This window comes from Glycine soja, chromosome 6, assembly GCF_004193775.1.
Source record: "Glycine soja cultivar W05 chromosome 6, ASM419377v2, whole genome shotgun sequence".
NCBI classification, from domain to species: Eukaryota; Viridiplantae; Streptophyta; class Magnoliopsida; order Fabales; family Fabaceae; genus Glycine; species Glycine soja.
The window spans coordinates 1,818,581-1,949,206 of NC_041007.1; the positions used below are offsets into that span (position 1 = coordinate 1,818,581).

The 130,626-nt window shown below is 30.4% G+C and overlaps 12 protein-coding genes across 19 annotated transcripts; 7 read left to right on the plus strand and 5 right to left on the minus strand.

Moving 5' to 3' along the window:
• Positions 1 to 2,645: 2,645 nt before the first annotated feature.
• Positions 2,646 to 5,298, minus strand: LOC114414589 (transcription initiation factor TFIID subunit 11-like). The gene is made up of 3 exons (XM_028378892.1): positions 4,862 to 5,298; positions 4,711 to 4,781; positions 2,646 to 3,192 (listed from the first exon to the last, which is right to left on the minus strand). Exons 1-3 carry the CDS (start codon positions 5,171 to 5,173, stop codon positions 2,865 to 2,867), a joined length of 711 nt encoding a protein of 236 aa, XP_028234693.1. The 5' UTR covers positions 5,174 to 5,298; the 3' UTR covers positions 2,646 to 2,864.
• A 4,771-nt stretch (positions 5,299 to 10,069) lies between these two features.
• LOC114414590 (putative ER lumen protein-retaining receptor C28H8.4) lies at positions 10,070 to 13,573 on the plus strand. Of its 2 annotated transcripts, XM_028378893.1 has the most exons (6): positions 10,075 to 10,431; positions 10,666 to 10,865; positions 11,835 to 11,975; positions 12,338 to 12,418; positions 13,019 to 13,143; positions 13,238 to 13,573. In XM_028378893.1, the coding sequence occupies exons 1-6, from the start codon at positions 10,209 to 10,211 to the stop codon at positions 13,284 to 13,286; spliced, it is 819 nt and encodes a 272-aa protein (XP_028234694.1). In that variant the 5' UTR covers positions 10,075 to 10,208; the 3' UTR covers positions 13,287 to 13,573. The 2 variants fall into 2 exon arrangements, with proteins under 2 accessions (XP_028234695.1, XP_028234694.1); XM_028378894.1 differs by lacking the exon at positions 12,338 to 12,418 and having other exon boundaries at positions 10,070 to 10,431.
• A 2,771-nt stretch (positions 13,574 to 16,344) lies between these two features.
• On the plus strand, positions 16,345 to 17,561 carry LOC114414592 (gibberellin-regulated protein 1-like). Its single transcript, XM_028378895.1, has 3 exons — positions 16,345 to 16,540; positions 16,695 to 16,734; positions 17,124 to 17,561. The coding sequence occupies exons 1-3, from the start codon at positions 16,460 to 16,462 to the stop codon at positions 17,303 to 17,305; spliced, it is 303 nt and encodes a 100-aa protein (XP_028234696.1). The 5' UTR covers positions 16,345 to 16,459; the 3' UTR covers positions 17,306 to 17,561.
• A 3,774-nt stretch (positions 17,562 to 21,335) lies between these two features.
• On the plus strand, positions 21,336 to 25,895 carry LOC114414593. 3 transcript variants are annotated; one of them, XM_028378898.1, is made up of 13 exons: positions 21,336 to 21,769; positions 21,917 to 22,068; positions 22,178 to 22,235; positions 22,653 to 22,759; positions 22,866 to 23,088; positions 23,187 to 23,424; positions 23,533 to 23,599; positions 23,689 to 23,743; positions 23,872 to 23,938; positions 24,020 to 24,113; positions 24,234 to 24,566; positions 24,662 to 24,883; positions 25,179 to 25,895. In XM_028378898.1, the coding sequence occupies exons 1-13, from the start codon at positions 21,661 to 21,663 to the stop codon at positions 25,611 to 25,613; spliced, it is 2,160 nt and encodes a 719-aa protein (XP_028234699.1). In that variant the 5' UTR covers positions 21,336 to 21,660; the 3' UTR covers positions 25,614 to 25,895. The 3 variants fall into 3 exon arrangements, with proteins under 3 accessions (XP_028234699.1, XP_028234697.1, XP_028234700.1); XM_028378896.1 differs by having other exon boundaries at positions 21,340 to 21,769; positions 23,869 to 23,938; XM_028378899.1 differs by lacking the exons at positions 21,336 to 21,769; positions 21,917 to 22,068; positions 22,178 to 22,235 and adding an exon at positions 22,432 to 22,554 and having other exon boundaries at positions 23,869 to 23,938.
• Positions 25,896 to 26,992: 1,097 nt separating this feature from the next.
• On the plus strand, positions 26,993 to 32,947 carry LOC114414594 (WEB family protein At1g75720-like). 3 transcript variants are annotated; one of them, XM_028378900.1, is made up of 6 exons: positions 27,014 to 27,478; positions 28,541 to 28,604; positions 29,590 to 29,926; positions 29,999 to 30,064; positions 30,625 to 30,987; positions 32,232 to 32,947. In XM_028378900.1, exons 3-6 carry the CDS (start codon positions 29,885 to 29,887, stop codon positions 32,682 to 32,684), a joined length of 924 nt encoding a protein of 307 aa, XP_028234701.1. In that variant the 5' UTR covers positions 27,014 to 27,478; positions 28,541 to 28,604; positions 29,590 to 29,884; the 3' UTR covers positions 32,685 to 32,947. The 3 variants fall into 3 exon arrangements, with proteins under 3 accessions (XP_028234702.1, XP_028234701.1, XP_028234703.1); XM_028378901.1 differs by having other exon boundaries at positions 26,993 to 27,478; positions 28,541 to 29,926; positions 32,238 to 32,947; XM_028378902.1 differs by having other exon boundaries at positions 27,292 to 27,478; positions 28,541 to 29,934.
• Positions 32,948 to 37,348: 4,401 nt separating this feature from the next.
• On the minus strand, positions 37,349 to 38,064 carry LOC114413994. The gene has a single exon (XM_028378377.1). It carries the CDS (start codon positions 37,898 to 37,900, stop codon positions 37,529 to 37,531), a length of 372 nt encoding a protein of 123 aa, XP_028234178.1. The 5' UTR covers positions 37,901 to 38,064; the 3' UTR covers positions 37,349 to 37,528.
• Positions 38,065 to 45,483: 7,419 nt separating this feature from the next.
• LOC114414595 (transcription factor E2FC-like) lies at positions 45,484 to 49,202 on the plus strand. 2 transcript variants are annotated; one of them, XM_028378903.1, is made up of 14 exons: positions 45,484 to 45,594; positions 45,901 to 46,075; positions 46,185 to 46,235; positions 46,333 to 46,418; positions 46,574 to 46,662; positions 46,752 to 46,806; positions 47,651 to 47,703; positions 47,789 to 47,839; positions 47,920 to 47,968; positions 48,058 to 48,123; positions 48,208 to 48,284; positions 48,441 to 48,639; positions 48,717 to 48,774; positions 48,910 to 49,202. In XM_028378903.1, exons 2-14 carry the CDS (start codon positions 45,901 to 45,903, stop codon positions 48,918 to 48,920), a joined length of 1,020 nt encoding a protein of 339 aa, XP_028234704.1. In that variant the 5' UTR covers positions 45,484 to 45,594; the 3' UTR covers positions 48,921 to 49,202. The 2 variants fall into 2 exon arrangements, with proteins under 2 accessions (XP_028234704.1, XP_028234705.1); XM_028378904.1 differs by having other exon boundaries at positions 48,717 to 48,769.
• Positions 49,203 to 52,907: 3,705 nt separating this feature from the next.
• Positions 52,908 to 55,852, minus strand: LOC114414596 (putative HVA22-like protein g). Its single transcript, XM_028378905.1, has 7 exons — positions 55,763 to 55,852; positions 55,220 to 55,260; positions 55,005 to 55,103; positions 54,854 to 54,910; positions 54,690 to 54,753; positions 54,378 to 54,587; positions 52,908 to 53,483 (listed from the first exon to the last, which is right to left on the minus strand). The coding sequence occupies exons 2-7, from the start codon at positions 55,249 to 55,251 to the stop codon at positions 53,115 to 53,117; spliced, it is 831 nt and encodes a 276-aa protein (XP_028234706.1). The 5' UTR covers positions 55,252 to 55,260; positions 55,763 to 55,852; the 3' UTR covers positions 52,908 to 53,114.
• Positions 55,853 to 60,942: 5,090 nt separating this feature from the next.
• Positions 60,943 to 66,784, plus strand: LOC114414597 (endoglucanase 2-like). Its single transcript, XM_028378907.1, has 6 exons — positions 60,943 to 61,551; positions 61,714 to 61,997; positions 62,685 to 63,122; positions 63,638 to 63,785; positions 65,880 to 66,046; positions 66,129 to 66,784. Exons 1-6 carry the CDS (start codon positions 61,332 to 61,334, stop codon positions 66,459 to 66,461), a joined length of 1,590 nt encoding a protein of 529 aa, XP_028234708.1. The 5' UTR covers positions 60,943 to 61,331; the 3' UTR covers positions 66,462 to 66,784.
• Positions 66,785 to 70,588: 3,804 nt separating this feature from the next.
• On the minus strand, positions 70,589 to 73,400 carry LOC114414598 (cytokinin riboside 5'-monophosphate phosphoribohydrolase LOG1-like). The gene is made up of 7 exons (XM_028378908.1): positions 73,136 to 73,400; positions 72,654 to 72,751; positions 72,552 to 72,582; positions 72,341 to 72,440; positions 71,694 to 71,764; positions 71,115 to 71,258; positions 70,589 to 70,996 (listed from the first exon to the last, which is right to left on the minus strand). Exons 1-7 carry the CDS (start codon positions 73,259 to 73,261, stop codon positions 70,901 to 70,903), a joined length of 666 nt encoding a protein of 221 aa, XP_028234709.1. The 5' UTR covers positions 73,262 to 73,400; the 3' UTR covers positions 70,589 to 70,900.
• A 29,641-nt stretch (positions 73,401 to 103,041) lies between these two features.
• Positions 103,042 to 103,756, plus strand: LOC114414599 (auxin-responsive protein SAUR50-like). The gene has a single exon (XM_028378909.1). It carries the CDS (start codon positions 103,129 to 103,131, stop codon positions 103,429 to 103,431), a length of 303 nt encoding a protein of 100 aa, XP_028234710.1. The 5' UTR covers positions 103,042 to 103,128; the 3' UTR covers positions 103,432 to 103,756.
• Positions 103,757 to 115,925: 12,169 nt separating this feature from the next.
• On the minus strand, positions 115,926 to 121,833 carry LOC114414600 (filament-like plant protein 4). Of its 2 annotated transcripts, none has more exons than XM_028378910.1 (6): positions 121,589 to 121,833; positions 120,442 to 120,546; positions 119,737 to 119,956; positions 117,200 to 119,621; positions 116,942 to 116,984; positions 115,926 to 116,720 (listed from the first exon to the last, which is right to left on the minus strand). In XM_028378910.1, the coding sequence occupies exons 2-6, from the start codon at positions 120,538 to 120,540 to the stop codon at positions 116,262 to 116,264; spliced, it is 3,243 nt and encodes a 1,080-aa protein (XP_028234711.1). In that variant the 5' UTR covers positions 120,541 to 120,546; positions 121,589 to 121,833; the 3' UTR covers positions 115,926 to 116,261. The 2 variants fall into 2 exon arrangements, with proteins under 2 accessions (XP_028234711.1, XP_028234712.1); XM_028378911.1 differs by lacking the exon at positions 121,589 to 121,833 and adding an exon at positions 120,802 to 121,222.
• Between the last annotated feature and the right edge of the window lie 8,793 nt (positions 121,834 to 130,626).

Here is a 130,626-nt window from a genome sequence, read left to right on the forward strand (position 1 = left end):
AATTTTTAGAAAACAGAAATATGTTTAGGGACAAGCACTTTTCATATGTAGTCATGAACCAAACCATTTTTTTTTTTTAAAAAATAGTAGTAGTAAATAAACAAGGCCTTAGTATTTGTTTATTATTTTATGTTTAAAATAATAACACAAATTAAAAAATATAATTAATACTTTTAGTTACACTATTTTTTTAAAAAAATCTTATATTTCTTTCATTATTATTCATTATCAAATAAAAGTGTGTATATTATTTTTTAATGTCCAATAATGACTTCACTCTTTTTGTTTCTAAACAAACTTTTGCTCATTTAATATTTTTTAAAAAATATTCATGTTTCCATTTTTAAAAAAAATTATTTTTCTATTTAAGAATTTGAAATAATATTGATTTCTATATTTAAATTATATCTTTCTTTATACTTTTTTAAAAATATTTTACATTATTTTTTAATAAAAATATATATAAATATAAAATTAAATACTTTTCTTGGTTCATGTGTTATTTTTAATTTTATCTTCCTATATAAATTAAAATAGTTATAATGAATGAGAAATTTTTAGAAATTATTTTCAACGAAAGTGTTTATAAAAGTTTTTTTAACGCAAGCATTTTTAGAAATTTTGTTAATTTTTAATCCAAATTTTTCATCTTTAGTTCTATATTAAATTTTAATATTTTTAAAATAATTTTTCAATAGTTTAAATAATCTTATATCACAAAATTAAAATACAATTTATATTTCTATAAATTTAATTTATTAATTTTAATTATAAAATAAATAATATATTTAAAAGTATTTAAGTATATAGATAAACAATAATTGTGTATATTTCACATTCTGAAATACACTATAGATAAAGAAAAGAAATGAGGAAAGTTAAAAGAGAATACTGTTTAGTATTTACAAGGCAGGGGAGAGATTATACGAAGAACATAAAAAGATGATGGGAGACAAAATACTAGTGATTTCTGTTCAAATGATTAGTAAGATAATTAGTTTGTATGGTTATTAATTTTATACATATGTTTTTTATATAAATTATTTTTTTATAAATATGAATCATCAGTCAATATATAATGCTGGTAAGTTTTTATACATACATATATTAATATTATTTTAATATTGATATGAATTGAAAAAAAAAATATATATATATATATATAACTATATTTTATAATATTTATTTTATTAGTTAAAACTTATAATAATAATAATAATAATAATAATAATAAATATTAATTTTTTTCTAACTTACTTTAATTTCTCACTACTTTTATATTATTAGTTTTTTTTTATTCTATCATTTTTTATTAACTGTATTTAACTTTAATTTTTTTATCATTTAAAATTTTTAGAGAGGCACGTCTTCCTTTCGTAATAATAATAAAATAAAGATAACGCCAACTAAACAAGACAAAATTAAATTTATAGATATTTAAACTTACTTTAAGCTATATGCTAAAAAGAAAACTAATAATTTAGCAAAAATAGAAAAAAAAAATATTTAAGGGTGATTTTACTCATTATAAAATAAGTGAATTTTGTATTGGTTTTTTTAACTGGATTCATCCGTTTAACTGCTAGTCTGAAAAATCAAGGCCATCCGTATGATCACCTCTTCAAGTTTTGAATCCAATGTTCTCAACAAGGTTATCAGACAATTAGTTTTCTATAATGACAATTACAGACTTAATTAAAAGACAAAAAAAGAAAGTTCAAGAATCCAATTGAACAAAAAATGTTTTAGGAACTTAATTAAAAATTGTCAAATAGTAAAGGGGCCCAAGAAATAATTTAACGTCTGATTAATCTATTGTCTAATATGTAAAGGAAAAAAAAGAAGTCTTTTCAATTATTTATTATGATATTTTTTTTCACACTCCTTGAGAACTTTTAAACATAAAGAAAAAGTCTTTTTTTTCTCACACTGCTTGAAAAGAAAAAGTAATATATGAGAGAGAAAAAACATGTAACTATAAATAGGAATGTTTGTGAATTAGATTTGATCAATTTTAAAGAAAAAAATTTGCATCTGATTCAATTACTTCAATCTTCTTAATTCTTCTTTCAACAATTTTGGTCTAAAATTTAAATTTGATCCGATCTAAAACATTTTGAACTGTAACAATTTTTAGTTTTAGTCTTATTTTTTTAAAGAAAATATAATAAATATAACAAGAATAATTAAATCTATGAAAAACAGTTAATAGTAGAATAATTCTTTAAATATAGACTATTAAAAATAAATTTATAAATGCAATTAATAGGTAATATAGCCTTCAGCCAAAAAAGGTAATATAGTGAAAATTACATTTATATACCCTCATATAAATAGTTACAATATTATTATCTTTAATTAAATATATCTATGTATACAATTCTACCAGTATTAGACAATTATATTCTGTGGAAAAAAAGTATCATACATTTATATATAAAAACATATTTGTGTATAATGAATTGGATCCGATGATATTAAAGTCCATCCAAATCATTGTTGGGCTTATAGATCACTCGTCGATGGGTTATTATTATCAAACCACCTGCATGTTCATTATTGTAAACTTCATATTTCAGATGTTGAATACGTGTTGGACATTTCACAATATGACTAAAACAGAGTATGTGAACTAAAGACAACTCTCACCTTTTAAACTAACTATTGAGATTAAGTCTGAACCCAAATTCTTAGAGAAAAAATTGAGTTGTGAGAGTTGGGTCAAGATTAAAACTAGCTGCTCTGTAAACCACGGGCAACATCTTAAAAGTTATATAACATCATGCCATACAAGTTGTGTCACCAGCAATAAATGGTAAAGAAAAAATGCGAAAAATAAATACGAGTGTCACAGAAGGGCATAGTTAAGCCATTTTTCTCCTCTTTGCTACTGATGATAATACAAATTCACCATCAGAGTCTGTGTCATCATCATCATCATCCTCAGAGCTTAGATCCTTAGCCTTCCTCTTCTTGGACTGCTTTGATGTTGTTGTTGTTGTTGTCGTTGTCTTCTTTTTAACAGAAGAGACAGGGGAGGTTGGGCTTTTTTTCTTAACTGTGACAGACTTAGTGTTGCTCTTCACAGCAGCTACAGACTTAACTGGAGAAGTGAGCTTCTGCGGAACTTTCTTCTTCTTCTCAAATACTTTCTTTGCCAAATCTTTGGGAAGCAACCCCGATTCCATCAACCTGCAATTGCATTCAGTCATCAAAAATAAACAATTTTCTATTCTTTATTAACTATGGCAGGTATGTTTTGTTGCTTGGAAGATATTTGCAGAGCAGATAGATTGTCTTGTTTAGACAAGGGGTCCATAGTTAATGTAAAACTCAAGTGTCACTCGTTGCAGTAACTAAGGATTGTTACAACATTTCTCAGGAGTTTATTAAACAAGCGGCACCACAGGGTTCACTGATACTGTTAAGCTATTTAACATCATTGCTGAATCAAAATTAAATCCTTTAAATAATTTGATGACAAAACTTCAAAAAAAAAAAATTGGCATCCTAAACAATTAAAATACTTTTAAATGAATAAAAGTAACAGGGGAACTAAACATTTATTGCCAAAAGTGCCAAGCTAGGTCAATTTGGAGGTGTGAGATACTGAACAGTTTACCTGGATGAAAACTCTAGATATTGCAGCTTCAAGGAACAGATTATAAATCTATTGAATTATTAAATCAAAGAGAATCGAGAGAGATAACTAAGCCTGAAATGATTTTAGAATAAGACATTAAAGCAACAAAAGTATCCTTGTTCTGATGCTCATGACAGTGATAGAAGGTTTGATACAAAAACTGATGACAGATCTAGCATTTTAATCACAAAAATGATAGCAAAATGAGTACATTGCAAATACAATATGGACAGCAAGGGTAGATAGTGTCTTTTGAAAAAGTTTTGAGAAAGAAGCTAGTCTAGCATTAAGTTTCAATCAACTATACACCATTTCCATTCAGCTCACCCCACAAATGCATAAGGGCAGATATACTGGTGCCTATTTACAACTGCTAACCTGGTTTCGGGGTTAGGATTTAGAGGGACAGTATATGTTTATAAATTGTTATGACAGGGAATACATACCCTGGGGAAAGGAGGGGACTCAATAAATGCTCCCTTTTCCTGCCATACTTATTTTGTTTACAAGTCTAGAATCAAAGTTTGTCCATCTCACTCACCCTTTGAAAGAGATGAAAGACTGATCAATCACAAGGGGGAAAAGAAAGGGGGAGAGGGGAGACCCCTAGACCTGCCTTTAAAATGGTTTCTAGTTTGCCTAAACAGAACCTAAAGTAAAAACAGAATCCTTGTCAGGACAATAATAGCAAGCTTAAGTGCATAACCCTCACTTTAGCACAGACAAATTGAGATGTTATAAAAGCAGGAAAATTACTATTGATCCTAATTTGTTTCAATCATTGGCAAATATATTTAACACCTGATATTATATCCCTAACACCAATTCTACAATTCATAGGGCATTTAGCCTACTGAGACCCAAAACAAATTCAATATTTTAGGAGGCTGCAAAATCGTTTTATATTCCAAAATCTAAATACATGTTGAGCCCAGAGCTTTGAAATTAAAAGCAATGCTAACTCTTCTAAAAGGTACTACTAATAGTGTTCATGCTGGGGAGCCATAATGAGCATTTCAGCTAAATTATATTCCACAAAGAAGACACAAAACAGTAACAAAACAAACCAGATTTGTGACATTTCGCTGCTGGGGACTTGCTTGAACAAAGTCTCGTAGAAAATCCTAAGAGGGTCTTTCTGAAAAAATAGGAAAAGTAAACTTAAAATGACAGAAAAGGAACAAGAGCGAAGAGAAGAGAAGAGAAACATAAGCATACCTCCTCGGGTGGATCTCGTTTCTGGCCAGGTAAATCATAAACCTTTTTTTCTTTCTTCTTCTTATTATTCTTATTCTCTTCCTCTTTCTTTATTGTTATCCTCTTTTTCTTCACTTCCTTGGAGTTGGAGGTGCTTCTCCAGATGGGAATGTCGTCGTCATTTTCTTCCTTCTTGACTTTAGGACCCTTCTTAACGGCTTCGGGCTCTTCTTTCTTGAATTTTGTGACCTTTTTGGAAACGGAACTCTTGTTGTTGGAATCCACCTCTTTCTTCACCACCGGCTTCGAATCTTCCGAAGCCATTTTTCTCATGAAAGAAAATCAATTTCAATCTGCAATGCGAGTCGGAAGGGAAGTGTACAATACCAGAATTGCAGTGCTGCCCTTTTCCCCTTCGTTTCACCAAAAGTGTACTTTGAGGTTTTGAATCCAAAACTATGCGTTTTGTATATCTTCACTTCAGATACAATAAAATACAAAATTTGGGCCTGGATCCAAATAAGGCCTCGTTATTTGAGGCCACTGTTACTATTCCCATTCCATTGCTTTTTTCTCTAAATTCACCTCAGCAATCATACTTCTGTGTTTTTATTCTCTCGAAAACACGTTGAGGCCTAACTCGTGTGAGTTGTTATAAATTCTGACATTGTTTTTATTCTTATGAATAAAAAAAAATTCTTAAAACACATTTCCATTATTCACAATACATAACATAAATGTGCCTTTTTTTATCATAGACATTTTTCTGTTTATACCACATAGTTCAAGTCATATAAAATCGTTACGAGTCGGGTATTTAACGTGCCATTTTATTGCAAGGGTTTGTCAAAGCAATATAAAAGGAAACGTATTTTTGTTTTGTAGTGTGAATCAATGTGTTACACTAATGAAATTATAAATTATCCATAAATTGGATAGAAAGAACTTTCATCCTTCATTCGCCATTTTTTTTTATATAAATTTCTTGTCGAAGGCTTTTGAAGGATAGTGATAAAATGAAGATGGTTCAGGCAAAAGGCTCACGATTTGTAAAAAAAAAAAAATAAAAGGAAAATTCCAATGGTCAAAATATTGTCACCCTCCTGGTAATATATTTTTAGTTATAATATTTAATCATTTTTAATTTTTGTTTTATCTTGAATGACACTAATAAATAGATTACCTTGATGAATCTTTCTACAAATAATATCCTACAACAATTAACAAAATCAAAACACAAAACATGCTAATATGTGTACGGTTCCGAACTCACAAGATACATATGATATTCTACATAGCACCAAGAGACACATGTTCACCCTTACTACAAAAGCGAGGACGTCTGACCTTTAGCAACCGGACTCCCCGACTAACAAATTATATGTAACATATTAATATTTGAATATCTTGTCTATTCACAGATAATTAATTATTTATAAGCTCATACATTATCTACAAGATACAATTATTTTTTACCTTTTATCTATAAATTAATATTTATCTCTAATATTATCTATAAGCTCTGACTATGATTTATAAACCGAAAATTATTTGTAAAGACTATAACAATCCATACAAATAAGGACTAATAGTCACGCTTCCCTATTATAAATAAAAGTTCCATCAAACCCTTTGCACATCCCCATTATCTCAACCGCTCACCCTTCGAGCTTAAGCATATTTGCATTTATATGCATATACTTGCTTACTTCTCCTCACTTATATTTTTGTGTTAAATCCTTTATTTTGCATATTTCCCCTCCTACCAAAGGCATCTCTCTGAGTCGACGTATAAAGTCTGGAACCCTACATCTGCCTCATCAACCCTGATGTGTCTCGGTTCCGAATTTTAGTAAGAACAATATGTCAATGATAAATGTTATCATATCAAAGGTAAAGTATGTAAAGTCTCTATTAGTCTCAATTTAGAAAAAAAAATTAAAATCATTAAAATTCTAAAATGTAACTAGAAATCTATTACCTTGAGGGTAACAATATTTTGACAGCTGTAAATTTCTTTTAAATTATTTTGCCAAAACGTCAGCCTTTTAGTTGAACTATCTCCATTTTATCTTTACCCATCGAGGGCTTTCGTCAAAAAAATTATAACAATTAATGGGGAATGAGGGATGGAAGTTCTTTCTACCAAAATATGAACAATTTATAATGTGATACAATGTTATCTTTTAACTATTAATAATTTTCTAAATTGTATTATAATGCAATTCAAATAGAAAGTTTAAAATGATAGTTTGGAAGAGATAAGTTGTTAAAAAATCAAACATAAAAATGAAGATAAACTGAGAGTAGTTTGAGATGATTGATAATTTTTTAATTAGTTGGTAAACCAGATTAAATTTGGAATCAAAATTAAAAGTATTCAAAAGGAAAAAAATTTAAAAATAAATTAAATGCTCAATGTATATGATTAGGATAAGACATGGGTTTCAATAAGGGTTATAATCAGCTTATCACGTTCTTATCTTGTATTACTCTTATATCTCATCCTATTTTTATCATATATTATTGATAGTTGTAGCATGTGGTGCTAAAAAAGATTCAATTTTCTTTTTGATTTATGGTTTTTTACTTTTTACTCTTATATCATATTCTATTCTATCATATTTCGATAGTTGCAACATATGGTGCCAAAAAATATTCAATTTTCTTACCAATATATGAACAATTTATAGTGTGATACAATATTTAAATATAAAAATGAAAATGATAGTTTGAAAAAATTAAGTTATTAAAATAAATTAAATTTACAAATAAAAAATAGTTTGAAATGACTGATAAAGATTTTTTTTAATAAGATGTTAAATCAAATTAAAATTTGGCAATCAGTTTTAAAATTATGAAATCATGAGAGAAATCGAGTATGAAAATTTGAACATATATTCTTCACATAAATGAGTTTTTAAATTTACAATTTTTAAATATAATCGTGACTTTGTTAATTACACATGCAAAAATGCGTCCATACCCCAAATGTGTTATGTGATAGTTTTTATCGGTCATTTTGTTAGAATCATTAATTATTAATGACGTTAATTCTAAATTGGCAGAAGGATCAATTATGAATCAAATTTAAACTGTTTAATTATTTAAAAATACATGATAAAAAACTTTTATTATCTGACTTGAATGTAAAAAAAACATCAGACTTGAAAATTAATCGTTATCTGTTGCATCTGGACGTGAGAATTTCTCCTTCCATATGAAAGCAATTTAGAATATATTCTTCTAATTCTTGATAGAACAAACGCCGCGCGTGCCTCTCATTTTGGTATCAATCCCAATTCCCAAATGGAAACTCGATCGATGGACCAAAAACAAAAAGCTCAAAGAAAAGGTGGTATCATTTTGGTATCTACCTTAGAATTTATGCTAAAGCAAACTATACAGAAATCACAAATTTGGTCTCAATTAATTTGCCGAATGGTACTATAAATTTCTCTAACATCGTAAGTTACTAGAAAGTGAGAGAAATTAATAAGAATGGTGTGGCCTTTGAAGGAGAGAGGAAGCAAGCTAGGGTGGACAAGAAGCACTTTGTAGTCCCTATCTGCAACTCCTGGCCATAGTTGGCGTGCGTCGTCATGTTTTTGTTATTTGTTCCACGTCTTCCTCTTGGTCTTGCCCCTCGTGGTTCCATTTTTTGGAGGCACAAGAGTACCAACAGAAGCTGGGAGTAGCGCAGTTGGTGGCCTTGCTCTTGGTTTTGGCCTCTTACCTCTCCGATTTCAGGTCCATGTGGTCACCACTCATTTGGAGACCCTACGGGTTGCTACTACTATCATATATGTAAGTCATCATATTCATATGATACCATCTGTGAGATTAATCCAAATTACTAGTTTCTTAGGATTCGGCCAATTTTTGTGTATCCCATTCCATCATAATCACACTTTATTATTACTAATATATACACTACTTCTAGTTGGTCTCAGTCTAATTGATTATACTCCCCTTAAGTTTTTTTTTTTTTTTTTTTTAACTCTTCTTAATCGGGACTTCCGAGGTCAATTTTAATTTCAGTTATCATTACCACCATGCTGGATACCTACAAGCATCGCTTTGAGTTTGATAGAAATCATAGATTCATGGAATGGACGATCCTGTGAACCATAACTAAATCTAAATGAACCCCTCATGAACCATCACACTAATATTTGAACTTATGTCTTCATGTATATTGTTCCAAATCTTGATCACTAGATCAACTCTAGTGATTTCTCAACTTTTCAACATGGATCAGACACAATAAACTATGAGTGATAATATATATATAAAACGTTAAGTATTTGTAAAAGATAATGTTGAAGTGAAGTGAATATTTTTATCAAAGTAACAATATATGATCATATATGCATACATATTATAATGAAACAGATAGAGTTGTCAAACACTCTATTAGGTTATTAAATAAAGTTAGGTTGGAAAAAAAATGTGACCTAAATAAAAATAGACCAGCTTGAACTAAAAGATTATGAATCTAAATTTAATGAGTCTATTTTGACATGATATTATTTTGATTTTTTATTATTTTTTAAAAAATTTATAAATTAACAAAAAACAGGTCAATTCATACTAACTCAATATAATCAAGGGTAAATAATTATTTTTGTGTATGAATGTGTAATTCATTGACAATCATTTGGGGACAAATTTGTCCTTCTATATCGCGTAAATTATTTTATCAACAGACAAATAAAAGTTAATAGTCAGATATATTTATCGTATTTTTTACACATTCGAAAACTAAATTTTATATTTTTATTTTTCAGGAATATATTTATTTACGAATTACACACTTACAGACAAAATAAAAGTGATTATTTATCATATAATCAATAATTTCAATGTTGAGGAATGAATATTTGTTTTTTCCTGCACTTTCATTATTGGACCATGCATCGGCCATTATTGGTTTCAATCAAAACTTGGATTGATGTAATACTTTGAGTTGAGGTGGCCCATTATACAGACTAAAACCCAAGCCTAATCCAAAATATAATATGATAATTAAGTTTTTTTTTTATCTACATTTATTCCCGACCTAATAAATTGGAATTTTCATTCCTTTCTCTCCAAATATAAATAGTTTATACTCTCAAATGAATTGATTTTAGTTTTAATTTTATTATGTGAAAATCCCTTCTTTATCCTTAATTGTAGTAATTAGTTTTGATATATTTGAATTGCATGAATGGGCCAGGGCCATTACCAAATGAAAGATGCACGGAGGAGATGACGTGGGAAGAAAGTCGTTGAGCAAGTATTCACACGTGTCCCCCAAACTACACACATTATCTCCTTCCTTTCTTGGGAAAGTCAATCAATTAATCTGCTGGAAAACAAAAAAATGAAGGGAAGCAAGAGGCCCATCCACGCCGTCACCACATGGGTTCGGCGCCAACCGCCCAAGATGAAGGCCTTTCTCGCGGTGCTGTCCGGCCTGGCAGCCCTGCTCTTCCTCAGAATCTTCGTTCACGACCACGACAGCCTCTTCGTCGCCGCCGAGCTTGTCCATGCGTTAGGAATCTCCGTCCTCATTTACAAACTCACCAGGGAAAAAACCTGTGCCGGTACCTTCCAATTCCTTTCTTTTTCTCAAAATATAAAAAATAAATAAAAATTAAAAAATTACCCTCGACATTTCATGTTAGGGTTGTATTAAATTGGGCCTTTGATTAATTGGATTGGTGTGATTCTTGTGGTGTTAATGTACGATCTTGTTATGATTTTAACAGAAATTAATCTTATATCTTTTGTGATGTGTGTGCATGCAAGATGTAACGGTTGATTTTAAATCTTTTCAGGGCTTTCGCTTAAGTCGCAGGAGCTGACGGCTATGTTTCTAGGTGTTAGACTTTATTGCAGTTTTGTGATGGAGTATGATATACACACCCTACTCGATATGGCAACCTTGGTCACAACCCTTTGGGTTATTTATATGATACGCTTCAAATTGAAATCCAGTTATATGGATGATAAGGACAACCTTGCAATGTACTATGTGGTCAGTTATCTAATGCCTAATAACCTCTTATATAAGAAACTGCAGTTGGTGAAAAATGTGGTTTTTCTGCAAACTTTTGGGGTAGGATTGTGTTAAAACAGTTTAGGAACTTCTGAAATTTATAAAAGGTTTAATTAATAGCTTCCAAACTTATCTTCTCTAGTCCCTATAGTTAATAAGTGAATTTTTTACCTATAGTTAATAAGTGAATTTTTCAATCCCAGAAGTTTACATTTTAATTCTTGTTCTACTATTTAAATTCTTTTAACTCCATTATAAAATACAATCGACGACAAGAGGATAAAAAATACGATCAATGACACGTAAGAGGAGTCCTTAAAAGAGTTAAAGAATTTTAACGGCAGAGACTTTTGAGAATTAAAATATCAGGGACTAAAAAATTCACATATTAATTATATGGAGTAAAAGTGATAAGTTTGAAAATTATAGGGAATAAGTGGGTAATTAAACCTTTATAAAATTCTATTATCTGTATGGTTATTATTAGTTGTATTTTTCTTCTCTGTATTGTTGATTCCTCGTGTATTCCCTCTCCCTTAAAATGGATACGGTTTTCATAGAAATGGGAAGGGAAGGGCATTGTTTGATTGTGTGTTCTGTCATTCCTGCACGCTTGTTTGGCTTGATTTCCTGTTCAAAAACATACATTTTAATGTCTGACTACGCGGAAAGTGATTTTGGAGTAGTGCTTAATTCTAATTTTTGTTTTTGAAATCTCAAAATGGGATCAAGGCAGCAGAAATTTCACCTTACCATTTGTTACTATTTCTATAGTTTTCCCTTTACCTGTGAATTTATGAAATGAAAGGTTTTTTTTTTAACCAAAATGAAAGTATTTTCTGTCATAAGAACTAGGATATTTTATTTTCCATGTGACTGATTGAATGATGATTCAATTGCTATGCCTCTGAGTATGGAGTGTTCTAATTTTCTTTTACGAAAATGCAGGTTATACCTTGTGCCGTGCTGTCCTTGCTTATTCATCCAACAACCCGGCATCATCCACTTAATAGGATTCTCTGGGCATTTTGTGTTTATCTTGAAGCTGTTTCTGTTCTCCCTCAGCTGCGAGTCATGCAGAACGCGAAGGTCTCAAAGATATACGTTTCTGCCTTTTACCTTTTCTTTATGGCAAATGCTAACCAGTGAGTGCCCTTAGGGCATTGGTTAAGGAACTAAAATTGCACTGTCCATGACATTTTTTAGTTCTCATAATTTTAACATTAAATACTTTTTCCTTTTAATTTCTTAACAAATAAACTAAGGGCACTGGTTAGCAAAACCCTTTCTATATTATCTTTTGAATCTCTTAAATGGTGACGATGATGATGTAGTTATTACATCTTCCTTTGCTAGTTAGTCTTCACTCTTCATAAATACAGTTATCATTCAACTTTGCCTATCAGTCTTTCTAAATAAAGTTGGATTTAATTTTTAAATTCAACTTTCAGATTGTTGAACCATTCACAGCACACTATGTTTTTGCCCTTGGAGTTGCAAGGTTCTTGAGTTGTGCACATTGGGTCCTCCAGGTTTTTCAACTCCTCTTAAGTTTTTATCACCTAATTCTGCAAATACGCATTCAAATTTATTGTAATGTTCCAGAGATGTGTGGTATGTAGACTTTTGATATTTAAAACCTTCGATTATTAGAAGTCTTTGCTTGAATGTTTCTGTATGATACTTCTACTTTAAACTAATTTACCAAATGACGATAGGGTTCTGATGGTTCCTAAGGAGAGTCGTTGCATAAGAATTTTGGCATCAAGATTTTTGGCTTGCTAGTTATGTCTTTTGACCTTGTCAGCCTTTAATTTAATATCCAATGATAGATGATAGATAGGCCGACCATATACTTTGGCCTAGTTTTGATTACCTTTTTACCTTATGTGAGTTTTCCAGTAGAATAACTTTATAGGCCAAGATTGTCAAGCTCTATTTTGTTGGTAGGTAACTATAAAGATGAAAAAGCTCTTAAAAAAACTGAATTGCATCAATTAATTTTAACTTATGCAAGAAATTTGATTCATTTACCCCCTTGATTAATTTTATTTTCGTTTTCTATGCATTTGTTAAGAAGTTTATTTAAACTGATTCTGTGAGTAAGAGCATAGATGTGTTGTCTTCCTCAGGTATTAGATACTCGTGGACATCTACTGACTGCATTGGGTTATGGATTGTGGCCTTTTATGGTTCTTCTATCAGAAATTGTGCAAACTTTCATTCTGGCAGATTTTTGCTACTACTACGTCAAGAGGTGGATAGTAAAATTATCAGAATATGCAATATATCATATCTTAATATGCTCTCGTCAACTTTCTGACCTATTTTTTTTACTTCCTTGGCTACAGTCTTGTTGGGGGACAACTTGTTCTTCGACTTCCTTCAGGAGTGGTGTAACTTAACATTCAAGTAGGACGTTCCTTTAACATGCAGCACTCAAGGAAGTCAGAGTAGCTAGTTAATCTTTTGATATGTTATGTATCTATCTGCGGTCATTGAGTGAACAGTTCTCAACTGCGGTCTAACTTCCTAAAATTTTAATTTATCTTTTGATCAGTTCGGGTTAGTATTGGTAGTTAGCAGATATCAAAATATCAAATGATCCTTTGGATACGAGCAAATGCCAGTTGACAATTGATGTTAAAAGAAATCAATTATAACAATTGGAGCCTTGTGGTGATGGATTTGATGGGGGCACCGTACTTGCATACACCAGTCTCGAGCCAGAACTCTACTTGATCACACCTTGTCTTACGTATCTATCTTGCCCAAGAAATCACAAGGTGTTTTAAGGCCTTGTGCGCTTTGGAATTGGAGCGGTTTCTCTGCTTTCCAATTTATCCTTTCACAGTCCAGGAAAAGCAATAATTTGATAAATTGATCCCTAAACGTTTACAGGAGATGAAAATAAGAAGAAAAATAAACTTATTTAGAAGTTAAAATTATTCTATGCATAAGTTGAAATTTTTTTTGGAGAAACTAATTATAAGAAATAATTACTATATTTTAAACTTGGTTAAATTTCTTTTATATCTTTAGTTTATCTAAGTATTCAATGGATTACGAGTATTCATATTAAATGTGATCATTATTTACCACTTTAAACTTGGAGATTTTTTGAAATAAAAATTAAACTTATGATACTATTATTCAAAAATAATTAATTTAATTACTTTCTTTGGTGTTGATAATTTCTCTTATATTTCTTATAAAAGATAAAAAGATCAAAGGTGGTAGTATTTGCTTATCCAAAAAATATATCATCTATTATTATCATTGTTGTTGCATTTATTGTGATGATGGTAGTGATTATAATAACAGTAATAAAGGTCATGATAGGATAAATAAAACAGTGAATGTGACCATAATCATAATGATAAGTAATATATGTTTTTAAAAAGATAATTCTAGCGAGTCAAATTTAAATTAGTTATGGCAATTTATACTATTTATTGTTATGAATGATTAGCATATATTAAACCTAAAATCATACAATAATAAATGGGGTATATCCTGTAATTAGAAAAAATTAGTAGTTTCCCTAGAAGGTCTATATCAAGATGTTAAAACAAATGTAACAGGTGCGCTTGTCTATACATAAGAAATTTAATCTTGCTAATAACCTCTATTACAGAAAATTGATAATCTTCAAAAATCAGTTTGTTCATAGACAGTCAGATGCAGTAGACTATAATTGTTATAGTCACACAACGAAATTTTTTTCCTTGAACACTTGATGTAGATCTACCCTTAATTAAAGAGTCAGTAATGTGTTGCAAAGAAGTAAAAGACCTGCGAAAAGGAGCCAAATCACGGATGTGAGCCCAAACTTGAAGAAATTTTCTATAAGAAAAGAACAAATGAGCATTTGACTCAACCTCATTTGAACATGAAGGGTAGAGGGAACCCTTGTTAAAAAAAATAGTTTTGTGAAGAGTAAACAGCCAATTCCTTTTAACAAACCAAAGAATGAAAGACATAATACCTTCTTAATCATAGTTTAGAAGTCCAATCTACCCCTTGCAACTAATAATTTTTTTCTGAAATCGCAAGTTATTTTTGTATCCTTTTAATCGTTTATTCTTTCAATATTTTCTTTAATTTTGATCTCTGAAGTCTGATCCTTATGTCCAGCTTGGTTTATTTTGTCCATATGGGACTAAACAGAATAGACAAAAAAAAAAGATATAATCTCATATTACCGTGTAACAGCTATGGTGCCAAAGCACACAGCTGTCAGGATTGCCTTCTGCATCTCTTTTCCTATATTTTAGCTTACTTTATTTGCTAGTTTCTCTTCCAATTTCACAATGTTATTTACTTGATATCAAAATTCATACATCACCGTCTCCCAAAGCCTTAGTTGGCGGCGAGCCACTTCACAAATTCTTGGCTGTTATAATAACAATAATAATAATCCAGCACCTGTAGTTTTCCGTCCACTATTCCCCCTTCCCCAATAATGCAATTTAATTAGTCCCAATAAAATGATCCTACTTTTGTGGTCTCATACGCATAGTTAGGTAGCGCTGCATTTAGCACCTATGATATGGCCAAGAAAAATACGTAGCCTCGTACGTCGAGTCCTTAAAATTGCATAGCATGCTCTTCCGCTTCGATTGCAGTCAAAAGGCCTAGTTAATTGTAACTTCAATCTATTATTCTACTATTCTTAACCTGTTTTGCTTTATAGATTTGTTGCAAATAAATCTGAGTGATGTTTTATACTTCAAAAAGATTATCATGTTAATAGTGTTGAAAATTTTAAGGGTCTCTCTTATTGACTCATATATTAACCACTATTATAACATATGGCTTAGACAATGTATTTGGCAGAAGACAAAATTAAGAGAAGCGTATTTATGGCTCAATGAAAGGGCTGAGCCATCTGAATAGTTAGTTCATCACGCTGCAAAAGCACTTTGTGTCGCCTGTTATATTGCGTACACTCGATGGTTCCAATTCCAACAGCTCTTTTCACTACCAAATGTCTACACATCAGTCACTAATGGAGGAGTATACAATAAAAACTTTCAATTTCAGGTCTATTCCGTGTCGTATCAGAACAAGAGTATCCCGCTCCCATTTTTATTATATATTTTCTTATCCGTGCTTTATACACATGGATTATTTTTTAATTTTAACTAAAATGCTATTATATTTAAATCAATTAATTTTGCCATATGCTTTTAATCGAAAATTTAAAAAATAAATAGAGTAGAGCAGTGAAAATTATTTATAATTTTGTTTTCTGTTATAATTTTTATTTAACAATCTTTATACACGCATATTGAAGTGTTTAAGCAAGCTAGTACCCATTGTTTGTAGTATTCTCTTCTAACTATAAATAAATACTCCTAGTTTCACATTCCATGAACTTTTTCATTATTTGTTTTTATTTTTAATTAACAATCCTTATACACGCATACTGAAGAGTGAAGAGTTTAAGCAAGCTAACGCTCACTGATTGTTTGTAGTATTATCTTTTGACTATAAATAAAGGCTCCTAGTTTAACATTCCATGCACTTTTCATTTTCAAGCACAATACCTCTTCCAATCTCTCTTTGCTATGGCTATCTCAAAGCTTCTAGTTGCATCCCTTCTGGTATCCTTTGTCCTCTTCCATCTCGTGGATGCTGATGACCAATCGGTAATTTAATTAAAGATGCTGCTTCTTCATTTTTATATATATTAGTGATTCTTTAATTCTGTATAGTTTAAATAATCCTTGTCACCTTATAATTAAATTACTGTTTTAATATTTAACTAATAACTAATTTATACATGCTTTTGAGAAACCGCAGGCACACGCACAGACTCAGGGTTCTCTTGTTCAGCATATAGGTATTCCATCAGCATCTGTACGCGCGATATTTTATTAATTTAAGAACAATTTTTTTTAAAAAAAAACAGTGGGTAATGACAACGAATTACTTGATTTTGAGCATATACTTACTAAATTAAGGAAAGGCATATGCTCCCCTGATTTTTTTGGGACAACTCTCTTTAGCTCTGTTCACGTCGTCTAAACCAATTAATATATCACCAAATTTTAGAACAGAATTGATGTTAAATGATAAGAAAAGATAATTGTGGCAAGCAAAATGTAATCATCATGTTAGTTTATAATTTTATCAAACAGTTTACGCACACCAAAAAATCAATATATTGATTTGATTTAATTGAATTAGATTTTGAACTAATTACTAACTTGAATGATGAATTGATTTCAGATTGTAATGCTGCATGTGCTGCGAGGTGCCGTTTAGCATCTCGTCAACGCATGTGTCACAGAGCATGTGGAACTTGCTGCAGACGCTGCAACTGCGTGCCACCGGGAACTTCCGGTAACCAAGAAGTGTGTCCCTGTTATGCCAGTCTCACCACCCACGGTGGCAGACGCAAGTGCCCTTAATTAGAGTGTGATACCCTTCCAACCCATGCAAGTTATTATATATATGGCCTTGCTTTGCAATCTCGTCATGGTATGTTACGTGCAACAAAATGTCAATGTGTTCGAAGACTACCAGCGTCGGTGGAAAATAAACTTGTGTCTTTTCAATGCATGTTGAATCGTTGCAGTGCTATTATGCTTTCTCTTTATGAGCTGTTGACTGTTGTATCGATCATCAAGCTTATATAATAATAAAGCTTAATTTGTTGTGTTGCTATTTTGGGTAAAAGAGATTGAGACTACAAAGCCAGCTTACATAGTGTGTTATTTAGGTCGTCGAAATTAAATACTACTAACCAAGACAACTTGGGTTGTGGTTTTATCCACACTAACCCTCCTTAATCCTCTTCATTAGTAAATGCCTTAATGGAGTCAGAAGCTACCCAGGATGACAAATCCAAGTTACGCGCGCGATATCTGAAGGCAAAGTGTTGCCTTTATTTAATCCTTTGAGACTTGAGGTCTAGCCAGTTCATCTCAATGTTTAATAAAATTTAATGAAAGAAAACAACTTACTTATAAATATTATTAGTATTGATGTTCGATCCATCAAAACTGATGTTTCAGTTTGGTATAGTTATTATTTTTGTCTTAAGCTATGCTTGTCAATATAGTTTTTTTTTCTTAGGTTATGTTTGGTAAAAATAAAAGAAAAGTTAGTTAGCTTAGTTGTTAAAAGATTAAATTTATTAAGATAATTTATGGAATTATAAGTGTTAGATAAAAATATATGCTAAAGTAATTAATAAAAGTAAAATAACATAAACAAGCATGCTTATATGATACTTTAATGTTTTTATTTTATTGATAAAAATATATTTGGGGTATCTGTAATTTCAATTTTTAATTAATTTCAAACTCTTTTATTTTTTTTGTTATTTATAGATTAATTGTTTTAATTATATTTTTAGTTTCAATTATATATATATATATATGTGTGTGTATGTATTCATATTGTATATTTTACTATATTCTTATTCTATAATAATTAAATAAATATTGTAAACATGTGGTTAAAATAAATTTTTAATTTTAAAAAATATCTAAAAATAATAACAAAAATAAAATTCTATGGTAGAAAGAGGAAGAAGAGAAACAAAAAGAATAAAAAAATTATACTTTAAAGTAAAAAAATTGTAAAAAAAATAATAAATATTTTATATATAAATGAAGAATAAAAATAAAGAGATAAAAACTGATCATTTAAAAAATGTTAGTAACATTTCAAACAACATTGTAAATTATTAAAATAAGCTTATTTATCGGATGTCATTAATAATGTCAAACAAACTTTTTAATTAGCAAAAAAGTTAAAAATTAAATGAAAATGTTTGATAAAAAATTATTTAACAGCTAAAATTATCAATATTAATTAAATAAAATATTAATTAATTTAAATAAAACATTAATAATTCTTATAATTATTTCAAACTTAATTTTAGCCCTAAACAAATCAATCCATAGTGGGTTGAATAACACAAAGCGCTACTCTTGGACCAAAATCCGTGCTCGAGCCCCAAAGTGTGTCTCTCATTATCTAATTTGGATCCTATATTGTCTTTGGGCTACTGCTACGAGAAATACCGAACTGGTTAAAAAAACATTCGCACTATACATTTTTTATATTCCACTTTTGACGTACCTAGCCTCTTCTACTTGCGAAGGAAGACTCCACAAGGTGAAATGCAAAGGTCATTACCAAGCAAATACAACCAATACAATGGAATAAATTAAGAAAGTGAAATTATTTGGTTGTATTCGATTGCATTTCATTACAATTAATTTAACAGTAAAAACTGTGTGGAATAACTGTTTTGAGAAAATGAGTAAACCATGTTAACACTTCCTCAATCACTGCTAATAAAACATCTTATTACCAAGCAGAAAAATATCTATATTTTTATCATGTTTGATTTCAAGACAAAATATAAACATTTAGGACATAGAAAGAGTAATTTTTACACTTTAGCAAAAACTATAATAAAATGTAATTTTTAAACTATGTCATTGATAAAGAATATTTAAAGTTTTGTTAATGATTGATTTTTGTTAGAAAACTTATCTATTATCTTTAGTAGGATTAACTTTTTTAACCATCATTTTCCTATTTACAAAGTTTGGATATAAGACATTATTTTAAAGGATGGAGTTTCGTTCTACTAAAAAATTTATTGATTATAATTATTCTTGTAGCTTGTGTCTCAGGGGAGGAGACCTAGTTCAAGAGCACTTAAGTGTAAGTGTAATGTGCATATCTAGGTCAATTTTTAGGGTTTGTATAAGGTGCATTTTAATTGACTGATCTGATATACTCGTAAGGATCTTATTACATCTGATCTATCAGTTGCTTCGAGATCCTTAGGCATGTTTCCCAAGTGGTTAAGGTTGGTTGGGGGCCAAGGTTTTGGTAGTGTGTCTGTTAAGGTGTCTAATTGATAGTGTGAGCACATAAGGTCGGGTTCTAAGTCCCTTGAGCGTGTGAAGTCCGACCGAGGGCATTGTGAAGAGTAGAACCAATTGAAAGGATCAAGGGATACAAAGTTCCACAACTTCGAGGGCGAAAGCACGAAGATGCTAATTCCAACACATTGGTTCTCCATCTACGAACATGTAAAATTGAAGGGGTGCAACAATAAATTATATTAACAGTAAGTATATATTTTTTTATAAAATATATAAAGCAAAAAAAGTCTCATATATTAAAAAAATGTCATATTTTGACAAAAAGGCCTCAAGTACATCTCTCACATTTAAAGTAATTTTTTTAGACCTTATTTACTGTTACATCGGTCTTAACAAAATGAGCCCTTACTTCAGTAGGTGAACTACACACAATGGAGGCAGAAATTAGCGAAGTAATTGAAGGGTGGATTAGAAGAAAGAGATGTGGCAGTCACGCAGGAAACATGATCCTTGCCGCTGAGAATGAAATAATCATAAATGGCGTTTCAACTTAGAATTTCAAAGGTGAAGAAGCTTAGGTTAGGACTTCTTGGGAGTGTTTGTTTTGCTTCGCTCCAATTGCAACTCTAATACCACCAACCCCGCCTTCCGCAATTACGCCTCTGTATCAAACTCGTGTTCACAAAACCAATTCATAACAGAACTGCCACGTGCTTCTCACACACTACGCACTGGTGCTTGTTGCGTGACAATAAATAAATTAATTAACATAATGTAGGTAACAAAAAAAAAAAAAAAGCGAAGAAAGTAGACTGAGATATATCGTCTGAGTCTTAGAGAAGAACATGCAATAAAAACAGGCTTCCCATGCCGTAGTGCACGGAGAGATGCCATGTGACATGCATGCTTTTCTCTTCATCTCTTGTGCAAGATTTCATCCTCAAACAAAATTACAAAATCAAGGACTAAATAACTTTTAGGTCTATGAGCTATATATGATTTTTATTTTTAGTTTCTAACAATTTTTTTGTTATTTTAAATATTTGATATATTAAAAATTTTATAAAACCTTTAACATATCAGATAATTTATTTTTATTATCAAAACTCAAAATAAATTAACATCAGAAACCTATTACAAAATTTTTAATATATCTGATAAAAAAATTATCAAAATAAAAATCAAGTATATATATATATATATATATGAGAGAGATTTAAAAAATATTTAAATCCATATTTAAGCCTAATATCAAATACGGAATTTTTTGGAGGGGCATTAATTTGAATGATAATAAAATAAAATACTCCAAGTAGAAGGGATAATTAATTGGGCGACGTGATGTGGCGTTGCATTGAATTGATAATTGATAGCAGTAGTATTTTGCTATGATTGACTTTGTGAGTCCTGGTTTCCTTTCTTCTCCACATAGATAGGAGCGGACCCAGTCATTCAATTCCATGGCTGAAAGTGCACACTGCGGCCAGCTTCTATGTAATTTACTTTTTATTCACTGCGGAATTCGGGATTAACTAAATTCCTTTCATTCTTCACCATAAGCAAATAATTAAATGCTACAAAACAAAATAATAAAAATACTCATCTCACGGCACGGACATTTGCGAGCCTTCCTTTTTCTTTTTCTTTCTCTTACTTTTCTCGTGATTCTCTGAACACGAGGCACGAACCAATTACTTTTCTCCCTTCCTCTCCTTTTTATTTTTGTTTTCTTTTTTCTTTTTCTCAGTGCTACAGTCTTATTCTCATTGCTGCCTATCTCTTTTTTTTATGTGTCTTCTCCTTCCTCCTCCCAACCTTAAACACTCATCAGTGGTTGTGATTCTCTCTGATTTTGGTTTGCGTGTGGTGTCGGAATCAGCGAAATGAAAGACGGTGAGTGAGTGACAGAAGAAATGGACATAAGTGAAGGAGGAGAAGCGATGACGAAACGACACACTAATAAACAACAACAATCTCAATCTGCTTCTTCTGGGGGACGCAACCTAATCCCTGCCGCGTGTGGTAACTATTCCGCCACTCATTTTCTGTTTTATTTCCTCTTGTCGCTTTCCGATAACGCCTCTCTCCCTTCTTTCTTCTTTTTCTCATTCTCACTCCAAATAAAAATAGCATAAATAAAATATCTCTACCTCTCTTTATTTGAGATAGGTTTGAATGCGAGTCTTGGGGACCTTGAGTTTTCGGAGAAATCGAAGAAGGAAAAGGTGAGAAGCTTGAGTGCTGTTGCCAAAGCATTATCAATGGGTTGCCGTGTTTCTCACTCTCAAAAACCAACCAAGAAATTTAAGCTTCCCATAAAGGTACCACCACTAGTACTAGTACTTGTTAGTTATGCGCTATTTTCGATTCCTGGATTGTGTTTGCGAAATGTTTTTTTTTTTAATATTTAATAATTTAATGATTTGGCAGTTTCTGAAGGACTGCAATGGCGTTGATCATGCCTCTGTTCCACGGAAGATACGTTCAGGTGCCCTATTTTCGGATTCACAGTAAAAGATGTCACATTTATCTTCTCTTTTTTTTTTTATCCAAATTCTTTTATTATTCATCGTTCGGAATTTCGGATAAGGGAATTTTGGATAAGGGTTGAAGCTAAGCAACAATGACGGGACTCACGTTTCCCCTCTGCTCTCTAATACTATAAATTAAAAGGCTGTACTACAGTGTATGGTACTTTATGAAAAGAATGAATAATCATATTTTTTAAAATAAATTATTATTATTATTGGGAGATATTTCTATTTTCTACGGTGGATTTGATTTGTAGCAGCACTCTTTCCATTGAGGTAGTTAGGATTTTTTCTTTGTAGTATCAAATCTTCCTTATTATATATTTATTTATTTATGTTAAAAGGTGGGGATTTTATATATGTTGAACTTACAGCTGTGAAGAAACGGGGTCGCGAATCCTTCTTTGGTGATTCAGAAAAGGTGAACCATAGGATGAACGGAATGGAATCTCCCCAAAAAGATGGCATAAAGAAATCCAAAGTGAGTGCTGCAACAACACATCTTTGTGGTTCAAAACTTGACCTTTTGCTTCGTTTTTCTAGCCATTATTTCAATTTCACCTTTTATTTACTTTTGCTTTTGGTAGAAACAAAGAACCCCGGGCTGGTCCACGAGGCAAGTTTCACCGGGGCCCATCACAAAGGATGAGGAAGAGGTTGTGGAGACTCTATATGCCTTGGCTGGAATGTTCCCTTCAGATAAGGCCTCCAATGTTGTTAAGAGTGAACTTGACAGTGAATCATTACCAGAAAACTCCACGGTTTTACAGGACCAAGAGGAGAGTCAGAGTGCTAATGTTACTCTTGAAGGTTGCTCTCTCCCTCACGGCACTTTTACTAGCAATTAATTAACGTAGTAATTAATTTATGTATTCTAAGTTTTTAATTTTTTGGGTCATGTATTCTAGCCTCGGGAGCTACTCAGGATGCTGGAGAAAAGTCACCTACGGGGTGTAAAAAAGCCAGTTCTTTGAATGAAACCATTGGTCAAGAACAGACTGATTTTCCCGAGAGTGCTAACTTCTTGGTGGCTACTGACAACACTGCTCCAAAAACAAATCCGCAGGCCGTGCCTATGATGGTTAAGACTGAAAATGGCGGCAACGTTGCATTGCATGACTCTCAATTGTTGTCTCTGGAAATGGGGTGGGTAGTTTTAGTTTTTTTTTTCAGTTGCATTCTGAAAATCTCTCTAGCCTATCCTTTTCAAAAAAAAAAAAACTTAATTTTTCTTGTTTTCTCATCATTTTGCAGATTAAATGTGCCCACACAACCACAAATTTCACATATTGGAAGGCAATCAGACGTGGGATTTCAGACGGTAGTCATTTCAACTTTTACAATTTACACTAAAATTCTTGTTTTACAGGCTAGTGCTAGTACTATTGGTGTTATTGGCTTACGTTTCAGGTCGGAACCGTTGGTTATAAGCAAGAACATCTAATTAAGTACCAAAATGAAACTGGTATGCTCGAGGGCAAAGTGTGCCTGTTACAAGCAGTGAATTTTTTTTTTATTTGGGTGACTATAAGTATAGGCTAAAGCATTTCATCAGTTGGCTGACTAAGATATTTTTGTTTGTTTTATTAGAAGGTTCGGCATTGTGGCCAGGCTTGTCTCCGATTGCATCAGCTGGGATTACTAGGGCTTCTTATTTGCAGTAAAATTCTTTTTTCCACTTCATTATGACCTATTCTCTCCTCTTCAGCATGTCCTGATTTGATGGATTTTCCTTCTGAAGGTTTTCTTCTGCTGCCAAAGCTCAAGATTGGATGAAAACTGCTATGGGTGTCTCGAAACAAGATTTGATGGAAACTTGTTCTTCTGGTGGAAAGGTAAATGAATTACAAATTTGTACTTGTACTGCTGTTTTGCATGATTAACCTTTTGTATAACGGCAAAAGTTCTTCATCCCAGTCAATGCACTCCACTCAAAAAGTTCAGTATCGATGCAGATTTCCGAAATTATTACTCATAAAAAGTCATGGAAGAGGTGTGCAGCTCATGTTCACATCAGTCATCTCATCCGTAGTTTAGAAGTGTCAAAACGACAGGCGGGCAAAGAACATGAGCTTTTTCCTCAAACAATAGTACACCAAGGGTCAAAATGTGGGGTACTAACAAAAGCACACAACTTGAATTGGATGAGAAGTGGAAATAGTCATGCTACTCAAACAGTTTATTCTGCTACAACGAGTAATTCACGTGAAACTAAGAATGGTATTCTTCAACATGACCTTTATCATGAGGCTCCCCCAACACCTGGGGTGTATGATCCTCAAAAGCAAGTAAGCTATGGATAATAATTTTGATTATAGTGATAGTACCTTCCCTGTGTCCCCTCTTCCTCGTGCCTGATTTGATGACTATTCATATTATGCAGTGTTTCAACTTCTTGTCCTTGTCAACTGGAGTTAGTGATCAGTTAAAGGCCAACGAAATTTTTAATAAAGGTGAAAGTAAGTTGGAGCCATATTCAAAACAGCAACTGCCTTATTTTCAGTCACTACAACTACAACAGCAGAGGCAGCATGGCCTCATGCCCGTTCAAAGTTCTCCGTATGCCTCAACTTTCCTAGATCAGCTTCCAGTTGCAGGACCACAGGTTTTTAACTTACTAGACCCCTACCAATCTTATATTAAAGAACTACAAAATCTAGGGTCAAGTTTTAGAAAAATAGCTTAAAGTAACTTTATTGTCCAACATGATAATAATGATGTGGCTAAAATTTATTGTCGACTTGGAATAACCTGCCCCCGACCGGCCACCCTCAGAAAAAAAAAAAAAAGACTTGAGAGAGAAGCCATGCAATTTATATCCTTAATATAACAACACCCTCTCCCTTTGTCTTATTATCATATTAAGCTTAGTTTCGTAATAACGCTTTAATTGACTGCAGGTTCGGTTGCAGCAGCAGCATCTGCCTCATTATTATGGTACCCCGTTACGTGGAAGTCATTATAGTTCGACAGTTTCCTATAAGCAACAGCACCAAAGTTTTTGGGCGGTGCAGCTAGCAGCTCAAGGTGGGTCTTCTTCTGTGAATTGCAGTATTGTGAGGGCCCAATATCCTAATTGGCAAAATGGTAGACATGACTCTTCTGTTCCCCAAGTAATCCTTCCCCATTCCCCTGCATCCTTAGAAACATTTGGATCCAAAATCACTTCAATCTCTGACCAGCACCTCTTCACCCTCGCTTCATCAAGATCCAGGGCAAATGGGCAAGACATTCATCTTGCTTCTTCTGTGTGTGAAGAAAGTAAAGGTAGGTTCCGTAGTAGTAATAATAGTGGTACCCCATCACTGCAATTGTTATGTGATGAGCGTATTTGAAATTGAACACAAAAGATAAGGCATAGAAATATACTTATTTCATTGTTGTATTTGTGCATGTGCTGGTCTTTGTGCTACTGCTACACATGTCACGTTAATCAACGTGGCACGGAACTTGCCATGTCTATAAGCCAGCGTTCTTTGACACGTTGGGAAAGGGAAACACAACGTAAATATTTAGCTAAATCTGAGACTGACAAGGCCTGCGCTGTCTTGGCATCAAGTAAATGGAGTACCTTGCTTTAGGTCTAAACAGGGTTACATGTCAAATGGTTGTTTTAAGGTTTTTTCACAAATTAAAAAAAATATTGTATACTATATTTATATAAATTTTGACTAAATTATTTTTATTTGTTGTTTTACTATTTTCTATACTATTTTCAACTACTTTATTTATACTTTAATGAAACATTTGTTTATAATATTTTTTACCAGGAAGTATTAATGTTCCACGGTAAATGTTATAAAAATAAAGCTAAAATATGTTTTTTCGTCATTGGAAAATTGACCTTTCAGATTTTGTCTTTCTAAAAAAATTGTATGTCTTTCATCCTCATAAGTCCCTGTGGAATTGATAGTTCAGATTTTGTTTTTGTAAAAAGTTTTGTCTGTCTTTCATTAACTCCTTATCAAATTGATATTTCAGATTTTGTCTTTGTGAGAAGTTCTGTCTTCGTAAAATTATAATGCATTAGTTTTTGTCCGAAACAAGGTTTGATTGTGTCTAAACGAGCAAAGATGGATGTTTAAACGAGAGATAATATTTAAGTGATTGTACAAAATAAAAAATAGCATAAAGAGCAAAAATCTGAAGCAAAACTACACGACAAATAATGTTGTACGCTCGTATAGCCCAGTTAGAAAAGGTAAAATTGTTGGGCTCAATAGGTCTAATTAAGAAATGAAAAAAATCAAAAGAAATAAAAATTAAAAGAAAAACAAATAATTGTATTAAACTTGGGATTAGGATTAGGATGCCCATTTTAAAAATGGACATGGTCCAGCAAACTTAGAAACTAATTTTAATTGTAGTGAATACTTATCTTATAATCCTGTAAGTCGTGATGCATATAATTCATGTAGTATCATATCTTGTAAATTGACAAAGTTCATGTATAATGGGTTATTGGATTTAAATAACTTATACATGTTTTTTTTTGTTTTTTTTTATAACTTATTTTATTTCCAATATGAGAAATATACATTACTTGAAAATCTTTTATTTTTTAAAATAACATTAGCTTTAATAGTTGTTTTTTTATTATATTAATTTCTATTTAAAAATCAAGTTCTTCCTCTTATTTGTATTTTTTCTCTCTTGTGGCTTTGGAACATCATCTCTCTCCCCCAAAATCTATTATTTAAAAGTGAGTGACTCTCTCTTTTTATTCCTTGACCTAGGTTTTTTTATCCCTCGCCTCCTTCTTTTTCTTTCCCCCTCTCTCTTCCCCTTCCTTGCATTTTCTTTCTCGTTCTCTGAAGGTGAGTTATTATCTTTTCTTCCCTTGATCTATGTTTTTTTTATCTTTCTCACTCACTCTCTACACATCTTTGTCACCAGATCTACTACACTTTGAAAGTAAGTGAATTTTTCTCCTTCTCCAGATCTATTATTTCTCTCCCACTTTTCGGTTGAAAGCAACCTAATTTGCTATTTTTTTCTCACTCTTCAAAAGTGAGTAAACCTTTTTCATTCCCTTGATCTGAGTTCCTTATCTCTCTTTGTCCCTTTCTCTCTCTATTTCTTTTCCCTAGATCTATGCTTTGAAAGTGAGCAAATGGTTCTCTTTTCCAGATCTAATATTTCTCCACCGCTCTTTGATGGAAAGCAATCTGATCTATGCTTTCGTTCTCACTCTCTAAAGGTGAATCTCTCATTTTCCTTCCCTTGATCTATACTTTTTTTATCTCTTTCACTTGCACTTTTTTCACCTCTTCGAATGTAAGTGACTTTTTTTCTTGTCCAGATCTATTTCTCTCTCTCACTCTTCAATGGAAAATGACTTGATTTTCTATTTATTTTTTTATCTTTGAAGGTGAGCAAATTGTTTTTCCTTCCCTTGATCTAAGTTTCATATCTCCCTCTCCTCTAAATCTACGCTTTGAAAGTGAATGAATCTTTCTTTTTTCCATAATTGATATTCCTCTATCACTCTTTGATGGAAAGTAATCCAATCTCTGCTTTCTTTCTCACTCTCTGAATGTGAATGACTTATTTTTCTTCCCTTGATGTACACTTTTTATTCCTCTCACTCGCTCCCTCCTCATCTCTCCTCTCAAATCTATGCTCTCAAAGTAAGTGAATTTTTTTCATTGTTCAGATTTATTTTTTCTCTAACACTCTTCAATGGAAAACAACCTTATTTGTTATTTCTTTCTTTCTCTTTGAAGGTGAGCAAACCTTTTTCCTTCCCTTGATCTAAGCTCCTAATCTTTCTTTCTTTTAGATCCATGCTTTGAAAGTGAGTGGATCTTTCTCTTTCCCAAATCTAATATCCCTTTATCACTCATCAATGGAAAGCAACCTAATCTGTGCTTTCTTTCTCACTCTTCGGAGATGTGTGACTCCTTTTTTTCTTGATCTATACTTTGTATCTCTTTCACATATTGTGTTTGCATCTCTCTTCCTATATCTATGTTTTGAAAGCAAGTGAATTTTTTTCCTTGTCCAAATATGTTTTCCCTCTCTCACTCTTCAATTGAAAACAACCTGATTTGATATTTTTTCTCAGTGAAGAAACCTTTTTCATATTATAACTTTATACCATGTAATTTTCTATTTTTTTAATATTTATAAAATAATAAGTCTATACGAATTATAAGAAAAATCTATTAGTTTAATAATGTTACATGGTACTTAATTGCATGATTGACAATGGTAGGTATGCTTGCCGTTAATTTAATTAGTTCCTTCTGTGCGTTGACAGTTGGTGGGCTTTGGCTTCAAATTGCACAACCTAGGTGAAGGGACACAGGACTTGTGAATCAATGGTAGTTCTTACTTTTACTCGAGGAACTTTGAGAATCTTTTAAAAGTGGAGTGGTTGTGCAAACACTATGATGTCTCGTAGATAATACATAGAGGCAACACCATTATGGGATGTTATATTCCATACATGTTTGCAATTTAATTGCATGCACTTAGGTTAGCTTTTTTTTCTTCTTTATCTTGGTTAACAATTGCTAATAATTTCCTTCCTGGCACAACTTTTTTTTTTTTGTCATTATCATTGATTTTGCTTCTACATTTCATATTTATCACAATTTTGTTAAAATTCGTGTTTACTTCTACTTTTTCTTTGGCCTATTTTTTTTTATTGCAAACCATGGTACAACTCATAAGTTTAAATTGGTGTCTTAATATCCAATCTTTTCATTCTAACAAATTATAACACTTGATCAGGATTAAGATTCATGTTGGTTTAGATGGATATGATGATAATAATGCATTGAGAGGAGTAATCTAACAACTATAATTCTTATAGTCCTTTGTGCTTAGAGTGTTACTACAACGAAGATATGAGTGAATAATAAGTGACAACTTGGTTAGCAATTAGTAAATGCTTATTTGTGTAGTCTTGTGAGGATAATTTGGTCCGAGACACTGATAAAAGGAGAAACCAAAATATTCACTCTTTTGTATTTTGAGGGACATTTAACTTTATGTATAAAATTTGGCTGACTAGAGTGATCATGGATCTTTCTAAATGCAATTTACATTTACATTGGTAAGGTGTTGATTAGGTGTAAAGTTCACCCAAGCATTAGCACATTAACTCAAAAGTATCATATGAAAATATAGGGTCATAGCCATTTGTTATCCATTTGCTCATCATATTCATTGTTGCCATTATCTCAAACCCTATTTATTCGATGAATGATGAACATTTACAAAGCTTTTTTGTATAATGTTTTTGCATTTCACATTTTTTTTCCTAACTCAGTTTGTAATGATGTTGACTTTATCTACTATCAGTGGCCCTTCTACTCTATATGCACTCCACTCTGTAAAAGATTTTTGGGATCCTTGAGGACAAAGTAAGCAACACTATAAGAAGTCTTGCGTCCCTTCATTCTAGGCAGTGCAATAAAGTACCATTTTTCAAGAAATATTTGGACAAGCTTTCGATCGATCATAATTGTTAGACCTGACAATCCCTTAAATTGTGTTGCTCATCACTGGTGCATGAGAGTCTTAACCATAATGACTAATTGCCTTGACTGGGTGGCTCCCTCAATCAATGCCCCAATCACACCAATCATCATAAAAGATGTTGAAGTCACACTCACTCTATATAAGTGCACATCAAGGGGTACTTAGGTATGTTTGTTTTCCTACTTATTCCTTTGGGTCTGAACTAACTTAAGCATTGGAATCCTTGTAGGTACCCCACATGGTCTTTGCTCCTGGATTTTGTCCAATGCAGTCGGATGACTTGCCCAAAATGTTGGTAAGAATATTTGACACCTATCATAGGTCCCTTATAAAACTTTTCTTGGCCACATGAACCAAGATCATTTCCTTTTCTTTGAATCGTCTGACCAATTATCAACTTAGGTGCTCCTGTCCAATCAAGATCCTTTTTTGCTACAACACAATTATCTTTTTTTTTTCTCCTTATTAAATTTTCTAATTCATTTTTATATGCATAACAACATTGTATATGCATCTTTGACTTTGTGTTCTATCAATTTTACTATGACATCATACATGCGTTTTTTAATCAATGTGGATGATTTTTTGCACAGTCTACAAACACTTTATCAATACTTTTTATTTTTTTGTGTTTTTTTTAATTACATCACATTATCACATATCAATCCCTTACTCTTTTATTTTTCTCCAAGTATAAACACATAATGGTATCCAAGAATCATTTTATTTTATTTTTATTTTTCTGTCACATTTGCCATAATATGAACCCTGTAGCTTTCCATAGGCTTCTCTGGTGGGTGAAGAGTCCTTCTCTTTAGTTGTGCTAAAAATATATAAAACTTTTGGGCCATTTAGGTCCAACACCAACAGTACCAAGAGCATCCACCCACCGCCTTCGCCCTCAAACATAACAGAATTCTAGTGAAGTGGACGCGAAGAAACGAAGCTTCCAATCTTATATCTAAACCCTCTCCTTTGTCCAATCCATCTCATTCTTCTCTCCCTCTCTCTCACATTCACTACCAGCCAGCTATCCTTGTTCGCTGTTTCCACTTTGGAAGAAACACAAACATGAACATGGAAGATGGTGTCATGCTGGTCAGAAAGGCCGAGATAGACACAAGGGCGCCATTCCGGTCTGTCAAAGAGGCTGTCTCGTTGTTTGGTGAGAAAGTTTTGGCCGGGGAAGTTTATGCAAGTGCTAACAAGCTCAAAAAGGTTCTACAAATCACTTCACTTTATTGCTTACTCATTTATACACACACATACATATGATATGACCAATTGATCTACAGTGAAATTTACTTGGTGGCACCTAAAAAATATCTTACTTCTGAAAGCCCTCTTGTTTTATTTTTTTACTCTTTAATTCATTAAATTTTTTCTTGATTACGTAGTTCTAGACAAAAGTACCAATTTTTTTTGTTCTGTGTAGCATCACTCATCTACAATCCATTTCAGAACATTTACACAAAACTGCTTTCATTTGTTTAGTTTTTCAGCGACTCGTGCCCGTAGCCCTAGGCATCAATTGTGCTGGCCTTAGATTTCTGAACTAATAGTAACATTTTTACTTTTGAGTCCCAATTTACAAATCATTTTACCAACATTTAGATGGTTCAAATCATCTATATCTTCCAAAATTTTACACAAGAGGAATTCAGAATATATTTGATAATAAATTTAAATATGCTTTTGATTTGTAATGAATTAACATATTTTGTTTTAAATTTTTAATAATTTCTTTTCTTTGCTTCGAGTTTCAAAATAAAACAAAAGAAAATTGACTTTGGTCATTGTTATTTTTATTTTAGACAATTTACTGTATATATTTTTGTTTTTGTCACTAGAATATTTAGGTCATTTGTTATTAGTTTCTATCAAATATTTTTTTAAAAAAATTAATTAAATATTATAAGGATTATAATAAAAAATAGATATATTAAAAGGATTAAAACAAAATAACAAATATTAAAAACATTATTTTATTTTATTAAAATCTCAATATATAAAAAATTATTAAAAATGTAAAATAAAATTCATTGATGTATCATGAAACAAAAACATATTTAAGTTTAAATAATAAACATATATTTGAGGAGAGCACAGGGAAGCATAAGTTGGTCCAACCTTATGGTTGCTTGTAACAGATGGTTATTCAACTGCAGTCTGCAGACTGTGTCGTGTGCTTTCTTGTAATTTGCGTGTCTTGCTTTCTTTATCGTGTCATAGAATAAAGGCCGTGAAAAACTATACTATTAATTTATGCTTTTGCACGTAGGATACCTTAATTATAATCTATTCATTGTATATCTCAAGCTTCGTAATTGTGTGAAATATTGAAATACTAACTAAACTTATTCAATAACTTTTTATATCGTTACTTTCACTTCCTATTCCTCTCTATTACATAATTCATTTATCTTACATTTCTTTTTCATAGATCTAATTGGTTGTTATAGATACAGAGTGGAGCAAATGAAAACGGCGGTGAATTTTCGAGAATTGAAAGCGTTGAAGCCGAGTTAGATGAGACGCGGGAAAACCTGCAGAGGGCAAAGGAAGAAAGCATGGTAATGGCGCATTGTCTGTCTTCTCTGCAGGAAGAGCTAGAACGTACGAAGCAAGAGCTCCGACAATTGAAGCAACGGGAAACACAGAAGCACCCAGAGGAATCTGAAATCGAAGATGTAAAGTTTGTGGAGAACTTAACGACGTTTGGAGTGAAAAGTTCGAGATTCGACGAGGATAAGATGGAGTTCCAAAAGAAAAGGTACGTGACGTTCGCGAACCCGCAACACGGGGTTGAAAAGTTGGAAAGGCACCCTTCTCTCAGGAAGAAGAACAAGAAGTCGCTCATTCCTTTCATTGGAGCCATCTTTTCAAGGAAAAAGGGAACCCAAGAAATTCCATGAAACCAATTTTTAATCACACCAAGTACCATATATGTTTTCTGTTTACTACTAATTAATATGTTAATTGGCAACTGCATTTTGTTTAGAGTTTCTTCTCAGAAGGTATATTTTCATGTCCTCTGTAATCTAACAGACTTCAATGGCAAATGGTCCGTACAGTGTAGTTAATTAAACTCATGAGATGCCGGTAGCAGACAGAGTAGCGGAATATGAATGCATGTTGAGCGTGGTTCATGTTATAAAGCACCATTATTCCAATTTCACATTCTCAGTTTTTATTTAGACACATTAGATCCAAAGAATCAAAGCGATTTATTCCAATTCAAGAGTTGAGATCAAAATCGTGTAATGAGCAAGTGACAAAATTTTAAGTCGTGGCCTGAATTTATGGAATACGTTAATAAATCAATATGGTGTAGGTATTGGTTTCTTTCAGAAGAGAAATAACATGTGTAAAGATGGATACAAACAAATCAAATAAAATGTATCATTGAAGTGTTTACATTGTGTTTCCGCGTGAATTCTCAAGCTCAACACGCTTTATGGGAAGATAGATTTTGCACCTACAGTATAAATAAAATATTTTTCTATTATCATTGAATTATAAATTATTATATATACGATAAGTTTCTTTTTTATAATAAATACCTTAAAATTATACCAATAATATCTTTTAATTAGTTCATAGTGCAAATTTTTTTTACAACGCATAATAATTAAATCATGTTTTATTTATATGCTCAAAATTAATTTAGCAGTGTGACTCAAATATCTGTCGAGGGTGATATTGAATATAGGAATCTTTTAAAATATTATGTTTCTTCGAAGATTTTAGTCTTCTTCATGATGAGAATCATTGGATAAGTCATAAGATTTTTACAAAGCATAACTTGCCCAACATATACATGTTCTTCGATGTGCAAGATTCAATCCTCTTATTTTAGAGAATTTTTAAATTAAAAAAAAAAACCCAAACAGAGATGCACATACTAAAATGTTGGTTTATAAATTATATATTTTATATTTTATATCATTAAAATAAATTTATGCTGATTAAATCAATTCTACATGATATTTATTTTTAAAACTTTTTATCAATATAAGTTTGACTAAAATTTATTTTTCATCCTCCTATTTTCTTAAATCCACAGTTTTAGTTTCCTCATTTTTTAATTGAGATATTTCATTTCCCATTATTAAAAATTTTATAATTATAGTTCCTAATTTTTTAATTAAAATATTTCGTCTTTCACTTTTAAAAAATACACAAGTTTACTCCAAGTGATTAATATACCATCTAAACGTTGACTATCATATGTTTATTTACTATCCACATAATAAATTTTTTAAAAAAATTATTTATTTACTAACAAACTTAATTTATTAAAAAAAGAACATATTCAAATCTAAAATTGACCATAAAAACTAAAATCATGAATTTTTAAGAGTGAAAAATAGAATATTTCAATTAAATAATAGGGGAATTAAAATCACAAATTATAAATAATAGAGGGACAAAAAATATGTTTTAACTTATAAGTTTAAAATAAGATGTTATTATTTAAAAAAAATATTTGAGTAAAAATTCGAAACAGGGAGATTACTCAATGAATTATTTTTATGGAAACAAATTTTTAATATTATTTTTCATATTTTTTTTATCTAGTGTCATAAATATGTTTTGAAGTAATTATTTTAAGAATTCAGTGATGCTTATCATATTCTTTTGTGAAAGGTAGTTAAGCATATGTGAAAAATGATTAAATGAAATAAAAAAATATCTTAATAGAAATTGAATTAATAACTCTTTATTTATAAAGAAAACAATACATCATTAAGACATTTGTTAACTACATTAATATTATTTTTTATGTATCATTAATCAAGAGTTATTAATTTCTTTTTTCAACTTATCAAAATTTATAAATTAAAAAAAAGATTTAATATATAAATATTTTTAATTTTATTGTATATGTTTTTTAATAATTTAATTTTTTAATTTTTATTTTACCAATTTATAATTAAATTTCATAAATTAATATGCAAATTATTTACATAAATTTTTTGTAAATTTATATTAATATAAAAATTATTTTTAGTCTTGTAATTTATTTAAATTTATTCATAAACAAGACAATAAAATACTTTCTTTGTTTAGTTAAGTATATTAAAATTATTTTCTATGTATCATTAGTCAAGAATTATTATTTTTAAAATTATTAAAATTTATAAATTAAAATATACTTAACATATAAATATTATTTAATTAGAGTGAAAATAATATGTATATTAAAATTAATTTACAAAAATTTATGTAAATAATTTACATATTAATTTATGAAATTTAAATATAAATTGGTAAAATAAAAAAAATATGTAAACTATTTAAAATAAAGACATATAAAATAACATAAAATAAAATTAAAAAAATTTATTTATTAAATATTTTTTAATTTATAAATTTTGATAATTTGAAAAAAGATTAATAACTCATGAATAATGATACATATGTTAATATAGTTAATCAAATAAAATAACTCTGTTAATAGTTTATTATCTTATTTATAAATAAAAGATCATGAATTTAATTTTTATTAAGACATTTTTTATTTTTTATTTTATTTAATTTTTTGCATATAAGTGCTGTTTGACTTTGACTTTGAATGGTGAACCGATTTGACTTTGAAACAAAATTTGATTTCTCAAACCTTATAAGTGGTATGTATTTAATTTTATTTTTTTGCTGAAGCCTGATGGATGTATTTACAAATATATTCCAATTTGATCAGGTGTGATTTAGTTTTAGATGTGGTAAATTATATTTTAGTAAATATAGTAAAAATATATAATTTAAATATTGTGAAGGATTTTTTTTATAAAAAAAACAATGAATTTATCGTTGGTAGACCGTTAGGTGGTCTAGACATTAAATTGATTTACATATGAATTTAAATATTTTTTTCTGTAGATTTCGTTCTTAGTGTGTTAGTGTCTTCTAGGGAATGGTTGGCATATAACTTCAACGGTTGCAATACTCCCGTGTCAATTAGCAAAATCTAAACGTAGCTAAGATTCCTAAGAAAAATACTTAAATTTCAGTAAAAAAATAAAACTTATATTTTTAATAGAGTTTAAGTGTTATTTTTAATCTATCATGACAAAAATTAATTTGAAATTCATATAAAAAGTAAGTAAAATTTAATCAAGAATTATGAACAATTTAACTTTAACTTTAACACATTAATTATCTATATTCAATCACTTATGTCCGATCAACCTTAAGTATATGTTTAAATTAAAGTTGTGAGAGCCTAAAATTACTTTTATTCAAGAAGCAACATTTTTTTCTTCCTTTTTTAGTGTATAAGATTTATTATTGTGCAGTAGAATTAGTAAATATTTTTCAAATTCTTTAATCCAAACATACATAGTTCAGCAAGATTAGCTGAAAAAAAATTGGCTAAAAACTGACTTATAAAATATAAATATTTGATAAAATTGGTTATTGAAGTAACTGAAAAGTGTAAAATGATTGAAAAATAATAAAATGACATATTTGAAAAGGGTAAGCAATAAATTTGATGAATATATTAAGGATAAAAAAGAAAAAAAATATAAAAGCTAAAAGTTAAAAATTAACATTTTAAAAAATATTACTTGAAGTAAAATTTTAAAAAAATACTAAAAATTACTGAAAAACTACTAAAAATAACTCGTTTATTAAACAACCAAATGAATTTTTTAGTTGATTAAAAAATTAAAAATTAACTGAAATATCTTATTAAACATAACTATAATCTAAGAGTATCTCCAATAGTATGCTTACATAAATTACTTAACTTTAAACTATTATATTATAAATAATATATTTTCAAACATTCTAAGATTCACAAAAATAATTTAATCAATCACTTTAGTCATCTTCATAATATGTTTGAATAACATTAAAGAATTAATTATACTCCGTAAAATATTGATGATGCCATAAAAAGTAAAAAAACTTATTTATTAGTTTGTTTTCCCCTTAGAAAAAAAACAATTGATTTTATTTTTCATCATAAATCTAATTCAAACATAATATAAGTTAATGAAAAATATTCAGCATGTCATTGTGAGCTCTAAATTAGAGTTAGAAACATAACATGTACAGCGGAAAAATTGTCCTTCTAGACACAACTAATTAATATATTAGAATTAAAATTAAATTATTTAGATATCATTTGAATTCGCTTTTTATAGAAGTAATTTTTTATTAGATTTTATTTGTTCCATATCGAATTCTGAATTAGTTCAATATTAAAATTTTCATGAATAGGAGGATTACAAATAAGAATTCTATATTGATCATTCTTGTTAACAATTATGGGATATTCAGATTCTGGCTCTGACATGTTAAGTGAGGGAAATACCACCTATCACTATCAGCCTCAAATTTAGGGTGGGTAGATCCAACTTCAAATCAGTCTGGTCATGAATCTTTTATTCTTTCATGATTTTGCACACAAGCTTTGCTTTTTGCTGTTTCGCGTTATAATAGAACCTGAAAACTCATCCAATTCAACATTTCAACCCCATCCAAGAGCCACTACACAGACAACATTATTCTCCCTTGTTGTATACACACGATTGAAGCATAATTGAAAAATTAATTAACATAAAAAAGAAGCAATCGAATTGAAGTAATTCCATTATATATGCAAAATTCAATGCTCCCATATACATATGCATATACATGATCATTATAGCATAAGGAAAATAATGTAATAAGTATAATGAACCACATATGGTGGCAACCGAATCAAAGAACACAAGACATTAATCAAAGGATAATTAATGTCAGACTCTCAGACAACATCAGATTTTCGACCATCCAAAACGCCATCTTGTGCTGACTTATTGAAAAACTCGATGCAATCCGCAATGGCCTCATTGTAATGCGAGTAAGAGGAATAGTACGAACTGCATGAAGTCTTGGGCGGTTCAAACTGGTCGTTTACTTTGTGCTTCGAATCCTTTGAGCGACGAGAATTAGGTACCGAGAACACTAGGCGCATGAAGATCTTGCGAAAGCGTTGAAAGAGCTTCATGGCAGAGAGGTTCAACTTTGGACAAGGTTGAGGGATTTGTTCAAAGGATGCTTCTTCTTCAGTTCTTATTTGTATAACAACAAAACCCTCTGTTCTTGATTTATGTGGGTTGTTGTGCTTGTTGTACATTTTTTTCTCCCTTTGGCACAAGCACACCGATCTTGAAATATATAGTTAACTTGGACATGTATGGTTTTGGTTTCCCCTTTCTGGAGGGTATATAAATAAAAGGGTGAGAAATTGAGCATTTATATAAATTAAGCTTGAGATTTATATTCCATATTGGAAGGCCAAAAAGATATTGGACAAGTAAGAAGTGTCATGTGCCTAAATCATTTGCATGGCCTTCCTGTCCTCACAATTTTGGTCTCTTTGCTTAGGTTTGTTGATTACGTTCAATTAACATCTTAAGCTAATTCATGATCAGTAGCGGGATTAGTACTCTTTTTGATTAAAATTGTGGCAGAATTAGGCGCTTTGGATAGAGCTAAAACTTGATCATTTCAAGTTTATTATTAAAAGGAAAAGAATGATGATCGGTCCACACTGCCTCAAATATAAAACCTTGACGGATCTCCAACAACAATCATTTCTAACAATTTGTGGAACCCATCCAACATGTCCAACGTTAAAGCAAGTGATTTTGACCTAATTCATTCTCTCTTTCTCGATTTTTCTTTTATGTACAGTCACCAATCCTGCAAAAGTTTCAGCTTTCACTAGGAAATCATAGAAAAGATAACGTGAATAATGCAGGAATAAGCTCACCAATATTCGTGTGTGTGATTATGTATTATATTTGTCATCACAATTAATCCAAATCATTTTGTACCCGAAATCTACAGGGGATTTCATAATTATAACCGTAAATAGGGAGACACACATCCTCACACATATATGAAAGTCGGCGACGCAAGGTAATAGTCATATTCATTTCTTTTATTCAAGTAGTTTTATAAGATATTTTTTTTGTTAAACTTACGAGAGAATAAAACGAAAGAGAAAAGCCAGTGATCATCTCTCTAACACTTGTTTTTTAAGACTCTACTTATAATTAATTAGAATTTATAGGAAATTATTATTTATCGGTAGGTTTTGCTTCTCGTTCGTTGATTTTTTTTTCTTCTGATTTAAATTGAATGAGAAATAAATCCTATCAAAATTAATAATTTTTAATAAATTTTAATCAATTACATGAAAAATATTTAAAAATATTAGAAATAGTGTCGTCAACATTTCTCCAAAAGAAAAAAAAACGACGCATGTCCATCAAATGTAAAATTAGTTTGAATACTCAAAGATTTATAGATTTTCTTCTTCATGTTTTCATTCAATCTTGAATTGTTATATAACTAAGAATAATAATTTTTATGATGATAATTTTTAAAATCACATATAGAATAATTTTTAATTAGATAATAGTATAAAAATCTTAGATTAACAGTATGTTAAAATTAAATTTTATGTTTGATTCGTAAAAAAATATGGTACTGAATAAAACAATTATTTTTGTTTCACATTTGATTTTAAAAAAATTATGAAACAACACAAATCAAGCAAATAAAAATTGGACAAAATCTCTAATTTAAAAATCATGAGAAATTTTTTTGTCCTATATACAAAATATTAAAATGACACGTATATTTACATTTCCATCTCTTTAATAACAAAAAATAGTAACTAATCAACGTAATCGTTTTAAAAAGGAAACATTATTTTTTTAATTCTAATCTCTCTCTTTTTTTAATTCAAGTAAACACATTTAATTTAACATTAAATTATATTAAAATAATTAATATTATGTATTTTAGTAAATTTTATATTATTTTATTTGTGTTATCCGTTATTTGTCAAACGATATACAATTTAAAATAACTATCCTATTACTTACATATTTGTCTTGTATTATTTTTCTTAACTTGTCGAGTATCATATCTTTAACAAATTAAATGACCTTACAAGTACTTCTATATTGTCATAATTGATTTTTTAAATAAAATTTGAATTATTTAAATAAGATATTATAAAATATTTTTAAAATTTAAGACATTAAATAATTTTATATCTTTCATTTGATACTTAAATCCAGAAATCTAAGATGATATGTTAAGAAAATATATTATTACCATTCTTAGTAAACGTTTAGCTATCTATTTTTTTATTTCCAATTTTTTTATTCAAGTTATCAAATATATATATATATATATGTATTATGATTGAAAAAAAATTGTTCCATTATTAAGTTTATATGCAAATATGAACTTAATATTAATTATTGAAGAAGAGATAACAATAAGAAGAAAAAAAATTATTGACTTTGATATTGTGTCTTTTCTTTCCTCTAAATTTTTAAACTATACAAAATGAAAATGAAAAAAAAATATCTTTCTCTTTCCTTTAAGATTTCCCTTCAACCAATCATAATAATAATTGCTATACGTTTATGTTGAAGTAATTAATCCACTAATATATGATATTGTAAGAGCATATGATTACTTACCAATTGGCAGTAAATTAGAAGCTAAGAATATAATGATTGACATTCTTTTGGCAAGTTTTAAGGGAAACAATGGATATTTTCATTTGAAGTTAAAACCAGCAGGATTACACGAATAGTGGTCCAAACAAACTTGCTTAAATTCTCTCTGTAGAGGCAAATTAACCCGTGGGTTATAAAAGTTTAATTAAAGTAATGGCTTCCGTACAACCAGCATTTGGGGGAAGAAATTATTGAATGTTGAGGGATTATTTTTTTGTCTATGGTTTTGGTTAATCGCGTAATTAGTTGTTGAATTTTATTAACTTTTTTTTCCTACATTACAAAAATTGCTACGTATCACATGAAAATTAGCCAATTACTTTTTTGGCTTTGTGATTTGTTATATCTTCTCACAGCATCAAAGCATAAATTTGCGCACAGCATCAAATCAATATCACATAAAAACTAAGTAAGGATCATATGAATATAACAATCTCGGGGGTAGAGAATGTAAAACGTGGTGATGATAATGAATGAGAATCGTTCAGCATTCTGTCTGACGAATTTTATCATTAGGCTGAAGGTTTGGGGTAATCATGATTGATTCGTAAGACATTATCATTGTGTCTTGTACTTGTTTCGTCTAAAAATAACCCTAGGATAGAATGAGGTCATTTCTGCATTAAAAAAATACATTCAATTTTAACAAACTAGTTCGATCAATGATTAGATCCAAAAACAGAACAATTTTCCCCTTCAATTTTATATACATATTTTAAAAAATAAAATCAAAATATTAACAAAATCAAACATCGATAAATACTACTTAAACCAATAATTTATTAATAATTTTTACAATAAATCTTCTATAAACTCAAGATATACTATAACACTTAAACTTAAAATATTTTGTTTAAGAGATTCAAACCATATATTTAGACCTATTGATAATTTTTAGAAATATAAATCAAATTCTCTTGACAACATTTTTTTAAAGGTAGATTTACAGTATTTAATAGAAATTTAAGGAAAATGAAAACTAATTTTTGGAATAAAAAAATGAAATATAAATTAGGAGTGATAAATGAAAAAGGAAACAAAAAAGACACCAAGAAAAGGCTCAAGGATTATAAAAAAATGTTTATGAATCATATTTGTTAAAAATATCATGAATATGTTTGATATGTTTAAAATATTTTTGAAATTGAAGAGATGATTGTATTTTTATTACAAAAATACTCTCCATCCCTTCATGAAAATCATAGACTTTGTTTAATGTCATCACATCTCGACAAAGTACAAGAAATGTCCTTTTGAGAATATTTTGACTAAGTGTTGGAAAATGATATCTATTTTGATTCTATTTATACGATCTAATTATTTAATTTATTAGAATTAAAGAAAATGTTTAATTTAATTGAAAACAATAAATATGTTTCAAATTTATATTTTTTTTTTCAAAACTCTCGTTGTCATTAGTATTTATCTTTCTCTTCTTCTAATTGATTTTTTTTATTACAATCTCTATTTAACTAAGAATACTTTTTGTCTAAAAATAATTAATGCAAAAGACAGTGATTCAAAAAATCAATGCCATCTGTCGATCATTTCTCTGGACTGGTGGAACTACTATCTCTAGGAAATTCCCCATCTCTTGGAAGCAGGTTTGTACCCCAAAGAATCAAGGAGGTCTTAACTTGATTAATCTGGAAATCTGGAATGCAGTAACCATGATGAAGCTTCTTTGGAATGTGTGTAGTAAGAAGGACAGTCTGTGGATTAAGTGGATAAATTGTTATTATATGAAAAATGGCAACGTGATGTCAATGGGAATAAAAGATTCTTGCTCTTGGATTTTAAAAGGTATTCTGAAGCAGATACAAAAGATTCAATCTCTTACTAACTGGAGTACTTTGTTGCAAAAGGATAGATTTGTGTTGAAGATAATGTACAATGAATTGCAGGATGTTTCCAGTAGAGTTCCTTGGAGGAAATTATTTTTCTCCAACCTAGCTAGACCCTGTGCAAAGTTTGTTTTCTGGACTGTCTGTCATGACAGACTTGCCACTAAGGTTAGAATGATGAAATTTGGGTTACTTAGTGATACCAAATGTAACTTCTGTGATCATCTTGAAACAATTGACCACCTCCTGTTTGAATATGCTGAAATGAAGGATGTTTGGATTCAAATCTTGGAATGGCAAAAGATTAACCACCAGCCAAAGAAGTGGATTGAGGAGCTTAGCTGGGCAATGGCGCAGGGTAAAGGAAAGGGGCATAGAGCAACTTTACTCAAAACCGCATTAACCGAGACTGTGTATGAGCTTTGGAAATATAGGAATGAAGTGAGTTTTGGGGGTATAGTCAATAATACACACATAGGAAAAAAGATTATGGATAGTATAGTTTATAGAAGTTGGACTCATAAAAAGATGAGAGAATATATTGCTAGGCTTCTGATTTCTTAGTGTTTTGTGTTGTTGGACTGGATCCGCGCGATCGCCTTGTTCTCATTGTTTTTTGTTTTAATCAATTTGATTATTTCAAAAAAAAAATTAATGCAAAAAACATTATGGATTGAATATTATAAATAAAATTTTCAATCTACAAGGTTGAAACGATTATCTGAATTTCAATGTGCAAATTAAAAAATAACTTTAAACTCTAAAAAAACCGAAAATTCTAAACATTAATTTTGACTTAAAGTTTTATTTTTTTTCTTATGCTCTTCCAAACTCAAATATAAGAAAAAAAGACTGATTTATGTCAGTTAAAAAAGTTAGTTAACAAAATTTAATTTAACTAACCTGATTTAAAAAATAATATTTTTATTAAATTTTCCTTCATTAAAATTTAATATAAAAAATAAAATGAGTCGTACTTTAAAAAAAAATCAGTCATTGAAAATAAAATCTAAATTGAATAAATAGTAGTTTGAGAATGATATCACTGAATAAAATGAAACTAATTAAAATTTATTTATATTTTTTTCAACTAAACATTATTTTTTTTCGTCTTATATTTGAGTCCTAAAGAAATACATATACTTTCGAATATAAAAAACTCAGAATCATGTATTTTCTTGAAAAATTATTGTAAGTTGGTTTATCTTAATTTTATTAAAGGCCCATGGTTGACCCTAGTCCACAGGCACAGAGTATGTGGACTAACGCTTAAGGGTGTGCCGCTGAGGGGCCCTGACCTTCACTGACTTTTTTTTCTTCTAAATTTTAACTTCAATGTTCACCATTTTTTTATATATATTCTTTTCTTTTCTTCCCCTATACATTTTATACTTTTAGTCACCTTCTATGTTGTCTGCCTTATTATTATACTCTTGGCAAATAAGCCCACGATCACAATTAACTACGCAATTGCATCGCATGAAACTACAACTACCTATGCAAAATGGCCATTTTAAAGTAAATATGAGTTTTTTTAAGAATTATAGATTAAAATAATTACTAAGCATATAATAATAGCCTGCAAAAGTATACTATCAATCAATCAAAAAATATATTTAATATATATTAAGATATATACTATAAAATCAACAGCAATCTTAATTTTTTAAAGGAAATCTTATTTAAATATTACATTTTATCAAAATGTAATTATTATAAAATCAATTTTTTATCGCCTTACTTTTATAAAATCAATAGTATATTTTAAAAAGAAATCTTATATGAAGATTATATTTTATTAATTTTAACTATTATGTAATCATTTTTATCTCATGATTTTTCTTTTTCTCTAAACGATAAAAATCATTTTTATTAAATATTATATTTTTATCAAATTTTAGTTATTATATAATTATTATTTATTTCATGAGTTTAAAATTCTAAAATCAACATTAATTTAATATTTCTTTTAACAGGAATCTTATCTAAATGTCATAGTTTATTAATTCTAGTTATTATATGATAATTTTTTTATTTTTCTCAAGCTTTATTAACTTAAATTGTTAAACTTTATTTTTCTTGCAGTAAAATAATTTTTGCTTCTCAAAGTTTTATTAGACTGATAATTTTTTTTTTTATGGTTTCAAAATTCTAGAAGAGCACATTAGCATGAGACACTATAGTCATGAGTCACAACATCAACAAAAGATAAAGGTTGAAAGACATCATATCACATAAAAGAAAAGTATTTCTAATTTTCCATTTTTCATATCTGACATTTAGTATTTTACATTTATATATATTATAAATATAAGCGACTAATTATAAATATAAAATTTATTAATGTACACGCATTTGTTTTTTTAGTATAAACATTAGCAAACTATAACTACATATTATCTTTAACGGTGTAAATTACAATAAGAGATTCTCTTAAAATACATAAGTAACGTAGCTTACTAATACACTTATATTAAAAAAAGTATAATTATGTTAATAATATATATGTACACATTATGTAAAATATAAATTTTTATATATTGATTGTTTTTTTTTTCTTGTAGTTGAATTTGGTTGATGTTATTCTAAAATAATTTAGTTTGTTATTAAATATGAAATATTCATCTCCTTTGGATTCATGTTCTTGAATAAAATTAATTATTACTTTTTGATGATGATTATTTCGCATCAATATTATCATTAAAAAATACCAAAATAATTAATTTAAATATTGATGTAATTGACATTTCAAAACATCGATTAATTTATGAATATTTTGTATACAAAATAATAATATATTTGTCAAATAAATATTATTTTTTATGATTAACATTCTTGTCATCCAAGTATGAGTCTACCTTTGAGGCTCAGCCTAATTGATCACTACAGTTAAATCAATTGAAATCTTTGATATAAAAGTTCGAAAGAAAATGCAAAGTTATAAGAGGTTTGGATTGTAAATATCCACCATAGGTTTTAATCGATGTTTTGGTGTTGTTTGTTAACTTGTTTGGTTTGATATTTCTTCTTTATCAGAATTTGTTATTTCTTATTGTTTTTTCCCCATCATTTTCTCTCAGATGCGATATTCATTTTCTTACGTCGGTTGTCAAGCAAAAATGCATAATTTGATACTGATGCATTGTAAGTCTGGTTAACAATTTATAATTTCTGAAGAAATGGTTTACGTGAGAGAAGCCCAAAAAGGAGCCCAGAAAGTGAGGCCCAAAAGGAAAAGAAAAGGGCGGGGTGGCGTGTGCATTCGAACTGAACTGACCGCTTTTTTTGCGTTGGTGTTGGCGGCCACACCGTATCAAACTTTCACTTTCACTTCTCTTTTCTCTTTCCTATTGCTATATATAACAGTCTTACTGTTTCACACACAAACCCTCTCTCTCGTATCTTCCATCTCACTTCAAATTCATTCTCCCTTTCCTAATGTGAGTTCTCTCTTTTCTTCTTTTCTTATTTCATCCGATCATGTCCCCCATTCCACTTATCAAATCTCATCTTATCGTATCATCTTCACACTCTGCTCCGTTTCGTATTGATTTTTCTTCACCACATCTTCTCCAATTATCTATTATTTTATTGTATCAAAATTTAATTTAATTACACGCGCCGAGTTCTATTTTTAGAATTTTATTCTGGCTCTAGCATTAGCATTCCTAGGTTAAATATCAAGCAAATCTCGGTTCTTGCTATTAAGGCACTTCCTAATGCTTTGCACTCAACTATCCCTGCAGATGAGTCAAAGATATGACAACAATGTTTTCAAATCTCACATAAATAATATCCAACTTGCTCCTGGTATCACCGAAACACTTCATCTTCCTCCCCCACTTCAAACCGAGCCTACCATAAGAGGAAAGCAAAATGGTAAATCAAAAGGTCCAAGAAATGCAAAATCTGCGAATGCCGGTAACAGTCTTTTAGACTATGATGATTCTGTCAAACTCTTCATTATCAATATCTCTCGTTATTTATTTATTTTTGCTTGAATTTATGCTGGGTGGATTTTCCCTATCAGATTCCCCTAATTCGACTGCAGTTAACAATTGTCGCTATGACAGTTCCTTAGGTATGTGTATGACCACACTTGAGTTTTCCTCCATGATGCCTTTTTAAGCAAGTTCCTTCGTTAATGTGACTCTCTTTATAATGCACTACTTGGGCAGGACTGTTAACCAAGAAATTTGTGAGCTTAATCCAGGATGCTAAGGATGGAACGCTGGATCTAAATAGAACCGCCGAGATCTTGGAGGTAAAGAATATGTCTTTCATGGTTTTCTTGACTCATGGCTCCTTTTGAGCTGTTCCTCTAGTCCTATTAATTTCAATTTTCTTACACGTGCTATTAGTATAGTGTACTTCTGTTTTACTTTTGGTTTATAACATGTCTAAAATTAATTTTGGCAGGTTCAGAAAAGGAGAATTTATGACATTACAAATGTTCTTGAAGGGGTAGGATTGATAGAGAAAACATCAAAGAATCATATACAGTGGAAGTAAATATCTATTCTTTTGTTTGTTACTTTGTGGCTTTTCATCATCATATATTTGATATGATGATACACGCTGTGTGCCTTACGAGCAGGGGATGTGATGGACTTGGGCCTCAAGAACTGGAAGACCAAGTTAATAGTCTAAAGGTTTTGATCTTGTTTACTTGTCAGTTGGTGCAGATGTATTACATAATTCATGCTTTTAGACTGCTTTACATGGTTGCTTTGAATTGTAAGCATCACTTAGTTTTTTACATATGACATATATGTGAAAAATGAAAACATACTTTGCTTCTTTTGAAACCATGGGTTATAGGAATCTTGGACTTCTTCTTGGGCACATTCCTACTCATCCGATTAGACATTGCTCCAAGGAATCTTTGGTTTCAATATTTATGTATGGTCATACCCATGTATAAATTATTTGTAGGTAATTGTACACTTAAGGCTGCTTAGGATGAAGAAATTGATCGAAATAAAATTCAAGTTGCTGGCAGTAAAGTGCAACTTGAACTACTCAAGGCATTGTTCTAGAAGCCAAAAGAAAAATTCTGGGCACATAGGCATCTAAAAGGATCACTTGTTTGCGTGGATATCTGTGTTTTGTAGAAACTTAAGCTTGACATGTTTTCGAATAGCTCAAGTGTATCTTACATAATATATGTTATGATGCCTTTTAATTTAGCTTCTTGGACGAGGCAAAATCTAAATGTGACATGATTCCATGACTTATGGTACTATTTAAATATAGACCAGGTATAAACTGTATATTATGGAAGGAATCAAGGAATATAGGTCTCGCCACTTCTGCCTTGTATTTTATATACTTATGCAGATATTATAGCAAGCTTCTTTCGTGAGCTTTTGACTGATGTAACTGATTATCATTTTTAGTTTAAAATGCTTGTTGGTCGTAGGATTTTAGCTCCATCTTTGTATACTGCAGTATGCTAGTGATTTGGTCCAAATCTGACAGTTTGGTTCTATACAGGCAGAAGTTGATAGTCTATATGCCGAGGAATCCGAACTTGATGATTGTATAAGGTTTGCTACTAATATCGTGTGTGAAAAGTTTCATGATGGTTGACCTATCAGTTTTTTTAAAACAATTATCATTTTAATTTTTCAGGAAAAAGCAGGAGCTTCTAAGAAACCTGGAGGAAAGCGAAAGCTCTCAAAAGTATGAACTTCTGACAACTTGTCTTATAAGTTGCAATTTCTTGGTTTCTTTTCCTGATAGTAAGCTTGCTTGATCATTAGGTACCTTTTTTTAACCAAGGAAGATATTCTTAGCCTTCCCTGCTTCCAGGTGATTTTTTGTGTAAATATTTAAAATTTTATAAGGCTATAGTCTGTTTATCAATTATGACTTCTTACCTTTATCTACTATTTTCACAGAATCAAGAAATTATTGCAATCAAGGCTCCAAAAGCTAGTTGCATCGAGGTCCCTGATCCTGATGAGGTGGGATCTACCTTCTGCTAATATGAATGTTGCAACTTGTTTGGTATAACAAGCTTTTAATCGATTTCTCACTCAAATAAGCAGGAATTAGGTTTTCGGCAAAGGCAGTACAAAATGATTGTTCGAAGTGCCATTGGACCAATAAATTTGTATCTCTTGAGGTACTTATTTGCTGTAACATTGAAGCCAAAAGTTTTCTTATTACTATGTTATCTGTGTTTGCTTTTGTTAAAATCTTTGCTCTTTGTTGACTTAAGGTCATTTTTTTCCTTCTTTCTCTTGGGTCTTCAATAACTGATAATTTTTAATCTTTGAAGCAAGGACGACAGCAAGTTTGAGGATGATAGTGCCAAACGGATGAAATTAATGGATCCATCATGGAATAGTGATCCCATCAGAAAGAGGGGTGTGGGATTATTAGAAAGCCAACATGATGAAAAAAATCCTTCTGAGCATTTCAGTTTGCAGGGTTCACAAGCATTTGGAATTCAAGAAATTACTCCCACGGATTTTGAAGTATGTATTACTTGAAGCTCTAAATGATAAAACCATAAACTGGGAAGACAATGTTTAGTCATTGTGTTTATTTGCAGATGGAAGATGACTATTGGTTTCAATCAGATCCTGGAGTGAGCCAAACAGAATTGTGGGGTAGCAATATCTTCTAACCAATCTTTATTATATGAATTTGATTCTTGGATTTCACCACTACACAAGAATACAAGGTGACCAATTTAAAGCTCATAATAATGAATGATCTTTTTTGTCTCTTTCTTTTCTGTTCAGGAAATGAGTAGTTGGTTCAGATAGATGTGCTTCAAGACGATTAATCCAATAAGAAGTGTGGGATTTGCTTGAACACAAGCTTCACTAACAGATACGATTAATAAGAGATAGACTTTTAATTGTTCCAGACGGCACACAGGGTACATTTCAAACTGTAAATTTTAGCTCTTTTTTTTGGCTCTTTTCTATCAGCAGTTGCCTTAACTAGGATAATTGTGTCCTAGTTCTACAATGTAACTTATGAATGAATAAGATTGAGATATAACTTCTAAAATAGAATTGTTTCAAACCTATTATAGCTTTACATGGACAAAGCCATAAATCCTCTCCCAATAAAGTTTCAAACTATCTAGGATAATTGCACTTTTTTTCCCACAACACTTAAATTTTTTTCCTTTATTTTCATATTCATATTGCAATTTTTTCATTGCAAGTATTTGTTTAGTTGCTTACATCCTATCGATCCTTTTGACGTGATCTTGGAAAAGTTCTAATCGAAAACCATTATATGTCCTGTCCACAATACAAATCCATTTGTGTTTCTTCACAGCGATACTACTATTTTATGAATTGCATACTAATTTGCACCTACAAACGAAACACCAATTGATTTAACCGCGTAGTAATAAATGTAACAAAAAAAATGGTACTAGTGGTACAATAAATATGAAATAGGCCATGGATTGTACAACTTAACTAAAGCACTTTCAATTGATTTAACCGCGTGGTAATAAATGTAACAAAAAAAATGGTACTAGTGGTACAATAAATATGAAATAGGCCATGGATTGTACAACTTAACTAAAGCACTTTCATAATGTTGACCCTTTTGTATGAAGTGGTCCAACGTGAACAATAAATCTTAAACTTCAAAAAATCATATAGATTTTAATTGTTTTTTTCTAAAGAAAAAACTTTTTAAATGAACATATCAAAAAAGTAAAAATTTGCTTAATTTATTATTTTTTTTATAAAACAAACTGATTCATTAAACAATTCCAATTAAATATAAAAAATTTATAATACTCATGCGTTTTATTCAATCAATTTAAAATTAAAATTCCTTGTTACTGATAATTATTTTGTGGCCATTACCAGAGAAAGAATTTGATATTCATAGCAGTAATAATAGCATGCATCATTAATTTAACACAATTATTAAACTGAGATAAGTAAACTCTTACCTATAAGCTTCACCTTAACTAATTATTGTAATATGAAAGTTTTTTTTTTTTGTCATTGATATACGAAATAGGTGAATCACTCAATAATGTCTGATACACGCACCAACACAAAAGACCCAATATACTCACACCCTAACAAAAGGATTATATACATTTAAGGCTTAATTATCATTTGATGTCTAAATTATTTTAAATGGTTTAATTTGTTGTCAAATTTTTAAAAGATTCAATTTGATCTCCAAATTTTTAATAATGAATTAATTTGGTATCCAAATTTTTAAAAAAATTTAATTTGACTCAAATTTTTAAGAACTTGAGAACCAACTTAAACTATTTAAAATAATTTAAGAACCAGATAATTAATTTAGGCACAAGCATCACATGAAGTCTTAAGTACATACACACCAAAAAAAGGATCACATATACATTAATATAAATAAATTTAAAAGGTATTAAACGTCCTTACTAGAGCATTCATCATTTGAAAGAGCCATTCTAGACACTCATTGGGACACGCAAAAAAAAATGATATTTCTTTTGTTCATTCTTGATTAGAAATTCATATCACTGAGTGCAATATGGATGGATCACATGCAACCTAGTCAATGTATCCCACCCATCTCTTTCAATATACACATAAGGTTTATTTTGTGCAGATATTGGTCAGTTTCTTTTGATAAATTTTATTACGCTTCTCAATAGTTACAACTTGTTCAACTATTACCATTAGACACTATTTTCACTTGACATTTTCTTCTCTTAAGCCTTTACTAAGTCAATCATAGGCACCTTTCCCTTTGTTTGCCAGAGACCAAATGTCCCAGTAAAGTGGTATGATTGTTCATAGTTGGGGAAGAACGAGATGAAATAAAGGGGAGTGAAAATTGTCCTAGTGAAGACACTAATATGTTTTCAAATAAGTTATTTTAAGTCAATGCTATTTTTCTCCTTCTCTTTTTCCCATATTGGAGTCTTTACTTAACAATTACAACTTGTTTTTCTACCGCTCCTACCGCTCAATCAACACCAAAATGTTCGGTTAATGCATGTCAAGTTAGCAACAAGAGATTTATTTCATTATCAATTACACCATGAGTTCGTAAGATTTACTTTACAATAAACAAGTTATTGGACACAAATTGTGACATAAAAATTGTAACTCACCCTTATGAAATCTTTTCACGCTTCATCCTCAATCTCAAACCCCCTTATTACTCATAGGAGTAAAAATAATTTTACAAATTAATTTGACCTGTTTAAAGATTCAAGACTCAAACCTATCCTAAATGTTTTTTTAGGTTTGACATGACCTCGAAAACTTAGCTTATTATGTCTAATTTATATCAAAACTTTTAGATAATCCTGACTTATCCCTAGATAAGTTAATTGACTAACAAGTGAATAAAAAATATAAATTATAAAAATTAAAAAATCATTACCACTGTAGACATGAAGCAAGGGTGAAAATAAGTAGGCTATTTTTTGTATATAAAAATCAAGCCTTACTTGGCTATAGACATGGCAATGGGGCGGGTCGGGTACGGATATTGTCTCCCCAATCCTTTACCCCGACTTCTCAACATATCCCCATACCCGATACCCGACGGGTTTGAGTTTATTGTCCCATCCCCGTACCCGTCGGGTACCCGTTGGGTATCGGGTATCCCCAACCCCGTTCCACACACCATTTAGAAAAATATTTTTTTTTGTAAAAAAATATTAAAAATTTGATTTTAGAAAAAAATAAATTGATTGTTAAACATTTATTTTTAACTACTTATATATCAATAAATTTATTATAACGCGTGTGTCTACATAAATAGTTAAGAAAATAATATTAAATTATGTAAAAATTTTAAAATAAAATTAACTAGTAATAAAAATTATATGCATTTTGATTAAATTATGCAAAAATTCTAAAGATTTTAAGTGGCGGGGCGGGTTTGGGTTCGGGGTCGGGACGGGTCTAGTAATCTCATACCCGTACTCATACCCGACTTTTGATTATCGGGGAAAATCCGAACCCGTACCCATATCCGGTCAATTCGGGTATTACCCGTCAAAGTCGAGACGGATTCGGGCGGGTACCCACGGGTACGAGTTTTCTTGCCATGTCTACTTGGCTATATGACGTTAAAGTATAAACTAATGTTTATAATAATTTATTTAAAAGTATATCTTGTAATAAAACATAAATTTATCTTTAAATAAATTTATAGGCTTAATTCTTTTCTTTTTTTCTTTTTTTGCTTCTGGGGAAAAACTAAAAGAAGCTACATGGGGCTATCCTTCCGAAGAAGGTCAGCAAGAGAGGTCAAAATACAAAGGGGGACCCAGGTGAACCCGTAACACCGCCAAAGAATGGGCCACTGAATTGGATTCTCTACCAATAAATTGGATTCACAAGAGGAAGGTTATCATATTCACAGATGATATTCCTTAAGCCCAAGACCCATGACTGCAGGCCTTGACGGAAACCCATAATCTCAGTTCCATCATACGCATAGAAACCTGCCAGCCAATTACCAACACTATCTCTGATGACACCCCCTGATCCTATATCAGCCGGGATCATGAGAATCGTTCTCCTAAGGGGCTGGAAAAGGTCAGTTCTGAACCAGGAGATGTTGGAAATAACATAATGAATATGCCATTTCTCCTCCTGAAAGATTCTGTTGCTCCCCTATCAACATGTTTAATATTTAAAAAGATAAGTATATATTTTTGCTACATTATGAAAAATTAATACAATAATATTTTTTTTAATATTTATAAATAGAATATTAAAATAAAAATGCAAATAAATGTATTAAATATCTTAGAAGCATAAAATAAGCATTTCATACATTTTCATTTAATAAGGGGATTGATAAGGTGTTGTAAAAAAAACAATTATTCATATGAAAAAAAAAAAATAAATGGAATGAAACATAGGCAAAAATATACACAATTTTACTATTCCACACCCACTATTGTCCACCTACCCATGTTTTCCAGGCTAAAACTTGAAAACATTGATGTCTAACGGATTCCAGCTGATCGATTTTTTCTTAGTCTACCTCGCGTAACTCTAATGCTTTCTTCCATTATTGTATCTTCCAAGGGAGGATTCTCATTTTCATTTGCAGAAGAGGATGAAGGTGGTGCTGCTTCAATCTGCATTGGCTCATCCTCTGCAGGTATAGGATTAGACTTCTGGCTACTTAAACCTGCAACAGTGTAGGGTGCTTTAGGCACCTGTGAAGAACCCAACTTCTCTGCTACTTCCTTCTGGTGCTGACTGGATGAGCTAGAAGTAGGAGAAGATGGATTCTCAGCTTGTGGTTCTGTTGCAGCTGCTGGTTGGCTATTACTAGATGCGGGTTGACGCACCCTCACAGCTGGTTGTTGCTGTGAATTAAAGAGAATGTTTTTTTTATGTCTGAGTAAGTCAGCAAGGAAATGGGATAAAGACAAAGAAAATGAAATTTGATGCAGCAAAGATCCACAAAACAACTTATTTTGGGAAAATAAGAATAAACCATCAATTAATCTGTGAAATATTACCATCTCTCATATGTAGTCCCTAAAGTAATAAAACTATATATTTAATCTCTCAAGTATTGAATATCTATCAGTTTAGACCTTAAATTGATGTATTTTACTAGCAGCGATTTGGGGATCAATTAGATGGATTTCAATACTTGAAGGACTATTTATTATGATTTCTAATACTTGAGAGATTACTTAGATAATATTCTTACTTTAGTGACCATTTAGGAGAGAGAATAATACTTTGAGGATGAAATTGAGAGTTTATTTGAAAAACAATCCCTACAACATGGAATGCAATAGCAGCAACACCATTGGAAATAAATATTTGATATCTAGATTTTCCCCACCTCTTTAAAAAAAAGTCATTCTAGGCATAAGTTTCTTTACATGTGCAAAATAAATCTCCTTCCTAGATTAATCATTTAACTATCATTCGTTGAATTCTGAGCTGACATGCACGCCTATAATTATTAACACATGTTGAATATGTATATAAACAAAAGAATGAATGGTATGCAGCACAAACCAAGCACATGATTTGAAAAGCTTATTTCTGTTTTTTTTTTTTCCAGATATTCTCTTAAGTTGACAAAAATACAAAAACAATTGTTTCTCCAAATGCTAAATCATGAACACACCAAGTCTGATAAACATAGGAAAGCTGAAAGTTTTTCTGCATAGGAATTCCAGTATAGTTAAGCCACACCTCAAATGTAATAGTAGAGAAACAAAGACAAGCTCAATGACTACCTGAGCAGGGCGTGGTGAAGGTGTTGATTGTGCAGCAACGTACTGCAAAATTTCAAATATTCTAGTCTGGCCATAACTAGCAGCTTTTTGCCAATACAAAACTGCAATATCTCCTGCTCTTGTCCTTAGTTCCAACAAGTTGCGATCAATTTCTGTCTCATGTTTTGCAACATATGGTCTAAAGAAGGAATCATACACATATGTTGTTCCCTAACACAGGTAATGATATTAAATTCAACCATCAAGCTGAAGAGAAGCAGATACTAAAGCAATATCAGATATTAGATTCTACCACAGAAATGGATTTCATACCTTTGTTTTTGGGTACCACAAGTATATGACAAATGCCAACTTAGCTTCACTATACATTGGGACCCTTCAAGAAGAATAAGTTGCTTATTTTAATAAGAAAAAAAGCACAATAAACTTTTTTCCTTTTAATTACAGAAAATCCATTCCAAGATAGTATCTATTACCATGATATGAAAGCATCAGCAATCCGCTCACATACTGACAAAACAGCTACCAAAATCCTGCAACACAAAGGGGTACAAAAAGAAGTTTTTACCAACAGTTATGCAGAAGTGTAAGTTTTATATAGATGATGGATGTGCAATTGCAAACTACCAGTACTGGCACCAAAAGCGAAGTTGTTCAATTTCTGGCCTATTCTTTTCAACTGCTTTATAGCATTCATAGGCTGGGAAGGCATAACCAAAAACCATCCTGCCATGCCAACAAATAGATGAAAATATAAATAAATTCCGTGGATCTTGAAAATTACAGCAAAACCCCATCATCATACAAAAAATGATCAGAGAATTAGTATAGCATATACATACACAAGTGCCCTGGTAATAAAAGATCCTATCATTGCGTATCCCTGCCATTGGGAAAAAAAGAAAGAAGAGATAATCAGTTAAACCAAACAAGATAACGTCCAACTTCCAAGAAACTGAAACTGAAGAAGAGTCATGGGTCTCAAAATACACCAATCATAACTTAAGCATGCTTTAATATTAGAGATCACGCAGAAATTTTGATTAAAAGAGGATTATGCAGAAAATTAGGGTGGAGACCAATTTAAGGCATATTCACACAACGTTATGCTACTTACGAGGAAACATCACCTTGTGCAGCGCAAATTGAAACCGAAACCATATGAGGTATACAATAAATAGGTTATATAGTAATTTAAATTTAAATAGCAAAGACGTTGAAGTTGAGAGGAGTTGTCTCTAAACAGCACACAACTCGAATTAGGGCGAAGTAATAGAACGATCAGTTTGGAACATCAAAGTCAATAACCCAACGATACAGTGAAGGTTGTTCAGTTTTTAATTGACGCATCGCAAAATGAAAGGAAGTGAGAGAAGTGAAAATACCTGTCTCTGTGTAGTGTAAGTAAGAGAAATGAAAAATGAAATTTGTTCAGAGGCAGAGAGAAAGGAATTGGAGCCGTTTAATTTGTAATTCTATGTTCGTTGCTTCCATTTCTGTTTTGCTGGATACGCTTATCTACTCTACACTCTAGGGCTTTCATATTCACACCTTCTTTTCTGCTCTTTTCACCCCTCATTCATTGTTTTATTATTTTACATTCCCAAATTACTCCTTCCTAGTGGAAACATATTTTCGTCGACCAAAATACATACATTAGAAATGTATTTTTGTTAAAAGGGTGTAAACTCAATGCACAACAAAAAGCATATTTCCTTTGTGTATTTTGCTCTACTAAAATGTGTTTTGTTGTATATCGCTGTTAACAATGTAAAAAGGTATTTTTGTAATGTATTTTACTCCAAAAAAACGTGTTTTTGTTATGTTAAATTTTTCTAAATACTTTATAATTAATATATTTTTAAAGTAATGAAATTAATGATAGCATAAATTAGTATTTTTTAATTAAATTCATTAAATACAATTATTCTTTTTAATAATAATCAGAGTAAGTATGATATAAAATTATGTATGAGTTTAGATAAATAACGAAAACACGATTACTTTGAAAATAAAATAAAATAAAAAAATCTTAGTTGTAAGAAAATAGAGTAAGGATAAGAGTGTCATTTTGTATTTCTTCTTTAAAGAAAAAGTTAGAGATAGGAAAAGTAGCTTATCACTCTTTGGAATGAGGATAGCAACCCTACACTCTAAGGGTGTGTTTGATTTATATTTTCATTTTTTATTTTTATTTTTTGAAAACTGATTTCATTTTTAAAATATTGGAATTCTGAAAACATGTTTGGTTTGACTTTTTGTTTTTTGTTTCCAAGAAATAAAAATACTAAAAATTTATGATATATTGATTTTTTGTCTTTTTGTATTTTTAGATTTGTTTAAATTTCATTATTTGACATTGCATTTTCATTTTACCTAAAATGAGATTTTTGTTTCCAACTGGAAACACTGGAAACGATATTTTATTGTTTTGTTTTTATTTACTGTGTTGTTTTTTGTTTCCATTTTCACTCAAGATGTTTTAAAAAATTTAACCAACCACATTTTCATCACCATCTTTTATTTTCAGTAAAAACCCAACACCCCTAGTTTAACCCAATCATATCCAACCATGGACTTGGGTTTTGTGTATGTACAAAAATAGTGTTTTAGTTAGTGCATAGTAAAGCATGAATATTTATTATTTTATATTAAAAATTTATAATAAATGATTTTTTTCATATTTATAATGAAAATTTTAGTTATAATATAAATTTATTTTTAAATTGAAATGAATAAATGTTTTTTAAAAATAAAAGAAAAATAGTATTAGATAAGTAAAAAATGTTTTTTTTTGTCAGTTACAGGAACAGTGAAATGCACCTTCCAATTATCGAGGGAAGAAAGAATTTTTTTCAGAGGGAAGAAAGAAAGATGAGAATGTTTAATAATAATAATAATAAATATTAAGCATAGAAATTTTAAATTTTTAAAAATTGTAAACAGCGATTTACCTAATGAAATATTATTTATCTAAAATTTATGATAAATATTCAATTCTGTTACTCTTTTGTTATTCAAAATGACAAAATATCCTCCCATTTAATTTTGAGAAACTAATTTCCTAAAATATAGTCAGACATTGAAGCGATAATTCATGTCAATAATTTATTTTCTGTTACATAGATGGTGAGATTGAACTCAAAACCCCGTATTTGAAGGAATACTTAATATAAATTAAAGATTTTTTGTATTCGAGTTCGGAGAAAACTCTTGAGACGAAACTCAATTAAATTATACTATCAGTCTTTGATCAATTATACTATCCATCTTCCTCTATTAACTAATTTACCCTTTTTCCAAATCTAAAACTTGAAATAATAATATAGAAATGAATAAAATAAAATATTAATTAATAGCATAATACAAAGTTAATATTAGTCTTAAATCATTCTAGTAATTTGTACATGAGTAAATAATATATACACAAATAGTGTAAAAAAAATTACATTATCATTCAATGATAAATTTTCATATATAATGAGTTTACTATTTTTTACAATAATTAGCTTTAAATTTATACTGGTTAATCTAATAGGGATTTTTGGATTAATAATAATATATAAAGAAATTAAATTCTTGATACGTTAAAGTGGAACGATGAATGACTATTACAGTGTCATCATAACGGAAGCTTCTGAGTGCTGACTTTTGCGCGAGTAAATTATTACATTACTCCAATATGGCATATAGTCATATAGATAATGAATTGAATTGTCTAATTATCCATCGTAGTGATCCATATGTCCTTAATGGAGCATCCACTCACAGTCCCATTAGGGCTGCTTCTTTTTGTCAACCACAAGAAAGGTACGAAGACATACATGGTAGAATAAAAAAAAGAGAGGAAGAGGACATACATGTTATATATATAATTTATTTTAATGTAACTAAATTTTTAATATTTTGTCTCTCATGGTGATTCTTGATATAATTAACAACTATTTTTAAATGCAAATTGTCAATTTTAACCTTCAAAAATGAAATAAAGATTTTAGATAAAGCTTTCAAATTGATAATAATAATAACAATATTTTAAACTTCATTCTAGTTTTTTAAAAATTAAAATTAATAATAAGCTGTTCAAATTTAGTTATTATATGAAAAGTTGTAAAAAAACAAAATATCACTGATAAACAAGTTCATAATTATTCATTACTATTAACTATTAAGGGATTCATTTATATTAAAAACATACTAAAATATAATCTATATTTATTTTTCAGGAAAAATATGTTTTAAAGTAAGATTTTTAAATAAAAAAATAAACCTAAAAAGGAAAATATAAATTTTTTTTTATCCGTTAATTTGTTCTATATTATATTATATTAATTAATTAAGCGTGAAAGTAAAGGAAATCATAAAGGAGAAATGTGTAGATTGCAGTTGGATGCTAAAGAAGTGGTTAGTTCCTCTTAAAAAGAGTGAGAGAAAAACAAAAGAAAGCCTTTTGAAAGTATAAGTGATCCATAATCTTCCTCTAAAGAAAGTGATCCATAATGTATTCCGTTTCATGATCTAATGGGACACGCAAAAGCCCAATATCAAAAAGATAAATTGTAGGTCATGATGCCAATGTTGCAATATCAAAAAGATATGATATGATGTGGTATTAGCGGTAGATACCTTGTCCCTTAAGTATTTAAGGAACAAAAAAATAAAAATAAAAAATACAAGTTCAGTGGTATTTTTTACTTGACTGGGTTAGGAAGCTCCTTCAAGTGTCTTGTCCTGGTAGACTCCAAAACTTCGGCCTTTGCAGACCGAACATGAAAACGATCAAATAATGCTGAGATGTTACTCCTATTTACTTTATTGTTATTGTGAATATTTTATTATCATTAAATTTAAATATAAAAATATTCTATTTTAAATTTTTAAATTAAATTCTAGACTAATAATTAGTTTCAGGGAGCAAAATTTGTAAGAATACATCAAAATCTAATTAGGGAGTCAAAGATTTTAATTACTTTTATTTTGAATATATTATCTTTAAATTCAAATTAAATCTTAATTTATTTTAAATTCTACAAGTTTAGGAATGCCCCTCAAACCTAGTAGTAATCGCATAGTCACAAAATCGCTTATTCCATGAAGCATAGCTTTACTTTTATGTTATGTTCATGAGGGATGGTATTAATGTCTGCAATTTCCTTAAGATGCAGCCACTAACTTTAATGTAGGGACTGCCATATGCCTTGGTGGGAAACCAAAGTTCTGCGGTTTCATGTTGCACCTACACGTGGAGAAGTTGCTATTATACTAAGATAAAGTCTCCACCCTCTAGAACATAGATTGCTACGTAGATACCAACATTGGTCATTTATGTTTGTTGTTTGTTAAAAAAATTATATATATATTATCAACTACTAGTAATAAAAAACCATCATACTGGTATGACTTTGGAGTTTTTTTTTTTATGAATCAGTTTTATTCAAACTCAAAACATTTTAAATTTAAGATGGCAATTTTTCTAGTAATTTTTTTTCTCAATACGCAAAACTAAAACTCAAAAAATCTCCCAAAGAAAGTAAACTACTACTAGTATATATTACTTGAAATATTTTTTTTTAGTTATTTTTCTTTATTTTACTTGAATATTTGGAAATATTTTCTATTAAAGAATGTTAATAACACATTTTTAATACTATTCTTTTAATACACTAATAAAATTTTCAAATATTTTAAGAATAGTTTTTAACCTATCATTTTTATCAAATAAAAATATATCAAAATTACATATTTTAATGATAGTATATTAATTTCCCCAAAATATTAGTATTTACAAATAAAACGAATAAAAATGCTTAACAAAATATATATAAAACCACATTTTTCTAAGGATAATAAATTTGTGCACGTTTATAATGAGAAAATATGTGTTCAAAATATTTTTATTTCACTTTTAAAATTAAAATTTATATATAAGAATTAAGATGAAATTAGTGTTAAGTTTTAATTAAATGAAATATAAATAATACGGGTGTACACAAATAAAAGATTAGGTGTGGCAAGTTGTATAGTTTAAATATTACATGAGTTAATAATTATGTTATTTTATCAAATACTCTAACATTATTTTTTTTTTAGAAGAAACACTCTATCATTCTATTTTAGAGGATATGCACTCGGAAATGAAATAAACAATTTGTTTATTTATCAGATGTAGTACCATTTTACTTTTGGAGGATTTGTCCTTTATAATTAGGTAATTTGACAGTCTTTGTATTGATATTATTATTGTAATGCTGCTTGCTATGCACACCTTGTGATTAAGCTAGCTTTCTTTAATTTAATGGAATACCTTGCTTATATATACATTTAAATGAGAAAGGCCAAAATCCTGACCGTTAGTTAGCAACACATGAATGTTTGATTGAGGTTGAAGTAAAATGAATGGTTTTAGGGTGGTTGCTTAAGATAGAGGGTCCCTCTCACTCAACAATTCAATAACAAAAGCCCACCGACATCACTCACATGTTGACTCCCTCTTTTTACCATTATACCCTCGCTATCACCGACACAATCTTCTATTCACACGGACATCCTCGTCATTTCCCTAACAAAAAATGACAAAAGTCACAAACCACCAGTACCTGCCCCCCAATCCACTGCCAAAGATATTCTCCCGCGAGAACAACATCCTTCGCCGTCGCCACCATTTTCTTTAAGCTCCATTTTTGTTAACCGCCGTCGAACCGGGTCGGGTCGGGTATTAACGAGACACCTCCACAGAGAGGCAGTAAACTAGGTTGTTGGAGTTGTTCTGTCTGAAACCGAACCACATTCCAAAGATAGCCGTTGTCATTGTCAGAAGGAGAAGGCATTGCGTTTTAGAAAGCGATACCGTGAGAGACAACAATGCATCGCGCTAGGGTTTGATTATATTACGCAGATCGAAACTCCCCCCAACGGTGTGTTGAAGCGCATTTTGCAATTTCAATAAATAAATAAATGGGAGAAAAATCGAGGTCCAAAGGAGGGTGCTGCGGTTGGTTCATCGCGTTCGTCATTCTGGCTCTCGTCGTCGGTGCCATTGTTTTTACCGTTAAGAAGAAATTTAGTCACTCCGGTTCCGATAAGCCTGCTCCTGTTCCCGGTCCCCCTGGCGCCGTTGACCAAAAATACTCCACTGCACTCAAAACCGCAATGCAATTCTTCGATGTTCAGAAATGTATTAATTCTTTAACCTTCTCTTCTTTTACGTCCTTTTCCGTTCTTTTTATTTCAATATTTCACAATGTGGCTCAATATATATTTATCAAGGCATTTATGTTATTTCCCCTGAAATATGGTATGCTAATGCTTTAATGGTTAATTGATTAATTTCATTCAGCTGGGAGGTTAGTTGACAATAAAATATCTTGGAGAGGGAATTCGGCTCTTAAGGATGGGAGCCAAGCGAAGTTGGATCTATCAAAAGGGATGTATGATGCTGGGGATAACATGAAGTTTGGTTTTCCGATGGCTTTTACGGCCACGGTGCTGTCTTGGTCCATTCTGGAATATGGAGATCAAATGGATCACGTTGGCCAGTTAGACGCCGCTCAGGATTCGCTCAAGTGGATCACTGATTTTCTCATCAATGCTCACCCTTCTGAGAATGTTCTTTATATTCAGGTTACTGTGTTTTTCAGCTTTTGTTTCATGCCTCATTTCTGTGCAAGTTGGCCAGTGTGCATCTGTGCATGCATAAGTTTATTATCTTTTGTCTTCTTACAAGGACATGGACACTCTTGGTACTTAATGATTATTGGAATGTTCTTTATGGTTAAACTGTAGGATTTGACTTTGATCCATCTATAGTGCAAGAGATTTTACACAATCAGTGAATTATATGATGCCACCTGTTTGAAAAACAATTAAATGCTTTAGCAAGCAGTGTAAAGTATTTATTAGTTAGGACAATTATGCAGCGTATTGTTGTTTCCTTACAGTGAAAATCTGTTACATTGACAGTTAATCAAATTTAAAATCAGATCTATATTGTTGTTCTTCCTATTTGTAAGGTTATTGGTATGTTTGTGGTGTTAATCCCATGCCAGGCCATGAAGTTAGATAAGGGATTTTGTTCAGGGCAGGCTATTGATTTGAGATTTTCTAGACTGCATTTTTTTTAAACTCTTTGTTGTATGTGCATATGATGATTGAATAACTCTGATTACTCTTTTTCCTTTTTATGTTCAGCCACTTCAGCTTTTTTCTTTTGGTGTATTAGGACTATCGAGCCTTTAAGTTTAACAACCTATTTTTAGTTCAACCTTTTCCTTTTCTAAGTTCTTCCATGTATTCAAATCATTGTGGCAGGTGGGTGATCCTGTTGCAGATCACAAGTGTTGGGAAAAACCAGAAGCCATGACTGAGGAACGTCCACTCTTACAAGTGAATGCATCTTGTCCAGGATCAGACATTGCAGCTGAAACTGCAGCAGCCATGGCCTCAGCTTCTTTGGTCTTTAAAAAGACTGATCCTACATATTCAAGCACTCTCCTCAAGCATGCAAAACAGTTGTTTACTTTTGCTGACAAGAATAGAGGATCTTATAGTGAGAATATACCCGAAGTTGCGACATATTATAACTCAACTGGATATGGTGATGAGCTTTTATGGGCTGCTAGCTGGCTCTATCATGCTACGGGTGATGATTCTTACCTTCAGTTTGTGACTGGCCAAGATGGGGAAGACTATGCTCAATGGGGAAGCCCAACCTGGTTCAGTTGGGATAACAAGCTTGCTGGAACTCAGGTATTAAGAAAGGATAATGATATAGTACAAAATTTGTTAGCACAAAAACGGAATAACACACTTCTTGAGTGATTTCCATCAGGCCCACTCTGTTTTTTGTTTTTTCTTTTACTTTGATATTCAACCAATAATATTGTTTGAACATGCCAAATTTCACATGAGTGTTCATACTGCAGTGTATAACACATTCGAAAAAGCTCAATCTTTTTTCCAGTTTCCAATTTGAGATTTTATTAACTGAGGACAATCATTAGTGTTCCGAGTGTTGCTATAGAGAATGGCTTTTTAAATTTTATCGCAACCTACTTACCTACACATCACATAGATAAGACAAAATGACAGATTGGTTTAAATTTCTGCCCTATGAACAGAGTTGAGCCAAATCAAGAGTCTTGTGGCATTCTTGTGTTCAGGATCATGCTTCTAGCTATACTAGTTATATTTATATTACAATACAAAGCTGACTTTTGTTATTCACATATATTTCCTTTAATAATTCTGCCTTCTTGGTGCAGGTTTTGTTATCTAGATTAAGCTTTTTTAAGGCAAAGGACATTTCAAATTCGTATAGCTCTGGGCTCCATAGTTACAGGAAAACTGCTGAGGCTGTAATGTGTGGTCTTCTTCCGGATTCTCCAACAGCCACAAAAAGCAGAACAGATGGTAATATTCTCCTTGAAATGCTATATGATAATCCATACTCACTTATAATCTTATTTTTCTTTTCTCCCTGCCACATACCATTTTTCACATTTTTACATCTTGTTAGTAAATGGCAAGTGCCCAGTGCACGAGTCCTTATAACATAAGGGGGTCTAAAATGGATCAAATGCTTGCAACCTTACCCCTCACGAGTAGCCAGTTGTCTGCATTATTAGAACCCATTATGGTTATGAGGGTGCAGCAGTATAGTACTGCTTCCCCAAGTCTCAGAATTAAATTTAGTTGCAGACGGATATCAAATAATTGACATGCCGACTTTTTTTTTGTTGCTTGTGATGTTGGACTCAAGAAATAAACACACTGAATTCTGAGTAAAGATAGAAATATTTTTTTTTTTAGGCCCGATTTGAGTTCAGAGATAGGGATTCCGCCTAACACACCGAGGGTTTCTTCCTTACAAGGGGTTTCCTTTTTAAAAAACACATGAAATTACAATTTGACACCATAATTCCCTTTTGCAAGTCTACAACACAACTTTTGTATCACTATAACTGTTGCCCCATAATCTATAATTGCCTGATCCAAAATTATTATAAAAATATCTGCCTAATAACTTCCCAATACAGAATTGTAACTGCCCAAGTTAGATTTTGATCTATCAATGCCTCCTACTACAGTAGCAGCCTTGTCTTCAAGGCTGAAATAAGGAAACTGTTCTTTGCAGATTAACATTTGAATTTGGTTTCATCAATTCAACTTCTTTGAATTCTTTTTGTTCTCCCTCATCATCATCTTCCCCCAAATAAGCACTGTTAACTTCCTTTTAAGACACCAATGAAGTGAGGCAAATGGTTCGCCACATGGAAAATAACCTTTTTCCCTCCTTTTAACATATTCTTAATAAGGTAAATGCCTAGTGCCAGATTTTAACAACGAATTTCAAAATTACTACAAGCAAAATTTGCACCTGTTCCCAATGTATTTCCACCTGCTTTCACACTAAGAGAAGAAACAGAATGTTGAACAGCCAAGTGATTAGACCTAGTGTTCTCATGTGCAAAATTGCCTCCCTTGTGTTGATATGTAACTGCTCCCTTGTGTTGACATCATAAATTTTGTTTGATGCATGGCTGCTAATTGTTCACAAGGATTTTCAGTTCCACTTCTAAAAAACCTTTTCAATAATTCTACTTCTAAAACCTCCCATGCCATCTTTGCTAGTCTCTTCCTCAAATATCTAAACCAGTGTGTTGTAGTCTTTTGAATTTCAAAACTCTTTTCGGCGTGGACCAGCCATCCAGTTGAATCTTGCCTATCAAAAGTGGGTAATTCCACTTTCTGCACTGCCTTTTTAATTAAACACATCTGAATCCCCACCTTCAAGGCTGGATGAATGAGTGTTGAAATGCCCTTGATTATGTGGTTGACTACTTCTAACTAGGTCAGAACTTCCAGCAGGGTATTCTACATGACTCTTTTTGCTTAACCAACTCCTTCAACAATGATAGGATTGTATACAAACTGTCAAGCCTTTCTCTCATTTCTCCAAAATCTCTGCAAACATCTTGGATTGCATCTCCCACTTTTTCCATATATTCCTTGTGGTGAGAAACTGAGAATTGGATCTTAGTATCTCTTCAGCATTCATCTCCTCCACATGCTTTTCTGATGCTTCCACTCTAAAGTCCATCCTCCTCCATGACATCCGACAGGCAGGTTGGACCAATTGTTGGACTCAAGATATAAACATACCAAGTTTCCCTCTAATAAGGAGTTTCCTTTTCAAAACATAGGAACTAACAATCTGACACCTTAATTCCCTTTTACAAGTCTGTAACAACTTATATATAACTATACTTGTCACACCATAACCTATAACTACCTAATATGAAATTAATATAAAAATAACTACCTAGTAACTTTTAGTACAGAATTATAACTGCTTGAATTAGATTTTGGCCTATCAGGTGATAATCATTACTCCTGGATAAAAATGTTTTTTTTTCAAATTTAAATGTTGGAAATTCATTTCAGAATTATATTTCTACTGATATATGTTCTCTAATTAATTTTTTATTCTTTTCTCTGATACAGATGGTCTTATATGGGTGAGTCAATGGAACTCTTTGCAACATCCTGTTGCATCTGCATTCTTAGCTGCTGTTTACAGTGACTATATGCTAACATCGCAGACACCAAAACTAAAATGTGATTCAGATTCCTTTACCCCATCAGATCTTCGAGACTTTGCCAAATCTCAGGTATGCATTCATTATTATTTTGCTCACAATATCTACTTGGAGTGATCCGTGTTTAAATTGAAAATCTATGTAATACTTTCAGGCTGATTACGTATTGGGCAAGAATCCTATGCATATGAGTTTTCTGGTGGGCTATGGAGATAAATACCCACAATTTGTGCATCATAGGGGTGCTTCAATTCCTGCTGATGCAAAAACTGGCTGCAAGGATGGCTTCCAGTGGCTTGAATCATCTGATCCTAATCCCAATGTAGCTACTGGAGCACTTGTTGGTGGACCCTTCTTAAATGAGACTTTCATTGATTCCAGGAACAATTCCATGCAAACAGAACCAAGCACGTACAACAGTGCTGTCATAGTCGGTCTCTTATCAAGTTTAGTCACCACGTCTTCTGCCGTTCAATCCTTTACCTAAGCTGTAGCTTCCCATCCGTCCTCAATTGCACTTGTTGACATAGATTTATGTTTTTTGTTGCTTTATTCACTTCCCAATCCTGACAAATGAAGTGTTGTCAAAAGCATGAAACATAATATTGTAACGATATGCTTGATTGTATGAGTGTAAACCCTGAGGTTTGGATAGGTTTATCGTGAATATGTACGGGTGTAGTTTGCTTTGGCATTATTAGCTCAGCAGGTGTGGAGCTATTTTGTTGTAGTTGTATGTAGAGCACATCTTTAAAATGTATCATTATTATTATTACCACTGCTATGATTATTATCATTAGACTTTGGTCACATTATTGATCTTTGGTTTCATTCTGTTGTACGAGCATTTTGTTTGACACAAACCAACCCTCGACATGTACATTTTGTTGGCATCTACGTCTACCTAGTACTAACGCTGCACATGATCACTTGCCTACATGCAGTGTTCCTTTCTTCTGCCGAGATGAATTTACGAGGAAATGATATAATCTTATTCTTTTCCTTCATTGGATGAAAAGTAGCAACATAAGAAGCAAATAATACTGCTTGGCTTGCATGCTTCATAATACCTTGGTATACATCACCTCATGTTAAGAGCGAGGTAGTAAAAATTAATGTGTAAAACTGAAGTTGGATAAGCTGTAACTTGATGATAAAATTTGTACAATTGTTGAATGATTTACGTGTACCTGTGTAAGTTTTAGCGCATTATCTGAGACTAGGATGTAGCACTATATTGGGGTGGATATGAAAGAAATAAGAATTTCAAATATTAATCGTGATAAAAAGGTACCGCTCGCTAAAGTTTAAGAAAAATCGAGTATATAGATTTAGTCATTGAAATTATTAACCTTGGTTAACTAAATAACAGTTATTTTAGTTCCTAAAATTACAAAAAATAAAGATTAATTAAAATGATTGATATTTGGTAATTATAAGGATTAAAATGATATTTTTTTTATAGTTTGAGACTGAATTGATCAATACTCATTTTATAGACCAATTTGATTTACAAAATAACTATACGCATGTTTGGATGCACTTTTTTTTTTTTACTGGTGTACGCGTGCTCTTCCAAAGCATTAGAAAGCTACTTTTTGTGTCTATTTAATAACTTGACGTGAAAATATTAATTTATGTGTGTTCAAAATGCTACACCAAACATAAGACGTGATGTTACATGAAATTGGGTGTTGGACTACAAAATCTAACAAAAGAGTAAAATTAATATTGGATTAGATAAGATATAGAGTCAATTTAGTGGTAAAAGTTGAAGTAAATACAGGAGAACTTCGATTTAATTCTCATTATAGCATTTGTAAAAAAAAAGGGAGGAGTAAATATATACTCAATAACAATATAGTATAGTCAACAATCAATGGTCAATCTTATACCATGGGGAAAAAACTGTATTGGAAGGTTTTTCAAACCAATTAAATAATGAATCAGACAATGGCGGAGGTTTAAAAAATCATAGATGGCGTAAGATGAAGTAGAAGCCGACGTTAACATGATGAAGAAAAAGTCAGAGGGGCTTGAGGTTGATGTAAAGAAAAAATTAAGCCAGTAGTCATTTGAATGCATAAAGGGAGAAGCAGACGGGAATGTTTACTTTTGGGTTCAACAGGAATTGTTGTGGCAGAAAGTTTCATGTCGAGAACCCAAAATTTAGAATTTCAGCAAAGAAGTCCAAGTTTAAGTTCGTGAAGGTCGCCAAACTTTCAAAACGCCAATGATTTTGTTTCCTTTCACATAATTCAGAGGCTACGTACATACACACATGCTTTGTACTAATATATACCCGATCGCATGTCGACTCTGTTTGACGGTGAAACTTGTGTGAAAGTGAAACTAACAAAGGAACATGCCAAAACGGAAGCCAAAGTCCAAGTCCAAAATACACATTAATTATTGAAAAGTAAGGAAAAGCTAAATAATGATTCAATTGCAAACCCGCTTTTGGTGGGACATCAATTAAATTCATTATGTCACTAGCTATAAGCTGGCTATTAACACAACTTAAGCAAGAATTAATTAATCCATAAATGTTATAATTACGTACTCTCTTTTGGTTTCTCTTTAATCTTTTTGACCAACATATATAACATAAAAAAGGAAAGAGGGAAAGATCAATGCACACAATTAAAGACTATGAAGACATGATTCCCACCGGCACTGGACATTTTATCGACCAGGCTAATGCTTATCCAATACTCAAAAAGAGCAAAAGGAGATAAATGGGAAAATAAAAAGTAATCAAAAGCTAAACCAAAAAAGGGTTTTTATTTATTTATTATTATTTCCTTTCCATACACGTTCCCTTCCTTCCTAGTTCCGAATTCATACCATTGCCATACCACCCTTTGTCGAATAAAGAAAGAATCACAACGTGACCAGTTTCCCATTCATTCTAGTAGCGAAACACCATGTCCATGTGGGCATGCACTCGTTTTGGTTCCTTGCCGCCAAGAAATTATTGCTTATTCGTATTAGATAATTGAGTCTTATTAAAATTTCTTTTTATAAACTAAAAAATTCAGTTATATACCATGTGAAAATATAACTATATATGTGATAGTATAAAATCATGTAATGTTTTTTTTTTTTTTTTCCTGTGGACCCTTGGTTATTTATCTGCTAATTAAAGTCAATAGCTTATAGCTAGGTCTATTGAAGAGTCACCAGCCAAGCTACTAAGCTGTGGCCTGTGGGGACAGTCTGACTCCGTCATCACCACTTTATTTATCCTTCCCTTTTGCTTTTGTTTTGTACACGAGGCACCGTGTATGTTGTCCACTGGGTACGGTCAAGGACAGGTGTCCTTTCAGCCCTTCAATTATTCAAGATCAACCAATAACTTCTACCATGCTGCTAAATTGCTGCTCCAATTATGTTCCCAAAGTCTCCAAATGTCCCATGATACTGTGTCGACATAAATAATGATGCAAGCAACCATGAATTACCCATGGTTTTAATTTTTTGACACTGGAGAAGATCAATTCATCTCTATACTTTTGTTTTAGAGTTTGAATATTCTTTTCAAACCTATCTATAGTTTGATTTTGACTGCATCCATGCAGTTTAAAACAAATTCAAACTAAAATGGACACGAGGTACCAATTTTCAAATAGGACTACTTTTTGTTCAAAAGATTAAGAATTGATAATTTGGTAAAACGAGAAAATGTTTCAAGATTAATTTTTTATTGGAGATTTAATTATATTTAAGGTTTTTTTTTTCTTTTCAAAGATGTATTACGTGAATATTTTAAAACAAATTAAACTAAATTTTCTCTTACAAATTCAAATTCAATATGTATTATCAATTAAACTACAATATTTGAACAATGCGATATATTCATAATATATTGACTTCTTTTATCAATATAATTATATGTTAATGCAGATATACTTATAACACATGATAAGCAAAAACCTAATACTTAATTAATATCATTGATGTATGATGTTTATGTAATAATACATAATTAAATCATATATATATATATATATATAATTAATAAACTGTTAATAAAGATCTTTGGGGTAGGGGCCAGCAGACCCACCTTTGGCCCCCTTGAACCATCCTTCGTTGCCTATTTTCCCATTTCCCTTATAGCTAATAGGATCCCCCTTTAAAAAGAGGAAGAAAAAGTTCATAGAAACCATTGGAATGAAGCAATATATGGTAAATGTGGTTCTGTGGGTTCCATCGATCGGGGACCATAATAAGGTTGGTTAGAATAAGACTCAGAAGGTGTCTCTCTTTTTCTCATCGAGTAGTTAGCAAAGAAAAAAAAAAAAGAATAGGGTCCCGTCCCCGAACCCACGTATGAAATATAACTGGGACGATAACAGTCATAATAGATAGATGCCGATGGAAACCTCATCATGTGATTCATGTCAACATTCCAACCAATTTTTTTTTTAGTTCTATTTCTGTCAAATTTCAACGTGTCATCATTGTTGTCCATCCACATCAATTCTTTCCATTAAGAGCTGTATTCAACAACTGATTATTTTTTATTTGAAACTTATAGCATCACAAATCACCGACACCATAGAAAATTAATGCATAGTATATATATTACTATAAATATATCTTCGATGATCATCCAGGTCAAATTCTAATGCACAATTAGTTGGTAACTAAGAAATAATTAAAATACATAGTCTCAGCCATGAAAGCCAATCAAGAAAGAAAATTAAAGAAATTACATGGTGAATATCTTGAACTTGAACCATAGAAATTACAAATGATTAGATCCACAGCTAAACTAAAAACGACTGTGGTCGCCCTATTCTGTGGAGCTTACAACTACATCATGGGGTTGAGGTTATATTATACTTTATACTTATACACTAAATCTAGGGTCTTTGATGGTGCATTAGTGAGCTTGTAGAAGATTAATTATTTAGTTATTAGTCAACGGGAAATATCTGACTTTGCAGTGTTAACTAACTGTTGCTCCATCTCCCAACTTAGCTTGGGGGCCACGCCACAGTGCTCGGGGACATATTCCTGTTCAAAGTGGAAAATCAACGGTTCAGATAATTGGACCCACCACGTTGTCCCACGTGTGCACATATAAGTGATTGGAATGTATCATAAGATGATTATTATTGTTATTGTTATGTACCTCAAGTTTGCACATGAGTTCTTGGGCAGTGTGGGCAGAAACAATAATGTGACGGGCAGCTGGTGTTACGAAACCTTCGTCCACAGCTTTGTCCATGAATGCCAGCAGCGAGTTGTAGTACCCATCCACGTTCAACAACCCCACCTGCAACCCATTGCGTCCCATCACTCTTTTTTTTTTTTTTTTTCATTATCATCGTGTGCCTTAAAAATATAACTAATAATTTCTAATAATTTTTCACTTTAATTACTCTTTAACCAATATTGTTTGATCATTAGTCAGCATTCATCTTCTAAAAATAATCATCAATCAACTTCTTCTCTCTTTTGAACCGTAAACACCATCATTATGTCTTTTTCTTTGACTTTCTTAAACAAAAGAATTTTCGCTAATAATGTCTATTTAACAGTAATTAATAAACGAATATGCTCTTTTAGAATATTAGTTGATTTATCATGTGACGGGACCATTTTTTATTTATTGAAAAACCCTATCACGAGAAATAGGCTTCTGGTGTACAATCTTAGACAAAACACTTAATTAAAAAGAAAAGTAGTTTTTTGGTTTTCTAGATCTTACCGGTTTATCATGGATGCCTAGTTGAGCCCAGGTGATAATTTCCAGTAGTTCTTCAAGGGTGCCATATCCACCTATTTGGAATATAAATTAGCAACGAGTTATTGTTACTGCCATGACAATACAATATAGTGGCACATTAAAAAAAAAAAAACTTAAATAGGAATTTTCATCGGAGTCACCGCCCGAAGAATCAGAGAATTACTCCATACAACATACGGTTGACAGTTACAGAAACAGTTATCTAGGGAAACGCTTTTGATTTGTAAAAGAATGTCGGAAAAGGATGAAAATTGAAGATGGGCGCATATATTTATATACGCACGACTTTTTTTTTTGTTTTTGTTTTTTCACAAGCACAATGCCAAAAAAAATTGTTTGAAAGGTTTTCATTGTATAATTGATGTAGTATTTGTTAAATTATTGGTATACAAAATTTACATGGGAATAGAAATAATTGAAAGGGGGTGAGTGAAATAATTTGAGAGGTGACGTTAGTTAAGAATGTTACTGTTTGGAAAGCAATAATATCTGGTTATCCACATACGGACGCATACAAATACAAGTTGGAGAAGAGAGAATTTATAAAAAAGAGAAAGAGGAGAGAATATGATATGATATTGATGGGGGAAAGAATAAGAAACAGAAACCTGGCAGTGCAATAAATGCATCGGCTTGTCGGGCCATTTCGGCTTTGCGTTGGTGCATGCCCGATACAGCTCTCACTTCTCCAACACTCTCTCCAGTTATCTAAACACATAAATTAATTAACTATTGTCAATTCCACCAGTACTATTGCTTTTAATTAATTCAACTTATGGTCCTAATTGTCAAAACCAATTACAGTAAGTACTGCTGTACCTCTCTTGCATTAAGTGTCTCTGGAATCACCCTGTACCAGCAAGAAGATTCATGAGCATAAATACAGGAAGAACGAGACAGAAGAAGGGAACGGTGAGTTACCCTAACACGTGGCGTCCACCATCATACACAACTTGTGAGATTAGACCCATCAACCCTATGCTTCCTCCTCCATAAACCAAGTCAATGTTCCTCTCCACCTACATAAATATATCATACATTATTTATTTTTAAAAACTATATATATATTTTTCACTTAACAATGTCAGAATAAACTATAGCCTTCCATCAACCATTTGTTTTTGGTATCATGAGTTTAAATGACTATCGTAGTTGTGGTTGCAGTTTCGTCATAATTTTTAATATTATAATAAAAATAAAAATAATAAAATCACAATTAATTATTTTTGTCATAAGTTAAAAAACCTTTAAGGTGCGATCACAATTAAATACAAACCGCAATTTAATATCATATTCAACTGAGTATTAAAATCTATTTAAGAGATTAAATTGTGATTATGTAACCTAATAATATGAAGAGAGAGAAAAAACAGGAAAGTGTTTGATAATATGTATATACTTGCCAGTTGTTTTCCGAGTTGAATAGCAGCGAGCTGGTAGCTGGGGTTTTTGCCAGGGCTGCTACCACAGTAGACACAGATGCGTCTGAACCTAGACTTGATGGTGGGTTGTTGGTGTTGAGTTTCCATAAGAGCTAGAGAGTTGAGGAATTGAAGGAAGAGAGAGTAAGTAGCTAGGATAGGAGAACGTGTATGTTGTGCAAAGGCAAAAGTGAGGGGGAATTATGAGAATTGGTGTGCATTGGTTCTCTTTATATATAGTGAGTGTGTCTCTTAAATAAATTAAGATGAGAATGAGAGTGCCATGCCACCCACACATGACATGATAATATTTCGCATATCATATCAATTTCCCCATCACATCTCACATCTCACATCTCTCTTATCTCTTCTCTCGTCTCGTGACATATTCTTCCTTGAATCTGATTGACACTTCCCTATCCTTTTTTGTTTTCTTTTTTCCTTTTCTAGTTCTCCGTATATTCCTCTTTCACATGTATATATTTAGTGATTAGATTAGAGATGTGGTGTAAATTCATTCTAGCTAGCTAGAGTTATCAAATTGTATAATGAAAGCGTCTAGTAGATATTTTTCTTAAATTTTTTAACAAAATTAAAAACAAAAAAAGAATTCCACGCTTTCATGATAAAAATATATATTATATAAACAACTGACCTTTCGCGCTTATATGTACAATATCAGTACGTCACATGTACGCTAGCTAGCTTAATTAGTTAATGACACATATACAAGACTTCACATTTTTATATTTAAATTTTAGATCCTATTAATTATAGATTTAATTTTTTGTCTGTGATAATATACGAATATGCGCTATCCATACCTCACTTGGTATACCTGGACTTAGCAGTTCATGTTATAATGTCTCTTCTCAAATAAAATCATGGTAAGCCTGTAATCGTTTCCAACTTTTTTTTTTTGTTATAATGGTTTCAAACTTCATAAGTTCATATCATGCACGGATGCACTGTACCTAAAAAAAAGCTTCATATCAATATATCATGCTATTGCAGTTTCTTTGCGGTTCTCATGTATTCGTACCATTAAACCGCTATGCAGTTCAGAGGCCCTAAATAATTGTCCTTCTCCGCCATTTTTCAAAAAAAAGTAACGGGAACAACGAACATGATCTTAACCAGGTTAACAATTTTACTAAAAAAAATATCACGGTTCAGGCTTAACACATAGATTTGATATTTATTTTTATTCTAAAAAAACTTATATATAAAATAATAGGAGAAATGAAAATTGAAAAAAAAATGACTATTAGTTTAATTTTAGAGACACGAGACTATTAAATATGCGGGTAATTTTTTATTTACTGGTACAGCACCTTGTCAATTGTTTCGACTTTCAAAACCTTCATCACATGTTAAAAATATAAATATAAAAGTCCCAGTACATGGGAGTTATATAGGCACACGTGAAATCTTCGATATTGTCTGTCCGGCCCGTGATTCGTGAATTGCTTTTACTCGTGTGAAGAAAAACTTGCATAGGAAATCCGACGGTATGCATTAATATATTTCACTAACTTTTACAACGATAATTTTAAACACTTACAACGATTTTTAAGAAAACAAAAATTTATTGTTGTCAAACAAAAAAATAACCGAATTATTTTTGTATTTTTAGTGTAATTTTATTGCAACAACAAAAAATGTACTGTATTTGCAAATTGCAATCATTTAAAATGATTTTTTTATTGTATTTACAATAATTTATCGGTTAACCAAATAGATTATTTATTTTTTATTAACAACTGTAGTTTCATATTACTGAAAAAAATAATAGTTTTATGCTTATCTAAACTAATAAAATATTTAATTTCACTCTTACGAGTTTTTATCACACTTATTACCTTTTATTCAAAATATTTATTCTTATTTATCAATTAAATTAAAAATTAGGGCGAAATTATATATTAAATTAAATAAAAGTGAAAATAAATATATCATATTAATAGTAAACATTCTCTTAAATTCTTTATTGACGAGTGGATTTTTTTTATGGACCTACTGAAAAGATATCTGATAATTTTTTTTTTTGTCAGAATGATAATAACAGCTGTAGCGGTTGTTACATGTAATACAGGACCAAGCTACTGGGCATGCTCGATTGCCTATCAATAATCACCACTATAATAATAATAATGCATAAAAGGGACATTTCGTAAAAAATAAAAAAAAATTAAATCAAATTCACATGGTCTTATATGTACTCAAAATGGTCTAAAAGGTATATACCCTTTTTCTATTTCACATTATCGGTTATTAATTTGAGAGTTTTTTATTTATCTCAAAGCATTTATTATTTTAAAAATAATAAGTATTAATTGTTATTGCTATATCATATAAATATTTAAATAATTTATAACTTATTCTATTTAGTAAAGATATTTTATCAGAGATAATTATTTTATAATCATAATTTATGTGTTTAATATTTTTTAAAAAGTGTTTATTACTTTAAAAGATAAATTATGAGAGAGAAGGAGTATATAATTTTTTGACAAAAAATATAATTTTTAATGAAAGAGATAGAAGGAGTGCATTTTTTTCCCTAAATTTTGTGTGTGTGTGTAATTTATTGAAAAATCGAAATCCTATCTCGTCTCAGAATTTTGAAAATATAGGCATGTTAAAACATTTTTAGATGATAATCTTGCAGTTTACATATCGAATTTCATTAATGAGCCTCTTGTACTTAATTTTGTCAATCACGGAAACAAAAGGTGGCAGTACTTTGAAGTTTCAAGAACAACTAAACAGTGGCATGTATCGTCTTTGTCGAACACTCTCCACTGCTCAAATCAGATACTTTGCTAATTCAACCTATTTATGTACCTGTCATTTTCCAACGGGAAAGAATGTTTTAGTAATATTCCATACCATTTTACATTTTTTTTTCTTTCCTTTTTGGTCATTAGCAGCCTACAGACTTTACACATAAATAGCTTTTCACCGTGGTTTGTGGATCAAATGAGAATAAGCATGCCACTATTACAACACAATAGGCACTCTCATTCCCATTTGCTTTTCCTCAAAACTGGTTTCATATTTTATTACCTTCCTCTAAGCTGGTTTTTATGATTTAGTCTGAATGAGTTAGAGACCAGAACCTTGGTTTTTCAATTTCCGTGAAAAAAAGGTCACAAAACCTTTTTTACTTTTAGCCTTCTATAATATATATATATAACCCTTTTGAAAAGATTCTTCTTCTGAAATAAAATGAGCCGTAATTTCAAATTATTTATGTTCATATTAGAGAATACATTTGCCGAAAATTTCTAAAGTCCAATACCAACTCAAGAATTTTTAACGAGCTAAGGCGGAGAGGATGCTAATAATACCGTACCTTATTAATATGCAAGAAAGAGTAATACCAATAATAATAAGTTAGTTGTGGGAAAAAATATTTTATTCTTTTGAAAGGCTGTGGGAAGAATTTATAATTGCATTATATTGAACATGGCTCTTTCGTGTCTTAAGTAAGTTAACCAACTCGTGAAATATTCGAGATAGACCTGTTAAATGTTAATTAAGTTTATTATTTTAATTAAATAAATAAGTTTTAATTTGAGATTAGTCTTATTTTCTACTATGCATTTGATACAAATGAAAGAGGTAAGAACGAAAAGAAAATGAATGGAAATAAGATGAATAATAAAATTGGGTGTATTTGATTCTGACGAAATTTTTTAAAATTAAAATAAGTATGACACCCACTAAATAGTATTTTTACTTTCAAATGTTATCAAAATTAATGGAAATGGCACATTGCACGAGACAAAGTCATGATTCGTATATAACACGGTTATGTGTGTGTCAACATAAGTATATGCGCGTACGTGTGACTTATTTACAAATCTTCCAATTTTGTCAAATATAAAATTTTGATTTTTCTATTTTAAAAATACATATATTTTAATTTTTCTTCCTTGTATTAAAAAAATTATAATCTTTAATCAATTTTTTAATTTTGCCTATATTAATTTATTTCTTATATTCATTATATTTTAATCAATAAAATCATTTCATGATGGTTTAAAGTTCAATTGAACTAAAATAAAATAAATAAAAATAGATAAAATTAAGAATTTAACTAAAATTATAAATTTTCTAAAAACAGGATCAAAATTATGAATTGAACACAGTGAGACTAAAATTGTATTTAAGCTTAATAATAATAAATAATATTTATAACAAAAATAAAATAGTAATGAATAAATAATAATAATAATAATAAATATTTTTTATTTAATATTTTTTTTCTTTTCATACCTATAAAATCACTTTTATTTAAATATTTATTCTCTTTCTATTCTATTTTACTTCTTTTCATTCATTTTTTAACACAACCAAGCACTATACTAAATGAGTGAAGCTCAAGTTTTAAAAAATCAAGCATACATTCTACAATTTTATATCACAATTTTAACGCATGTTTTATTTACCAAAGCAATCTAACTTAATTAATTAAATAAAATATGTGAATTATTATGAATGTTTTCATACATAGACTTCAGTGTCATAATTTATTAGTGTTATACTTTTTTCAGTGTCATAATTTTTAGTTAGCATTTACAAATTAAATTTATAAATTTGTGTGTGATAGACTTCAAAGGCAGGATTCTTTCCTAAAGATTTTTTTTCTTATCATAGTTATGGTTAAATTGAAAATATAAACTTTTTCAATTATATATATTTGTATAACATATACCAATATAAAAAAATTTAAAACGAATCACGTATACTGGCGGTACTGTTCACAAACATATAAGAGATTGTGTGCGAGTTTATATAGTATATATTTGTATTTTGAACTTCTTTTTTTTTCCGAAGAGAGTTATTTATTTCAGTGTTCTCAAAATTGCTAAAAATAATTACTTGAAAGGCATTTTTCATATATAGTATATATAGATATTTAGTTTTTCGTCCTATGATGTGTAATAGGACTAGAGGTTTGTGGCCCCATATTGATTGTTTGATGTACTTTTGTTTTTATGCAAAATTTCCTTTTAAATTTTTTGTAAGGTAAATTATTTATATGTTTAGTTTAAACGAAAAATCATACACAGTTAAAGAAAAATTATGGAAAGTAACAAAACTATTTAGTAGTAACTTTTTTATTCTTTTATCTCGCTAAATTACTCCAATAGTAATTTTAAAGATTTTTTTTATTCTTACCATCAATTTTTAAAAAAAATTAATTATTATAATGAGTAACTAATTTTAACAAATAAATTTTAAAAAATAAATAATAAAAATAAAAAATAATCATTTTTAAATATAATTTGATTTCTTCTTTTATATATATAGACACACAAGAAGAGTGTGAACAGCAAGTATGTTGATAAATTGGTAAGGAATGATTTCAGCTTAATCAATGATATCATAGGTATATAAAAATATAATTACCCTAATTATAGTAAACCTTTTACCGTTAAGATCATTCTCAAAAGATCAACATTGATGATTAATAAAGAATAGCCAGAACAAAAACTCATATCGACTTTTTAGTCTCTAGATTGCTAAGGAAGGAATTAAGTGGTAGTTAAATGATGTGATGCAAATATCCAGTGTACAAATTGACGCTATCATCAACTTCGCTATATCATCATATACTTTTTGGCGTGTAAAAGAGAAAAAAAAACATTACATGCCTGAGAAATTAAAATGTAATACTATTCAAACTAATTATTTATTAATTATTTTTTTTTATTGTTGTCGTTGGCAGAAAGATAGACATGTATGTCTAATAACATTTTTTATTTTTTGGAATTAAATTTGTTGAATATGTAATTGGTGTAGTTTTTAGTTTTCTTTTTCTTTTTTTTTTAATCAATATAACTAACTATAGTGAAAATAGAATCATGAAATAGTTTTTTTTATCAGTTTAACGAACTGACTTAAATTCTTTATAAATATGACAACGAAGTAGTTTATAATAAAAATTAAAGTGTTAACATTTTTTTTGTGACAAAAAAAATAAAATTAAATACAAAAGAAAAATACTTTTTTTTATTATTATAATGGCTACCCCAGAGGAGCGTGGGACATAACTGGTGGTTTCCAAATATTCTGGGTTTGGAATAGCAATTCCACGCACAACACAAGCCTTTGTCTTCTACTTGTCTTCCTTTCTTGAATCTTTGGTTCCCAGAATCCTTCACGCCATATGTGAACCCGTCTCTCCGAGTTACACGATCAAAGGCACCAATTTGTCTCTTTTGAATGAATCACATCATAAAATATTATTCATCCTTTTCCTTTTTCTTTTTCTAGAATAATTTAAATAGGAATAGAAATGAATCTTCAATTCAAACATCCTTTCCAATCCAGTGCTTTCCAAAAATCTTATATGACGTGGTTGGTGTCTTTGCTGCATAATGTAAACTCAACTTGTGTTTCTTTATACATTTATTTTTAAAAAAATGCCTCCAACAAATTCAAAGATGATTTGAAGCTGTTAATGGCGTGTTTAATGAGCCTAAATTATGGCAAACGCTTCTAACTCTTCAATATATAATGCTATGTATTTTTTTATTAAGTTCTATAATGAATAAGAATTTCCCCCCTTAATTATAGTGTGAGCCTGCTGCCTCTAAAAGGCATGCACATCTATGCTTCGCAAAATTGAACAGGAACGTGCCATCTTAATTAATTTCTTTGGCTCTTCACAAAATCACAACTCGTGGGTATGTTTATTCAATTCGGGGATATTATTATATAAATAATAATAATAATTGAATGTTTGAACTTGGAATTGTTTAATGCTGTTCGTTTCACAATGAGAATCGCGCTGTGTGTGGTCCTTTCACTATGGCTTGTTTATATTTATATACTTACAATCCTGAAAACGTGGATTGCGAAAGAGATTATATAATTAGGAAGAGACATTTCCATGTTTAATTTGATTCTAAAGAAAAGCCAAGTTAATGATATTTTCCTAACACATTAATGGAGCTTATTCAATTAATGTCTACTGGGCAAGGGAGGCCATGAAATTTCAAATTTTATATATTAATTAATATCTTTGGTGGCTTTTCATGGGCCATTATCTTGTGGTTTTGTGGCTCTGGGTAGAAATTCACCGATGGTTGAAAAACAGAGCAGTGCAATGTGGGTGAGGAAAGAGCCACTTGGCACGCATAGCGTTAAGAATGATGTTCTCTTTTGAAAAGAAAAATATATATTTTAAAGATCTATTACGAACACATTTATCTCCGTGACACTTCTGAGTTATAAACAATACAAAAGGTTGGAGATTTTTTCTTCTGACCCATTAGAGTTGACCCAATAGAGTTGCTTTCAGAAGAGAACTCCAATTTGTTTGATTGCATACAAATGTAAGTCCATGGACTATTCATTTATGTGAATCACCTACATAAAATTATTTTAGCTTAAGCGGTTTGAGTTTTAGATATATTACATTAAATATTTTTTAAGAAAGTCATCATCCATAACAGTCTTCATCCGAACAGAAGAAAAATGTCAAATACACATAAGAATATTTATGAGTACAACAGAAAAAGTTTAGATTCACTTCTTGAAACTCATTATATATATTTCTTTACTTTTTTTCAAGGGGAAAGATATTTCTTTACTATTTACTAATAATAAATTTTCTAAATTTTTATATGAAATTTTCTTTACATTTTTTTTTAATTTCAAATTATACATACACCTCAATCTAAATTTGGTAATAACTTGTCTTTTGTAAAAATTTTATTTGAACGCTACAAAAATAATTTAAAATATTTTTATTAAGTTAGATCAATTTGTAATTAATAAATTAGTTTTATTTTCCTAACTTCACTTTCACTGTTTATTTATATTATATTAATTCAAAGCTAATATTTTTTCTTAATTTCATTTTAAAATTTTACTCTTTATATATTAAGATAAAATTAAGTACTTAACAAATTCAATATTAAACTATAAGTTAAAATGAGTTATAGTTATGTATAAAAATAAGTAGTCAAAACCGTTTTCCGCTTAAAAATAAAAAAATAAAATTGATTACAATTAATTTATTATTTATCTTTATTACTACGAGGCTGATGATAAAACACAAATGTAAGACAACCTTTTAATCCTTTCTCCTTATATAAATTATAATAAATGTATTGAATGAGAGTATTTTTTAGAAATTATTCCTCAACAAAAATGTTTTTGGAAATTTTTCTTCAACAAGAATACTTTTAAGAATTTTTCTTAATCTTTTCTTTAACAACATTTGTGGTGCATACTAAAACAAGTGTTATAATGACTTTAGTTTTTTTTTTCTAATTTTTTAGTTATTTAGTCTTTGACCTTAAAAAATATATTTTACTTTAATCTTTATAGATACGTTAAAAAAAATAGGTAGAAAGGGATTAATTAGTGGATGTATGACATATTACAAATTATACCAATATTGAAAATGTCTGGAATTAATTTGAAAAGTTTTCTACTACTACTATTAATTATACATTACTCAATGAATTTAAATATGCCAGAAATTATATAAGTCGTCAAACTCATTAAACACTATGATAATGCATCATTAAATGCAAGTATAAATTCTTGTACTTTATCCATCAAAATCATATTCCACCAATTTTGGTTTTAATTTTTGAACAAAATACAAACACATGCAATGCTCTAAGCTTTAGGCACTGCGAGAGGACTCAAAATAGTTACCAGGATTCTTTCAACAAGAATTGCTTGTGGCGTATCAAACTTACCGTATAACGTACGTACCACGGTTTTCTATAAAGAAGTATCGTGATACTAGTAATAAACACAAAATACGAGGAACTATATACGTACGTATATGAAAGGCATACTCCGGACAACGTACATATATAAACTATATATCTGAATTTTAAGACAATGGGCCTCTAATTCTGCCAACACCCGACACATGCAACCTGTGACCTCTGACTGCGATACATTCGTGTGCTTGATTGGTTTACACTTGTTGCTCACTCTCACTTCCCAATCCCCATCACCGACTGTTTAATTACGCGTTCACTTGTCTAGCACATGTTTGAAACTTGGAAGTTTGAATAACACATATTCATCATTCACTTTGAATAATCCTATATCAGTACTGCATGGCATTGAGATGATTGGATTCGAAAACAATGTGTCGGTGGTGACCGATCACTCATTGCACTTGCATGCAGCTAGATTTTTAGTACGACGGTAATTACTATATATATTGAAAGTTAAACTTAATTACACTTTTTAATTATTATTATTAGTTCAATCCTAATGATGATTTGTTTGCAGTATCTTTTCTTATATACCAACAGAACAAGTGTGTTGAAAAATAATAATGTAATACCCATATGAAAAACATAAGCAATGCTGTCATTGTTTATTAACTAGCTAGAACTTCTGCATAAGCTACGAGGGCCAATTATTCTAACTACCAACACATTAATATGACATGACATGAACGGCCATATGAAAAGTGGTAATACCTAGTATGAAGAGATTTGAGATTTGAGAAGGTAAAAGTGAAATCGAAAACGAGACTGCTAACGTGCTGTTGGTTCGGCAAATATGGTCTACTAAGTTAGTCAGAAAGAAAAGGTACTAGTGTTGCTGGCATGATTTGATCCAACATCTTGATAAAGACATTTGTTTGAATGTGAATCTAAATCCACTCAAAACTCAATAATATACAGATTTTAGTAATATGTATAATTAAATTATAAAACTTTTAAAAATATAAAATCAAGAATTAATATATATTTTAAAATAGTTATTAATATAAATATATTTTATACAAAATAATATCAATAAAATAAAAGTACTATTTTAAAAAAAATTGTAGATAAATTTGTGCTTTAAATTTCAACATTGGTCTCATGTTATTTCTAAAAGAAACTTTTATCGATTAGTTTTAGAAAAAAATAATAATGTGGATCTAAATAATATGTGTTTGCGTGTGGAATTTAAAATGAAATTTACTAAGCCTAAATATTAGAAAATTTGTTTAATAAAATTGCATGAATAATTGTATCAAGTGTATGAAAATAATTAATTGAAATTAAATTTTAAAAAACTAGAGGAATGTGATATTAAATTTATTAATTAAGTGAGGGTTGAATTAAAAATAATAAAATAATTAAGCTAGTATTAGATTAATGAGTTGGGTTATATTTTATTTAAGCTTAAATAAGTGTAAGATTGTGTGTTCATTTTTCTTTGTTCCTTTTCCTTCTTTTTTTGGCTGAACAGCATAGGAATTGAGTAGCCTCTTATAACCCAATCTGCTCATAGGTTTGGTGGAGATGGGCTAGTGCATTTGTTTTGTTACCCCTCTAATATGCGGTTTTGGGCTTTCAGAATGGTCATACCAAAATGTAAAATTACTTTCCAAAATACACCCTTTTGTTGGTTTCTGGAGTGACCAATCTAAAAGGTAAAAAAAATATTCCAGAAAGAATGCAGGAAGCAACAACCCTAATATGCCTTGCAACCCAAAACCCATAATCAAAGTCCACTAGTAGGTAGGATCTAAGGGCTAACATTTTGTTGTTTTCTAACCGTAGTATTTCGCTGACGTTGGTATGTGATAAATGAAGGGAAAATAGAGAAAAAGGAATGAAAATTGAGATGATATAAGAAATATTGTGTGTTTAGAAATAAAAAGGGCTTCTCTTTAAAAAAAAAAAAGACGTGTGTCCCATACTTTTTTTTTTCATATACCAGTGCAGAAATTTTACCGCATTATGTCAAACACAATTAATTATCAATCCTTCATAATCAATGGTCAAAAAATTTAATGTAAAATATTTTATTTTCCATAAATAATAGACTATCAATGGTTCATAATAGATTATTAATCTTTATATTTTGTTGATCCTAATCGTTGAACACATGGGGAGGAAACAAGGAGCATAACAAAGTTTTTGTAATAAAGATATTTAAGTAATTATAATATGTATTTTTAGGTAAAAAATAACTCAACTAAGAGAGCATTTGTTTCCCATATAACTTTTTTAGTTCCAAGATTATTATTCCTATAAATAAAACATGAAAATGTTATTCTGAATATTTAATAAAAAATATATTTGGTTGACTATAAAATTAGTTAAGAATATATTTTTATATTCCTGAGAATAATTAAGACATATGTTTGGTTAACTTATTTTTTCATGAAATATATATTATAATTACTAAAATATTCTTATTATGTTAAATATTTTTTCCATAAACAAATAACTTTATCATAATACCAATAAATAATAAACAAACTATACTTGAACGGTTATATATCATATGTTCTCATGACAAAACTCCTCTAACTACTCATTTATTATTCATTAGAGTATGACCCAAAATATAAATATACTTATTTAAACTACATCGAACATGAAAAAAATAATTGGCCATAAATGAAAAATTATTATGGGTAAAATTCATGAGGTTGGAGGTAAAGAAAATTTGACACATGAAAGAAAATTTTGAAAATAACAAAAATTAGATAACATAACTAAGGAATTATTAAGAGAGGAGTGTGATACTCAATGCAAGATGTTATATGGATATTTTTACTCAAAGGAGATTTTTACCCATGATAATAAATATCTTTTACCCCTCCGCCGAGATTAAGTATTGGTTGGGGTTAATTATTTTATTACGTAACAATAAATGCAGGATTATTTTTTATTTTCTTATGTTTTCGAGACTAAAAAATCTTACCTGTGAATCAAATGCTCTCTAAACATGTGTTAATCATTACTAGGAATAAAAAAACCATCTCAATCAATTTTAATAGTTAATCAAATACATTTTTTAATAATGCCCTGGAATAATATTTCTATGTTATATTCTTATAAAAAAATTATCCGTGAAACAAACATCCCAAAAGAATTATTCCACTCCCCTTTAAACTTATAACAATAATGAAAATACAAACTTTACCCTTAGGTGGCCCTCTCCAAATAATACACTCAAAATATATTTTTAATTCAAAGATAAATTAATTTTTCACAAATTGACTCACTATTTTTTATTCTTAGAAATAGTCTCTCCAAGATTTTCTATATTTTCCTCTCACTATTTCTTTTTCTCTCTCTCTCTAATAGTGAGAAATTGCTGATGATGGCCGTTGGTTGTACTTCACGTTGTTCGCAGGTTGGGCCCGGGCCCAGCCCATCATGCAATTTAACGTACACCTTGCATCTATATAAGTTTAAAAGGATTTGATGGAGATTCTCAAGCACACCCTCTCTCCGTTGCTCTTATACTCCTTCCGTTCTTGTATCTATATAAGTCTAAAAGGATGGTCATTCATTTTTATAATATTTAATCTATAATATTTTTTTATTAATTATTTTTATTTTAGAAATACTCATAATTAAAAGAAGAAGAAAATATATTGATAAATTATTAAAAGAGAGAAAAATATTTATGACAATGATAATTCTAAAAAAATTATAAATTTAAAATAAATTTATTACTATCAACTAAATTAATATATTTTTTTAAAATTTTAATAAACTATGTGATTAAATCTTATATATAGGAAAGAATAGAATATTATTTTCGTTGATTTCATTTTTATGCCTTCAAACATGAGGACGATTTGAAGGACCAAAGCCGAGAGAGAGAGAACTGAAAGCAAGGACCAACTCGGAGTCGAAAACCAACATAACCTTGTTTGGAGATGCAAAAGATGATCAGCCATCGATAATCAATCAAGAATGCGACACTCACTCTGCGTTCCCGTGATCCAATTTTTTTTTTTTTTATCAGTATGATCTGATTTTTTTATTTATTTATTTATAGTCAAAGTAATATCTGACTTCCTAATTTTTGTCCGGGTGTTGCTAATGCTGGTGCACCCAGCACTTAAGGTAAAATGACAAAAATACCCTTTATCCGTAAGCCATTTAAGTTGATCCGTAAAAGTCTTACGGATCAACTTGATTTGTAGAAATTTTACGGATCAATTTGATCCGTAAGCCTTTTACGGAACAATACGGATCAACATGATCTGTAAGTTTTTTACGGATCACCCTCACACACACCCATCACAAATATAAAAAAAATGCAGGAACAGTTTTAGCATTTTAATTAAATGCTGGGTACACCAGCAATAATGCTGGGGGCACCTAGCAACACTCTTTTTATCCATGGCAAGGGAGATATGTAGTGGCTAATACAAATGATGGCCCATGAGTTGTGATTCACGGGTATCCCAGAAAAACACAGCCCATGTTGTATAATGTTTGATCTACTAGCTACGTACTATGGGCCAAAACGCAAGATTTGCAACTTGTGATGAAAAAAAAGAGAGAAAAAGGCAGAGAAACAAAATGAAAAAGAATTAGACTCTTTTAAAAGTGATCCATATAGTTTAGGGAAAGGAATGGATGGTTGAGATTTGAAAGGAGTACAGCAAGGGACGATATATTTGGATAAAGAAGCTGGTAGTGGAAACCCCATAAAGAAGTTTTCTAATAGTTGTATTCGATCTATAACCCAGTGGTCATACTTACTATTTTCAAGGTGTAGCTGCTCAATTTACTATTATTAATTTTTTTTGAGACAAACTATTATTATTTTGTTGGGGGAAGGGTGTTGAATGAGAGATTAGGGTTATTAATTTGGGAGCATCAGTGAGAAGCCTCAATGTGTGGCTTCGGGAACCTTACTCTATTCAATTTAATTAGAAGTATGATCATTTAAACGTTATTTTACTCTGATCATTTAAACGTTAATTACTCTGAAGGATCATAACAAATTAATGAATTCTCTTCTATGCCTATAGATTCAGGAATAGATCTTGGGCTGGTGGCACCTTTTTTGGGAAGGTTTAAGAACACATAGGCTGATGTTCTTGTTTTTTTTTCTTGGGGATTGGTATAGTTACTGTACATGTCTATGATGTAAATTGTTCTTCATTAATGAAAGTTCCTTTTTGTCTTTAAAAAAAATATAACTTTAACACTTACGATAACCAGATTACTTATTTTAAAACAAAAAAAGTGTAATAATTGATCTTTGACGTATTAAAAGTACTACGTCGATATACTATATATAATTGTTTCAGATAAGAAAACGGGATAACCTTTAGTTAACTAGCTACCACCAATCACCATGCTTGATTTTAATTTTTAATCAGATCCCTACGAGGTTTGATGACAACTCCCAATCTCAGAATGTAATTTTGGGTGAACATGCAACCTTTCACGTGGTAAACAATCGTGCTTAATCGGGTCCACACTAAAATAACTAGTGTCTAGTGATGTCTCTGCAGGTCTCTCTCAAGGAGCCCCCCTTTCTTTTTGTTGTGTTTGAAAATACTGATTATTTTCAACAAGAGACCTTTTCAATTATGCAGGGTCACACTTTGCAATTGTAATTAATCCTTCAATGACCTCCATTAGAGAAGATTTAGAGAAATCAGGTGATATTTACAATTTCTGAAACCATTCATTCCCCCACTTTTCTTAAATAAGTTTGAATTGGGTGGGAATGAATTTCAATACAGTTAGTTGTTGAGCCGGTTTGTCATTGAACTTACATTTTAACTAAATCAAGAGCAACTCAGCAGAGCATTCAATCAAAATATTTAAGCTTCATGTCAATCAAGATTACGAAAACAAAATTTCCACCCTGGCTTGGACCCCTCTTAATTAGCATATACTAGTACTTTTTTTTGCTATTATACACCGGTCACTCTTTGTTGCAAACTAACGAATTTGATTCTGATCATATGCTTCTCTTGATGTCATACAACACATGTGCTTGAGCATGTTAGAGGTACATTGTAGTCCTTTGGTGCTCGTGATCCCAAGCTGAGCTGTGATGGGGCCGATTCTATTTCCCCCCATAAGATAAAGCCATGCATATACCTACTGTATATTACTGAATATTAGGCTGAATATTATTAGTGGAAGGGTTTTGCGATATTGTATTGTATCTCACTATTAGTATTACTGAATATTAGGCTGCACAACAGATTAGCTAGCTAGCCATGTAGCTAGATTAAGGGGATTGGTTGTTGAAGTATTGAGTCATGAAAATAGATGGTATTGTCGGTGTAGACCTTTATCTCATACCAATCTAAACATGTTTTTTCTTCTGTCTTTTCCAATTTCACCGTTTGATCTCTTTCTATCCCAGATGGATTTGATTAATCGTTGTCTAGCATTTAATAGGTAAACAGGTGAATGCTATCTTTTAGTAGATCATATATTAGGGCCCATATTCTTAGAATTTAGCAAGGATATAGATATACCATGCATTGAAAAATGCTCCATCTCCATAATTCAACTTGCTGCATGTTTACTACGTAGCTTTTTCTAATTTCTAGTAAAACCAAAACAAGTCTACCATCGATCAGCTCCACTCTCTCTAGCTTATTATCACTATAACCGTGACTTTGAATGGTGTTTGGTAAATTTGGAGAAAAGTTGTTGGTACCGGCATTTTTGCATGTCCTTACTATACCCGTAATGTCTCTTCATCAGCTTTGAGTGCAAAAGTAACGCGCTTGCATGAGCATAACAGAAGGTGGTAGTGGCAGGGGAAGGTTGTTGTATTTTCTACCACGGTTAAATGGTTAATAAGAAAAGGAAACTAACTGTATATATATATATATATACTTTGCCTCTTCGGTGGTACGTGGTAGGGTAACATATTCCCATCTGTTTTTTTCATTGCTCTTAACAAATACCAACCAATCTGAATCGCAGAACATGGGTAGCCTCTTTTGAAGACTGAACCTGTGATAACATGAACACAATGGCCCAAGATTCACACTTCACATTTAAGACTCGTTTTAGCTATCTATCTCATAACTTCACCGTTCAGAAAGGATGGCCATAAGGTTTTCCCCCACTATCTTAATTACGAGCTAGTCATGGCCATGGATACGGAAATTGAGTATTCATATCATATTATGCAAATTGCAACTTAGATGCAATTGGACAACAAATTTTACATAAAGAGAAAGAAAGAGAAATATGATGTATAATAAATGATGTTATGCATTTTGTTTTAAAATATGTGATGAGTGACTATATATATCATCAAGTCAATAGTATGAAAAAATATATGTTACAAGAGATTAATTTCTTAAATAAATATTTTGATGGAGAATATTTTTTTTTAAGCAATGATGGAGAATATTCTAAATTCACAAAAAACAATTATGTGATGAAGAGAGAGAGAGATAAAAAAAAAATGTAACATAAAATTATCCAATGCATGCAGTGGACGTCTTCCCTCCCCATAAATACTAGTTTACGTGTTTGGAAATTAAATTATGAGAGACCATAAGTATAAGATTAGTAAGAAATTTTGATGCTTTCTCGGTCCACTTATTTTTAAGTGAGAATTGAAAATGTCATGAACCTGGCTCCACACACATGAAAAAGAAGACGTCATGATTTAGACAAAAAAATAAAAAGAAAGTGGGGGTAGGGGGTGGTGGGGACCGAGTTATGTAGAGCAATGCGAGTTAGAATTAATGGGTAAAGCAATATATGATGATCACATGCTATGCCTGTTCATAGAGATACACACGTACGTACAATGAAGGTACTGGACACTGGTTGAGGGTGTGTGCATTAGAGATATCGTCAGTACCACTGACTTGTAAGTGTTGGCCTTAGAACATGGGCATGAATGAATGATGGTTATTCTGCAGAAAGAGCCAACTCCAGAGCCCAGTACTCCTTCTCATTTAATGTTTTCTTTTCTTTTTTTTCTCGACCAATTTATTATATCTGATTGCGACCCTGCTGCTTTCCATTGCTAGTGCTCTGCCGCAACGTACATTGTATTTGTAGAAATACAGGACCACACCCCAACCACTCCTTTTTGCAAGCTAGAGATTAGGGAGGGATGTGACGATGTGAGTCTTCCACCTTACACTAATTTCTTTCTTTTTTATCATCTAAAGGCTTAGTCATCAGGGTCAGTTATATATATAAAAACAATGTATTGCTGAATTTGTAGTCTCAATACATGATATAATATGCTATTAATGTAATAGTATATATGCTCACGACCTCAATGCAAGAATTAATCAGGAAAACGCACGACTCTCTATCACGATTATGTTATATATTGCCCTTAACGTTAAGAAAACAAAAATGGCTAGCTAGCTCCTAACTGCACGAAAACAAAAACAGCAACTTTTAGGGGGTAGCTCCTGGCTGCACCAAAATAATGAACACCCGAATCGAACAAAGTCGGGTTATGTAGAATAGAACCGAAGCAATCCAACCAACTGAACCATGTCGTTACAGACTGTCATAAGATTACAGCAACCCGTTAGTTTAACTTCATAATCATTTTACTTTTAACGAGTAAAGTACAATTATCTTTCAATTAGATTACAGCTATTTCTTTGAGAAAAATTTAAATATTTTTTTTTCAATCTAGTTTGTTTTCCTTCATAAAATCCTTTGAGTAAATGACAATATACTTTTTAACAACCTTGCTAGTTGCTACAAATTAAAACTTAATGGGAGATGTTATTTGAACATCCTAAATTTATAAACATTTCATTAATATTTTTTTATTTATTTTTATCTTCCTATCACATCATATCATTAATTTTATGAGTTAATTATCTCTTGTCTCTTCTTATATATCTCAGAGTTTCTACGCCACAAGACTCTCAAAATCATTTTCCAAACTTAATGCTTGGAATTTGTATTCAGCCCATTGGACATAATTAATTAAGGGGTTTATTATGGATGAATTCATCCAACTATATACACTCTCGATTTGATTATCCTTTCACATAAATATGTTTGGATACAGAGTATATTAGAGTGACAGATAAGTGAAGATAAACTTCTTCAATTTTACTATAACATAAAGTCATTTACTTGAGGATTTTTAAAAATATAAGGAAAAAAATAAGATAGTCATGTAAGATATTTTCATTCTTATAAATATTCATTCCTTATTCTTTTCAAATAAAATAAAAATATGGCTAGAGGAAATGAAGACTTTTACCTACTCGGTGGTCGTTCATTTAAGGTATATGAAGTATTAAAATTAAATAATTTTTCACATGGAATATCATAAGTAACTATTTTAATGGGTTTTTTAGGGTTAAATAGTAAAAAATATAAAATAAATAGCGAATAAACGCTACTGATTCCGTTTTTCAACTAACCCATTGCCATGACAAGTATGGGCACTCAACCAACCTTTTTATTTCTAGTTAAGAGTGACTACAGGTTAGTTGGATCGCATTTGATAAAAATATAAAATCTGAATCAATTTCGAACAAGATAAAAGAACTGGAAAAACAGAAAAACAATTATTGGTTGTATTGACTAATCCGATATAACGTGTAATAGAAAATAGAATGGACTGATGCTTAATTATCACCGTGTCTTTCGGTCAAAATAATTTGTATAAATTTTAAGATAAATCAATGGTCTATAAACTTAATTTTGCAAAAAGAAGGGTTTAGATATTTTCACAAACCTCATTTTGTCCTGAAAATTTGTTTGCAACAATAAAATAAACATGCACCCACTATATCATAGCTTTTAAGGTTCAACAATGAATACTAATAGGTTAATTTTAAAAACGTAAATGTTTACTGAGTGCTTTAAGAAACTTAAACTATAAATAATTTTTTTATTGGAAGATGAAAAATTATATTTATTGTGATCTTTTTATGTTCTCTTATGATTTATGCAATAAATATTTTTTCTATAAGAGTACTAATTAGTAAGACTCTTCTAAAAAATCAGGTAGAAGAGTTTCGTAATTAGAGTAAAAACCAACAAATATTTTGAACATGTGATTTTAATTCTGTTTTTAAATTTAATTTAAATATTTATACAAAAATAAAAAGCATATTTAATAAGAATTATAAATAGGTACAAATTATTTTATCAATTATTATTAAAAAAATCTTATAAAGCATATAATTTAATCATCTATAGTCAATTAAAATATATTATATCTTCGTTTCTTATAATTTTATATTAATTAATTAATTAATTTTCATTTTATACATAAACTTGTTATTATTAATGAATGTTGTTATATTTTATTAAAATTTAAATCTAAATATTATGATATATTTGATTTAGAATTTTATGTGTATAATGAATATTAGGAACCTATAAATGATGTTTTATTTTTAGTTTTACAGTGTTTTATATTATTATTATTATTATTGGTTTGGCCACAGTTCAACCATATTTTAATTATTGAACTCTGAATGATCAGATAGTACTAACTTTGTCCCTATTTAATGAAAAAGTTCCAATTATCCCGTAATTATAATTCAGATTGGATTAGATTAATCCAAATGAATTGGATTGAATTCATAATTACCTCTAGGCTCTATCACTTGGTGAGGCCAGATGCATTTGCTCTCTTCGTTTTTCTTGACAACTTTGCAAAGAGACGAAAGTTGACTTACCTGTTAGCATTTGAAGGATTAAATGCTCCTTTCTATTAAAAACTATTTTAGTCGAGATATACTCTAATAAGTTGATTTCCCATTCATTACAATCATCTATCACTTGAGGTAATATATAGATTTTAAAATAATAATTACAGTAATTGTTATTAAGAAAATAATATACTTTAACCAAAATATCCGTATTGAGAATTTTTTTAAACAAACCCTTGAAGAAATATCTTTACAAGTAAAATGGTGATGTTACGCTGGACAGTGATAAGTTTTATCGAAATGATGATTTTTTAGAATTTTGTAACCCGACTCATTATATTATTTTTGATATTAATAAAATAGTTCTAAAAATAAAACAAGAAATATTAATTGAAAAATACTAGGTGTAAGTGTACATCTTAGAAATAACTTAGAAATTTTCTTTTAAACACACACCGAAACAGGGAAGAAATTTTCTTAAAGGAAAAATTGTCAGATTACTTTATTTTATTCAATTAGTTGAAAAACAGGTAATTCGTGGCCGGTGCTTTTAAGTGTCTTTTTTTTAATTAGATGCAATTGTAGTAATTAACCATCATGTTAAAAAATTATTAAATAATAATTACTTGTGATTAATTTTTAAAGTAGTTGAAGAATAAACTAAAAAATCAAATATGAATATGAAATGAAATAATTATCTTTATTAATAGTTATACATATTTTAATAATTTGCATGACTTTGACTGCAATTCAGCCGTCTGTTATTTATTAGACGTGTAAACATTAAGTAGCTAGCATATGCCTATTTGTCTTTTATTAGTGTTATTCGAATTCGTGCATCATATTTTCATACATTTTCTTTGATATTTACATCTCTTGAAAAGAAAATTTTAAAAAATATGGAATGTAAATTGTTATCTGTCTTTCTCCTAAAAGTAAAAATTCCAAGAAAAAAATTGTAATATAAAATACTTGCGAATTCTTCTAACGAATGTTACATGAGTATTGATTAATTTAAATAAAAATATTCATTAAAAAATACAATAATGGTGCAGTGGTAACTTTTCAAATATAATGTCTTTAAAAAAAATCATTTTTAATATTCTTAACCAATGACTTAAAAGCAACGGTTTCCATAATTATATTTTTACATTTGTATTTTCCTTTAATTACTAGTTTATAAATTTTAATGTTATTAAATCACAAATTTGTGTGATCTTTTGTCATATGGCACGTAAGCGTTTCTATATTAGTTCTTATTGGTATTTTGAATTTGATACAGTATATTATAAGCTTAGAATGGGTTAAATTCACCTTCCTAGCTCGATCTAATTAACCCCTTTGATAGAACAAAAGAGTGGGGAAATGCTGGAATAATTTTATATTCACAAATTAAAGGTGGTCCAATTGGAGAGGGAGTGGCTGCTGCAATATCTTAGAGAGCAGGTTGAGAAAAGAATAAATTTGGAAGAGAAAGAGCATTCTGTTTATAAATTCTCATTATTCAACTCTAACAAAAATACATAGGGACTAGAAATATAGAGCTAACTGGTTAAGCTAACAAATTACTAAGCCAGTTATACAAGTAATAGAAAATAAAAACAGAAAACTAACAAATTACTAAGCCAACTGTACAAAAAATAGAAAACTAACATAAAACAGAAAGCTATGCTAGCTAATAGCTTGCTGTTAAAACAGAACTCAACACCCCCCCTCAAGCTCGAATGTAAATGTCAAGCATTCCTAGCTTAGAATGAATATGGTTGAAGGGACCAACATGTAAAGACTTGATGAGTATATCTACCAATTGCTCATGAGTTGAGATGGGAAGAAGGTGAATCATACCGAATTGAACTTTATCTCTCACCACATGACAATCCATTTCTATATGTTTTGTGCGTTCATGGAATACAGGGTTTGCTGCTATGTGCAGGGAAACTTGATTATCACAATATATAACAATTGGTTTAGGATGCTCAATATGAAGATCCTTTAATAAGAAAGTAACCATTGTGCTTCACAAGATGCTTGAGCTAGAGCTCCATATTCAGCTTCTCATTATGATCTGGACACAATGGATTGTTTTTTACTCTTCCAAGATATTAGGGAGGTACCTAAGAAGAAGCATAAACCTGTTTATGGATCTTTGGGTGTCAGGACAAGCTCCCCAATTTGAGTCACTGAAGCCAGTTAAAGAAGTGGAAGATGAAGAGGAGAAAAACAGGCATTTTCCAACATTTCCTTTGAGATATTTGAAAGTATGTGTTGCAGCTTGCATATGGATATCTGTTGGAGATTGTAAACATTGGCTCAATCTTCCAACAACATAGTAAATATCATGCCTTGTGTGAGTAAGATACAATAATCGCCCCACAAGTTTTCTATAAATAGTTGGATCAGAGAGAGGCACACTAGAGGATTTGTGAAGTTTCAGTGTGGGATCCATAGGCGTGGAACAGGGTTTGGCAACAAGTAGACCAGTGTCTTATAGGAGATTAAGGCAATATTTTCTTTGAAACAAAACAATACCTGAGTTGGATTGGGCTAATTCAAAACCAAGGAAGTACTTAAGCATTCCAAGGTCTTTAATGCTGAATTTTGCATCCAGGGAATGCTTCAATTGTTGGATTTCAGCAAGATCAGTGCCAGTAAGCACCAAATCATCAACATAAACAAGGATAATAGTGAGGCCAGTGGGAGACCTTTTAGTGAAAAGAGAATAATTTGCCTTAGATTGTTGGAATCCTAAATCAAGTAAGGTGGAAGTAAGCTTGGCATTCCATTGTGCTGGCTTGCTTTAAGCCATACAAAGATCTCAGCAACTTGCAAACTAGAGCTAGATTGTCAACTATCAAGCCTGGTAGAACCTTCATATATACCTCCTCATTCAAATCACCATGCAAAAAGGCAGTGTTGATATCAAGTTGATGGAGATGCCAACCCTGTGAAGCAGCTAGTGATAACATAAGTCTTATTGTGGTCATTTTCACAACAGGACTGAAGGTTTCAATGTAGTCCAAATCAGCAGTTTGTGTAAAACCCTTGGCTACTAATCAAGCCTTGTGCTTGTAAATGGATCCATCAGCTTTGAACTTGACTTTGAAAACCTATTTGTAGCCAATTGGCTTTTTATTGGGAGGTAAAGGAGTAAGCTGCCAAGTGTTAGTCTTAATAAGAGAAGATAATTCAGATTGGATAGCCTGTTTCCAACTTTCATGACATATAGCTTCCTTAAAACTAGTAGGTTCAGATTGTGAAGATACATTAAATGTGAAATGTTTGTGATGGTATGAAAGTCTATGGTAAGAAATGTAGTTAGAAATAGGATACCTGATGGTAGAAGACACTGGAGAGACTGAATTGTGAGTTGTTGAAGAAGTTAGAGAACAGTGGCAGTCTTTAAGGTATGAAGGATGTTGTTTCTGTCTTTGTGATCTGCGGGGAGAGGGTTAAGGTAAGGCTGATTGATGGTGTGGATCAAGTGTAGGGTTTGATATTGGTATCTTAGGTGAGGAAGGGTCTGGTGGATGAGGCATATCAAGCAGAAATCATATGGAGATGATGGAGGAACATGCTTAACAAGCTATGTGGAGTCAGCAGATGGTAGTGAGTGACTATTCAAGTAAGGAAATATATTTTCATAAAAAATAACATCCCTGGAGACAAGAAGTTCTCTTGTTTTGAGATAAAAAAGTAAATGACCTTTGACACCTGATCTTACACCTAGATAGACACATTTTCTTGCTCTGGCATCAAACTTCTTTTTTGTTAGCCTTTAGTGTTGAGGCATAACATAAACATCCAAATACTCTTAAAGTGTTAATGGATGGTGCGTAATTGAATAGAATCTCATGTGGAGATTTCTGACTTAGAAATTTAGTTGACAATTTGTTTATTATATGAACACCCTGTGAGATAGCCTGTGTCCAAAAAAAATTTAGGCAAATTAGCATGAAAAAGTAATGCTTTAGCCACAACAATAAGGTGTTAGTGTTTTCTCTCTACAACCCCATTTTGTTGGGGTGTCTCCACATAAGAAGTTTGATGGAGAATACCTTGGGAACCATAGAAATTTTGCAAGGCAAATTCAGGGCCATTGTCTGATCTAATGCCTTTAACTTTGACAGAAAACTGAGTTTCAACCATAGATATAAACTATTTAATATGGTTTGAAACTTCTGATTTTAATTTCAGAAAAATAATCCATATGTATATGCTTTTGTTATCAACAATGGTAAGAAAATATTTATGACCAAGCAATGAAGGGTGAGCATAAGGACCCCATATATCCATGTGCAACAAATCAAAACATTGTGAGGAAATAGTGATGCTGTCAGGAAAAGGAAGCCTTTTTTGTTTTGCAAAATGACAAGTGTCACAAGGGTTACAAGAGTTTGTACAATCAATGGAAGAGTACAATTTATTCATTTTGACAAGTTTATCATGAGAGAGAGATGTCCTAACCTATTATGCCAAACATTGCATTTATTAGAAGGAATGGTATTGATGTTACAATTATAGGAGAACTGAGTTGTTGGTGAAGATAGGATGTATAAGCTAGCTCTCAATTCAGCTGCTCCAATCGTCCTCAAGGAGGAGTTGTCCTGTATGGAACAACCAGTAGGGTGAAAGTTTAGACAATGAAGGTTGACAATTAGTTTTGAAACTGAAATCAAATTAAATGTGACAGAGGGAATATACAAAACATCAGTAAGGTAAAATTAATCACTAAAATGTATGGTTCCTACCAAGTTGGTTTGAATTTGAGATCCATCAGGTAGTTTAACAAGTATAGGTCTTATTTGTTTGAGACATTGAAAATTAGTTTTGGAAAAACACACATGATTTGTAGCTCCACTATCAAGAACCCAAGAGTTTATATTGGAACTATAAACATGAAGAGTAGCACAGATTATACCTGAATTATCATTCTTATGAGAACTAACTAACTGATTAGTGGTGTGAAAGGGAAAGGCTTGAGAGGTTTGTCGCAACAAGGAAAGAAGAGACTTACGTTGCTCTGGTGTGGAAGCTACAGATGAAGCATTTGCATATACCTCTTTATGTCCTAGAGATTGTAGATCATCTTCAATTTCTTGATCATCCATAGAATACTGGTTGATAGCACCTCCTCTATGCAAGTGAGGAGGGTAACCATGTTTCTTGTAGCAAGTGTCTATCATATGACCTGATCTGTTACAATAAGTGCACATTTTTGTGCTTCTGCCTCTACCTCTTCCACCATATGTATGGCCTCCACGACCTCTGCCTCTGCCATAAGTACCATTATTGGTATCCAATTGAGCAAAAACTCTAGAATCATCAAATTGAAGAACCAAATGTCTTTCTTGTTGAATGAGGATAAAAAAAAACTTTGTCTAAATCTTGAGAATATTCCAGATATTCGATGCATTCTCCATCCACATGATAGTTTGCAAGATTTCTGGATCAAGAGAATGATGAAGTCATGAAACCACTAAGGTATTACAATGATCCCATAGAGTGAAATTGGGATCATTAAGAGCACGACGAGACAAAGAACCATCCACAAATTTGACCTTTTTCTTGGTCTTTAAAGCAAGGAGCATTGCACGCGACCATGAGTGGTAATTTCCACCATTGAGAACCTGAGCAACAATCCCCACACCAGGATTCTCATTTGGATGAGTATAATAGGGACTCAACAAGTTTGTAAGAGCTGCATTATTGACAACAACATTGTTCGCAATTGGGTTAGCATTTTCAGCCATGATTAACCAAGGAAGAAGCTTGAAGAATTGCAATTCAAGATCAAGAAAGTGCAACAACAACAATGGTTGTAAGAATGATCAATCAAAGATCACAATGAAAGAGAAGATTTCAATTGATACCATGTGAAAAGAATAAATTTGGAAGAGAAAGAACATTGTGTTCATAAATTCTCATTATTCAACTCTAACAAAAATATAAAGGGATTAAAAATAGAAAGCTAACTGGCTAAGCTAACAAACTATTAAGTCAGTTGTACAAGTAACGGAAAAAAAGACAAAAAACTAATAAAATATTAAGCCAGCTATACAAAAAACAAAAAACTAACAAAAAAACAACTATACATGTTAAAAACAGAACTCAACACAGGTTTTATAGTTTCAACCGTAGTAGCGACCTAAGAAGAAAGAAAGTACAAGAATCGTACGCGAATATTTACTATTTTATTTGTATGAAGCATGGTATTAAACTTATCATCAAAGAAAACCAAGAAGTGCCTCAATAGATCTCCATACATATTGCTTTTTGTATCGACAAAAATGTTACCTTCGAAGGATAGTCGTATGTATGTATATATTGATCGATGCTACGATCATTTGGGTAGTGGTGGTCATTAAAAAACATATCAATTGTAATAATAATGCAAAAGAAAAAATGAAATAGAAGGGACATTAATATATGACCGTTGTCCCCTTTAAGAAATTTTCTCCCCTGTTTCGGTGCATGTTTAAAAGAAGATAGAGGAAAAGACCGTACCGTAAAAAAAAAATGCTAGCAGGAAAGTTCAATGCAAGCATGTGAAATCCTGCATTCATCTGTCAACTCATAAACCCAACAAGCTGCATCTGTTTGTACTCTCAACTCATTAATTCTTCACCTTGCACGCTGGTGGATCGATTTTATGGTCCAATTAGGGATAATTGTACTCCTCTCAGCTCAATTCTTAGCGTAATAATTAAGTGTTTTAGTCTTTTTTTTATTAAAACAGTTTTATTTTAATAATTTATACTATTAATGTCGGCACTAAAATTGGTATAAATTATTGAAATTAAACTTTAATTAATAACACTGCGGCTTAATTTTGTGGACGATGAAATGGCTTCTGACAGTTTAATTTTGGAAATTTCTTTTTCATCCGTTAAATTTTACAATGCCAAAAAGTTATAAAATTTCATTTAGTGGAATGATAACTAGTTAATGAAAAATGGAGTCATTTAGCCGTAAACCTAATAGTAGTAGCCTAGTAGGTGTCTAGTAGGTGTAGTATTTATAAATGTACTGTAACTGATCATCACTCAAGTTTATTACCAATCTGATCAGAGTAAAAACAGTGAAAATTAGCACCAGTTAACTGTTAAGAAAACAGGAGTTAGCTTTTTTTATTTATTGATGAGCATAAGAGTTGAGGTTTAATAGTTTTATCCTCTCGGGTTGACCCTAACACAAATATAACACGTGAAAATTTAGGTTTTTCTTACTGAAATATATTGATAAAGGGGAACTAAAAACTCCTAGGAAAATTAATACTAGTCATATCTACCAATAAGACATTGACGATAAAAGCAGGAGCTACATCAAAAATACAAAACGGACTATTACTGTTTAACCCAACCTTAGCCAAACTCTCTGCAAGTTTTCTTGTCTCCGATCCATACGTTCACATAAAAGTTCCAAAAAAAAGTGTTTCCAATCTTGAACAAGTTTACAAATTTGGTAAACCTTATACACTACAGATTCGAATACTTCCCTCAATAATTACAAAAAATGATTAATACATGCTCCTGAAATCTACGACTGATCTCACACATGCACTTGTTCTCCTTTCTTAGACTGATGGTGTGACTTAATTCATAATGAATGTGTTAATTAATGTCTTTCACATTTCTAACACTTTTAAAATTCTCAATCTCCGATTCTTCCGAAAAAATTAAATATGACTTCCAAGGAGCCAAACGTTAAATTCCGACAATTTACAATATTTTGAAGTCTCCCACTCCGGTTTATGTTTTGGAATTTTGACATTTTTTTCAATAATATTCCTTTTATTATAATTATTGTACATTTTTTATATATCAATATTTTTTGTTCAATTTCAGTCTTTATTTTTTCTATTGTTAATAATTAAGCTCCTTTTTTAGTTTCCATCTACATAATTTCATGTTATTTAGGTTTTGATTCTTATCTATATTGACACTCATTCATGAATGTCTCTTAAAAAGTATACACATGTGGCGACGTATTGTTGGTGATAATGACCAAAACTGAAAAAAAATGAAGATAACTTATAAAACAAGAATGATTAATGAATCTACGAAAATCCTAATCAGTGGTCGAGTGTGTAGTGAGAATCTCAGCTTTGAGCAAGAAAATGGAAAAGTGTGAAATGGCTCGAGAGCAGGGGACAAGGCAAAAACTCTGCAATTTAGGCTCTGCATCTTTCATATTCAAAATATGAAACAAAAAAGGCAAGGAAGCATGTACGGATACGGACTACTATTACATTACGGCCTTTGAATTACTGCACTGGAGAAAGGGGTCGTGTTACACGGGTACTTCAATTCTTGCCGTTGGTTTGGTATACAATCAATGATTCACCTTTTCATTTCATCTTAATTTTAATGCAAAATATGGACTTCTTCGTAAAGAATAGCTGGTGGTAAACTAGTTAAATAGAAACATAGGAAATTGCGGGGATGCTTCTTCGTGTAAGACTTTTACCCATTGACATTGACAACTGGAAATATAAAGGACAAAATACATTTATTCTTTCTCAATTTTATTCAAATTGTACTCGATATGTCTTTCTATTTTTAATCTAATATTATTTTTTTGAATTATTGCAAATTAAGACAAGCATGGGTTCTAAATTAAGAAAGGTGTGTTAATAGAAAAAAGAAATACGGTTATATTAATTGATAAAAATCATGTAGGACAAATTAAAAGAAGAAGGATATTTCATGTAAAATCACTATTGAGATAGGGAATTTCTGAATTTGCATGCTTTCAATATATTAAGAACATGCCAATATATGTTAAGAGAAAAGAATCGTGAACACCCAAATAATACAAAATACTCAATCTTTTAGAATTTTGATTTCTGTGTAACTTAAACTAGCTTACAAAGTAAAATTGGCCGATACTTACATATGATATTTTGGTCATATCACACTCGTCAATATGATATTTCTAACACATTCCTATCATATTGAGTACTGGATTTGAGCATAAGGTTTGTAAGGTTAGTTTACAGGTAGAATGATAAACTATCCAATAACAATTGATGATAGCATGTCAATAAGTGAATTAATATGTACAATAACAACTAATACCATAAACTCTAATATCATATTAAAAAAGAAATTAAAATTATAACGTGTAAGAGCGTGAAAAAATTATTATTATATTAAAATTTAAATTTAAATTTAAATCGACCTCAAAATGTAACTCACAAGAGAAGGATACTTTCACTTATATATACAATTTTCACCTTATGACTAATCAACAGAGAATCTTAACACAACCAAAATCTTTCATATTTCTTTTTTTCTTTCTTTATCACGTAAAATTGGTAATAATCATATTAATTATTAATGTTTTTTTTTCTTTCTCTAGGTGTCTTCATCAGGTGTCAAAAATATTTTTCCTAAGGATTTTTTTTCTTTCTATATGGTGTTAAAAGGAAACATTGGAAAATGGAAATTGCTGGGATGCTTCTTGTGAGAACCATACGTAACGAGTAAATTCACGAATGGATAAATATCATGTTGAAAGTTGAAGAATGGCAAGGCAATGGGACGACTGACGAGAATTTATATATACTTTCAATGTATGTCAAGAAAATCACAAGAGATGTCAAGAGAAAGAAAAAAAAAATTCTATGTAATGTAGGTAATAATTAGTTTTGCATTTACTAATGTGTTGTTCACTTGTTTGAATGAAGAGACAAAATATAGGGAGAATATATTTTAAAGTTTAATTTTGTTTCCCGTTGTTTCAAATATATATAAATCAATTGTCCAAGGGAGTCAAATTAGACTCAATTTAGTTAAGTAAAATTTTAAATTTTAGTTTGTCAAAAAATTAATCATTAACAAAATCAAAAAAATATTTAACATCAATAATATGATGATCTAAAAAATTAATTTTTTTCTAGAAATTAAACAAGGTATTCTCATATGCAGAGCCAAAAAATCAAACTCTTATTGGTTAAAAAAATACACTTAGGAAATCAAAGTATTTTTTTTAAAAAAAATAAATAAATAAATATAATGAAAGTAATTCTATAGACATTTTTTTCTTTTTCATTTTTTATATTTCTCCTAAAAATATGGATACATCACATTACTAAGTTATCAAAGAAAAATTAGAAAATATAAATTTAGATTGAGATATGTTTGGGAAAAAAAATGTTTTATGAACATTAAAGTGAGACAATAAAACAATATTTTCTCTAACTTTGAAATGTATTTTTAAGTCATGTATATATGTATATATAAAAGAATAAAATATTAGTAATTAAAAAGAAATAATGTATAAGTTCACACATAATAATCTGAATTGGTTGGAATAATAAAACTGTAAAGAGGGGCCAAGGTGTCTTAAAAAAGGGCAACAAAGGCAAGTTTTTAGCTCCCTCGACCAGCCATAGGCCCCCAAAACGGCCCTAGGTTGTCCCCACAACCCCACATGACTCTGTTTCTCAATCTACCGCTTACTGCCCAATGCTATCGATAAATAACCACCACATTCTCTTTTCCCTTTCACAGCAAACTCTTTGAAACTTTCTCTTCTCTCCCACGCCTCTTCCACACGCCAGCCACAATCCACAATAATAATGGCTTTGAGAAAATCAAGTAAACTTCCTCAAACAGCACTCATCAAGCAAATCCTCAAGAGGTGTTCGAGTTTAGGGAGGAAAGATGATCAAGGCCTCTTGGACGTGCCAAAGGGTCACTTTGTTGTATATGTTGGAGAAAACAGAAGCAGATATATTGTTCCTATTTCCTTCCTAAGTCGCCCTGAGTTCCAAACACTTCTCCACCAGGCTGAAGAAGAGTTTGGCTTTGATCACGAAAAGGGTCTCACGATTCCATGTGAAGAGGACGTTTTTGAGTCTCTCACCTCCATGCTCAGATGAGAAACTTGCCTTACCACGTATCGATCATTTTTCGTTTTCTTTTCTTTTTTTTTTTGAAGGAGAGGAGAAAATTAATAGCTCAAGATGAAGCTGCTTCACTGCTTCTCTTACTTGATTTTCTCCATTTCTTTTTCTTTATATATATGAGGTTTGTATTTTAGAGAGACTCTAACCTCACGGAATTATGGTTTAGATTGTAAATGTACTAGAAATTAAGCAGCATTTTTTCCCACAGAGGTGAACGATCGAGTAAATGTGCCCTGTTGGAGAACTAATTTAAATGATAGTATATATTATATGTTGAACTCTTTGGGTTCTTTCTTTCTCTCTTTTGGGTAAAATTATGCGTTTCCCTGCTTTGACTTCATCCGTTGATCGACACCTTCCACTAAATGTGCTCTATCCCTTTCAGCTCTGCAGCTGTGTCCTGTTTACACATATTAAAGAGGCTGAATTAATTAATAAGCATATGGATCTGCTTAGGTTACGTATGTCTTGTTTGACACACAACTTAAAAATCATTAAATAAAAAGTTTTATTAAAGAAATATTATGATATGTGTTAATAATATTTTTTGTGGTTTTTATTTTTAAATCCTTAATTAATGTCCTAAAAATATTTGTCATATTTTAAGTATATATATTGATGGTACAAAGACTTGTAAAATAAAGAAAGAATTATTCATTTTGATAATCTTTATAATTTTTATATTTTATTAAAAATTATTTAGTTTAATTTTTGTATAATACTTTTAAATCTCTTTTGATCTTTATTGTCATACAAATTTTACCTTTTAGTCTGTATCATTTTGTAATTTTATATACTTAAAAACCAAAAATTACTGGTACATGAATTAAAAGGAATAATTTTTAAGTATAGGAACTAAAATGTATAATGTAAAGTTTGTGCAAGCATAAAAATTAAATGAGTAATTTTTCTTATAATAAATAATTTAATTAGGAAAAATTTATTTTTCTTCCAGCGACTACATGATACAGATACAATAAACATAAAATTTATATAACATTTTTTTTGTTTATTTTTCTTTTTTTAACAGGAAAGGTTAATAGTTAGTTTATTAGTTTTTGTTAAAATATTACTTCCTTCATCTTAAAATAGGTGTTATCTCAAAGTTATTTTATAAGAAAAATTAATAATTAGATAAAAAAAATTAAAATCAAAATTATTATTAATATTACATTAAAAAATTAGAATGATATTTCCTTCATCTCAAAATAGTTATTATCTTAAGTTATTTTATATTAAAAAAACAGATGAAAAAAATGATAATTTTATAAAATTATTCGTATATTATCATTAATTCATTTTATATTTTATAACACATCATTAATATATGAGTAACAAATATAATCAATGTTATATTAAAAAATTAATATTTTATTTAAAAAATTAAATATATCACTTATTTTAGAAGAAAAAAAATGGGACATAGAATACATTACAGACGTATTATGATTAGTGTGGTCCACCCCAACGTTTGTTTGATCTCAAATGATAGATTTACTTTTATTTTGAGTTTTAACGGCTTCGTGTCTGGACTCTGGAATCTGGATAATATTGGCACACCCACTCGCACAGTTACGGCCGTTGAAAATTGAAACTGTACAGATCAGAAATCACTCTGTTTGGAGTATCACGACCAAACAAAGTTAGGAAACTCTAATTAATTTATGAAAAAAAAATTATTCATAATCTCTAGTTTATCCCCCAATTCCAATTAAGACTGAAACAGTTGGATTTTTTTTAATAATTAAAGTAAATCAAAATTTTCACATAAAATAAAATCAATTTATCTTGATTTTTTAATTTTTCATAAACACTCGTGAAATTATAGAGTTTTCATTCTTACCTTAAAATGTTTTAAGAATAATATTACGATATTTTTTGTTACACGATCGAACACAAAAAATTTCACGATTAAATATTATGAGATTTTTTTCTATATTTTTAATAATTCATAACATGATTGCGTATTTATTTTAATTATTTTTTCCGTGCATTTCTTGTTATTCATTTTCCATGCAACGCAGCAGTTCTGTAAACAAAACAGAAAAAATCCAAACTGATCATTGTTGATTCGATATACTATTTTTTTTTTTTTTGACAGAAGATTCGATATACTGTTAAGTTGTTTTTTTTTTTTTTTTGACGATGATATACACTGTTAAGTTGAAGTCTTTAGAAAAGTGATGAACATAGAATTAGAAAGGCACATGCAGCAGGCTTGAGGATTTGATTTGAAATTGAAGGGTCCCTTGCCACACGGAAACCATACTGATAGTGTAAAGTAGCAGCAAATTTAAGTGGCCCATGCTTTCTTTCACTTTAACTTGCGGGCCACCCATGATAACTACCATACCTACAGGCTACACTGTTAGCAATACCCCCCCTGGTTTTAATCTGAGATTAAATCAAATTTTATAAGAATAAAATAAAATAATAAAACAAATTATTTTTCAGAAGTTAAAACTACAGTATTTTATATACTTTCATTTTTTTATTATAAAATTTCACATTTAATTTTTCTAACTTAAATATATAAATTAGTTCTAACTTATGAAAAAAAATAGAAAAAAAAAAGGCTATTATAACTTCTTTTTTACTGTAAAAAAATTTATTTTTTTTTAAGAATATTATAACTACTTGATTCAATAAGCCTAATTATTTTTGTGTATAAAAAAAACTGAGCAAAGCTATGAGTAGTGACGACTCCAAAAACCAGGAGACTATTTTTTTCTCTTTGTTTAAATGTCTAATTTTAATAAATAATTTTTTAAAAAAATATCTACTATTTTTAATTTTTGTATTCATTGGACAAAGAAAATAAGCAACTCAACCTAACCTATCCAACAAAAGGATAGAACCAAACTAAGGGGAGGGGATGTAACAAAGGATGACTTTAACTTTATTTTTACATATAAAATTGATAGTAATTTTTATTTTAAATGATGATAAGCATAATCTCATACATTGCATCCCAACCTCCTACCACTAGAGGATTTTACACTAACCAACATAATATATACATGAAAAGTTTCACGAGTAGGGGAAAGAAAGGGTTAGGGCCCTTGTCCGCTCCTCTAGATGTGTCCATGGTTATGGAGTGTTCCTCTATAATAATACAATGCAAGTAGCTAAATCAAAATACTTTTTTATTTGTTATTTAATAATCTATGCGATGCACAACACAAGTAAACTTAAGAGAAAATAGGAAAAAAATAAAGGGTCAAGGAAAAGAAAAAGAACTAGGTAGGACCGAAGCAACATAAGTGAGGCTTAAAATAAAATTTATCGGAGATTTTTTTTTTACTTAAAATAAAAAGAGTTCAATGTTGGACATTTGTCAAATTATGTGAGTTTTTTTTTTTACTTTAAATAATTAATAACAAATGTTTTTTGTTGGTAGACTTATAACTTAAAGCTTTAATTATTCTATCATTTGAGTCGGCCTCGAGTTAGGAATGATTTTTTTTAAGAAAAAAAATCGAAATGTGACAATGAAGTTTAAATATGTTACCTTATATAAGTTACTATAGTTCTCACTTCTAGTCTAATCCTAATAATTTTAGGAATGGATATTATGGAAACAATTTTTTTTATTTTTAGATTTGAATTTAGATCTTCTATCACAAATTCAATTCACTATGTGTTGTTAAACGAGTCATATCCATTAAGTTTTGAAAATAACTTATTTATGTCGATTTAAGTTAAAGTCTTTTTTTTTAAAATAATATATATTTTGTGTACATTGAGCTAGGAATGATTTAAGTTAAAGTATTTATAGAATATGTTAAAATAAAAAACTATTTAGTTATATTTTATTATTACTGGAAGTATACAAAGCAAACAATTAAAATAATGCATAATTAAAATTAAAAAATTAAACACAAAATAGTAAAGAGTATAAACACCAAATTGTATCTAAGAATATTCAGAAAAAGGGCGAAGGCCCAAAATCCAAGAGTATCAAGTACCATTGTCAAGTTGTTAGGGAAAATATCAACATGATATATACATATAGCTTCTGATACGTCTTCAAGTACCATTTAGTAATCAAATTATTAATTTGCTTGTTTGGGAAATATTATTTTGTTTGTTTAAAAAAAGATTATTTCTCAACAAATATTCATTTTAATTTTTTTTATTAATAACCAATAACAAATACTTATTTAAAAACTATTAAGAATTAATGAAAATCAAATCACTATCTTATTGATGTAATCTTTTGTGTTATGCTTGGCACACAAATTTAAATTTTATGGAATAAGAACAATATTACATAGACGAGAGTATGAGTGGAGGTGGGACTACGTACGTCACATGATTTGTCTGGTGTTTATGATCTGATTTGCATTAAATCCGACGTAACCTATTTATTAAACCACTTTTTTCAAGAATTTTTAAAAGTATTAATCTTAGAAATTAGAAAACGTAATAATTCCTTTAAAAAATGGAAGTAATGTAATATAAGAAAAAAATGTGTTAGAAACTTCAAGCTAATTGATAGTTTTGATTGCGTTAGGCAATACTTTGCCCTAAACATGACATTTAATAACACGTAATATACTAAAATCAATTAATTATTGAAGCTAGAAAAACAATACTTTGAAGAATTACTAAAATGAAAATAAATTATTAATTTAGGGAATTAGACGAAACAATTAAAAATTATAAAGACTTATTTAAAACTTTCTTACTCTAGGGACTTATACGACCACGCAATACATTTTTATGATTGTAAATATCTTTAGGGATCAATTCAATATTTTGATTTTATTTTCTTCCTCAAATAATTTTTTTGTCAACTAATATATATATATATATATATATATATATATATATATATATATATATATATATATATATATATATACATAAATGTTGTTAAGTAGATGATAGACGAATAATCTCAACAAATGTGTTAAAATAGGCATCACGAATAATTCTATACCCATGAATATTGACTCAAATTTATTCTGAATTTGGCAAAAAATATCTGTCTTGATCAAACACACGAGTATTGTATGAACAAGTGTCAAATTATACTTGTACCCATATCCGTATTGGTTAGTATTATATTTTTTTAATTTTTTTTTGTCATAACATGTATATACATAATATATATTAAAGATTTTATTGTTACAGTTTTTGAAAATATAAATCAATTAACTTAATAGTTAAATAATTAAATAAAAAAACTTTAAAATATATATTTAACTATAAATATATAATTGAATTCTTAATTGTTTTAACTTTAATTTCTCTGTTATTTATTATATTTATATGTTGTTTGAATTAAATTACAATTAATAACTTAATATATAATTTATTTAAAATATACAAATAAAGAAAAATTATAAAAAAAGAATGTAAGAGATTACCTATAAATATATACCTAAACCCAATAAAACTCAACGAGAATGAAAATTGCATATTAAAATTTTAAACTCAGTCTTTTTTATGCCCAAACCAGACTCATTGGGTTGTCATCTCTATGCCCAAACAATTACATAAATTGTTAAAGAAATTAAAATGCCATGTATCAGTTCATCAACTAATTTCCTGATTTAGTCAATTCCTCAAATTGTTTTTTTTCAACTAAAGAAATCTTGTTAAGTAGATGAAAGACTAATAATCTCAACAAATATGCCGAAACAACTATATAAATTGTTAAACAAATTAAAATGCCATGTATCAGTTCATCAACTAATTTCCTTATTTAATCATCATATTTAAAACGTATCTAATTAATTTTACGTTCATTTATATGAAATTTTTTAATCAGAATAGTTTATCTTTAAAATATAATTTCTAATGTATTTGTTTAAGTCTTAAAAAAATAGAATCTAAAATAATGAATTTTTAATTAGTTTTAAAAAATGCAGCAGCTTATAAAAAGGATGTAGTTATATATAATTTCCTTTTAGAAATTTATAATTGTAAACAAACAAAAAATAATTTATACTTCTCATAAATATTTTAAAACTAAACAAGCTTTTTAACATAGAGAAGATATACATATATAGTGTTTTGGATTGAATTATTAAAAAAATATAGAAGGGTTAGTCTCCACTCTCACAAGGTTGATAAGTTCACATGATCCCTTATTAACATGCCTACTTTATCATGTCGTCGGCCCCAAATTCTCTATATTATATGCATAGGTTCGAACTTTAAATTAGTAAAATAATAAAAATAACTTTAAAGCTTCAGCATATAACTAGGTTGTTTTCCCGCGTGTCTTTCTAACAAAATAATTAATGTGGATTCAGATCTTTTTCTGTTGAATTTAGCTTTTATGAATGGAGGATAAAGTATATATAAAATCATAATTATTGATTAAAAAATTATTCTTTTTTTATTAAATTAAAAATTCATTTTTGGAATTGTAATTAAATAATATGTGCATGTTAATAAATCTTAAATTTATTGATATATGAGATAATCATGATTGAGATTGCTTATTTTATCTTATTTTGAAAAGGGACAACCAAATTTTATTAAAACAAAGATTACTTATTTTATCTTAATTTTCTCACTATAAAAGAGATAAACATATTACCGTAGTTATTAAAAAAAAACATTTAAACATATTATTGTCATATCTCTCCATAGGAATAAATTTAGTAAGATAAGTCTTTTATTTTGTCATTAAAGAATGAGTATAAATTTAAACTCCTATTATTGCAATGAGTACAATTGAAGTTAGGGCACATATATTTATAGTATTTAACCCTTTTTTAATTTTTCTTTTCCTTAAAAATTGAAATTGGGACAAATAAATTTGGTAAAATATACTCTTAAAAATTATGGAACTTAATTTCATAAAAAGGAGAAATAATAGTTTTTTTTTTAAATAGAACCTAATTGCAAATTTTCCCTCCATTTTTTTCCCGCAAATTTTATCCCTAAAATTTCAAAAAGTGACAAATTTTAACCTTCCTTCAATTACTTGTTAAATCCGCTTATTATTTTATCTCACATTTTGCCTCCAAAATTTTATAATACTACGCATTTTATCATCATATTTTTAACAATATTACATATTTTATCATCATATTTTTAACAATGTTACACATTTTATCTCTAGATTTTTACAATATTGCATATTTGTCACTGTTTTTTCGTAGTCAACTAACGAATTTAACACAATTGAGGGAAGATTGAAATTTGTCACTCTTTGAAACTTTGGGACAAAATTTGTTATTAAGAAAAAAATTAACAAAAGTAACTTTTATAATAAGCTACGCACCCTAACACCTCTTTTATGCTCAACTAATCAATGTGTCCCTCGTTAAAAAGAAAAGTAATCAATGTGAAATAATAAAATAATTTTTGATTTAAAGAAAAATCTTTAAAATTAAAACTATTAAATAACTTTCACTTTGTTTTTTTTTTAAATTGTTATTTGATCTATATTAACTAGGTGGTTTTTTATAGGACAAGCGACAAAAGTGATTTATCGTGGTCATTAAACAGGTTATTCACATTTTTAGGCTCACTCTAGCAAGCTGTAAAGCAGGTCACTGTTCCTCTCTCAATGACTAAGAAAGAAAGGCACATTGAAGATTTGAAGGGGACGAATTAATACTTGATGGTTAGGTTGTGTAATCATCTGATTCTGATCGTTGTTGTGACGAGGTCTGATTCTCATTTTTCATACACCTATGCTGAATTTCCCTACAACTTACCTACCACTATTTTCAATATCCACTCGGTAAATGATTAACAATAGTGTTGAGAAATAATCATATGTTTTATGATATATGATTTATGTTTTTGTATATATGAAAACACATTTTTTAAGAGAATAATTTCTTAAATAAATATTTTAACCTAAAAGAATAAATCTTTAACTCTTAACTAAAAATACCTTAAAAAACTAGGTAAATGATTAACGGCTTTAATAATATAAAATATAAGGTTGATCTATGAATGGAAACGAGAACTTAAGAGTAAAGAAAAAAATTAAAAAAAATTACTTATTTAAAATTTTTCATTGATATTTTTAATAAAATTAAAGAAATAATATTTGGGAACTTTAATGGTATATACCCATATTTTGCGGGATGATAAATCATCTGGGATACAATCCAACAATTCGGACATTCCCAACCCCTTTGGTCAACACACATCATATCGTAATGCATGTATCAGTTCAAAACTTCACATGATATGCTCATGATGCAATGTACATGGCATATTTAGCATCGTCGACCATTGGATCTGATCTTCATTCCTTTGTACGTGCTTTCCCTCTGCTAGGTTTCAACTCCAATCACAACCTAAACCATTCGGATTGCTCTGTAAAAATAAATTAACTGTTACTTTTAATATAAGGACTTATTTATAATATTCATAACTTCAATTGTAATAGGTGGTTCATCTACACCGTTCATTAAAACAGTCATATATCTCACTGGTCTAACATGGACCACTTTTTATCTAAACCATGTTAAACGCTGCTTATTAATTATATATTCATATGTTTTTTCTTAGATGACAGACCATAAGTTAAGATTAGTTTTTAGTTTTCTATCTTAATTTTGTTGCTAAGTTGCAAAAATATGAAATAATACACATGAATTTAATTGAAATATTTTTAGAGTGTAAAAAAAATTGATACTGTCATCTTATCTCGGATTGTCATGTTATTGAAAATTGTTATAATTATTTTAAAAGTCACCTCTATAATAAATTTTAATTGGTTGATAATGTAAAAATATTTAAAATAAAGTGTATCAAATTTAAATTTTATTCATATATTTTTTTTTCCTGAGTTAGAAACACAAATATCTTATGTTAAATAGATCATGACTATATGAGGGTAACAAGATCTTAAACCACTGTGCTAATTTCATGAATTGTTGTGTGGTAAATATTTATTATTTTCATGGTTTCATTATATAATAATTTTTTGTCCAAATAGATTAAGTGAATTTCACAATATAAAATTGTGAACTTAATCTTCGCAAATCAGTCCAATTACTTAAGTTACGAGAAATAAATTATGAATTTATAAATTTAAATTTTATAAATTGTTTATGTCTTTTTTATTTCCTTATTTTTTTTTCTCATTTTCTTTTTATAAAACTAATATTTGTGTATGTATGTGTGCGTATGCAGCCTCGTGCGCACATTTAATATCTTGATTTCATTTCTTGTATATAATATTTTTTTGCTAACATCTTGTATATAAATGTATACTTTAAATAATTAACTTGTTTTTATTAATTTTGGTATTGAATTCAAAACAAGGACTCAAGGACTGGGGCACATGCTAGGGCGGTGGATTATATGTTGGGCTCTCCCGGTTAGGTTTCGAATTTATAGTAAAACGAAAGGTTTAAAGTCTTTTAGATCACGATTTGTTTTTTTAAAAAAAGCAACTCACTTTTACTTTAATGAGCTTTTAAGAGTAAAGGCTAATATATACTTTTAATTTTTTATTTCACTTTTAATATTATTTTACTTTTTTAAATCTTTTAAAAGGATTCACTTTTATTTTTTGTGTGTATATACGTTATATAAAGAGATCTCTTATGTCATCCCAATTAAATGTAGTAACGAAAGTTATTGATGTATCAAATGCAGTTTACACATCCTATGTGAAAGGATTATTGAAACAATTTTATTTACCTAGTCTCTTAAAATTTGTATTTTTACAAACAAAATGAACCATTTGGTCACTTGCTCGGGAACTAAGAAATGAAAGGAGAAAAGGTAAGCAAATTTGAAAGGTCAACTAAAAAATGGAGGGAAAGAGATTTACGATTTATTCTAACACTGTAGTAGAGAAGTTATGTGAGTTGACAAGAAAGACAGAAGAAGAGTTTTATCTAATTTGTTTCGAAGCATGGAAGGTATGTAGAGTCTCTTTATTTGATTTTTCTATACATATATATCTTTGTTGCATGCGTGCTTTGTGTTGGGGTTTTGTTTGGTTAATGGTGCAGTTCTGTACTACTACAATCGTCTATTTGTTTAAGTGATTTTCACAATATAATAATATGAATTTTAATCTTCGCTTACCAGTTCAATAACTTAAGTCACGAGAAATGAAATGTGAATACATAAATCTAATTTTTATAATTTTTTTGTGTTTTTATTTCCTTATTTTTTTTCTCTTTTTCTTTTTTATAAAACTAATATTTGTGTGTGTACGTATGTGTACGTAAGAAGCCTCGTGCGCACTTTTTTTTTTTTTGACAGAATCGTGCGAACATTTAATATCCTGATTTTTTGTATATAATTTTATGGTTTTTTAAGCATAATTTTATACTTTAAAAATAAGTATCTTGTTTTATTAATTTTGGTATTGAATTCAGAACAAGGATGACCACATGCCAGGACGGTGGGTTATATGCTGGGGTCTACCTGTTAGGTTTCAAATTTAAAGTAAACGCTGAAAGGTTTAGACCACACAAAAAGGGTTAAATATATTTTTTATATATCATCTAAGTATTGATCCATATTAGTTTTAGTCTTCTAAAAATAATTTTGATTACATTTTATACTTGAAATTTTCAAAAAATATATTTTAAATCTGTTATTTAATTCCATTAATATTTTCTGTTAAATATTAAGTACCCCCACCAGTTCACAAATGTTGTAAAAAATGTGGATGTTACTCAAACTATTATAACCAATGCAACTACTGATGTTTGTTCTAAAATCAGGTTCTACCAACAACAGGGGTATTATATGATTTTAATTTTATGTATTTGCTTGGGAATAATATAGTTGTAATCTGATTATTTTTTCTATTCTTACAGGGAACATTGGATGCTAATGCCAGAAATAAAAATGTAAATATTGGGACAACTATTACTGTAAACTTTTAATAGCAAAAATTAAGAGTTAAATAAATGACTTAAAAAAAGAATGTTAAATTTTCAAAGATCAATACAATGACTCCTTTAAGTTATTTTGTATGTATTTATAATTATAATTATAAATATAATAAAGAATATAGGATACCTGCTAGCATAATTTAAAAAGAAAACTTAACCGTCAATGGTTGTATTCTTTGAATTTTCCTAAATCCTACTTTCTTCACCAAGATTATAATTCATATATTTCAGATATTAGTGGATAATAACTACCACTTAACTGCCTATCCATCCACTAAAGAGGTAATCACAATCCTATCAACTGAGAAAATATACTACTAGAAATAAAGGATACATGACAGGTAAAAAGATTAGTGGTGGAGCTCGATCTCGAGAGCATTTCATAATCGGGTAAGAATTTGAATAACTACATTCTAGAATTGTGAGCATTTCAAGTTCCAAGTTCGATATTTAGAGAATTAGAGCTGATGAGAATGAGAAGCAACACAAGCAAAAATATTCTAATTTCACAATTGAAGTTATTCCTTCACACGAACAAAGAAACAAGAAACACGTAAGTGTCTCATACTCACAATGAATTATTTTTATACATAGAAAGGAATCAAATACAAATACCGAGAGGGTTACAACAATTAATACATCCTACTTAATTAACTGAATTGACTCTGTAGTATACCAGCAACAAATTTTAGAGTTCCATAAAATGTTTTATTAAGTAATTGCTGATGAACTTAACAGTAATGCTTGCTAATTGCTATCAAAAGAAAATGTGCTAGTCACTAAACAAGACACTGGATTTGGATATATTTCATACATCAGTTTTTTTTTTTGGTACAGATACATAATTTTTTTTATGGTCATATTACATTAATCTTCTAAGAGGTTAAAAAAATCTGGATATTGGGTTCTTGTGGACTAGTTTTCCCATTTTTTCTTTATTAATATTAGTGTACTTATAGAAACGGAAAAATTAAGGGCGACTATAATTTTTTTTTAAAAGGACTACTATGGCCCAAAGCAAAGAGTGCCCACTAATTTAGGGTGGTTCTTGTCGGTGCTCGCCCAATTCACGAACGGTTTTGTAATCTTGAGTCTTTTTTTTTTGACTGATTGTAATCTTGAGTCTTGACTTGTTTATGATTTGTAAAATAAATCCATACACAAATAATTCCTCGCGAATACAAATTTATAAATCCATTGAGAAGCGGCACTGAAACTAATTTCCAGTTTGGTTGAGTTTTTTTTTTTATATGGAGTTTGGTTAAGCTTTTTAAAAATGTACTTTTAATTAAATGTTTTTTTTTCTTAAGTTTAATTCAATGTTTTAAAAATTATTATAATTGAATATATTTTTGAAAAACAAAAATATCAAAGTAGTAATTTTGGGGTTTTTGAAAAAAAAATGGCTTCCCATCAATATTTGTATTTGCTGAAATCTTTGTCAACGTTAACATTTGCTGAAATTTTTAACGTCCATTGGTAAATGTTGGTGAGAAACATGGATACTTTTCAATTGAAACCTGTGCTTTTAAATTATAATAATCCAGGCAGGCAATAGCACGAGTGCTGCTAAAGTTGATCAGACATGGCAACCACTTCTATTCAGTTCAAACTTGCTCCTAGAAAAAATCAAGGCATGGATAAATTTGTTAAGTTCAACATATTCAATATATCCTGTAAAAGTTCAGATACTATGTCAAAGTTTGTCCTTTGCTACTTAAATTACAGAATAGAGGGGGCAAAACCATAAAAAGCAAAAGAAAAAAAAAACATATGGTACAACCATTACATACAAAAATCACCTGGCACTCATGGTATACCCTCCTTAATTACACAAACCTCCCCAAAAACTCAATTCTGTCAAACATGAAGGGTTTGGACCTTGGTGCTTTCCAAATGTCATCACCAAGTGGCTTACTCGTTATGAATTTTCATAGAGCCGGTGCCGGTGCAGGCTCAATGACCAGACTTTCCTTTAGGTGAAAAGAATCTACTAAATCCCCGTGCATGTTTCTCAGGTGTGGTGGCGGAAGAAACTGAAGAAGAGGCTGACTTGGTAGGCCTGTGTTTTGGTTTTGATTTAGAATGCTGTACTGGGGATCTGGCTGGAATGGTGGACTCGCTGTCCGAAGGGCTAAATAAACTGTTGGAAAAATGCAAGGGGGACTCCGAACTCAATCTTGGCACAAAAGCAGAAGTAGAACTGTCCATCTCCAACTGGCCTAATTCTTGAAACTTTTGGCCATTAGTAGTATGTTCATCTTCTGTGAATCCTTCATCTTTTGGATTTATCTTACTGTACGGTGAGTCATTTGCCTCAGTTTGTGGACGTAAAGAATTTAACTGCTTGCCCAGAAGAAGTATGGTTTCTTGACACTCGGCTAGCTTTTCAGCAGCAGCTGTCAAATTTCTCTCCTGCATTTATAATTTATAATAAAAATCAAACTTAGACTCTCAACCCATCTAAAGAAATTCCAGATTTAGATACACACCTTATGGATTTTTTAATAATCATGAGAGCCTATATTTTCCTAACTTAATTTTTTTAATACAATCCTAACTAAATATATATTCAACAGTATGACATGCGAAATTCAACATGGTAATTAATTTTCACATTGGAATTACAGCCTTACATGCGGAGTCTTGTGGTCATCATCAGCTGCCAAGCACTCAATCCTAAACAAACAGTAACATAGAAATCAGAATTTGAACCAGCAACAGAGGTTTCCATAAGAATAGATATATGAAACCCTGCTTTTCATAACATTTTCCAATTTTGATCAACATAAAACACAAATGCAGAAAATATGTTATCGACACTCGATAGCCTCTAAATAGGACTGCGGAGAATAATTTAAATACTTGCACCCAGATATTAGATGATGCCTAACCTTTTTAACTGCTCTTCTAGCTCCTTGCTCCTGGCCATAGCAGCTTCATGAGCCCTCTTTTCCTCTTGAAGTTCATTCTCCAGAGATTCTATCTTGATTTGCAGATGGTTCAGCTCAGTTTCCAAGTCCTGGGCACGTGTTTCAAGTGAGTTGTACGATTCTGCCATACACCTTAGCTGTGTCTCAGCCAAGCTGTTTGATTTATTAGCAGAAGCCAATTGTGATTTAACTTCAGCTAGAAGTTGCTCTGCCTCTAGCAATTGAGACTTTGTCATTTCAAGATTCTCAGTACAATTTGACAGATCAATCACTACTTTCTCTTTCTCTAGTTTCAATTCTTCAAACTCCTCTATTGACAGTTTCTGTGATGCAGCATCTGCTTTATAACCTGAGACCAAATTTCCATCATCAGGAACCTCAGGATTAGAACATGGATTAAGAATATGGGAACAACCATTTTGATATCTTTCTCCAGATGAATTGTCTTGTACTAACTTATTTTCGGGCAAAGCAATCTTATCTATGCAATCTGGACTGTTACTTTCAGCTTCGGTGCCCTTGTAGCCAAGGACATTAAATCTGAACTCACTTGCTTTATCTAGAACATAGGACAGGTCAAGAACAAACTGTAGCAAACTTGCATTGTTGCATAACACTTTATTAAAGGTGACGGAGAATTCCTCAATCTTTTGCCTCATTTCATTTCCATCAGAAGATACATCATGAAATGATGTCATTGCTTCCTTGCCAAGGAACAATACAAAGTCATGAATCTGAGAAACTGCAGCTTCCAAATCTGTAGTTATCTGCACATATTCTTTGGGTTGCTGGGATGAAATTACTTCCTTTTCAAGATTTAAGCCAGCATCTTCAGGATTATCCTTCCTATCACATGTAGTGTCAGAAGGATGGGCATCCACAGAGTGGTGGATGGTAGTGTCATGTGAATCTTCAAGCACATGTTTAATATCATCCACAATCTTCCCTATGTCAGCATCCTTAGCTAAGGACTCAAAAACCAGTAATATTCTTGATCTAAGTTCTGTTAATAACAAGCCACTAACGTCAGTTTGAGAATCTGGTGCTGACATCAAAGCATCAGAAGACACTTCATTTGACAATTGATCTGAATTGCCATTTTTTTCAGACAGACCTTCTTTGCCAGTACAGACTTCTGATAAATCATCAGCCACAAAGTCAGTTGTCTTATTGTTTGAAGAAACTGAAATAGTGGCATCTACATTGGAATCATTTGACAAACGAGCCAACTTCTCCACCTCCAGAAAGTCATCCATTAGTTCCAACTTGTTAGTGACTTCAGATTTATTTGATTCCTCATTGCACTTTTCTCTAGGAAATTGGGATAGCCCAGAGACTATTGCTGTTGCCCAAGATTCAGCACAACTTTCTGCATCGTCATTTCCATCTTCAGACATGGAGATCAAACTTGGTGCACTGCTTGAATTTTGATTATAAATACGTTCGTGAGTTAACTGGACGATGGATTTTGGAGATCCTTTCAGCTGGTTCTGAGATTGTGCTTCCAAACTTTGAAGTTTGCTCAGTGTTTTAGCACACATACTCCTTGAGGCCTGCAACTCACTGTTACGTTTAGCCAAAGCTTCTTTCAGCATCTTCGTTTCTTCTTCCATTGCTAATAAACGCTCCGTAAGAAATTCATTGTCCTTCTGGAATTTCTGTACATTCTCCAGGGAGAAATCAGGTAATGGAGACAAATTAGGGGTAGCAGGCTTCACAGGGGACTTCCTTAATCGACTTTCTCCAAAATCTCGGCCAAGGCTTTCGACTTCTAGCTTCATCTGTGCAAGTGCAGCAGGACCAGGTAACTTTTTCCTCACAAGACCACGTAATCTTTGGCACTCAGCCTCTAACTTGGTAATTTTTTTTACACCCTCCATATGCTGCTTGTTAGCAGCTTCAGCAGACCTCATACTCATATTTTTTTCTTCATTGCGAATTTCAAGCTCTTTAGAAACAACATGAAGTTCATATTTAAGTGAATTAATTTCCCTTTCACATGCTTCTATGTTGCCCTTAAGAAGCTCAATTTCACCCTCGGCATGACCCTTCTCTTCGCTTAATTTGATTAGCATGTTCGAGCGTTCCTGCAATGACCTTGACAGAGTCCCATTTTCAGCAGCAGACCTAAGAAGTTCCTGTTCAAAGTTCACTATCTTTGCCTCCAGCTCCCCCTTAATCTTGTCTAATTGCATGGTTTTTGAGAGAGCAACTTCCTGTATTTTATGCTCATGTTCTTCCTTCAGGTTTCGTATTTGTCGCATACACTCTTTAAGAGCACCATCTAAATGCGTTGCGCGATCCTCAGCAGTGAGTTTTAAAAGAGTGACAGATTCTAGATGGTTCTTCAATGCCAAAGCTTCAGCTTCAGCCTTTTCCCAGCCTGCAGAGTTTCAATAAAAATTTAATTCCAAGAATAGTGAGAAGCAATTTGTGGTGAGGCAAGCTTCCAGCCTGAACATGTTTAAGATGGTAAGTAAATTCATTAAGTATGTAACCTGATACAGCTTCTTCAGCCACTTTAGCATGTTGTTTTACCATGCTTTCCTTGGTATTGATCTCAGAGTTTGCTGCAGACATCTTTTCATTCATTTCCTTGATCTCATCTTCAAGTGTCTGAACTTTTTCCTCATATGTCTTCACTTGATCTTCCAAGTCAGACAGATGTGAATAGGATTCCACAGAGATTTGAACATAGTTTGGTTTCTTGTTGTTATCCTGTTTTTGCAAGTAAATACAAAACAAAATAGAAAATACAAAAAAAAAACTTAAATCACATTGTTGAATCAACCAAGCCATATTTAAGTCCTTCACACACACACATACACACGAAAGACAGAGAGACAGGATTATTGAACAATGTACAGAAAATGTATGTTGAACTACAGTTTTTATTCAAGGAAACTATAACACGCAAATAACGTACAGAAAGTGTAAAATGCTTAAAAGCTGGCTAAGAATAGGAAACTCGCAGAAGACGTGAATCAAGATTATTAATAAAAATAAAATATTAACAATGAAAGGATCATTAGCAAAGTAGCAACAAACTATAGACATTAAAAATTGGTAAAACAGTCACACTCAGACACAAAAATAAAACAGAACTTAGTTACCAAATAGCACTAAAAAAGGTGGGAAATTTTTTAAGGCACAAAAATTTTGCAGATATTTTCTTGTGTGAAAATGCCAACAAACAAATATACCTGGTTGTTGGAAGCATCGGAGGAATCCAATGCAGTAGTTGCTTTCTCAATCACGGACTTTTCTGATGATTTTTTCTTCCAAGGCCACCGTCGATCCATCGCAAACTACAAAAGCCACGTAGAATTAAACATATAATTCAACACTCAGATTAGGTTTTCACCACACAAAATTTTCACACTACAACAGCAACGGATTGTGCTGCAAACTCTATCATCAACTTCATCACCGTTCAAGATAACTAGATTCGAATGACAATATAACAAGATAACCGGTAACACAAATAGTAATAACATCTTAAAATTCCAGCATCCTAATTACTAATTAGGTAAAGAATTTTATTTTTAAAAAAAAAAAACTACCTTGGTATGCAATTTAGAAATGATAATGGCTATGCATTCTGGCGTGGTGCGTGGGTAAATCTAATTGTCGGTGGTAAAAAGTTGATTAAATTGAAGCAAGGTATTGGTTCGGGATTGAGCGAAATTACTAAATTGGTGAAATGCATTGAAGCAGCATGGTACTGCTTACTGCTTCTGCTTGAGTGGCAGTGATATTTGTGTAACGGCGATTTCCGAGATCCAACCACCGCACTTGCGCGCATGCTATAACCGTGTACCGAAACTATCAACAAAAAGCCACATATATTCTTTTCTCTCAAACTTGAGACTAAAGCAAGTTAGTGAGTGGGGTTTTTAATTTTTACCCTCCAAAAAATAAAAATAAAAAGAAAGATAGAAGTGATCTTTCGTAATGATTGTTTATTATTGCTAAACCGTCTTTATCGCTCAAATTAGATCCAAATTAATGGAAATCAGCTATGGTCTAGACTAGAGCGGCGCAGATTAAGAGCACCCGAGTTAATATTGGGAAAATTATTCCGTAATGTTATGGAATGAATGAAACGTTTCTAATTCTAAAAATAGCAACAATTGGAACCGCACGGAACAGAACCTCACCGACAATTTAAAGAAGAAGAAAAAAGAAAAAGTTCTCCATGACGAAGTATATGAGAATAATATAAAAAAAAAAAAAAAAAAACTGTAGCGAGCAGTTTCACTGAAACTGTTCCGTGTCCGAAGCCAGTGAGCGAAGAAAATGTGAATGAATAATAAGTGAGCGAAGATAATGTGGATAAAATAAACTTACCTGAAAAAAATGTAACCGAAGAAAATGTTGAAGCAACAATGCTAGTTACTAGTTAGAGATTGAAAGTGAAGAATGAGGATCTCGATTGGAATAGGAGACAGAGAGGGTGCTATGTTCCTAAGAAATTCGGAATTAGAAGGTGCGTGTGTTGCGTCTCTTGGAACTTAAAAGCTGGACGTTGAAGGAGACACAAAACAAAGCCCATTTTTTTTCTTGTTCTGCAACCTTGATTAACGCGTACGAGAAAACTAATGTTTTTTTTTTAAAAGCAAATGGAAGATTAAAAAGGTTAGTGGTGGTTTTACGTAATTGACCCTCTGGGATGCTTAGAATGGTTTGTGTCAGACGCAAGCAAGCATCTGAGCTGTATCCGATTTTGGTAAAGGAAGTTTTTCTTTTTTACTTTTAGATTGGTAATGGTGGTTTAATTAATTTAAAGTTTTTTGATTTTATTTAATTGAAATTGAAATTGAAAGGAAGTGTGATTGCTACAACTTTTGTTTGGACCACACTGACTGGCATTCTACACTCTACAGCTCACAAATTTGGTGTGTAGCCGCATGATGGATGACTTGGCGGCTTTGTAAGTGCATAGCCACTGTCCACTGGGATGATATAAAAAACAAGAGCCGTTACTTGTACTCATCCTCACTTACTATGATTGGACAAAACCTAGATTTAGATGCGCAATTATAACTATCATTAATTCCATTCTTCACTCTTCAATTAGAATTCATATTACTTTTATCTCCATATTTCAATAACTAAAACTAACAATTTTATTCAAATAAAATGTTGGTTTTAAGTCATCAACCATCAACCAAGATCTTCAAGAGTATCCAAAACAATGCACTTAACTTACATTCTTGGAGGTTATTAAAAAACAATTACTTATATAAAGAAAATCATCCTTTAAGCCTTGGATTCATCCATGTCATGTAAATAATTAGTGCATGTAATCCATCGAACAATTTGATTTCTTTTTATTGCTAATATAGCGGCAAGAATAACATTTTATAGGCTTAAATTTTGGTCTCTATAAAATAAAAGTTTTTTTTTTATTTCCTTAGTTATTTAGTAATTACCTTATACAATTACAAAACCGACAACATCAGTTTAAAATGTAAATGTTTAATTATTATTGGGTTTTTTGACAAACCAATTAAAATAATGTTTAAATTTAATTTTTGCAACATTAGTTTAAATTTAAGTATCTAATTTTTATAATATTCTGTTACAGACAAATTAAAATAATGGTTAATTTTCTATTTATTTAGGTGAGACAACATTTTTAACCTATTAATCTGTGATAACTTAAGTTGAAATGATTATTTCTTGATTCACTAAAAATTGAGTCAGATAGATTGACTCACGTTTTAAACAACTCATAATAAATTAACTCAAATGAGTCCGATATTAGTGAAATCAAACATGCAGAAGTTTTGAAAAGCATGTTCAAGAAGTCCATCAGTTACATTGAATTTCATACAAATTCAGTGTTGGAGCTCCTATAGGTGTCACCACCTCTATTTCAATTTCCACCACACTCAACCACCGTTGGAGTAACAAGTTTTATCTAACAAACAACCAAGTTTAAGTGGAGGTCGACTTTCTTTACATCGATAAAATAACATATAAAATATACAATAAAAAAGGAATCATTTTATCAATTGATGCAATCAAAACATTGAAAATATGTCAAATAACTTTTTAATTTAAAAAAATTAACAATCTAACTAGCTAGTAAATCATGCAATATTCTTTTATAAATAGGAATCGAAGATAATATAAATCATGCAATATTATCGTGAAGATCAAATATCTAAATTTTTTCATATTTAAACATTATTAAATATGTAATTAAGTAGTAATTATTTACTTATATTTTATATTATTTTAAAGAGAAGAGAAATAAAGTAAAAAAATAAAATAAGGTGAGATGAGACTCACATTTTTATATTTTACTTAAATTTAATTTATTTTTTTCACTTTTTTATATTTTTTCCACTCAACCGGACGATCCCTAAGCCTTATACATTTCATTAATCCAATACCTCCGTGACTCCATCTCTGATTTCACACAACTGACAGCTTACATAAACATTCCTCAATAAACAAATTTCCCTAAATGGCACCCCGGGATTTAATATTTTGCTTGCATTCTGCATTGCAAACATCACATGAATTCAGTGAATCGTAGGTGATCAGTGATTGATCTCATTTTGTTAGAATAGAATATACTACGTACCTAGTACTCTGTATGATGTAATATGTCGTTAACGCTATTTTCTGTAATAAGACAATAATTATTTCTTGGATACAAAACATAATTATAATTGTTGTGTTAGAGAACAACATTTATGAGTAATGCGCCGCAACTTGACCCAAAGCGGCAGCTAGAAAGACTGTATAGTGGTATGTAACCCAATATATATATAATCTATCAATATTAATCGTTAATAATTTTTATTAGTAAAAAAATTCCAACCTACAAATTCTCTTTCTTCCTTCTTCCTTCACGCCAATCTTATAACCCTTATGCAGACCAATATTATTTTTTTTTGTCACATTCTCATTTCTTTCTTTACACCTGGGTGGCTACAAGGTCTGAATCACCCTTATAGATAGGTTTCTCGGCCATAAATTCCTTACTGATGGCAAAAGCAAAAGAGCATTGAGTGGTGGAACAAAGAGAGAGGGAGAGAGACAAGGGAATGGGGATCCAATGACTAAAGTTGAAACTTGAGAATGAGGTTAAAAAAGAAAGGTTGTCCCCACTCACCCACTCGTGTTTGTTTTTGAATAGAGTAGTAGTAGTATTATTTTTTAAATCATTAGAATATTTAAAAAAAAACAACTAAATCAAAACTAAGTTATTTAATATTCCAAAAGTGTAAAAAAAATACTTAATACTTTTTAATAAATAAATGGATTAATAGGAAAAATATTTGTTTAGAAATTTTAAAAATATTTCTTCGAATTAATATGGCTTTCAAAGTATGGGGCCATTAGCCTTTCCGGGTTGCAATTTCAAGACCTGCTAGAATGAAATCAAAACTTACTTTAATTCTTTGATTTATAGCTTTCATATAAATTTCAAGATAATATTTTATTTTCTTTTATTTTGTGTAATTTAAATATTTTTCTAGTAGTATAGCTTTAATATTTTGTTTGATTTGAAAGAGAGAGAGAAAAAAGATAGAAAGAAATTAATACGGGCATAAAAAAGTAATAAAAGGTAAAATTTAAAGATGAATTGATATAAGCAAATTATTAAAGAAAAAGACAAAGATTTTTTTAAAAAAAGTTGACAATTGTACCTTTATTAGCAGTAATGAGTTGTGAAATAGGGTTAAGGAAATTTAAGATGTAAAACTTAAGCATCTCTTATTCTTTCCTGACTCCTACTGTCTAATAATTCCTTCAAAAAAAAAAAACATCTGTCTAATGATTAAAAATATTACCTCCATCAATTCATCATTTTTTTTATAAAAAAATCACTATTTTTTTGTTAAAAAGTCAGATAATATTTATTTTTCTATTACAATGTTATCTCTAGTTAATTATCCAATATCTTACGTATTCCTTTACTGCTCCTTTCTATAGATGAAAACAACAAATAAATCATGACTCTTTTCACTTTTCATGCTTCTCGGGTCCACTTTCTTTGTACGCCATGCGCAGGAAGTTTTGGTAAATAGACGTGAACGTGAAATGTAAATGTAAATAATACCAAAAGAAAAAAAGAAATGTAAATGTAAATAGAAAAAAGGGAACATTTACCTAAAAACAATTATGTCAAGAACGTAAGTTTTATTGTATAGTTAAAGAAACACCACCAGATTATATTTGGATTTGACTCCAGTACTAAATGGCAATATATTTGGTCTATTCGCCAAAATCTGAATTAGGGTGAATTTGTTCTCTAAATCTTAATTGCTACGTGTGAACCAAAGTTGGATGCAATGAATTCGTATATATCTTGTATCAGTGTATATGATTTTGACTTTTAACTTGAGCCTTCTTCTAATGACATGTCATCTAGCTTATTGGTATCGTGATGTAAAATCCCTTCTCTGCTAATTTTAATGTGCTCTAAAGTCGTAATCTCTCTCCAAACTTCTTTCTTCGGTAATGGTATTCTCCAAACTTTCGTAATTCCTTGATGGCATGTCTTCCTCTTTGTTTCTTTAAACAAAATGGTAGTCTTCATTTGTATTATTATTAAATAAATTGATGAGAAGTCATTCACCAAAAAAAATTGACGAGCAGTGGAAAAACTGATTAAGCAAAGGCTTGAAATGGTATCACCACACATAGAAAAGCAAAAGGGACTAGTGAAGTAAAGTAGCTAACAACCAGATTAGAAGTGCAATTGTTATTCACTAAAACAATAATCAAACACATTTGTCTAAATCATGGACCTTTTTCATGATGAAAGTAATCATATTAATTTTAATCACCAACACACCACCCAGACGTTTGCATAGAATGGAACAAAAGCAATCTTAGGATTCATATCAGAACGGCCACCATATGTGGGTCATGGGTGATGGGCCCGAATTCCCAACCCAAGAGGGACTCAGATTCGATAATTTCTTTTTATAAATTTCCTCATTTCTCTCCATGTTACTTTTGATTTACGTTCTTTGTCTTTTATAATCATTTTTAGTATTCATTAGAGATACAAACAATACGAGATAAAAGGATTCTTCAGAAGACCCAAAATAATTCCAAGATATCAAACATCAACTCGACCGCAAACTAATCATAACATAATTACTTATTATAATCATAAGAATTACGAGTTGGATTCTGCATAGATGGAGACATTCCAATTAACATAAACTATTCGCAGCATCAATAATCATTTTCAATATATAAACTTTAACATGTCACAAACAATCAGTTACCTTTAATTAATGAATTAAGTCCGATAATCTTCCACGGATTAATTTTTTACTCTCAGCTAGAAAATATCCCAGGTTTACTAAAAAAAATATCAACTCCACTGAAACTAATGATGACTAATATTTGGCAAGATATCTGATCATCTTTGCGGATGTTTTTCTTTCCAGTTATTGTGAGGTCTCCTTTCTCAATTATTCACAAACTTTGAATCCAAAATCTTTCTTTAGAGATCCAAATTCAATTTTACTCAAATCAATATAATGTTAGTTAAATCATTTGAATTATTTAATTGTCTTAAATTTTTCCTTTAATTATTTATGAAAAATTAAATCAATCAATTAATCTTTATTTTAATAGTTATAAAATATTTTATTTTGAAATGTATCCCAAAACTTGTAAAAATAAAAAATATGTGTCATATTTAACCTTATTGAAAAAAATAACTTGAATTGTGAAATATTTTTATTTTTCTATAGTTATTTATTATTTTATGGTTACTGTTATCTTTTAAATTTTAAAGGATTCAAAAAAGAAAATGTTTAAATGGGCCGTGCGGCCCGTTCCCAGTATTTAGTGGTTTCATGCTTAGAAATCGGAATTGATATTGGTCCCTATACCCTACCTCCCTGCAAAAATACCATTTTGCCCTCATTTTAAAATTCTCCACCTCTCCCTCTTTCCCGTGTCTCTCCCTTCTTGGAACCCCTTTCTCCTTCTTGACACCTTTTGTGTCCAAAATCCCCAAACAATCCCTTCTCAACCCTCTCATAACTGTTTTTTTTTTTCTGTGTTTTCGTCGTAAATGGAATTGTGAATCTATTGTATTAAACAAAATTATGAGTTCGTTTCTTTTTTAAAAACAAAAAATGAACACGTAACAAAAAAATGTGTTTCCATTGTAATCTTTGTTTAGGCACACAACAAAATCCCATTTTTGGTTGTGTTTTTTTGTTTGAAGGACACAATGAAAAACATGATTTTGGTGTGTTCTGTTCAATAAGATCATGATTTCGTTGAACACAACACAACCAATTATACTGTTTGGGGGTGACAAAAAAAATAGCAATGTGTTGTTTGGGGTGCCAAAAAATAGCAATTATTGTGATTCCGGTTGTGCAAAAGGAGATGGAAAAATGATATATAAAGGAATCATGGTTCCGCTTCTCATCACCTACAACAAAACTATGATTCCGTGAGAAGAATACTTTTGGAAAAAAAATGTTTTAGCTACCAGATAAGAGCCATTAGCAATGTGGTCCAATAGCAACTCAATTAGAATTTCACAACAACTATCAAACATATAAAAATGGGCCAAAAACAGTATCAGTCCAGGGCCACAACATCACTTCAGCAAACAAGTGAAAATAGTAATAATGATAGAATAAATAAAAAATAAAAAAGGCTTATGCTAATTTTTCTATTTAAAAGAAATTTTCACTCCTGTTTTCTCACCAACACCTTTTTTTTTCTAAATCTGGCAAAAGTTAAACAGTGTTGTGCTTTTTTCTCGTCACGCACTTGAAAGTTGAAAGGGAGCGCGCGCTTGATTACAAGACCTCACATGTGACAACTGACAAGAACAAGACGGTTAAAGAATGCATGTATGAAACAAATGAAATTATTAAGTTTCAGTTTTTTTTAAAAGGAAATTCTTTTAGGATGGAAAATGCCACAAATTGTGCATGTGGCCACTCCATAAAAACTGATCGTTTTATTATTATTTTTTTTTACATTGTGCACTTGATTTCTTTGTATGTTTGGAACAACTCATTAGCAAAAATTCCAACTTTTTAATACTAAATTTTGAAATCAAAATGACGATTTCATATTTTCCGTTCACTAAAAAATGCCCTCATAGCTAGGGCGAAAGGATGAGGTGTGGTGATTGCATAAACTATGAGAAACCAAATTGTAACCTATTCTTAGTTATGGGAAAACAATGGAGATGGAGATGAGGCCACCCATGGGTAAAAGTAAAACACCCCTCTCTAGTCTCTACAACAGGGATTACTTTGCAAAACACTACAAGTTCCTCCTTCATGTGACGATGGAGATTATTGACCCAAACAGACCACGAGGAACGCGTTCCATGTTATCTTGACAAAGTCATTTGCACCTTTTGAAATTTTACCATTTATAGGAGGAAATATATATATATATATATATATATCGATATCGTACACAGATGCTGACTAATGATTTTGGGTTACATACTAGTATTTATCAACTCACTTTTCTACTTCAAAAAATTGGTCACATTTTTCATGAGTTAGTAAATTTCGTGTAATGTTTATTTACCAAAAATATTCATAGAATATTTACTATTTTTTGTTATGACAGAACTTATATTCATTCGTTAAGAGCAATGTTCAATAATTTTTCCCAATTTATTTCAAAGCTAACCCTCTTATTTGATTTTTTGGAATATGCAAACTATTAATATAAAAAATTACATTGTCAATCAATTAAAAAGCAGTCTAAACTCTAGATATGAATTTTAAAACAATTCTTAGAAATACTAGCACCTTAGTGTTTTAAATATTTTCAACATTAATTTAATTTCTCAAAATAATAAATATGATCAATTTAGTCTAACCTAGGTAGTTCTTAAATTGAAACTCTACTATAGTCATTTATTGTTGAATTATTGACGTGTCTATCCTATGGCTGCTGCAACTCATTGTAAATTGTATATTGCTATCTTCTTTTTATATCGTGCTGATATGAGAATAGGTTCATAAGGTTTGCAATTGAACGATTTATAAAACACTAGGCTCCTTAATTCATAAGATTCGTCATCAGTCCAATCGGACCAGGATTCTTTTGTGTTTGGGCTTCTGTTAGTAACCTGTAAAATCACGTCCATATCGGCATACAGCTATTTGTTTGTTTCCACGGATTATTTTGGTCAACTGTCAAGCCCTAAAAATATACAAAATCATTTCTTATTCTGTAATCCGAAGTATTATTCCATCCGTTCAATAATAATTTTTATATAAGATTTTTTTATTTCAATATAATTGTAAAAGTTTAACATTAATTATTTTTTATTTATATTCCTTACATATTAATAATAAACTGTAAAATCTAAAAATAATTAACAATAATGTAAGATTAATTTTGTGAAATTAGTACTCTTTTTTTTTCTTGATTTATATAAAATAACCTATGATGATTATTATTTTAATACACAAATTGTAAGAAACAACGTATATTTGCAATAAACAAAAAATATGTTTGTATTATATTCTATTTAAAGATTATCTTTATCTAGAAAATTTAATTAAGTTCATTGGATAGAATGTATAATTTATTATAAATTTTTTGATATTTTTCTTTGATTTCTAATCTTAGGGATAAATATTTTTTTAATCTGAATCCGTTCAAAATTTAGATTAGATATATTATTTATAATCAAGTGATTGGACATAAGTGATTAACATGTTAAAATTAAGATTGAATCAGTGAAATATTATTCAAGTTCGATCTATGATAAAAATAATTATTGATTAAATTTTATTCATCTTTTAACCGGACTCCAAAATAGTAAGGACCCATTTTTTGTGATCAATTGAAAGGCTGAAAAAAAAAAGATATATCCTTTATTATTTGTCTTAAAGTCATGTTCACTTTACAGAAGTCCTGTTCGTTTTTTCGCACCAAACATTCTATATCCAGGAAAAAAAAATGTTTGTCACATTATTATATTTACATTTAAATTAATTAGAACGACTCTAAACTAACTAGCTTGTAGGAATAAATAACCGTGAATAGTAAAGTGATGACGTGACTAGCACATGCAAAGGCTCTTAATTGTACTAGTTATGCTCATCTTTTCTTTTGCTTTTGTTCGGGCATGATGTAAGCATTTTTTTTAGACAGTCTGGTCCAGTGATATTCACTATTATTAACATAAACTTATATTCATTTATTTAAATTTTTTAGTTTTTTTTGTTTGTTTGAAGAAAAATTGATGTTTCATTTTGATAGGTAACTTAATGTGAGAATTAGTTAGTCACTAATCTAATAAATTGAGACACTTGAGAGACATTCATGATCTTTTACTTAAAACCAACAAATATTATGAGAAAGTAAAAAAAAATAAAAATTAAGTGAACAACAATATT

Excerpts from the sequence above, each read along its gene's own strand:
- LOC114414589 (XM_028378892.1), bottom strand. The coding sequence starts at position 5,173 with ATGAGAAAAATGGCTTCGGAAGATTCGAAGCCGGTGGTGAAGAAAGAG. Across the intron at positions 4,782-4,861 it reads AACGAGATCCACCCGAGGAG|AAAGACCCTCTTAGGATTTT; the intron begins GTATGCTTATGT and ends CTATTTTTTCAG. Across the intron at positions 3,193-4,710 it reads AGCGAAATGTCACAAATCTG|GTTGATGGAATCGGGGTTGC; the intron begins GTTTGTTTTGTT and ends ATGCAATTGCAG.
- LOC114414590 (XM_028378893.1), top strand. The coding sequence starts at position 10,209 with ATGAAGGGAAGCAAGAGGCCCATCCACGCCGTCACCACATGGGTTCGG. Across the intron at positions 10,432-10,665 it reads CAGGGAAAAAACCTGTGCCG|GGCTTTCGCTTAAGTCGCAG; the intron begins GTACCTTCCAAT and ends AAATCTTTTCAG. Across the intron at positions 11,976-12,337 it reads GAGTCATGCAGAACGCGAAG|ATTGTTGAACCATTCACAGC; the intron begins GTCTCAAAGATA and ends TTCAACTTTCAG.
- LOC114414592 (XM_028378895.1), top strand. The coding sequence starts at position 16,460 with ATGGCTATCTCAAAGCTTCTAGTTGCATCCCTTCTGGTATCCTTTGTC. Across the intron at positions 16,541-16,694 it reads TGGATGCTGATGACCAATCG|GCACACGCACAGACTCAGGG; the intron begins GTAATTTAATTA and ends GAGAAACCGCAG. Across the intron at positions 16,735-17,123 it reads TTCTCTTGTTCAGCATATAG|ATTGTAATGCTGCATGTGCT; the intron begins GTATTCCATCAG and ends AATTGATTTCAG.
- LOC114414593 (XM_028378896.1), top strand. The coding sequence starts at position 21,661 with ATGGACATAAGTGAAGGAGGAGAAGCGATGACGAAACGACACACTAAT. Across the intron at positions 22,069-22,177 it reads AATTTAAGCTTCCCATAAAG|TTTCTGAAGGACTGCAATGG; the intron begins GTACCACCACTA and ends ATGATTTGGCAG. Across the intron at positions 22,236-22,652 it reads TCCACGGAAGATACGTTCAG|CTGTGAAGAAACGGGGTCGC; the intron begins GTGCCCTATTTT and ends TTGAACTTACAG.
- LOC114414594 (XM_028378900.1), top strand. The coding sequence starts at position 29,885 with ATGTTGAAGTCACACTCACTCTATATAAGTGCACATCAAGGG. Across the intron at positions 29,927-29,998 it reads ATATAAGTGCACATCAAGGG|GTACCCCACATGGTCTTTGC; the intron begins GTACTTAGGTAT and ends GAATCCTTGTAG. Across the intron at positions 30,988-32,231 it reads GTGCTAACAAGCTCAAAAAG|ATACAGAGTGGAGCAAATGA; the intron begins GTTCTACAAATC and ends TGGTTGTTATAG.
- LOC114413994 (XM_028378377.1), bottom strand. The coding sequence starts at position 37,900 with ATGTACAACAAGCACAACAACCCACATAAATCAAGAACAGAGGGTTTT.
- LOC114414595 (XM_028378903.1), top strand. The coding sequence starts at position 45,901 with ATGAGTCAAAGATATGACAACAATGTTTTCAAATCTCACATAAATAAT. Across the intron at positions 46,076-46,184 it reads TGCAAAATCTGCGAATGCCG|ATTCCCCTAATTCGACTGCA; the intron begins GTAACAGTCTTT and ends TTTCCCTATCAG. Across the intron at positions 46,236-46,332 it reads TCGCTATGACAGTTCCTTAG|GACTGTTAACCAAGAAATTT; the intron begins GTATGTGTATGA and ends CTACTTGGGCAG.
- LOC114414596 (XM_028378905.1), bottom strand. The coding sequence starts at position 55,251 with ATGATAGGATCTTTTATTACCAGGGCACTTGT. Across the intron at positions 55,104-55,219 it reads TTTATTACCAGGGCACTTGT|GATGGTTTTTGGTTATGCCT; the intron begins GTATGTATATGC and ends TTGGCATGGCAG. Across the intron at positions 53,484-54,377 it reads CTTCACCACGCCCTGCTCAG|CAACAACCAGCTGTGAGGGT; the intron begins GTAGTCATTGAG and ends TTTAATTCACAG.
- LOC114414597 (XM_028378907.1), top strand. The coding sequence starts at position 61,332 with ATGGGAGAAAAATCGAGGTCCAAAGGAGGGTGCTGCGGTTGGTTCATC. Across the intron at positions 61,552-61,713 it reads ATTCTTCGATGTTCAGAAAT|CTGGGAGGTTAGTTGACAAT; the intron begins GTATTAATTCTT and ends AATTTCATTCAG. Across the intron at positions 63,786-65,879 it reads CACAAAAAGCAGAACAGATG|ATGGTCTTATATGGGTGAGT; the intron begins GTAATATTCTCC and ends TCTCTGATACAG.
- LOC114414598 (XM_028378908.1), bottom strand. The coding sequence starts at position 73,261 with ATGGAAACTCAACACCAACAACCCACCATCAAGTCTAGGTTCAGACGC. Across the intron at positions 72,752-73,135 it reads TTCAACTCGGAAAACAACTG|GTGGAGAGGAACATTGACTT; the intron begins GCAAGTATATAC and ends ATATTTATGTAG. Across the intron at positions 71,259-71,693 it reads TAGGCATCCATGATAAACCG|GTGGGGTTGTTGAACGTGGA; the intron begins GTAAGATCTAGA and ends AATGGGTTGCAG.
- LOC114414599 (XM_028378909.1), top strand. The coding sequence starts at position 103,129 with ATGGCTTTGAGAAAATCAAGTAAACTTCCTCAAACAGCACTCATCAAG.
- LOC114414600 (XM_028378910.1), bottom strand. The coding sequence starts at position 120,540 with ATGGATCGACGGTGGCCTTGGAAGAAAAAATCATCAGAAAAGTCCGTG. Across the intron at positions 119,957-120,441 it reads CCGATGCTTCCAACAACCAG|GATAACAACAAGAAACCAAA; the intron begins GTATATTTGTTT and ends TTGCAAAAACAG. Across the intron at positions 116,721-116,941 it reads ATGACCACAAGACTCCGCAT|GAGAGAAATTTGACAGCTGC; the intron begins GTAAGGCTGTAA and ends TTATAAATGCAG.